Consider the following 144,179-nt stretch of genomic DNA (forward strand, 5'->3'; position numbering starts at 1 on the left):
CTCGCTATGACGTGTATATGCTTGCGCGCGTAGTGCTACAAGATGGATTTTTATTATTTTTTATACAAAATAAGAGAATTCTATAGGATTTCGATGATAAAATTAAATATTACAAGCAAATATAAATAAATTAAATATATTTAAATATCGAGAAAAAATGGGAATGCTGCATTTCCGCTGTGCCTATGCACGAGCCTGCTGTTGCTAGTTTGCATTTGTGCTGCATGAGTGGTGAGGCAAAATAGTCATTCCCGGAAGAAGAAGAAGGCTGTTTTAACAATTTTTGTGAAAACAGCGGTGGGAATTCATGTGACATTTCGTATATTTTTACTTGCTACATCATTTATTTTGATTATTTAAGATACGCATGTAGGCACCAATATAGAAAATGCCACATTCATTCAAAAGGATGCATAAACACATCCTAATTCTAAAACATTCAATGTAAAAATGATCCCTTCTGAATGATCATTTTAAAATATTATCAGCTGGGCTATGCAGAGCTTATTTAGCTCAGTCGATAACGATCACACCCTTTGGTTGAAAAGATCTTGGCTAGAATCTCATCTTCGATGCAAAGAATCTTTATAAAGGCTTTTCGGTTGATGATGAGTTAGCCAGGCTCATATGAAAGTGGAAGGGGGGGGGGTTTCCACCCAGAAACAATGGGTTTTTATTTCCGCTAAATCAGCCAACCAAAAAATACATGTCGTTGATCGACATAATAGACTATGAAAATAGTATTAATGAGGTTTTTATGAAGCCTAGTTACTTGGCCACGACAGGCCAATGAAACAAAGGAAAGAAGCAGAAGATTATTTTTAAATGTTATGCTTAGAAGGGGTAGGGGTTCTGGAAGGAGAAATATTTTCGATGGTAAGGAAGAGACATATCTGAAACGATATAATCTCACGAAGACTATTTTCAAGTTGGAAGCAGGTTAGTATTATCAGGTATTCTTGTGAAAATGCATCTCCCTCCATAGCGCTATATCGCCAGAAGGAAAAACATTGTTGGTTCGATTCCAGTCGAGACTACACGAGACGTTTTTCTAGACTTTTCACAGATTGTTTTTGATTTGTCGATATTAGGAAGCATGGTTTTTCCCTTCTAGAAACTCAGGTTTTTGATACAGCTACAAAAAAAATCAACAGTAGCACTCACACTATTTCACATAATACACTATCTGATCAGAAGTATCCGGACACCTACTCGAAACTATAATCAGAATTGTCCTATGACACTTTCCAGTAGTGGACATTAATAAGGGGTGGGTCCACCCTTTGCTTCTATGACAGCTCTAACTCTGCCGGTGAGATCTCTACCAGTGTCAGAACGTCAGTGGAGGAATAGCAGCCCGTTCCTCCTGAAGAGCTGTAGCCAGAGTAGTTCGTAATGTGGGTCGTTGGGGGATCTGGAGTGAATTCCACGTTCTAATTCATCCTGAACGTGTTCTATGGTTGGTCAGTCCATTTGCGAAACGTTATGTCCACAAACCATTCCCTCACAGACCTTGCTTTATGGCAGGTAGCTTTGCCATGCTGACACAGACAATAGTCATCACTGAATTAATCTTCTACCGTGGACAGTACGCAAAGGGTGAAAATGTCCTTGTACCCTTCTGCATTTAAATTTCCGTGTAGTGTACGAGAGGGCCAAGTCCATTCCATGAAAAACACTCCCACACTGTAACTCCACCTCCTCCAAAATTCACTGTTTTCTCCAAGCATTCGCGACACCCAGATCCTCCCATCGGACTGCCACACCGAAAAGCGTGATTCATCATTCCAAATCACACGTTTCCAGTTGTCCACTGTCTAGTGGCGTTTACACCACTGCAGGCAGTGCTTCGCGTTCAGGAGAAGTGTTTGGTTTATTGGCAACTGCTCGACCATGGAACCTCATTCTCTTAACTCTCGACGCACAGACATGGTGCTGGCTGCACAGTTAGTAGCACTGCGGAACTCCCAGGTGATTGTTTCGCTCGATGTCTGATGGTTTCCACGAAACACCTTCAACGCTCGACGGTCTCTGTCTGTCATTAAACGCGGCCCACCCGATAGTGGTTTTGTTGTGGTCGTGACTTCATGTTTCCACTTAAAAATCACGTCACCAACTGTTGACTTGTGCAACTTCAGGAGGGTTGAAATGTCTCTGACAGATTTCTTACTAATGTTGCAACCAATAACCAGTCCATGTTCGAAGTCACTGAGCTTCCTTGACCTACCCATTCTGCTCGTGCTTCTTATCACTGAACAACACACAGCTGCGTGCCTCCTCTTAAACCGATAAGTGCGATCGTAGTGACATCTAGACGTCAGTTTGTGAATTACAGAGGGGTGTCCGGATACTTTTGATCAGATAGTGTATTTTGAAAAGATTTTTGAGTCCTTCGTGCCACAGTTATCACATTAAGAAATAAAAGAAAAGAAAATAACCAAGAAGAAAATAAAAGAAAGATTTTATGCCAACACACAAAAGTAACGGCTTTTAAAATTTTAAATAAATTCTTTTCTATTTTTGTAACTAGTAATCGCAGAACGTAATAGCAAAGGATACCATATTTTTAAATCATCAATGGAGATACCGATATAATAATAATAATAATAATAATAATAATAATAATAATAATAATAATAATAATAATAATATTTAAATATTAAAGTTAATATAAAAAATGAATTCTTGACCGGGTAGGTAGAGCTCTTTTGACACTATCTTTTCAAAGATCAGTCGGGAACCGGTCTGAACTCCTAACCGTCATTGATAGCTCAGCCCAAGACTCGATGATTTAAGAGGTATCTAAGGAAGGAAGGAAGGATATGTTTAAGGACAAGTGGATAAGGACTGGTTGTCCTAAACTATAAGAGGTATATTACATGATTTCGAGACTAGGAGCTCATATTGCCTATTTAATCATATATAATTTAAAACATACACGTATTTTCCATGAAAGTGAAATATAGAATTTTCTGGAGAAAATATTGTGGCTTTTATCTGCGCAGGATTAACTTTACCTGCACGTGAACCCGGAGTTTGGGTCACCCATGGATAAATAAAGAACCACTCCCACTATACTGTTATTATTGTTTGAAATTACGGGTGAAGCGATCATGTGACAAGTGCATTGGGAATCCAAGGAAAACTGTAAGGCCGGTTTTCCCGCTTTGCAAATGAACACCTCCAATTTTGGTGAGGAAAATCCTATCACTTTCTTATGAGAATAGCTAAACGACTTTCGGTTGTAATTTCTTCGTGTCCAGGACAAGATTCACGTGACCATTCTAACGATGAGTTAACAACTGAGCTAGAGAAACTCCTCTGCCTGGGAACTGTTACCGATCCTTTCAGCATGACAGGTAATGATACAGCACGCGCGGTTTCTGTGTTAATTGACATGCTAACAAAGTCACTAAAAAAAAGTCGACAGATCGACAGGATCTTATCAGCTTGGTTCACTGCTTTTTTTACGTGTAATGTCGTAAAACTCGACAGGCAAAAAAAGCCCTCATTGGTTTGAACTTTTGGAAAACAAGCCTGCGAAAATTCCCGAAATGAAAAATCCCAAAGGAGATCTTCACTCCCCTTTTGGAAAGGGTGGCATCTTCTAGTATAATAATTATTTTGGGAATATAATGACAAGAGGATATTTTAATGTTATGTTCAAATCTTCGTGTCCATCACCTGGAACACGAACTTTTTTAGATATATTAAATAACATTTAAGGAACTCGCCCAAATCGGATTTTATTTCTGAAGTGCGGACATTATTTTATCGTACTTTTTTTGAGTACTTTGCATTATTCCTTTTTTGCTTAAATTCCTTCACACAAAATAAATGGAAACAAACTAAATGGAATTATTATGATTAATAATCACAAATAGTTTCCCAGATCATACCGAGACGATGTCTTCTTCAAGAAACGTATCTTAAGTAGTGAAAATATCTTTTCAAATTTAGTTGAGCGATGGAGAACGGTCGCATTCATTCCCCAGTCACCCCCAGCTCATCAAATTAGTTAGTCAGATGTAAGAATTCGGATTCCGTTTGTTTATTTCATGCGATGAACATTTCAGAAAGAAATTTACTGAAATTTGTTCAAATCCAAAATTTAAACATTAATTTTGATATTTTAACATGTTCATTGCCAATCACGCGATATCGCGCGATGCGAGTTCTCACCAAACGGCCGATTGGTGAGAACTCGCATTATCGCGTGGACGTCGTTAACTAAATAAAAAAATAAAAAAAAGTTGGCCACCACACGAAATTCCAATTTTCAGCTTGGCAATGAACGATATCGCGTGATTACGCGATGTGACTTCTCACCAAACGGCCGATCACGCGTTATCGCGTGGACATCGCTAACTAAATGAAAAAATAAAAAAAAAATTGGCCACCACACGAAATTCCAATTTTCAGCTTGGCAATGAAAGTGTTAATTAATATTTTTCATGAGGTGGGCGATATCTGTCAGAAAAAAAAAAGAGTTCATAACGATGCATTCCATAAGGCCAAAGAATCCTATCCACCACTTCCTCATCCCAAAGAAACTCAAGTGACCAAACCTGAGCACATTAATGCAGGTGTGGGCTTATCAGGGCCTTATAAAGAGGAATTACAACTTCCTTATCTCTACTTGTTAGTGTGTTCTTTCTTCAATAGCCAAGTAATCTCAACAAGTAACGAGCAACCTTAGCAACCTCAACAACATGTCCTCTAAACTTAATATCTGGCTTCATCTATTTCCTAGAGTACAGTGTCATCAATGTGATATACAGCTTGTAATCTATTTATCCCGAAGTGCATAACTTGACATTTCTCCACATTAAACTGATATCCATTAACGTTTGCCCACATATTTCCTTTCTAGTTATTTCCTATATCATTTATGTACAAATTAAACAGCAATAATTCCCAGCACCGAAACTTTGTCTATAATTTGCTACTACAGTCTTAGAACCTCCCTTGTGCAAAGTAATAATTTTGCCCTCCTTCTACTCCCTTTGAAACTCTACTGAGATTGAAATTACTGAGCCTATTCAGACGCACTGCCAGTTCCCTTGTAGCATTTAATGAAACATTTCATAATAACCTTTCTCAGTATACTCAGATCTGTAAAAACACTCTTTAATAAATATTCTATCTCATCTTCACATCGCACAGAATACCTTCGGTGCTGCTGCCATTGTTACTTCCTGGTTCTTCACACAGCAGACAACTTTTCTGCTAAGCATGAGATTATCGCTCTGTTTTAATGTTTTCTCCATTTATCTCACCTGTCTTGAGGAGATATACAGGCGAACATTTCTCTTTTTTCTTTCCCTCTTTCGTATTTATACAAACTTTGTCGAGATCAACGCGTTGGCTAAGATTTGAAAGACGTTATTGCATTGATCTTGCTGACAGTGGAAAGTACTGTAAATGTATGCAGATGTGTGTGTGTGTGTGTGTGTGTGTGTGTGTGTGTGTGTGTGTGTGTGTGTGTGTGTGTGTGTGTGTGTTCATAGGGAAGGTGTTTGGCTCTCTGCATGAAAGAAAACTCCATTTCTCTGGAGAAAAATCTGCAACAGCAGTCTGAGATGAAGTAATTCACGTTTACTAGTTTGAGATTGGCTAAATCACCTTCACTTGAAAAGTCATTAAAAAGGCTTTCTCTTGTGCTTTTAGCTTTCAAATGAAGAACGGTGGTGGTGGAACTTGCCTCCAAGTTTTGGTTGTCTCATTACACGATAAAAGAATAAACAAACAAGTGTATATCAGATTACGTTTTGTTATTATAGTTTAAACTGTATTTCCAAGAAGGTAACCGTAATTAATAATAATAAAACCCGAAATCTATGGCTCGATTTGCAACCGTTCACTTAAAGACGGCTTCGGGGAACTAATTAGGTCTGAAAAGTGGGGATCTACAGTAGTTCTTTTTAACTGAAGATAGGTCAGTTGTTTCATATGGGTGTAACAAGGTTTTTCCTGCTCAGATTTTTCATCTCATCAAACAAGAAAACTGGCCAGAGGAATAAGTGCAATTAGTTGACACAACACTCAGTCCTGATTGCCTTAGTTTCTTTGTCTGTTGTTCTAAAAACAGCCAACAACAACTGGACTACCTCCGCAGGACAAATGCGTTTTTACTATATTTACATCAGTCACTGACTTCTGTTACAGGATTTCATTTGCTGTCGTCTTTTAACAGCTGAATTTTATTCCGTTTCTACTATTCACTCTGTTAGCAACAGATCATTTAAATGCCAATTGTCCAAAGTATAAATCATTGCTCTTAGAACACTCTTCGTTCTCCCTCCTCCAAATATTCATAAAATGAATATTCCTGTCTCTACTTCACACTATTTCCGACATGACCCGGACATCGTATCATTGCGATAATAACTCTTCTCCTTAACACGGTGCTATCACATCTTCACAGGCTTCCCGCTTTCGCATTCACTCCAGACAACAAGCCTTTCATATTCTCCATTACAGAGAAAACTATTCATTAACGAACGTCGTAAGTTGTCACTACTACAACCATCTCTTTCACTCGATTTCTCCGTTACATCACAGCCTCAGTGATATCCTTTATCTTTGTTTCAGGGAAAAGTTCGTAACTGTAATCATTCAATCGCCATTTTTATTAGCGATTTTTTCTAATTTTATGCCCCCATTCCACACTTCTCTCTCCTGATTGTCTCTTCCACTGTTGTTGTTTGGAGCTAAGGCAGAAGGGACCAAGGCCATGAGGTATGTTACTTGTGCATGTTCTAGCCACTTTTCTTGTTTTGCGGGAGGAAAGTCCCGCTACTTCCGTATAAAATCGGCTAACTCATCCCTTATAAAGGTTCTTCATGTACGCGACATTGGAAGCTAGCTCTTTCCAACAAAAGGGCATTGTCAATACCGAATGAGTCACGGAGGTACTGTCTTTCCCCCCTGTTTCACCGTTCATTTTGGTGACTAAAGGGTTACTTATTCAACCCCCCTTTAAAAAAGCAATTCCTTCTTCTTGTTCTTGGCTATCTAGCACTCATCCTGTAACACAACTTCCATTTCATAACAAGTATTTGGTTGTATTAAAATCTTCTGGTAAAATTGTCACTGGCAACCATTGAAATTCCAGAACCTAAAAACCTGAACTCGGCTTCACGTATGCAAATGATAATAAAAAGGAGTACATGAGTTGTTTGCAGCAGGCGAAAAACATTTTTCTCCGGAAAATTGGGTTTTTAATCAGTAAACATGAAATTTCAAGAAATCGACCATATATACAGGGTGTTTCAAAAAGAATGACCCGATTTCAAATAATTATATTTAATAATATAATAATATTATTAAATATATTAAATAATAATTATATAATAATAATAAATAAAAAAAAATAATAAATATAATATAAAATAAATAAATAAATAAAGTCACCCGAAATAGAAGCCATTTAATTATCGAGACGGAGCGTCTTCTACTACCCTGGATTGAAGATTATACCCCCCCCCCTCAAAAAAAAGAAAAAGAAAAAAAGAATACTTCTTAGTACAGGGAATATTCAGGCAAGAGCTCACAATATTTTTACCTCATTGAAAGAGACCAAATTTCAAGAAGAATGTGAAAGCTTTACTGCGAGTTTAGGATGGTGTGACCGTTTTAAAAATCGAGCTGGACTGCACAACATAAGAATAACTGGGAATCTGCTGGTGCTGATAAAGATTCCGCGTCCAAGTTTCCTGAAGAATTGCAAAGGATAATTCAGGAGGACGATTATGACGATCGGCAAATATTCAACGTCGACAAAACTGGTCTCTTTTGGAAGCGTATGCCAACAAAAACTTTCCTAGCTAAAACTGAAGCATCTCGACCAGGATACAAAGTATCCAAAGATCGTCTTACGCTTTTATTAGGAGGCAATGCATGGGTTTAAACTGAAGCCTATGTTAGTGTATCGTGCGCAAAATCCAAAATCTAACATTCTTGAAGAAATGAGCACAATTGGAAAAGAACTTGGATTTAATGAACTGGATAATGAAGATGTGAGAAACTTGCTCGATTCCCATTCAGAACAGGTAAGCGAGAATGATCTCCTTCAACTAGAAGAACAGCGCGCATATGAAGAAGATAAGGAGTGCGAACAAGAAGAGAATTCACGACTAAGAAGCCAACTGCAAAAGAACTTGAGGTAGTTTTCGATCACATTGAGTATGGTAACGAAATTTTTTTGATGCTGATCCTGATATGGAAAGAAGCTTCGAAGTCCGCCGAAATCTTGATAAAGCAGTCGCCAGCTATCGCAAATTGCATGACAAGATGCAAAATTCGAGCACGATTCAAACATCTTTACTTAACTTTTTTTTGTGAAAAAGTAGCTCAATCAAATGTTTAGACATTAAATAAAAATTTAAGTAATTGATTTTTATTAACTTTCATGATTTTTATCCTCTAATATAGCTTATATTGCATTTTTTTCCCAAATTTACGCTAGCTGATGGATGAATTATATTTATCCTTATTGTTTATTATATTCGCTTAACGCGATTTCGCTTAGCGCACATTAACTGATGGATTAATTAATCGCGTTAAGCGAGTTTTCCTGTATTTGATTTAGAGATACTAATTCGATCATAAACGATTTGAGGTCTCTTTTGCTAGTGTAGTTTGTAGCATCAGTTATTTGTTAAATATATAAGTAATACTGTAGAAAGTGGTTATAGACTAAATTATACTAGAAATGATATTATTGTTAATCCTTTTATCGAAATGCAGTTTGTTTGCAAACTTCTGAAATAGGATAGTTTGTTTTTCATCTTCGTTTGCTTATACTTGGATAAAGGAATAAACAATAATAAAATTTAATTTAATAATATAATTCCTTGGAAAAGTATAATTTTTATAAGTAACACGTTGTAATGGAATGCTACCGAATTTTATCAGTTATTAATTTACTACTATAATACAGAGAAAATTATGTTTCCTTAGGTGTCAATTGTATGTTTTATAACTTACGGCCCCCCCCCCCTCTACTAAGGTTGAAATAATCTTTTTTTTTTTAATCATACAACAACAAATGCAATCGCTGTTAATAGTTTTTCAGATTAGATAAGCTTTCAAGAAGATAAAATAGCTGATAAAATTATGAATATTTACCTGATAAGCAAATAAAAACATGGCAGAACACTGAAGTTATAAGGAAGAATAAATTAGGCCAAGGCTACTTCAAGTGTTAAATATAGAGTGCAAGGAATTGAAACGCAATCTGTTTGGGGGTGGAGGAGTTCCATATTTTCTAGCAGAACAGTCCTCCCCCTCCACCTTCCTTTTATTACACACCGTCACTGGTTTCCAGCCTTTCTAATCAACAACAATAACTCGGCATACTTTTTGCTGGAATTGAAACACTACCGCTTAGCAACAAATATGGCGAAAAAAATTAAGCAGAATTTCATTACGGATTAAGCCGTTAGGTTTACCTTTTTTAAAAAAAAAGCCAAAAAAAAGTTTTAATTGTTTTCAAACCATTTGTAATCGATAAAAAATCAGAGCAGACAGAAATATCAACTGAATTTCACGACTTTAATATATGTATTAATATAATATTCTTAGTAATCTTTAAAAAAAAATGAATATTTACTATTCTCAACATTCAAGCGCTGTTATATACTTATACATAGGTAGCGGTATAGTGGGTTAGGAAAGTACTGATTTAATTATTATTATTATTTGTTTTACTGGGAATTTTTTAAAAAAATTAATAGTTCGATTTTATTTAGCAATAGCAGGCAAAATTGAAAAATATTATTTAAAATGATTTTGTTGTAAAATTTATTCGTAGTTTTTGTAAGAATTTATAACTTCAACGAAGGGTGCAGAGAGCATTACAGGAGCTTGAAGGGTGAATAAAATCTTAAAGGAGCTGCAGTACTTTTTTAAATTTTATTTGGCATTTCGCCGCTGTATAGGTCAGAAGTGGTTTACAAGAAAACGAACTGTTATTTAACATCTAGCTTATTATAAAGGGTGTCTCTGTACTGCAGTCTTTAGTTTGAAAAGACGTGTTCAAATCCCATTTCTAGGGCAAGGATGTTACGTAATATTTATTATGCGTAGGTTAACAAGATCCAAACCCTGAGGAGTTGTACATTCCCATAATTCTTAGAGCGTCCAAATATATTGATGATTCAAAAGTTTGCTTAAAAAAATAAAGCTGGAATTGCTGTTGAGGAAATAAGGTTATGATACTAATATATTTTGCTTGTTAACTGCGTGCGTTTTTTTTTTTTTTTTTTTTTTTTTTTTTGCCAATTTGTTTGTTTTGCTGAAGTAAATACCTAAGTTTTCTGGAGGAAGATCTTTGCTATTTCCTAATAAGATTGAATGAAGATTATTAACGTTCTAGACGGGATTCGAAAAGAAGATTAACCGTCAAAGAGTAAACGTCTAATGCACTCCTTGTGAATGCACTACGGAGTTACAGTCTTTTGTAATTCAGTTTTAACTATCCACGCCGAATATTATGTTCTGTTGTTTCTAAAGATATTGAGGAAGAATGGAACGAAAGATTTGAAAGAAATATCGAATGATTTGAGGGTTGCAAATCGAAATGTGGTGAGTGAAAAGGTTCATAAGGTTTTCTTTCCAGGAGGGAAAATGAGCAGGGTGATTGATGCATTGAATAAGATGAGTACGCGAGCAAAAGAGTTCGTAGTAGTAATGGCACGAATGATGTGATTGACAACCAGTTGCGGCTCGTGGCTTGAAATCGTGGAAGTGCGGCAACTTTCGAAATATACATACACACTGTAAGTCTAGTTTATACTTGTTTGGATAAAATATCAAAATTATGGTAAAAATTAAAAAAAAAATTAAACATGAAAAAATATTGTTTATTATCGATAAAATTATACAGTTTATTACATACATACATATATCTTCAAGGCCCACCTTTCCTAATTGGGTTGTGGGGGCAACAGCTGCAAGAGGAACTTCCAATGGTCACGATCCTTTGCCACCAAGCTCAGGTGTTCTGGTGGGATTCCCAAGCGTACCCACCCAAGGTTTTGGATATAATCTATCCAGCGAGTCCTTGGCCTCCCACCCTCTGGCTTGGCAAAGAGAGCCAGCTGAGGGAGCCTCTCTTGTGGCATTCTGACCATGTGCCCATACCAACGTTACTGTGATCTCTCAACACGGAGAAGCAGCGGTTGAGTGTTGAGGGTTTCCCGAATTGCAGAGCTTCTGACTCTGTCGAGTCTTGTCAGCCCCTCAACCCCTCGAAGGAACCTCATTTCAGCCGCTTGGATTCGTGTCCGCATTCTTTCGGTCATTACCCAACTCTCATGACCATAGGTGAGGATGGGGACATAGACTGTATTGAAGACAGCCAGCTTTGCCTTCTGGCTTAACTCCTACAAACAGCTACAAACCTATCCAGGGTATGCTGGAGGTCATCTGTGGAAGAGCTAAGCAGAACTAGGTCATATTCAAAAAGCAGACGTCCAATGCTACATCTTCCAATTCTGACACACTCACTGCCTCGGCTGTGCCTATCAATCCAGTCCATAAATATTATGAAAAGGAGGGGTGACAGAACACACCCTTGGCGGAGGCCAACAGAGACTGAAAGGTTCAGACTTTGTGCTGTTTACCCTGACGCAAAACTCTGGGCATTCATACAGGGACTTGATGCAGCTAATAGTTGGCCACCCACTCCATATCCCGAGGAACCCGGTCTTATGCCTTCTCCAAGTCCACAAAACATGTATAGACATTCTTGGCATATTCCCAAGATTTCTCAAAGACTTGCCTTAAAGTGAAGATCTGGTCAGTTGTGCTTCTACCAGAACGAAAGCCACATTGTTCTTCCTGGAACTTTGACTCAACTCTGCTCCTGCACCGTCTTTCCAAGCACCTGGCATACACTTTTCCAGGCAGGCTGAGTAGAGAGATGCCTCGATAGTTACTGCATCCTTCTGGCCTCCCTTCTTGAAGAATGGTATTATTATGCCTGTCTGCCATTGCTTTGGTGCTCGCCCAGATATCCAAGCAGCTGACACACTCGAGTCAGCCAGATAACACCGTCTCGATTTAAGGCTTTTAGCATTTCGTGCCGAATTTCATCATCGCCAGCAGCCTTGAGGATTTTTGCGATTTTATTGCTAAATGGACCTCTTCTGCTGTGAGACTAGTCATTGCCCTGATCTGTACCTCATGGATGTCCACAACTGCTGGGCCACCCGGGTTAAGAAAGCTCTCAAAGTATTCCCTCTATCTGCAGAGGATATCCTTCTCGGTTGTTAAAAGTGCACCGCCAGAGGCCTTAATCCCTTGCTGTGCACGATTTCTTCCCTCGAAGGCGGCGGATGGTCTGCCAGAATACTTTGTTTGCATTTGCATAGGATGAGTCTAATCTTTCTCCAAAGGATTCCCAAGCCTTTTGCTTTGCTGTCTTTACTGCCTCAGCAGCAGCTTTTCGTGCCTCAGCATACTGCAAACGCATCTCAGGTGACCTGACCCTAAGCCATGTTAGGTAGGATCCTTTTTTGCCCGGACAGTTTTTTGGACTTCTTGGTTCCACCAAGGTGTCCTTTTCTCACTGCCCGTTGCCACGCCGAGCATGGCAACGGGCAGTGAGAAATGTGATCTGCAAAATTCTTCCTCACAGCCTCATTTTCCAATGCCTCTCATTTCACGCGGTATAGCTGCTTAGACCTACCAGCGTTGATGGTAACATCTGGTTTCTGAAGCTGTAGCGTGCACATAACAAGGTGGTGGTCAGTTGACAGTTCTGCCCCTCTCCTCACTCGAACGTCCAACACTGAGGAAAATAGGTCTGCTGAAAATATAAAGAAGTCAATCAGAGACCTTTGTTCTAGTGTATCCCTGTACCAGGTATACTTATGGACTTCTTGGTGCTGGAAGAAGGTATTCATTATGGACAAGCTGTTAGTACAGCAGAAGTCCGTAGTACAGCAGAATTATAATAAACTGTATTATAATACAGTTTATTATAATTCAAAATTACTTAAAAATAAAATCCATTATCATAACCCCAATAATGTTCTAAAATAAAAACTATAACAAATGTTATGTCTTTAATTGTAATGTCCAAATATTTAAAGAGACGGAGTAAACACGATGAGCACTACGAACACTCTACTACTGGCGCAAACTGCATATAAACAACAGTGGAACTGCGCGACGGACAGTGTCGCATGACGCTAATAGATCGCATCTCACTATGACGTGCATATGCTTGCGCGCATAGCAATATGGCACTGTGGTAAACACAGTGCTGCTAGCTCCCTCCTAAGTGCTACAAGATGGAATTTTATTATTTTTTATACAAAATAAGAGAATTGTATAGGATTGTTGATGATAAAATCAAATATTACAAGCAAATATAAATAAATTAATAAATTTTATAAATCAAGAAAAATTGGGGGTGCTGCAGTTCCACAGTGCCTATGCACGAGCCACCCCTGTTGATAACAAGAAGAATGTAAGGAGAGATGTCATGAGACTGTTAAGGAGAGTAAAAGACAACCGTGTGGTAGGTAAGATAGTCAGTGTGTTGCCAGGTATGATAATGATGAGTTGAGAAGGTGAGGGAAAATTATGAACGGTATGCTAGCAGAGTTGTGTGAGGAGAAAAGAGTTCATTTTATGAATGTGTGAGATGAGTTTTGAGGAGCAGATAGAGTTGTATAAGGGATGGGGGAGCTGCATTCGAATGGATTTGGTGTGAGATAATTGGTATCGTGGAAGGGCAAGAGTGTAAAGAAGACAAGTTTGTCAATGGAGAGGTGAGTGGCACTGGTGGAGAGAAGGAACAGGGAAATGAGGAGGTCAGGTTGGACAGGGGGACACTGCGTGGAAAGTGTAGATGATGGTTTCAGGAGTAGATGTGCGCTTGCTCAAAAAAGGATTAAGACAGTCAAGGATGCGGGGATGACATTTAGGTCTTAGGAGGGGTGTAATGTCAGTGATGATAGACACGAATGGATAGGAGAGTTCAGAGAAGTCATTTCGGATAGAGCTCATTCCCTCCAAAAAATAGTTGGCATAAGGTGCGACATGGTTGAACGAGGATGACATCCTGACAGGAATAAAAATGGAGGGATATGCAGATTTTTGTGAAGACAAACAAATCAAAAAGGGAGGGAAGTGTCATTGATATGGCAGAGGAGTTGTGTCCATCTAGGGTGAAGATGTCAGGAGCAAATACTGACAGTGGTTTCGAAGTAGTTATGGCGTGAAGTGGAAGTGGACAGGATGAAATGTTTACTAGAGTGTTGCTTTAGACCTGGTAAGGGAGTGAGAAGAAAGGTTTAGACAAATTGGTCTGGCTAATAAGAATGGTGTGATCATTATGGCCGATTTCAGTTATGGTAACTTGTCTGGAATGAAGAGACAGCATCAAGAACCAAAGAGAATGAATTTCTTCAGTTTTTAGGGGAAAATTACCTTAAGTAGTACTTAACAGAGGCCACATTCTGATCGAGGACCTTGGATTTGATTATCTCATCAGAAGATATTGTTGTAAATGAAGTGTTACATCATCCTCCATTTCGGGAAAATGATCGCTTGGGTGGTAGCCAGCCATATCAGGACTTTTGTGCGAAAGAGTTATATATGTGGAACTATAAGATGGGTGATTATGGCAAATAGGAGCAGTTCGCAGCGATGTCACGGAAGGAGGAATTGCATGGGAAGGAAATCAATGCTGCTTGGTCTCTATTCAGGAATTATCTGCTGGCAGAGGCAATGATTGAGTGGTCATGAGATTAAATAAGATAAGTGTGAAACGGATGACTGAAGAGGTGAAGCGTACAATTTGGAAGAAAAAGGCATTGTGGAGGCAGGAGAAGATGAGCACAGGTAATCAGTTATATGAGGAGTACAAAGAGCAAGCAAGGAAGGTGACTCACTCAGTAAAGGTAGCAAAAGTGAAGGATGAGGAGCACATAGCAAAAGACGCTAAAAGAAATCCTAGAGAGTTTTTCAATAAGCAAATGGCCAGTCGAAGGAAGAATGATCACGGCAGGATGTTAGTCAGTGATAATGGGAGAATAATAAACACTGAGGGAATATAATAGAGGTGTTTAATGAGCAGTTCATTAAAGTATTCCTTCCTTGTGATTGTAACATAATGCAGAACTTGAGCGCAGTGGAAATGGGGAAAGGAACTACTGATGGTGAGTGAGCGGGTGATATGCGAAGAAGTGAGTAAACTCGATGTCAAGAAGTCAATTGGACCACCGCGTGTCTCGAGGGAAACAGCTTTACCGTACATTTCTAACATGAGTCAGATTAGCCCTGGTTCCAAACGAGTGGAAAGATGGCAAATTTGTTCTGCTTCATAAAGGGGATGACATGCCTAAGGCGGCTTTGAATTATAGGCTAATCTATTTGGTATGAACAATTGCGTATGCAATAATATATTTAGATTTTGCAAAGGCCGTCGATAGATTACCACATGACAAACTGATAGTTCAACTGGAACACGGGATTGGAAAGGGCGTTGGATTGGGGATTGGCTGTCTGATAAGTATCAGCAGGATGTGTAAGAAGTGGGGGGGGGAGTGATATCCCAAAACAGGAAAGTTCACTAGTGCCGCGCCTCAGCGGTTTTGGGGCTATTGTTTAATTTGTAAGTAAATGACATTGTAATGGTTTAAATGGTGATATACAGTTGTTTGGTCGCCAGGTTTTCAAAAGGATGATGAGATGTTAGAGAGGATTCAGAGAAGATTGAGTTAGTTGATTTCTGGTCTCTGGAATGTAAAATATAAGGACAGATCGAGAGAATGCAAATTACAGAGCCTATTGGATAGAATGAAGAGGAAGGAATATGATCGACATGTATAAGTTGGTAAGGAGTAATTACTAGATTAGCTCGGATGAGATTTTTCATAGAATACCAGGAGACTGAGAGAACTAGAGGCCATCCCTGGAAGCTGTATAAGGTGGGGGTGAGCAAGGGGGTGAGGAGTAGAATTTTTGTACGAAGAGTGGTAGGTGATTGGAATGCAATGCCTGAGAGTGTGGTGAGTGCAGGGACAGTGAATGAATTTAGGTTCGAGGTATGATGAGCTGTCTCTCGATTATGGAGTCTGCTGATAATAATAATTTTTTTTTCACGTTTAAACATTTTATTATGTCTCAGATAAATTACATACACAGATACAGTAATAATTATAATACATTACAATTGTGAATAACAGATACTTGCAAGTCAATAATATTTTTAAATAATAATATTTATTTATTTATTTATTTTTATTTTATTTTATTTTTCTGTATAATGTAATATATTCTTTCTTTGGGAGGCATTTCTGATTTCCTCCTCGAAGCTTAGTAGAACTTATCTGAGGAAGATAATAGATGATAGATGGCGGTGGTTTCATGGTTATGTTTCTATACTGGTCGCAAGCCAGGTGTTGATTTTAGTATTTGTTGGTACGTGCTTGTTGGAAGACTTCAACTGCTATCACAGTTTAACATTTTTTTTTTTTTTTGCAAGTAGTATTGGATTTAGACGTAGTGTGTTTGTTTCTTTGTGTTCTTGTAGTGATGGTTTTTGAGAGGGGGGTTTGTCATAGGTTTTTTTTTTTTTTTTTTTGTGTGTGTGTGTGTGTGTGTGTGTGTGTGTGTGTGTGTGTGTGTGTGTGTGTGTGTGTGTGTGTGTGTGTGTGTGTGTGTGTGTGTGTGTGTGTGTGTGTGTGTGTGTTCGATTCTTGGTCGTTTATATGGTCTTTTTCAGCTGGGATCTCAGAGGTAGCACTTTTTCTTCTGGAAGCTGCGATTTTTCACGCGCACACAGGCAGATTGATCGGATAACACGTGCAATTTACAGGGCAATCGTTCGTTTTGTGCGTGGATGGCAGATAGTGTGCCGCTGTGTATAGTGGGAGATTAAGTAGTGGACACGGTGGGATCCTGTGAAGTGTCTGTACTCCCGCACTTGAACTTGGAGGTGCCATGTAATAATAGTAGTAATTTGCCTTTTTTTTTTCATATAAGGCAGGAATTTCAGAAGGCATATCTTTATTTCTCTCATCATAATATACTAATAGGTTCCTTTTCATTTATCTGTATGTCGTACAGTTTCTGTAATCAAATTACACTTTTTTTTTAATACTGCTGCTAGACTGATAATAGTATTTTTGTGACATTAAATAATAATAATAATAATTTTTAATGTTTAACTATTTATATTTACTAAAAAATGTAAATAAATTTACAAAATAAAGCGGTTCTTTTTTTTTTTTTTTTTCGTTTACAAGAAGGAGATTTCGGCTCTGTAGAAATCAAACATTCCTATTTAAAAAAGAAGAGGCTTTTTTGTAAAGTAAAAATTAACAAAATTAGGAACTAAAATGCCACTGGCTTCGTATATTATACAGTTCAACAATTATATAAGAAAATTCTGACTTAATACTATGACATTTAGATGGAGCCGCCGTATCTCAGTCGGTATAGATGAAGCCCTTTGGTGGCAAAGACCTGGGTTCAATTCCCGTCAGTGACGTGAGGAACCTTTGTCTGGTGTCTCTTTCGGCTAAAGGTGAGTTAATGGGTCTCATACGGAGGTAGGGAGTTTTTTCACACTGCAACTCGGGTTTTTCGTCCCCCAGAACAGGCAAACCTACCTCTTGAACACACGTCTACAGACATAGGACACACCAGGGGGAGTAGGGCTAAACAACTTATCCTCAGAACGGGTATGATTTGGAAGGGCTAAGAAAAGCTCCGCAACAGGCCACTAGCCCTAATACGTAAAAAGGAAGAAGAAGATATTTAGATGATGTGCTTGTGATGCTGGAAGAACCAATCTCATCTTTGCTTCTCGTCCTATAATGAAAAATAGTTGAAGATGAAGGAGACTCATTTCCTAATGATGATACAGCACTTGTAGTAGCGGTATGACAAGGACTTAATCCAACTGTGCTAGCTGCCCTCGTATGACGTGGTGGTCGTCGTAGTAGAGCATTTCGTAGTACAGCATCTTTTTCTTGGGAATGCTGTTGGAGAATTTTAATCATCGCATCTCGCTCTGCTAGCTTTGATTCTAAATCCTCCATTCCCTCTAGTTCACACATTGTCTTTGAGCAGCACATAATTCATTCATATGCTATAGCTTCTTAGTTCTGAGAAGCTAAGGTTCACTTTCTTGAGAAGATTTTTCAAGAGCTTCAATTTTGGCATCTTTGGGTACTGATGCAGCATCAACAGCAATTTGGTGCATTGTGCTTTCTTCCAGATACCGCTGCTTCTACTTAGTAACTTCTGCTTCCCGCCCAGTTAGTTTTTCTTCATATTCTCTTATAGTCCTATTCATTTGCTGAACACTCTCTACATCTGTTTTTGATGCCAGAAAACGTCCATGCTTTTGATTTCTTAGTGCTTCTTTTCTTTTTCCAGCTGTGTGCGAACTTTTTTCTCCATTTGTAATCTGCGTTCGCTTGCTAACTGCAAATTAGCTAGTAATTTCTCTGTAACTGAGAAATACGCTCCACCTAGGCTTGTTTCTTGCGAGACTCTTCTTCCAACTTTACTACATTACCTCGAGCATTAGTTCGTGCATTATCTAAGATCTGAATGTGATTTCTTTGTTCTTCCGGAGTTGCCTTTGGCTATCTTTATAGACAGAAGTTCTTTGTTTTGGGATAAGAGTTGAGCAATTAAGACTTCTCTTTTGCCCAGTTCCTTTTTCAATTCTGAATCTTCAACAATATCCGTAATAGGCCTTTTGCTAAGCTGAGATATGACTGCATCCAGCTGGTCTGTTAATTCCCTGATCTTTTCTTGGAGACACCTAACTTCCATTTCCAGTCATATTCGAATAGCTTTTCTTAACTTCTCTCGCTTTTCTGATGCTCTTATAAGCTCCTCATGAGCTTGGTGAACTTCTTTTGAATTTCTATTTCAAATTTTTCTAGTTTGGTAACCTTCCTGTGACTCATATCCAGCTCATTCTTAAGGGATGCATTTTCTCTTGAGAGAAGTTCTATCATCTGTGTTGTCTGTGAAGATTCATTTTTTGCATCGATATCTGTAGCTGCCCTGCCACATGTTTTAGGTCTTTGATTTAGATTTAACTTGATTCCTCCATCCTCTAACTTGCTATTAAGGCTAATAAGAGTAAGGTCTGAATGGGAACGCGATATAGACAGCCTGTCAACTCTTTTGTCTCTGGAAATATTGGTCCCACTTACTCCCATTCCAATACCTCTTACTAATTTCAAAATCCTGTCCTTTTTGGTACTCTGGCATCCTCCATTTTGGATACTGTGGCGAAGGAAGCAAGTTATTAAGGTCAAGTGGAAATTGCATATGATGCCTTCCCTTAGCAAGGTGTTTCAAAATTTTTGACTGATCTAAATATGTTTTGGTATTTCTGTAATTTCTTGATGAATGCTCTGGGTCAAATAATGATATTTTTTTTATTGATTTCCTAAATATTTACACAATTACAATAATCATCTTTAGTGACATTCCAACTTGTAATTTTTACAAAATTCAGCACTGAGTGCTGCATATGTGATTCATTTTCTACATTGCATTTCAATTAAAATTTTGATAATAATACTTTTTTGCATCTATATTTACAACGCGTGTTCTTCTAATATTAACCATGAAGATTGCATGGAAGTTTTGAATAATGGATAATAATAATAATAATAATAATTTTTTTTTTATTTCCATAATAATCATGATAACATAGTTTTTTTGCTATCTTCTAAAGTAACAATAATTTACAATTATATAGTTCGGATAATAATAATTTTTTTTCTTTTTAATAATAATAGTTTATTCTCTCTCAAATAATTACATGAATATACTAATATTTAGGTTGCAACTTTATAATATGCTAATATTATAAAGTTGCATTGTATATATACTAATATATACAGTGCAACTTTTTCTTGCAAATTGTTCAATAAGAATTATAATTACTCGTAATATCATTATCATTTGCAGAATTTCTCATTGACACAAGAGTAAAAAGCGAGTATTATTACCATTAATAATAATCATAGTAATACTTTACACTTAATAACTCACAAGTTAAACAATATTACTTATGTTGCAGTTTATATAATAATAATTTTTTAAATTTAAATACGTAAATTAAATATATAATTTTAAACTTAAATATATAACTGAAGTATAACTATCACATTTTCTGTTTACTACTAGAATTCATTACAGAATGTTAAGTGAATAATGTTAGATAAATACTACTACTGGGATGTAACTCAACTGCACCCTCGAAGCTTTGTAATTAGCTTATCTGAGGGTGATACTGGTTATATATCTATCTATATCTATCTATCTATATATATATTTGTTATTGATTTGGTTGCTGTGTTGGAAGTAGGCAGATCTTTGGGAGGTCAAATGAATGATCTGAAAGGTCTGATCAAAGTGAAACTGCCGATATATCCTGTGTTATTGCATCTGTCTTGATGGTTCACGTTCTTTTTTTATTGCGGGCTTCTTTTTGAACTATTTAGGAGGCTTTTTTCTTCACAGTGGCAGCCTTTCTATGTCTTCTGTGCTTTTAATTTGTATCGGCTTTGAAGTTTGTGACTTCCTTATGAATATCTTGGCATCTCTGGTCCACGAAAATTGGTAATTTTTTTCCATTTTTGCTTTTCTTGTTTGGTACAACAGATTCTGGTGGAGTGGTGTTAAATATTCGGATAGGAAGATTGGTGTATTGTCTTGCTGTGCGTTCAAGTCCTTAGCAACTGGTTTTTTCTGCCTGCTGGCTTTTATGAGATTGTCTCTTGTGGACTTGCTCTTAAGACGAATTATGACGGGCGCAGGTCGTGGCGAGCTTTAGTTTTTGCTCTTCCTAGGAATCCGATTTACGGTCTGAATGTCGTTAAGCTGTAGGGGGATATCGATTATATGGCCTAATTTTAAAACCAAGTCTCTGAGGTTTTCTGTAGGTGCAGTTTCAGGAAGACCGTTTATGACAAGATCTTTTTTATGTTGTTGCTGATTTAAACGTTCGTATTGTAGTTTTAGAGAATGAAGTTCTTGATGGAGTTCGGATGTTTCTTTCATCAAATTGTGTTGCCTGTCATTTAGTGTGTTAATGCTCATTTTAATGTCTTTTACTGTTTGCAACACTTCTATAACTGCTAAATTATTATGTTTTACCAAATCTTCACATTCGCTAGATTTTTTTGTTATTTGTTCGTTCTTTTTCTTAAAGAGTTTTTGCAGAAGGTTACTAAGCTGGCTTTTATGTTCTCTAGACCGTTTCCTATCATTATATTTAAAGAGTTGAATTATAGGACTCACCTGCATTTTTTTTGTCTGTTCTGTTCGTAGTCTGATTTTTCCTGCGGAATAATCGGCTGCGTCGTAGGTGGCTGCTTTAGGCGCGTTTCTTTGTTCTTCCAACAGAGTACGCACTTCCATTCCTCGCGTGTTACATCGGATTCATATTTATGTTGCCCGGTTGTTTTTGAAAAGCCGGCACATTTTAAGTGTAGAATCCTACTGCATTTCGTACAAGTTATATTATTTCCGTTGGACGATAACTCCTCCAGGCATTTGATACACTTCATGACTCACAAACAAGGACGGCGTACTTGTTTTTGTCGAGAGCTTTGTTTATTACTTCGGCAATTGTTTCTAATAAAAAGTGATGGTGCTTTTTGTTTTCTGAAAGCCGTATTGGTTTTGTGAGATGATGTTGTACTTCTGTAAATAGTTCTGTAGTCTGGTGTGTGTTATTTTTTCTAGAATTTTTGAGATGACTGGTAGTGTAGCTATTGGTCTGTAGTTCTGAGTATCCTTTCTTTTACCGTGTTCGTAAATTGCGTAATTATTGCAGTTTTTAGTTGTTGTGGAATAATGCCTGTGTCGAATATTATGTTCACGAGTCTCAAAAGTATTGGATTAATTTGTTAAAAGTGTCTTATAAGGTCTGTGAGTGTTATTTTGTCTATTCCTGGAGTGGTCTTTGTTTTTAGTTGTAGGAGTGCTTCTTTCAGTTCCTGTTTTGCTATGGGTGGAAAATACACAGCTTGTTGTGGACTTTGTGTCGGTAGTTTTTTGTTGATCGTTGGTAGTTTGTCTTTTTTGAGTTGTGTGATATTGTTTGTGAAAGCATGGTTGAATGAGTCTGCTAGTTCCTCTTGGTTTGTGTCCTGACCGAAGCTTTTTGCAATAAAATCTTGTGCTGAAGTTTTCTTTTTTCGAGTTATTAATTCGTTGAGTGTAGCCCATGTTGCTTCATGTAGACGTTATATTCCATGAATTTTTGGAAGTAGTAGTGTCTTTTTGCCCTACGAATTTTTGTTGTTAGTTGATTTCTTGTGTTTTTGTATAAGATTTGTAAATGTATGTTACTTTTTTAGTTTTTTCCATAGATTTTCTTTTACAGTAATACTATTTAGTAAGTCGTCATTTATCTAAGGATTGTTGTCTGTTTGTCGCCTCGTTTGTGTAGGTTTTGTTGCTTTTTTGTATATTTCTGTGAACTCTAGTTGAAAATTCTCATATAATGTTACAGTATCATTTATTTTAAGTAGGCAATTCCGGTTTGTATTTTTTACATGGCTATCGACAATGCAGTTTAATATAATCGAGTTTTGTCGACTTTTGTGGTGGTGGGAGAAAGGGGGGGGGTAGGAAACGTAATAAAACGAAGTTGAGACAAAGTAGTGATCGGCAACGTTAATTACTGATGATATATATGTATGGATGGGGCCCGTATGTTGATGAGATCAATGCATGATTGTGTTAATGGTAGGGTTTATGTTGTACTGACTTGGTATGTGTTAGTGGTTGAAGAAGCGTGGTCAAGAGTATTTATATTAATGTCTCCTATTAGGATGAGCCTGTGTGTTGTACGGGGTTCGATGCCGCTTAGCTATGCTTCTAACTCATGAAGAAAGCTGAGTGAATTATTATCTGGGGGTCTGTATATTATGTTTATTGTGTATTTGATACTATTGTGGCTATTTGTGGTTTCCAAAATTAGTGTTTCCGCATGTTCGAAATGAGTTTGTTTTTCAGTCTCATTGTATTTTTCTTTGATAAATGCCACGATGCCTCCTCTTCTTTTGTTTGGTCTACATAAGTTGTAAGTTTGGTAATTATTAATGTTGTAGGCGTAAATTTCTGTGTCGTTTATTGCAACTTCGGTCAGTATTACCGCATTTATGTTTATCATGGTGTAGTTGAGCAGTGTTATCAATGTAAGCCAGTGTTTTTTTATACTTCTTATGTTTGTGTGTACGATAGTGAAGTTGGTGTTGGTGGAAATGTTGTCTGACCATTTCTTCAAAGAGTCAAAGACCTTGAAGTTTATGTTGTCTGACTGGATATGTTTGCCTCTATTTGAGATCTCCATTATATATGTTTTAGTGATTTCTAATCTTGTTCTTAAGGATGTGAAGAGTTAGTGTTTTATATTGGTAGGCTGTGTAAGTCGGATTCACTTGTAATTATGTATACTCGAGTGTTTTCACTCTTTCTCAAAAATATCTGGGAATTCTTTGTCCACAGAAACTTGTAGTTTTTCTCTGTTTTTGTCTTCCTCGCTTGATATAAAAGATTTTTAAAGTATAGAGTCCAGTGTTCCGTTATAGATTGGTGTTGGGAGTTTCTTGTCAGTTAGGTTCGATGTTGTCGGCTTTGTTTTTTCATTTTATTAATGTTGCTATTTTATTAATTTTATTCATGTTGCTTGCTGCAAGAATGGAGTCGCTCAGACTTCTGCTGGTAAAACGAGCGATGATTGGTGTCGGTCTCACTTTTTTTTTTTTTTTTGTGGGCCTCGGTTAATTGAGGCGATGTCTGTGGTTGCGACTTGAATGCCAATTTTGCTGCCGATCAGTTGCATTATGTTGATTAAGTCTTCTGTATTTTCTTTGGTTATTCCCTCAATTTGAAGTTATTTTTTCTTTCTTTTTGTAGCATGTGCTCCATTTGACACTTGAGTGTGTTTACCTCTTTCCGCAGTTCTTCATTTTCGCGCTTGAGTGTTTCTTGTGTTTCTATCGTTACCGTTAATTTTGTCTTTATTTCTCGCACAGTTCCTAACATTTCTTCAGAGGTCACGTTATTGAACTGTAACTGTATTGAACTGTATAATAATAATAATAATAATAATAATAATAATAATAATAATAATACGAAAGTGTTGAGAACTTTAGAAAAGTTTTAAAGTTCAAACTGAATGGAGACAATGTAACAGCAATTAATACATGGCCCATCAAATCAATCAGATACATACAGAGATACTTGTCTGGACACAAGCCGATTTGGATGCACTTGATCGTAAAACACGAAAATTAAAGAGAGTGATCATGCCCTGCAACGACGCAGTGATATGGATCAGTTATACAGAGCCAGGAAAAATGGAGGACGTGATCTTTTGCAACTGGAGCAAACAGTTGCCAAAGATCAAGAGATCAAAAGAAAAAGTAGCGAATGTAGAAGATTCAAAAAAGCAGCACAATGAGAAAGAAAGAGCAAAAAGATAAGAAGGTTCGGAAAAATAAAATACTCCATATTTGAAAGATATTGAACAGAAAGTTGACTTGACAATGGTTCCAGCAGGGCAGCATCAAGAAAGAAACAGAAAGTCCGATACTTGCTGCTCAAGAACAAGCACTGCAAACGAATGCAATAAGCAAAGATTGAAAAGATTTATAATTAAAGCAAATGTCGACTGTGCAGGTATAAAGAAGAGACAGTGCACCATCTGATTAGTTCTTGCAGAAAGATTGCCCATGCAGACTATAAACAAAGTCATAATTGGGTAGCAAAAGCGGTACACTACAGCTTATGCAGGAAATATGGTTTCCCAGCTTGCAAAATCCCATAGGAACACGCACAGCTGAAAAAGTTATTGAACATGAAAATGTTAAGATTATGGGACTAAAATTCGGACAGATAGACATTTTGAACATAATACACATAAGCCACACGCCACTGTAGACGAACAACAATATGTACAGTATATATGAGTTAAAGAAAAGTGCATGAAAAGGGATCTGGAGATTGAAATTCAAAGACTTTGGAGCTAGAAAGTAACAGCAGCTCCAGTTGTCAACAGCAATACCAAAAACATTTATTTAACATCTGGACAAGTTGAACCTCCCAGATATAACACCATCTTAACTCACGTAAACTGCACTTTTAGGGACATCTCACATTTTATGACGATATCTAGTCGATTCCTAGGCCTTCGGATAAGGCCTGATTTGGGCTCATTTGCCAGTCAAAGATTTCATTATTCTATTTCATGTTTCTTGTTATTCTTTGACTGTGAACTCAGTTAACCCATGAGGACTGAGTTACACAGAGGCATAGTGTGGCTGTGGCCAGTGTGGCCCCGGCCATAGGAAGTCATTTTAATAGGCGCTAATTTTACATAGGCGCAAAAATTTAGATTTTTAAAGTTTTTTTTTTTTTTTTTTAGAACTGCGCAATTTTCTTTCCTGGCCATAGGCGCCAAAATTCCTCACGACGTCTCTGACTGAGTAGCAGTCAATCTCTACCGTTAGCCAATCAGAGATAGCTGATCAAAGATTCCAGTGAAGAGTGCACGACACCTACGTGCCGTCATCTCATGGTTCCTAAATATCACTAAACTTAACTAGGTTCCATGGCCGATTTTCATGAATTTACGCGACGAAAAACTCAATTTCCGGAAAAAAAAAAAAAAAACCTTGTCTGTGCCAGAGATCGACTAAATCGGGAATCGAGTGAAGAAAGTGTAAGTTCCTCTAGTCAGCAACTAAAGTCGAGCTTAAAACATTTTTCCTTCAGACGGCCTTGTGCTGAACACAGACGCCATTTCCACAGGGTAGGTTGACCATACGTACCGTTTTTTTTTTTTCGTATTTCCCGGCCGTCCCATCGTTTTAATAAAAATGACAATTATGTCCAGTTTTTAATAAAAACTATAAATATACTTCAATATTGGTCAATCATAAATTATTATTCATAACCTATAATCGTATATCAGTATCACGGATGCCAGTAATTTGTATAATCATGGAGTCGCATTGTTCCAAACTAAATATAGTTCGCCCACCGATTAGAGATCCCTCGACACTTCTGCGCATGTCAGAAAAAGGAGAATCCGTTCCGATAATAGGGTAATCAATCTGTCTACTGGGATGAGTTTGTTTATTATTGCAGGTCGGAAAATATAGCTTTTCTTTTACAAACATTGCTGTTTTTAAAGTGCAACTATTTTGCTTGTATAACAGTACGTAGATATTAACAAAATTAAAAAAGGTATAGCATAAAACAAAAATTTAATTAAGTTTATTTTTAAGAAAGTTTTCTATAAAATAAAAATAATTATACAGAAAAACAGAAATTTTTTCAAATGAACTTACATATTCTAAACTTACAGTTGAGAGAACTGAGACACTTTAATGTCCTAAACCGATTAATTATTTATGACTTGTGACTCTTTTAACAAACCCATGCAAAAAAAAATGTTGGAAAAAAATACCATTATCAAATCCTTTTAATCTTCAGAGTCATCTGAATCGGTGTCCGAATCGCCATCACTTTCACTTAAACTGATCACCAAAGGTTCGCATAATTCTTCGACAATTCCGTCTCTGTCCCAATACATATTTTCCAATGAGGTGACATGAGAGCAATATTTTCCCCAGTGTTCAACTGTAATACTTTCAATCGCCTGTTCTGAAAGCTTAAAAAGTTTCGACATGTCAATATCCCCAGTTACGTTGCGATGGCGAATGAAACTTTTCACTTCTGCCCAAACATACTCAATAGCATTAATATCGCAATGATACGGTGGTAGCCTCAAAGCTAGAAATCCATGCTCTTTGAGCATCGTGTCGAATTTAAATAGTTTAGTTGTGGGCGAGTTTCTTTTGACCAAATTAAGCAATTCAATTTTTCATATCTGGGGAATGAGAAATGATATTTGCAGAGAGTCAATCCAAACTTGCTTCTTATTAGACCAATTTTTAACTTTGTTTAATCGAATAGAGTGATATGAAGCATTATCAATTATAATAACAGCATTTTTAGGAAGGTTTGGAATCAGTTTTTCTTCTGCCCACTTTTCGAAGATCGTAGAATTCATTTGCCTATGGTAATTGGCTTTGTATAGTAAGTTTGAATTCGGTAAAAACCCATTTCTCCACCAGGACACAAAATTATTATGCGCCGCGAGGCATTTCCGGTTTGTAGCACTCCACATTCTTCTTTAGACTGCCAACATTTTCCATAAGTTAAATTACTATCAATCCAAGTTTCATCTAGATACAACAATGTCATTTCGCTCCATGATAAGTTTTCTTTTATTCTGTGACTTTTTAAAACAAAATCCGATTTCATGAAGTATTTTCCTTAAAGTTTCTCTTTTCCAAGGAAAACTAATTTTTTCTTTAAGCACAGGAACCAATTTCGGAACAGTTGGCACTCTTTTCTCGACCACGTAAAATTCGTGAATGGTTCTTCTTATAACGTCTCCATCAAAATCATTCAAAACTACGGTTTCGATGGTTTTCTTTCTCTGGCGCTTTTTTTTTTATTTTAGGAGATTTAAATTTTGGCTTACCTTCATCTTTTGATTCCCTACGAATTCTTTTAACAGTCGACCCCGATACGCCCACAATTGCACTTGCACGTTTTATGACTTGAGAAAGGGGAACAAGAAGACGGCCTTCTGATGATTCTTTTTCGCAGAATGCAGCACATTATTCAATATTCTTCTGCAAGAGCTATTGAAAAGTTTAACAACAGAACTTGTTGACAGTACTGGATTCATCAAAACAAATTAATAATAAAAAAATAATGCAAAAAAGCGACAACAAAAATCAAGCTAGTACTAGTACAGCGACAGACAAGAAGGCACGTGATTTCGCATGTTGGCGACCAATTCGTACATCATTCATTTCTTTGTTCCCTTCAGCATGAATCGACTATTCTTGGCAAAATACCAAGGAGATACCTACAAACGGTGGGCGAACTATATCGATATTTGCAGCGATTTATTCAGAGAAAATAAAAACTACATGTTGGCAACACTTGCGATCTCAGACGCGGCGTCTGTTCTGCTGTAGCGTTAGTTTTTGTTTTGCCTGTATGCTAACCAGTGGCTTTGTTATTCAATGTCGGTGGTGGTTTAAATTTCATAGTTTTTAAAGTTTAAGTCTATCCTTGCAATGTCAAAGAGACGAAACTGCAATTTTAATGAAGATCTCCAGAAAGCATTTCAAATTTATTAAACTGGACAAGCTGTGTAGCGATTTTTATTATTAGATGACTGCAATTTCAAAGGCTTCTGCAGCCCTGTGGTAGGCTGACCACATTTCCTTGAGACAAAAAAGGGACATTAGGATGGCAAAAACGGGACAGGGGTTATGTAATATTCTGTATTCATGAAAAAGTAAGACATTGTAATGTCCATTTTACCGTTGCTCATGGAGGCAGAAGCGAAATCAACCAACATCTACGTAGCCAGAAACATATCGATGCTGAAAAGACTGGCTTCAATTAAAAACATCAGCTCGTTCATGGTGAGACGGGATGGTGATAGTGAAAGCGATAAAATTGCAGCAAGTGAAGCTCATGTTGCTTATCATACTGTGAATCAGGGTAAAATGATTGCTTGTCGACATTGATAAATAAAATTGATGAACCAAAATTTTCATCAGCACATAACAAATCAGAAGCAAGAATTACCAACGTTTTATCACCACACACATATTGAGCAAAGTAAGAGAGGATTTGAATAAAACAAAAAGCATTACAGTCAGTTTAGATATATCAAACTTTTTTCAATCGTGGTGCGGTACTTTTTGCCAAATTGTGGTGTTCGAGACAAAATTAGAGACTTTATTCCCTTACCTGAAATACAGTCCCCATGTACGTCTACCTAAATTTTTGTGTGGGTTATGCCACTGAAGAATAATGGTAAGCTCAATATGTTTATGTAATGAAACTTTTTTATCGTCTTACTTTTTCATGAATACAGAATGAAGAATAATGGTAAGCTCAATATGTTTATGTAATGAAACTTTTTTATCGTCTTACTTTTTCATGAATACAGAATATTACATTACCCCTCGTCCCGTTATTGTCTCAAGGAAATATAGTCAGCCTACCACAGGGCTACAGAAGCCTTTGAAATTGCAGTCTTCTAATAAAAAAAATAATATACGAAAATATGCCAAAAAGTTCCTGTGTAACTGTGTTCCTGTGTGGTCAGGTTTCTCGTTCCTTAATGCTAAATCACCAGAAAAAAGGCTGTTAGACGTTTGATTCTAGTCCCTTACTAGATTAATTTATTTCTTAGTATAGAGCCAAATCCGTCAGATAATACACGTAACAGACTGCACAGTTTTGCATTATTTCAGACCATTTTCTATCCTTCTCTTTGAGTGAATCTCAGTCCGGAACAGAACATCATTTTCCTATAATGTTTTTCTCAAAGAACTTCTGTTCAAGAAAAACATTAAAAGATTCCTTCCTTTTCCCAAATCACTTGTCCAAGCATGGCATTGTTGAAAATATTTATAGGTTTTGCGACCTCTCACGTTTGTAGTCCTAAAAATTGTTTTATTTATTTTTGATTGAGAGGGGGTGACCACCCCCAAACAACAATACCACCAAAATTCCTGAGTGGAATGAGCCCTTTCTCGTTTGTTTAGAACTGCTGAAACGGATTTCAGAGTTAAATAGGATGCTGCTCTTCTAAGGATCCTGAAGTATACCCAATTTTTTTCCTTTTTTTAAAGAAGGGTGCTTTAGACATGGGAAAACTTTGCTGTCAGCTTAGCCTTAAATTTTCAAATTAATTATGCTTTTCATGCGATACCAAATTTTTTAACTCTAGGGAAAAAAACTTGGCATCTTTTTCATATTTTTAAATAAAATTTCTTTAAATGGGGGTAGATTTTCAATTATATATTTGTAAACTGAGTGCATTTTCTTAATATCAAATTTTCTTAAATAACGCAAAATGGCACACTTTTTTTTGGTAAATTAGCACTTTTTTACGATTTCTTTGAATAAATGGCTTTTTTTAATTAAAATTTCAATCTGTGGATTTATAAACTTTTTTTTTGTAAAATGTAAGTTTTTGCAATCAACGTATTACAGAATGTTAAAATCCATTCCATCAATCTCTGGTGACTGATGGAATGGATTATATACTAGCTAAGAAATATCATGGACTAAAGGTCAGGTCTGTTGAATGATCCCCACAAGCAGGACACTTGTTCAAGCATATACCGTCCTTAGGCAACATATGAATAATCCTTTTGTGATTACATGTATATGTACGGGTAATCACAAATATATATATATATATCTACTCTCTATATATAAAAAGATAAGCCGAAATTTGAAACGTTTTTATATCACGTTTTTTGTCTTACCAGCCCGGAACTCGAGGCTTGGGGCCGCAGGGGGGGGGGACGGAGCCCCCTGGTATATTATATTATAAAAAATATATATATATATATATATGTAGAAAGTATTTTACCTTGGGTATAATAAATGTTAAGAATACCAAGCAATTTTTAAACCTGGTTTTACTCCATTTCCCAAGTAAGCAAACAGACAAACAAGTCAAGTCTGCGCCTGCAAGTGATGCAAGTCTAGTTGATCCTACAGGTAGTGCAATATATGTAGAAAGTTTACCTTGGTATAATAGATGTTAAAGAAGCGAAGCTATTTTAAACCTGGTTGTTACCCCATTTCCCACAAGTAAGCAAACAGACAAACAAGTCAAATTTGCGCCTGCACGTAATGCAAGTCTAGGTGACCCGCAAAGTAGAGGAAGTCTAGGCAACTCGTGGTAAAGGTGGAATAAGTTCTGATCACTATTCTTAATATTTACCCATAATGGAAAGCTCATCTCCTTAAGGAGATGTATGATGCTATGCATTAAAGGCAAGGGGCCACTACCGAGACCGGTTTCGACGTTTCTTTAATATATATTATACCCAAGGTAAAAAACTTTCTACATCTATCTGTCATCCTGAGATTTTTATTTAATAAGGTCAAAGCACCTTATGGTAACTTGTTTTGGTAATATACTTATAAGCTGTGTATTACTTAACCTTGGTATTTCTAAGCCTGGCTCCCACTGATGAGACCTCAATAAAGGTAGAAAGCGGTCTGTGTAGTGGTCCCTTGCCTTTAATGCATAGCATCATACATCTCCTCAAGGAGATGGGCTTTGCATTAAGGGTAAATATTAAGAATAGTGATCAGAGCTTATTCCACCTTTACCACGAGTTGCCTAGACTTGCACTACTGTGTGGGTCACCTAGACTTGAATTACGAGCAGGCCAACTTGACTTTCTTTTCTGTTTGCTTACTTGGGAAATGGAGTAAAACCAGGTTTAAAATAGCTTGGCATCTTTACACACACACATATATATATATATATGTTTGTGTGCCTCATCCTACCTCGTGGTCAGGGACGTCGTTTTGTCACGTCCCTGACTGCGAGGTAGGCTGAGATTTATGGGCTACAGAAGTTTTTGATAAGCGCAAAACGAGTGGACATGATAGGAACGTTAAAGGTACTAAAATAATTTTAGAGGATTGATGCAGAGAAAAGATTTCGGCTCTTGGCTAGAGGAAGCAGAACAAGGAGTCATCCCTGAGCATTGTAGTTATTAAGATCTTTCAGCACTAGATTTTTCACTGGAAGAGTGGTGTACGAGTGGAGTGGATTGCCAGATTCTCTTGCGAGTTCTTTGCCGCTGAACACATTCATCGACAAAGTGTATGAATAGGTATCTTGTGGACAGTGTAGGTCTTCATTGATGAGTCTTTGGACTCCATGGAGATTCCATTCCATCGTAATATTACTACTATTACTAATCGTCGTCGCCGTCTTCCTATTCAGATTCTAGGCCACGTGGTCTGTTCCTTTTTTCTCTAGGATTATATGTTAAGTTCTTTTTTTAGTAACCTTTCTCTCTGCATTCTTGCTATATGGTCTAACCAGTTTTTCCTACATTCAATCATTGAGTCTGTTATCGAATCAATTTTAAGATTTTCAATTATCTCACTATTTCTTTTTATATCTAATGGGATTAGTTTTTCTGTTTTTCTATTCATTTCTGCTGTCTGAATTCTCTGTATGTCTCTTTCACCGAAGATCCAGATCTCACTTCCATTTAGCAGTGTAGGTTTGGTTATTGTTTTCCAGACCTGTGTGTTTCTGTACGTAGTTAGGTTTAAAGGTTCTATTAATTACTCCAGTGATTTTTTATAAAGTTTGTCATCTTAAAATCAATATCTATTTCATTTATGTAAGATAGTTTACTGCCTAGATATTTGAAATTATTAACTTGCTCAATTATTTTAGTATTTATTGCAATTTTACTTCTGACAGGGTTATCTCCATAAAAAGCCATGTCGATGGAGAAAACTTTAGTTTTCTCCATCGACATGGCTTTTTATGGAGATAACCATAAGCATCGAACAATTTCCCCATCCAACTACTAACCGCGCTCAAATTTTCCTAATTTTTTGCGAGCCATATGGGTGATAAAGGACAGCCTTAACGGAATCCTCTATTTATTGGTTTCTAAGTGGATATGATATCATTTTGCCTTATTGCTATTTCATTATTATGGTATATTTTAATATACTTTAAATTAATATACAATAGAGTATTGTATAGCTGGTTTGGAATGTGATATTCTTTTATAGTTTCCCATACTTTATTTCCAGGAATTTTGTTAAATGCTTTTATATAATCGATTAAAGCTACATGTGTTTCAATATTGTATAATCTATGTTTTTCTATAATTATTTTAAAGATAAAAGCTGAGTCTATACATGATCTTCCCCTACGGAATCCGTTTTGTTCTTCTCCTAATTCTATATGGGATAATAATAATTCGTTTGTTAACATTTTTGCATAAATTTTGTATCCTGTATTGAGGAGGCTGATGCCACGTTAGTTTGTGCAATCTGTTTTTAGACCATTTTATAAATTGGTATCACAAAAGCTCTACCCCAGCTTCTTGAGCATTTTCCCTCTTTATATATTTAGTTTGTAAATTTTAGAAATCTGATGTTAAGTTCTTAACCTGCAAATTTAATAAGTTCTGTGTTTATATTATCTTCTCCTGGTGACTTGCCTGTTCTGTTTTGTTTGAGGGTATTTTGAAGGGGCGAATTCTCCATGCTTGCTGCGCAAGCTCGTTAATTGAAAAAGAAGTAATATTTATTTGTTGATAAATGCATGCGTTCATAAGCATTCCATATAGGATTTTATATTTGTAGACAGAACACGTCTTAAGCTTGCACGGCAATAATTGAGCTTTGCGTTGTGTATCGAAGGCCGATGCTTGCTCGTTTAGTCAAAGCTCCCTTGGCTTGCTCGGTTGTAGGAGCTTCCAGGTCCTCACAGCAGCACCGTGATTTCGTGCACGCGCATAGCCATTTCAGCTCTTAAACACAGCCATACGCAGTCAAAGTAGCTCTAGCCAGTGAGCTTCAACCAGCTATTACAAGTGTGCGTGTTGCTTGGGAAAATTAAGTTACAACCAACTTTTTATGACGATGTTATTGACCCTTTCATAAAGAAGAACCGTAGGGTAGAATTTGTATTCAAGTAGCTAAATTGAAAAAGATAGAATATCATTTGCAAAATAAATGTTGTATTTGTATGATTAAATGTACATAAATTTCTAAATATATAGTTTTAAACGGTCAGTAATTCATTATTCCGCTAATCAGATTTTAACCACACCTCTCACTCCCTGAATTTCAAGACCAGCATTCGCCCCTGATATTTTGTAGTTATTCGTATGTAAATTCATCTATATTACTGATGTTATATTTCGGGGAAGATTCTTGTAGCGAGAAGTTATCATGCCATAGCTTCCGGAAATACCCTGCCAAGTTTGTAGTTCGATCATATCGATTTTTGTTCTTTCTTTTGGAAGCCGATTTTGAAAATTTATTATTATTATTATTATTATTATTATTATTATTATTATTATTATTATTATTATTATTATTATTAGTAGTAGTAGTAGTAGTAGTAGTAGTAGTAGTAGTGCTACTACCACTACTACTACTACTAATAATAATAATAATAAATTTTCCTGTTCATATTGCCTTTCTTCTCCTATTCCACCATGGTGAAATAAAAAGAAAGAATAAAGAAACATGCTTTTTAAACATTCTAAAATAACCTTCAGTGAAAATATTCCAAAATAATACAGAGGTATTTCTCTACTGAGTGTTCCTGATAAGATTTTATTTTATCTTATCCTGATAAGATAAGATAAAATTGCAAGCATAGTTGAGAAATGGTTGAAAAGAATTGTGGAAGAAAAGCTTGGTGAAGAACAAGCTGGATTCAGGCCAAATGGAGGCTGTCAGGATCAGATCTTCACTTTACGACAAATAGTCGAGAAAGCATGGGAATATAACAAAGATCTCAATTTGAGTTTTGTCGATCTGGAAAAGGCATATGACAAGGTGCCAAGAGAGAAGCTATTCAATACGCTGCAGTTATATGGTGTCAATGGGGCATTATATCAAGCAATACTTAGTCTTTATTTGAGTTGTAAGTCAGCAGTTAGAATTGAAGAAAGTACAGGAAGATGGTTTAATGTTAAATCTGGTGTGAGACAAGGATGTACATTATCCCCTCTGTTATTCATTATCTATATGGATCACATTATGAAAGAAAGTGGTATTAAACATGATATCAAAATTGGAGATGTTAATGTCAGCTCTTTGCTTTATGCGGATGATGTTATACTTCTAAATAAATCCGCTACAAGTCTGCAAGATTCTCTGACTAAATTGAATAACTGTTGTAATAGATATGGTATGAAGGTCAGCAATAAAAAGACAAAGACAATGAAAATAGGCAGAATCACTGAAAATGTCAACTGTGTTGTGAATGGAGAACCTGTGGAACAAGTAAAACATTTCAGCTACTTTGGCACGATTTTTACTGAAGATGGTAAATTAAATATAGAAATAGACAACAGAATCAGCAAAGCTGGTATGGTGGGAAGTCAATTGAATAAATTTATATGGAATAAGAGAGAAATTAGTCGGAACACTAAATTAGCTGTACACAATACAGTGTTCAAACCAGTTTTAACTTATGGATCTGAGAGCTGGGTCAGAAGTAAAACACTTGACCAAAGACTAGAGACCGCAGATATGAGAGGCCTGAGAAAGATTATATAAGCGTGAAGAGATGGCATCAATGGCAATATCATATTAAAAATGAGGATATTAGGAAAGAACTTGACATTGTCAGCATCCAGGAATGCATTAGCAGAGCTAATCTCATATGGCATGGTCACTTAAACAGAATGGGAGAGGAAAGATTAGCAAACAAGTGTTCTCTGCCAGGTTGGCAGGAAAAAGACCCAGAGGAAGACCAAGATATAGGTGGATTGATACCAGGGGCGAATGCTGATCTTGAAATTCACTGTTGCTCTTGTTATCATTCAGGGAGTGAGAGGTGTGATTAAAGTCTGATTAGCGGAATAATGGATTACTGACCATTTAAAACTATATATTTAGAAATTTATGTTCATTTAATCATAAAATATAACATTTATTTTACAAATGATATTCTCTCTTTATCAATTTAGTTACTTGAATACAAATTCTACCCTACGGTTCTTCTTTATGAACTGATCAATAACATCGTCATAAAAAGTTGCTTGCAACTTAATTTTCCCAAGCAACACGCACACTTGTAAAGGCTGGCTGAAGCTCACTGGCTAGAGCTACTTTGACTGGGTATGGCCTTGTGTTTAAGACGACGTGAAGGGAGCGGAAATGGCTCTGCGCCTGCATGAAATCACGGCGCTGCTGTGAGGACCTGGAAGCTCCTACAACAAGCAAGCACCCTACGATACACAACGCAAAGCTCAATTGTTGCCGTCCAAGCTTAAGACTTCTTCTGTCTACAAAAATTAAAGCCTAAATGGAATGCTTATAAATGCACGCATTTTTTAAGAAATAAATATTACTTCTTTCTCAATTAATGAGCTTGCGCAGCAAGCATGGAGAATTCGCTCCTGATTGACGCGGTAAAAAGTGCCTTAGACGATAGAAATATAAGATCTGATAATGTCGAAGTCTTGACATTTAGCATACTGTTTTGGAGTAAAATTGTAGATAGGAAATTAGTAATGGTGTAAGTTTTTAATGTAGTCATATCCTGTATACCCCTTGAGGGTATATATCAGGAATTTGATGATGATGAAAATATTAGTGAAGGATTCAAACAATAATTCATTTTTTTTTGTTAAAAGTTCAAAGTGAATAATGAATATACAAACAAAGAAAAGTCATTTTGATTACCCATCGTTGTTTTGACAACCTTATGCTGTCCCAAAATAAATACACAAAAATGACCCTTTCTAACTTTTATAGTTTTTATCCTTAATTATATAAGTAGTGATGCAGCGCACGTGTTTTATATTTTTATTTAATGCAGTAGTCTTTCGTGCTTTAAAATACTGCTTATTGCGTTTTTTTTTTATTTTAATTAAAAGAAAGTGAATTTAAAAATAAGCTGGATTCGAATGTAGAACGCTTGGTAGCTGCCAGTATTTTATTACGCGACTAGCGCCATCGTCAACACATACTGTAGTATGATCATATCCATAAAAAAAAATGCCACGTAAATATGCGGCAATTTTTTATATTTGTATCGTCGGGTTATTTTCGTGATGATGCTAAAACGACAGGTCGCACAGAGATCTTTTTTAGTATGGTAGATGTGGCTCGTATGCAAACAGTAAGACTCGCTGTCTAAAATGGCACTGGTCTAGCTGTATAACTTGTTTCCTAACTTCGCTTCTTAGGTTCTCAGTATTGATTTGCCGTAATCATCTCTTTCAACCCCAAATTGGTGATGCCAGTTTTTTCTGTTATCATGTAGTGCCATTAGCAGGGCCGAATTTAAGGTTGTTATCGCCCCTAAGCTGTTGCTTTTAAGAGCCCCCCCCCCTCCTCTACAGAGTAAATTTTAAGCTTAATAGGTGTTAGTAGGCGGTCCTTGTAATGATGTGAGACCCTAATCTGCTGTAGAACAACGCGACATGTGGTTTTGAGAATTCCTGGCTTTTAATCCTATTTAGGATCAGAGGAAACTTGTACGCATACTCTCCCGCTTTGCTTTGCAATTGGAGAGGGTAACCAATCTGATACCGAGGTGGGAAAACTTTTAGCAACTCCACTTCCATCAAACAGAATTACTTCCCTTTATATATTTTTTACAAATATATATATATTCTTTCGGTATTTATAATAAAATTTCGATACTTTTTAAAAGTACTGAATTATTATTTATTTATTCATAAAAAATCAGCGCTGTTCTGCGTGGGTCCTAATTTTGTGTCATTCTACATAATGCATTTATTTTGTGTCAAAATAACTAATTTTTTTCCCTCTTGATAATATTGTATATTTGCTGTTTTCAATAGTCGTTGAAATGTAAGAATTTATTTTGATAAAAATAAACAAAAATAAAAAAAGTAACTTCAAATTACTTTCCTCGTGCAATGAGAATTATTTAAATAAACAAGTATAGTTCCTTGTCAGAAACTATTCATTCAATTGAAAATGAATTAGACTGATTTAACAACACTGTCTGCAGTCTTTATACATTTGGTAACAGCGAATTATGAAAGTGGTTAATAAACAAAATGTCTATCGTAAAATATGTTTCCTTTAAACATACAAGCTACCGTAAACTGTGGGCGAACTATAATGTCAGAGTGTCATTCTGAAATAGGAAATTGTGTTGCATCATTACTTCTGTATTGTGAAATAGATGTATAAATAGCTTTGACCACGTGAGTTCACTTTCGATCTTCCAAAGTTCTGTACATTGATATAATTGCGAGTGAGTTTTTTTTTTTTTCCCTTTTTCTCCCCTTCCTAAGAGGGTTTTCAAGGCCAACCTGAGGCCACTCAAGGGGACATTTTTATCTGAAGTCAAACGCCCGGACTGTTTCGACCTCAACCCGAGTCAAACAAGTGTTAATGACTCTGAGGTTACGTCACAGCTTCAGCGTGCGAGAAGGCACGTGAAGTCCGCGTCTTCAACAATGGCGGTATGGTGGAGAGACGCATGAACGTCTTGCGTCATTGAAATTGGAGAGAGTTGGCGGGTGGTAAGCTGTTCATTTTATACCAAACAATAGTCTAATTCTCTCGTGATAATAATGTTCAAGATGTCCACTTATTTTGTTTCTATACTAAACACTTTTTACAGCAGGGAAAATCTGTGTAGAAATTTATAGGAACAACACCACCGGCTGTCAAAAGTGCTGAATGTTGACTCGTTTGTGTACTCTCAAGTGAAAATTCGAAATAAACGGATTTTGACATTTATGATATGTACAACGAGAGTTGCATATTTAAGCCCGAATTGCATTCTTCCGATTGCATTCATTATCAAACTGATTTAGTAACTTAAGCAAAACTAATTCCTCAACGAATCTGAACGGCGGTAATATATTTTAAAGACAGCTTTTGTTGTTTTGTTCAACCCCATTTGATTCGCAACAATACACTTTTCTTCTGTGATCCCTATATTATTTTAAATAGTCATTGTTTCTCAGAATTTATTTATAAAGATTAAATATTATTTTAGAATACTGATAATTTCTGGAATGAAAATATTTAGTCAATCATGAATAAATTTTCCACCTTTCGTTGCTTGCTGTCCTAAGTAACATATAATGTTACTTTTATGGATGATACACATGTGCTCGTTACATATTTTAATAAAATCTTTGAGGCAACTTTTTTTTTGCAGTTCTTGATATAATAAAGTAAAGCTGAATGTTAGCTAAATATAAAATCAGGAACGGACCTAGTTGCATAGGAATGTTTACCAATCAGTTTTGTGTACTGATTGATACTGAAAGAATTTTATAAATACGAAAACACGGTATTTAGGTTTAGGAGCATTGGTGTTTCACCATAACTTATTATTATCATCATCATCGATATTTTCAGTTAATTTACTTCTTTTCTACTTGGTTGTGAAACATCATTTTACTATGAAATTTGCTATTGTAAGACAGTAAAAAAATGTATACATTAAAACTAACTTTGCAACATTTATGCCATTATTATTATAGTACATGCCCACAGAGTGTCAGGACTTTTAAGTCCTGACAGAGAAGGCTGCTGCACTCTACTAATCCATCTTGAATGGTTTCTCCATGCTTAGTCTATCTCACAAATGTTTTGTATTTTTGCAAGTGTTCTCTGGCTAGTTCTCCTTTTTTGCAGGAGAAAAAAAAAATCTTCTGCAAAATAGGAAAACTAGTCAGAACACATATGGTTAAAAGACATTGCATTTGCAAGGTATATTAGTGTGGAACTACCCTGTGAGGTCAGTTTCTTTTTTTTTTTATGTGATTCCTTCCTACAAAAGGGTGTAAACCTATAGTACATTAGTATTATAAAAAAAATCTTGATTTGTATTTGTTTTTTTCTATAATCCAGATACCCTGCTCTATAGACAAATATGAAGCTTTAACCTCCTTACTGGCCGAGGTGGATGAAATAGTGAGACAAAATTGCGTTTCTTATTCATGTTTTTCAATGGGTGTTACAGAATCGTATCCAGATTTAGCTGGACATCTATAGATATCATGGCCGGTTGGGGTGTTAAGCCACATTAGACCTCCAGTAAGTAGGGTGGTACTGATACCACACCAGACACTGAAATTCATCTGCTGCAGACATCCATGTCCTGGCAAGATTGCAGCTTGTAAGTTGGAGAGTAGCATGATATTCACTTGGTCGATATTGTGCTGGCCTGGTTGCTTTGCAGAGGTATGTTAGTGTGGAGTGACATATGACGTAGATAAGTGCAGAACAATTTCACAAGGTACATTAGTGTAGGACAACTTCCCCTAGTGAGTCTTATGACTCCATAGAGATGCTGTATAATTATAACTGATACCATAAATATTAAAATTTTATTTCAAGTATATTTACTTTTTTTGTCCTATGTAACAGATAAGCTGGTTTCATAGTAAACTCTCAATAACTTACAAACATTTCTTCTTTTTTGAAGTTTCAAAAAGTTACGGACAGTTTGAAAATAGAGCTTTTTAGTGTGACAGTTGCCTTTGTTTGGCTGTACTTAAAAGGGAAGTTGACTGTACCTCTGAGCTTGTTTATATATACATTGCTCAACAAAATTAACAAAACACTTAGAAAATGTGATGTAACCAGTGTGGTTTGCAATGAAACAGGACGAAATTTGGTAGGATGGTGTAGAATAACATTGAAATGAGAAGACAGTGAGAAACGTTGGGCAGGTATAAGGGATGTTACATAGAGATGCATAAGAATTATCAAAATACGATAACATTGCAGAAGTTGACTTCAAAGCTTCCCATAAGCACCCACCTTATAATTCCACATATATCTTTTCTTTTTGCAATAACCTTTTCTTGTTTCATCACTTCCCAAACAAGTACCTCATGATTACTCTCGCCAATCAGCAGAGCTGTTGATACCTCATTTACATCTCATCTTGTGAGGATATCACCAACTAACACTCTAAAACCTTGAGCTGCTTCTGTCATATGCTGTTTAAGAAAGGCATATCAGAAAAAAACAAAATAAATTGAATATATTTTCACAAAATAGAACTGTGATTTTTTTTTTTCTTCTCCCGTATGGAAATATTCTGCTTCTTCCCTTATTATAGAACAGATGCCGTCTTTATTCCTCCCAGTATATTATTATGAGACTTTAATTATAGGAATGTGTGGGAAGAGTGAATTTTGTTGAATTTCTGAAGGATAACTATCTTAAACAGCATGTGACAGAAGCAGCTCAAGGTTTTAGAGTGTTAGTTGGTGATATCCTCATAAGATGTGAATGTAAATGAGGTATCAACAGTTCTGCTTATTGGTGAGAGTAATCATGAGGTACTTGTTTGGGAAGTGGTGAAACAAGAAAAAGTTATTGCAAAAAGAAAAGATATATGTGGAGTTATAAGGTGGGTGATTATGGGAAGCTCTGAAGTCACACTGTATACTACAATATGTTGGTTTGATGAGCTGTGCATAAAAGACATTGAACAGTGCATGGGAGTTCATAGGGCACTATCTGACTCATGCAATGTTTAACTGCATACTGAGGGTTAAGTGAATAACTTAAGCCTTTGTATGCAGCAAAACTGTTTAACTTGTTAGTGATATCCTTAAGAGGGACCTCCCCTCGATGAATCTTGACAGACTTTATGTTCTTAGGAAGGACCTCCCACGATGAGTCTTTTGACTCCATGGAGGCCTGAATAATAATAATATTTCATGTCAATTGACTGAGGATCATCAGTTATTTGCTGATGATGCAAAGTTAGGGAGAATTATAAGGAACACTGCTGATATTAATTCCCTACACGAAGATTTGAATATATTTTTAGCTTGGACAAATTAGCTAGATGATAGTTTTAATATTAATAAGTGAAGGTGTTGCATTTTGTAGTGCAGAGGTACAAGGCTGTATACTACATTGATGGAACCATACTGCAGGAGGTGGATGAGATATCTGGGAGTGTTGGTTGACATTAAACAAGTTTAGAGGACACGTTGCAAAGACTGTGCATTGTATTGCTGCTATGATAAGAAGTACACTGACATGTAGGGATAAGGAGGTGGTTGTGACACTATAAAAAGCACTGATCAAACCATGCTTGTACTGTTGTGCTCAGATTTGGTCACTAGTTTACATTGTGATGTGGAAACATTTGGGTAGATCCATAGACAGTTGACTAAGACAATATCAGAACTCTGGAATATTGGCTATGGAGAGAGGTTAAAAGAATATAAATTAGAGTTTAGTGGATAGGAGGAAAAGAGTGAAATGATAGAGACATTTAAGTTAGTCAGGGGATTATAAAAGAGTAGAAGGTGATGGGGGGGGGGAAGAACCAGAAGCCATTCCTGGAAATTGTGTAAGAGTGTAGTGAAGGAGTAGATTTTTTACGTGGAGAATTGTGAGTGAATGGAACACATTACCAGCATATGTTGCTAACACAGGGAGTATTATTAAGGATTTTAATGTTCAATATTCATAAATATGTTACAGTTGAATGAACCAGCCATGATGAGTGCTGATAAAAATTATCATCAGAGACCTCCATTAATTCAAGAACCCATCGAGGGAGGCCAATCATCCATGCCAGTTGTCATACTTTCTCGAACTCATTCACACTCAATGACTTGCCACTTCAACAGGAAAATTGTTCTATTCAAGATATATAAAATTATTTATATAAAATCAAAACTGCCTCTGAACTATACTGCATAGCAACAAAAACTATGTTCTTCAGAAAAAGTAGTCACTCATAAATGAAATCAAATCATATACCGTATTTTTTGATAGATAACGTGCGCGTTATCTATACAAAAAAGTCTAAATTCGTTAAAAATGAACATGTGCGGTATACATTTGAAAGGTATGAGAGGTAAATCAAATGTAATTACAAAACTAAGGTAGAAGTATTACTTAATATTTATTGAACATTACACTATTCAAATCCAAAAAATTCTTCATCAGACTCAATATTGAAAGAATCAATTGCATTAAAAATTTCGTTTGGTATTTCTTCAGCTTCATAATCATTGTCACCAGACACCACTGCATTCCTTTGTGCTTGAATGAAACCATTTCTAACACAGTTTTCACAGCAGCCCAACTTTCTACAATCCGTGTAACTATATCTTTATATGACGTTCTTTTAATCTGCCCTGTTTTGTTATATTCTTGTCACCTGGAATGAGGGCCCAATTTGGAATACTTACAATTGTTTTAACTTCTGCTGTCGTGTGTGCCCTACACGAATCCAACACTAACAAAGATTTTGAGTTGAAAAATGCCATTTTTCTCTTTCGCCATACATTCTCCAACCAAAATTTCATAACCTCGAAATTTATCCAACATTTATCATTAGCAGTAACAATAATATCTTTGGAATTACAACCTTATGGAACGGTCTTTCTTTTGAAAATCACCATCAGTGGCAGTTTAGAACCATCTGCAGTTACGCAGAAAACCACAGTCAAGTTAGACTCGTGCCCTGTTGTAGCAAATGAAACCTCTTTTGCTCCCTTCAGATTCACAGTCCTAGAACTAGGTGTCAAAACTTATGGGAACCTCATTCATATTCCCAAAGTGACGAGCATCAACCCCACACAAGTTTTCTCTCAGAAACAAACGAAATTTAGCTACTTTTTGCTTCCCAGTCGCATGGCAAATTTTGTCCGGCACTATTGGAGGAGCGCACACATTGTTTCTCTTCATAAATCCTTTATATTATCATTTTACACAATTTTTTCGATTCCTGCAACACACGGACAGTAGATATTCTCATACCTTTAGCTCTTTCACTAACAACCCAATCAAACAGTTTTTTTTCTATGGTTGGCCACAAGCACCTTCTAAACCTCGTAGCACGTTTCCTCATATGTAAACATTTCAGGACTGTTTCAGCCTTTCACCATTCATGAACACTACTTTCTCCAATACTGAACAATCTACCAGCTTCACAATTCCCTTTTTCCTTTGCTACTTCTACCACTTCAAGCTTGAACTGTGCTGTGTAGGATTTTCTCTGAGAAGTACTTCTGTCTTCCATGGGTAATCAGATCTTATAACAAAATATAAACAAATAATGATTTACTTTATGAAATATTTTAAAACAGGATGTACAAAATAATGTAAAAAATCAACCACTGCTACTAGCAACGTATGTGCTTTTAAAGAATTCCTCTGTACTTCCTAACTCTACCACTATTGCGCATGTGCTTTATCTATACATCAAAAGATGTGATAAAAATGTTGGGGTGCGTGTTATCTATAGAAAAATACGGTAATCATTTATATCTGAATCATCGTTATACCAATATCAGTGTTTCCAAGAACATCACAGGAATTGCAGATGTACTTACTGTCAGGCTTTCGCTCACAAATTCTATCTGCCAGCTCCAGTATCATCATCTTCTGCAGGTTGTCCCACTTAAGTAGGGGTTGCTGTTTTTGGTGAGTCTCCTCCACATCCACCTGCCTTGGGCTGTAACCACATCCAAGTTCTTCATCCTCAAGTCCTCCTCCACCAGCTCCCTCCATCTCTTCTTTGGCTGCCTGCGCTTCCTTCCCCCCCTGCACATCCATCTGCATGACCTTTCTTCCCACATATTCATGCTCCTTCCTCGTCACATGACCAAACCATCTCAACCTTGCCTCCTGTATCTTCGCTCCTAAGTTCATAACTTTCACCGTTCCTCTCGCATAGTCATTTCTCAGATGATCCGTTCTAGTCACAGTATCCCGACTCCTAAAATGGTCATCACTTTGTTTTCTTTAATATAAGATTCATCTAATTTTTTTTTTTTTCAGCAAAAGTATGTTGTGTCTAGTACCTTCTGTGATGAGTCCTTGAACTCCTTCGTGGTATTATCTATTATTATAAATAATAATAAATGCTAATATTACTCAATGTAGATAAAATTTAAACAGTACGTGATCACTTTTAATGCCAAATATTAGTGATATGCATGTTTTTGTTTTGAATCATGGCTGATGATGCAGATAGTATGAGGTTCATGTGTCAGCTATTAATAGCGTATTTTTGATGGAGATGGCAAGATTTTCTTCCAGAAACCTTGCCATCTCCATATGATGATATATAGGCTGTAATGTCCTATACATGTCATATTGAGATGCAGAAACAGTACTAAGCATAAGCAAATTATTATAATGCCTTCTGTCAGCAGCTTATATAGTTTGCCGTGTGATGAAGAAAAAATCTAGAGCTCATTACCGTAATGTTTGAGAAAGGTGGCTCCTTTTCTGCCTAGTCTTTGATGCCACCAGCTAGCATGACTAGCAAAAATATTTTTGCTAGTCATGCTAGGGAATGAATAAGGAATGAATAGAGATCTTGAAGAAAATCATTAAGGAGTGTAGTTAGCAGTCCTCTCTTTGGTAATAAGCAATTTCACTATACTTCTTGAATAGCTGGTTGCATCTTAGTCTATTGATATAGCACAATGATTAATGCATTTATATACACTTTACTAATGTTGTTACACCTGATATCTTAGGAATATAGTATTCTCAGCCATCATGGTGTAACATGAAGAATAAATATCATAAATTAAAACCCCTGCATAAAAAAAATGAATTATTTAATGGAATATTTCTTGCATCCAGTAAAATGTATAAAACGTAAGGGTTGTTGTTAAAGTAGCTGATAAAGGAAGGAATGTATTAATATTGTAATATGACTTAAAATAAGGAATTCTAACTAAATAAGTAGCTAATAAAGGAAAGTATAGATTAATATTGTAATACGATTAAAAATGACAGAGTTAAGTAAATAAATAGAAATGGGCGAGTCATAAAATAGGTTATGTGAGAGATTAAGTTATTAAGTAGAATTCATAGAAAAAGTTTGAAAGGGGATTAAGTCAGGCCAGCACAAGAAAAGCAAAGCTATCGCTTAGGGCCGATCCCCGGATTGAAACATTGAGAACGGGGTTGCCGATCAAATGACGTTTGGCGGGAAAACGCCACCCTAATTGGTCGATGATTAAAAAACAAGTAGAAGGAGGAGAAAGGAAGTAAGAAAAGATGCCGTTAGGGGAGCAGCTATAAAAGGGTTGGTAACCCCCCAGAGAACACACTTTTTTGGATAGTCGCTTTTGGCCTTGGAGTTTGGTTTTGGTTCCGGTGGAGTTCACGGGGTTTTCCTGAGTGGCAACAGGGGTGATATCTCCTCGTCACAACACGGAAACGAAAGTGAGCGGGATTTCGATTCCCGTTTTCCCGAGTAGGAAGCAAAGGAAAAATTGCCATAGAGTCCTAGAAAAGGAGGGATCTTCTTCGTTTCGACGCTAATGATAACTACGCAAAGCAGAAAGCTGTAAAGAGATCGATGTCCTCGTTGCTGATAGTAGAGCAAATATATGCGTGTTAAAGTATTTCAGAGTTATGAGAAGTTATACCAGAGGTTCGTTTGGAAAAGAATAAAGGCCCATACGAAGAGCTCAAGAAAGGTACTGTAAATCATAACCTATGTTAGCTAGAAATTTGTCTGTGAAAAGTATCGTGATTCCAATACAGAACTGTTGAAGTTATACTAGGACTTTAGTATATGATAGAATGTGTTATGTGTAGATTGACTAGTGTTAAAGATTTGTGAATGATTAAGAGTCCTAAGGTATTTTTGCATGTCTATTATATTGCACAAGATATTTAAATGACATAATTGTGTGTTAGTGCATATAACGGAATAGTGTGAATTAAGTAATTACGTATCCTAAGAATTGAATGCCTAATGTAATGTATAAAATAATTGAAATGTCACAAGTATGTGTTAGCAGTGAGTGATTTGTTAATCTACTTCAGTATGAATAATCAGATAGTGTGAATTGATCTAATTTGTTCACATCAGGTGAATTTATGAATTAATGTGTATGGCGGCATAATCACAAATAGCCATATTGCTTGTATTGATTTAATGTTAGTCTATAAGTATTTTAGTTTGGTATTTGAATTGTACCATGTTTAGAAACTTAATAAACCTTTTGTTCAATGATAAAAGAGTTGTCTGATGTTGCTAATCCACTGCTTAAAATCATCGTACCTAATCACGCGGGAAATTTAATGTTGAGGAAAGAGATTAAGAGTCACGACTGCAATAATATTTAAATACTAAGAGATATTTTCGAGATTGACTTTCTCCCTATTTATGACAACATAAATGGTGCAGTTGATAACCACTTGAAAATATTGTACTTAGTCACGCGGAAAATTTAAGTTGAGAATCGAGTTAAGTGTCACGACTGCAATAGTTACACTTTCAGATATATTTGAGTTCTTTCTCCTTGTTTATGTATGTAATATCCTAAACTAAATATCCTAAAAGGTGCAGTATAAATACAAATATTAGGGGTACTACGGGGAGCAATAACTTAGATATTAGTATAAGTTTTGGTAAAATCTCGGGCATAGAAGTTAGAAGAATATAGATAAAAGGAATTTGTAAGATTAGAGTAGAAATCGTAAATTGGGACACAACAATGTATAATATTTCAGTAAACAAATTTATTATTATTCCTGACATCTCCAAGGAGTCCAAAGACTCATCGGACCAGTTTAGGCTGGTTTTCTACAATGTATCTGCACTACAGGACTCCAGGTGATTGTCTGTTTGCCATTTAAGAAATTTAACAGTATTTCAGTATCTAACTGGTTTTTTTATGCATCACTGATATCAAGTTTAAATTCTGTAGAATTAGGCATGTGATGCAACTTTCATTTAGAAGTAAGTTGCTGCTCTTGAATTCAGATAACAGTTCCTTTCTCCTAGAAATTTGATATTTCTTCTCTTCCTAGCCATTGGAAATAAAGGAAGATACTAGAAGGCAGAAACAGGCAAGTGGGGTATGGTGATTTACAGTGATTCTGTGATTAGGGTGATGCTGGATGAATGCCTGTTTGGTGGAAGCAAAGATTCAAGGCTCTATGTCAACAAGTAAAACAAGTGGGTGATGTGATCATCATCATTGGAATGATTGACCTGAAAAGGAGATAAGTTTGATATGCAAGAAGACATGAGTTAATTAGGTGAGAAAGAGGAGCAAAAAAAGTCAAAATTACAAGTCTTGTCATAGTATGACAAGGGTAAGCTGAGGTGAAGAACTATGATTGCAAATCATTGTGAGTGGACTGAGGGCATATGAAAAAAATAGTGTGCAACATGTTAATGTTTGGGGTGATTTTGATGGTCAGAAGGATCTGTACTTGCAAGAAGGATTGTATTTGAGGTTTGGGTGTTTAGGTGCTTGGAGAAATTATGCAGTGAAAGATTGAATATGAATATACAGGGAAATTAGACATGTCTAGGTGGTTGCATGAAAGTATGAATGTATTAAATTATTATTATTTATGGGTATCTCCATGGAGTCAGAAGACTCATCGTGGGAGACCCAAGCTATCAAAACAATATCTATCATACCTCTTTTTGAACTCATTTACAGACAAAGCACTCACAACTGAGTCAGGCAATGCATTCCATTCATTCACCACTCTCCAAGCAAAAAATCTAGTTCTCACACCCTTGTTAACCACACTTTTCTTTAATTTCCAGGGATGACTTCTTGTTCTTCCATCACTATCACACAGCTGAAATAACCTTTAAGTAATTTAAATGTTTCTATCATATCTCTTCTTCTCCACCTATCAACCAACCTCTGGAATCCACAAGCTCTCAATCTATCAATGTAGGAGCATTTTTTACACCACTCACCAACTTAGTCACTCTCCTCTGAGTGCTCTCCACCTATTCCTCATCTCCAAGGAATCCAGGTGACCAGACTTGAGCACAGTAATCCAAATGTGGAACTATCAATGCCTTATAAAGAGGAATAATAACCTCTTTATCTCTGGATGTTAGTGTTCTTCAATAACCAAGTAATCCTATGTGCAATCTTTGGACACCTTAGCAATGTGTACTCTGAACTTCAATTCCATTTCCACTAATAACCCCAAGTCCCTAGCCTCATCAATCTCTTGGAGTACCATTCCATCAATGTGGTAGACAACTGGAAATCTTTTAACCCCAAAATGCATAACTTTTCACTTTTCCAGATTGAACTGACATCTATTACCTTTTGTCCATTTTGCCAGCTTATTTAAATCATCCTGCAAATTCTCAACATCGGCTTGATTTCTTATTCGCTTCCCAACTTTGCATCATCAGCAAACAACTGAACATCTCCCTTCAAGTCATTTCCTATATCATTTATATACAATTTAAACAAAATGTCCCAAGCACAGAGCCCTGAGGCACACCACCTGTCATCTGCTTCATCCTGGACTTTGCTCCTCCATACACTACTTTCTGGTATCTCTTCATAAGCCAATCTCTTATCCATAACACCAGTTTAGTATCCATCCCCATTTGTTCTAATTTGTGCACCAGCATTCCATGGGGTATCCTGTCAAAAGCCTTTGCAAAATCCAGAAGATCACTGTGTAGTCATTCCCCTTGTCCAACTCAGATGTCACTCTATTATAAAAAGTTAATAAATTGCTAAGGCAGAACCAATCTTTAACAAAACCAGATGTCCCCTCTCAGCAACTCTTTTTAATATCTACTTAAATGAAATAATAATAAAATGGAGTAAAAATTTACATCAAGGAATTAAACTTTCACCTACAGTTAACTTAAACACTCTCCTCTTTGCAGACGACCAAATAATAATTACAAATTTTGAAGATAACTTACAGAAAGCTATTTTAAATCTAAATGAGATATCCAAAGATTATGGTATGATAATATCAATGGAAAAATCAAAAACTATGGCCTTTAAAGGACAAGATCCAGCAAGAACTAAAATAGTATTAGATAACAAGATCTTAGAACAGGTGAATTCATTTAACTACCTAGGATGTATGATCACTTATGAAAATGAAAAAGATATAAACATAAAAATTGCAAAATATTTAAAAATAACAGGAGTAATTAACTCTATATTTAAACCAAACCTAGTTCAAAAACAAACCAGGCTAAAAGTATACAATACATTAGCCCTACCGGTCTTAATGTATGGAAGCGAAATCTGAACAATAAAACAAAAAGACAAACAAAGATTAACAACAGCAGAAATGAAGTTTATGAGAAAAACTGCAAAGTATACCCTATTTGATCACAAAAGAAACGAAGATATTATGAAAGAATTAAACCAAGAACTAGTAATTGAAAAAATTAAAAAATATAAACATAGATGGATGGAACACGTTCAAAGAATGAAAACAGAAAGATTACCAAAACAAGCCTTAAAGTACAAGCCATTAGGAAAAAGAAAACCAGGACGTCCTCTTAAACGATTCAACGATGACTTCTAAGGCCGGAACAGGCCATACTAGGCCTAAATCCTTAATACGTATGATGATGATGATGTTGGCCCTTATAGAGTATCATATTCTGATCCACCCAATCCTGAATTCTGACCTTAACCAACTTTTCCAGTACTTTTACCACCACTCCTGAGATGGTAATTGGTCTGTAATTTACAACTGCAGTCTTATAACTTCCTTTATGCAAAGGAACTATTTTGCCTTCCTTCCACTCCCTAGGGACCATACCAGATGTAATAATGAGTGTAAGGATATATAGAGTGAAGAAGGGAGAGTGAGAAAGAAAAGTGGATGAAACTGTAGAAATATAGCGAGGGATTTGATATGACATCCAGCTTCCTGTTTGAACTAGTCATGTTTTAATATTTACCAGAATATTCATCAGTCTGCTGGTTTGCTATCATACATTGCCAGAAGCATCAGGAATAAAGGTGAGAAATTCTTAGCAGATATTATGGGTTTCTAATATTATATTATATTATTATAAAATATTAGGGATTTCTTAAAAATGATGGGACTCAGTAGTAGTATAAAGAACAAACAAGGATTTGTGAGTAAGGCAATATAGAATTATGAAAGAAGTTAACTCAAGAGACCAAGGAAAGTCCAAGGGAATTTTGTTATGTAGCAAGTAAAAAAAAAAAAGAGAAGGCATGGAAGAATAACTTTAGTGAATCTTGAAGGCAGAAAGTGTCAGATGCACTAGAAGTAGCTCATTTGTTAAGTGCTTAATTTAGTAGGCATACTTTCCAGTCAGATTCATTTGGTTCTTCCTCAGCATCCAGATAGCTAATGGATCTGCCTGGAAAGTATATCTTACTAAAGTGAACATTTAACAACTCAGCTGTTATTTTCATTTGACCTCCAGCTATTATTATTATTATTACTGACCTCCATGAAGTAAAAGGACTTATTGCAGGAGGTCCATGCTCTCTCTCATTCAAAAAGATCGAACCATGACCTTAAACCCATTCAGTTTCAGCACTCCATATTCGTGAGAGCATAATCTGTTCTCCAACCAACAGACTGTAGGTTTGAATCCTGTTGTTGATATGAATATTTGTGATTGTCTTTAAGTAGGAGATGAATTTCATCACCTGTTGTGAGACTACTGCATTTGCTTATTGGAGACCAATAAGCAAATGCAGTAGTTGCTTGAAAATTCCATGTTTGGTCTCTAGAGCAGGGTTTCCAGACTATATAAAAATAAATAAAATAAATCCTTAGCCTGTCCATGGTATGAATGTACTATAGGTTTACAGATAAACCTTTCGTGAATGGGAGCCATAAAAAAATAACTCTGGCAATGCATTCCACTCACCAGTCACTCTCCATGCAAAGAACATTCTTATAATGTTCTTTGCATGGAGAGTGACTAGTGAGTGGAATGCATTCCAGGAATGGCTTCTAGTTCTACTTTTGCCTCTCTTTACTTTATGAAAAATCTCCACATTAATATGGTAACAGTTCCTCATCAGATTGCATTTTTCAATCATATCCCTCTTCTATTCACAGGGATCTGTAAGTTGCATGGCCTCAATCTGTCCTTTTATCTGACATTCCCAAAGATCTGTCACTGACTTAGTAAACCTGCTCTGGATCCTCTTCTATTTATCCTCATTCCCTTGAAAACCAGGTGACTAGATCTGCATACAGTAATCCTTATGTGACCTGATCAAAGTTGTGTAGAAGCGAACCATAACCTGTTTCCTTCTACATGTCAATTTCTTTCTTCATTTTCGAAATTATGGATTTTACAACCGTGTTTTAACTATTTTTATTATCTCGACGTTTTGATCTTCATATCAAGATCATCGTCTGGAGCATACACAAATATACAAGACAAGCTGAGTTGCATTACAAACCATAAGCTAGAGAAACAATGAGAAACTGCTGGTCTCGGACAATAACACATACCAATTAGTTAACTACAACCCAACCAATAGAGTAAAAAATAAAACAGAGAAACTACTTAAGTCAATTACCACATGGCCTGAAGATACAGTCAAAAAACTTTTTCCACACTACGCTCGTTCCCCAAGAATTTACAGACTACAGAAAATTCACAAAGAAAACACACCGCTAAGGCTATAGTTGAAGGGATAGATAGCCCGACTTATCACTTAGCCAAAAAATTAGGGGGAATGACCTACCAAGGAGTTGGTAGGTCATTCCCCTCCTATATCAAAAACACACAACACTTCATAAACATCATCAAAGACATTACATTAGAAAAAGATGATTTATTAGTCAATTTTGACATCTCTGCCCTCTTTACGAATGTCTCAATCAATGACACAATCCTTCTTTTACAGAACAAATTCCCTTCAGATATCATGGCGCTCTTTGTGCATGCATTACGTTCTGGTTATTTTGTATGGCAAAATGCTTTCTACCTACAAAAAGAAGGCACAGCCATGGGCTCGCTATTATACCCCCATATTGCTAACTTTTACATGGAACATTTTGAGCAACTTGCTTTGACGATGACAATGTTTTCACGATCTGGTCCCATGGTTGCCAGACACTAGACACATTCTTTAGCCACCTAAACAACACAAATGCATACAGTTCACAATTGAGATTGAAAAACAGAACACACTTCCGTTTCTAGATACACGTCTTCCTTCTGGCAATCTTTCCTTCACGGTTTACCGAAAACCGACACATACTGGCCAATATATACACAAACTTCTACCACCACCCAACACAAAAACTAGGTATCATCAATACTATAAAAAAAACAGGGCTCTGAAAATCTGCTCCAGTGAACAGGCACTGAAAGACAAAAAAAGTGATCAGCAATACTTTCGAAAAAAATGGGTACAGCCAAAACACCATTAACAAAATTCTCTACAAGACCTGAATAAAAAACAAAGACAAACCAGACTACAGCAAAACTATAACCATTCCCTACATTAAAGGGACATCAGAGAAAATAAACAGAGTACTACAAAAATACAACCTCAAAGCCGCCTTTAAACCCCCTGCAAAATTAAAAAGCTTGCTCAACTCATCCAAAGACCTGCTCCCCTCGCTGGCCCACCTTGGAGTATACCGTATTCATTGCACCTGTAACATACCATATATAGAAGAAACAGGATGCACAATTCCTCTCAGACAAAAGGAACATAAACGACGCATTAAATATGATAATTATGGTGAAGCTGGTCTTTCTGATCATGCCCTGTGAACACCTTATATAAAATTGACTGGAAAAGCACTAGTTGTCTACATCACACCAAAACATGGTATGAACAAAAATTTAAGGAAACCTGTGAGATCATTATCAACCACCGCAATCTGAACAATAATGAAGGTCTAAAAATCCCATACATATGGAAGGTGGCATATATTCGACCCAAGGAACCTTCCTCTCTAAGAACAACTATAAATAGGACTGTAGTAAATCCAGGATCCTAAATCAAAAACAACAATTGTAATACTAAAAGTAGGACATCATTGTTACTGAAAGAAAACTATCTATAAGGATAAAATGTTTATTCATGTTATCTCAAATTTAATCTAGCTTGATGTAATTTAGAAATAATTTTTTTTTTTTTCACTAGAGGTCATGTCAGTAGAATAACATGTGATCAAATCATTGTTTCTCTAGCTTACGGTTTGTAATGTAACTCAGCTTGTCTTGTATATTTGTGTATGCTCCAGATGATGATCTTGATATGAAGATTGAAACGTTAGGATAATAAAAAGAGTTAGTTCTAAGACGGTTGTAAAATCCATAATTTCGAAAATGAATGCTGATCACCATGTAACACTAAAAGAAAGGATCAATTTCTTTCTCATTATTGCCATAATTGGTTGTGATGTTTTTACAATTTTAGCAATGTGACTCCTAAGCTTTAAGTGTTTATTCTCAGATCTCTCATCTCTTCCACTTCCTTCAAAATTTCCCCATTAATTGTATGAATTTTTTTAATTGCATATTCTACATCCCAACTTTGCATACTAAATTTCAAGACACTTTGCAGCATTAAAATTCCAACTGTGCTCACTTGCACACTCATAGTCTATTAAGATCCTCTTGCAAGGCCACAACATCTGCTCTACTTCTCATAGTTCTTCCCAACTTTGCATCATTTGGCAAACAGCTGTCCAGCCACTCCCCAATGTCATTAACACATAAGTTAAATAATAATGTTCCCAAAACAGATTCCTGTAGCACTCCACTAGTTACCATACACATCCTGCTGACACCTATCTGACAGCCAGTCAGATGTCTATTTCAAATGTCTTTGAAAAATCCAAGTACATAACTATATATGCATCTCTTTAGTCCAGTGAATTTATCACCTTGTAATATGTAAGCAGATTGCTAAAACATGACCTCTCCCTAACAAACCCAAGCTGACAATCATAAAAGAATACTGCCATTATCAACTCTTTTTTGAATCATAGTCTTTACCAACTTCTCTAACACCTTAACAACAACAACTGCAGGTGCACACACACATTCTCCTATAATTTATAGTCTCAGTCTTATTCACCCTTGTGAAATGGAAAAAATTTTCCCACCTTCTGTTCTTTGGGATTCTCCCTGTCAAAGATGTTCCCTAGAACATTCCTTCAAGATATGCAGCTATATATTGTCAAGTCTTACTTCTTTGTTAAAATCAAGTTTACTTTATTCCTCATATACCTCCTGTTCAATTCATATCAGATCTTCCTCCATCGTACCCTCTACACTCCAGCTATTCATGACATTGCCTTCACAAGGATGAAATACATGGATAAACTGCTCATTTACTACTTCAACTATATCCTTTGCATTGGTTATGAATCTGCCCAGTCATCAACTAACATCCTCCTCCCCAAGTTTTTTTTTTTTTTTCTATTTGCCACATCTCAAAAGACCTCACTAGAATTTTTCTTATCTTGATTGACTAATTTCTTCTCATACTATAATTTTACTGTCTTTACAAATTGAGTCACCTTTGTGACATGCTCTTTGTGCATCTGGTAGTTTACTATATCCAGAGTAGGATTGGATGGGATAATGGCATGGGTGTTGAAGGATCATGCAAGAGGGATAGGTATTCAAAATGGACTTATGATGTGGATAGGAGAGTAGCTACCTGATAGTTGTCATAAAGAGATGTGTAGAGGTACTGACCAGAAGGAAGAGTATGATCTTTGGTACATCACTGGTCACCCCTCAGCATTAACTACATGAAAAGATTATCTGCTGTGTGATCAATTTTTCCTCATGATACAGTTTAATGGAATAATTACAACATAAGAGAAATAATTAAACCTGCTGTTTAATTATTTCTTGTGCTATAATTATTCCATTAAACTGTATCATGAGTGTAAACTGGGACCTAAGCCTAAATACTAGTTTAGTTCAGTTTTTCAGTAAAAGGTTTGAAGTTTGGAATAAAAGGATGAGATACTGTATATTCAGTTTGGGGATGATTGAAGCAGATGGGGTGATAAGGGGTCTAGCAATAACAGTACACCTGAAATTGAGGGGACTGATTTTTGATAATTATAAGACCAAAACAGATTATGGCAATGACCAACAGGACATTGACATCTAGAAATCAAGAGGTTATAGTTCCACTGTACAATGAATCGACTGGTTTCCTTTAGACTGTGTAGATCTAGTCACCTGATTTTTTTTTTAAGAGAGAGAGAGAGTTTGGAGACGAACCTGAGAAGTAGCTAAAGTACAGGCATGTCTCTGGAATTTGAGGATATTGAATGAATGTCCAACAGAGCTCAATAGATAGAAGGTAGGGGAGGATGACTTATTTGAGACGTGAAAATTATTAAGAGACTTGTATTGGGTTAATACAGAATATATTTTTCATGGAAGTTTGTATGGAGCATATGAGTAAAAAAATAAGTTTTTTTTAAGTTTATGGTGGCCACACTGAAGAGTGTTGTGAGTGCAGCAATAGTAAATGAATGAGGAATTCATGTTGATATTTGGAGGTGAAACCACATCTAGGGATAATAATTAACTAAATTTATTTAAGCTGTTCTTAGGCCACTTTCACTTTGGTCACCAAGTTATCTTCATGAGCACAAAACACACCAAGCACATGCATGCAGATAGAAGAATGAATGAAAAGGTGAGATTCTATAGTCTTAACTAGTGCCCGCTATGGGCAATGATTTCCCAGTTTTTTGTAATCTGAGGCAGCCAGATTTGTTTAGATTTGGAGAATGTTGTAGTGCTGTGGTAATTTCTACAAGTAGTCTTTTATATCTGCTTCTGTATAAAAAGGAGGCCCCATTTCCCATTGGATTTGGTACTCCGTGGTATTATCTGTCATCTAAGAATGACTGCAGTGAAGATGATATAGTTTTTGTTCTGCCAGGTGGATATTATTAGCTTGTCTTTCAGTTTGTTCAAAATATGTTAGTTTGTAAGAGCAAGGGATGCTAGACAGCAGGATAATCTAGATCAGACATGTCCACCAAGCCTGTGGGCCAAACTTGGCATGTAAGCACTTTCAAAACAGTTTAGATTGAATTTCAAAATTTTCAGAATAAATTTTAAATTTATTTTTACAGATAAAGTTACTATTAAATATTGAGGGGGGGGGGAGCAATACCAGAAGTATGATGAAACATGTTTAATAAATAATACAAAAATTATTTATTAAATTATTTATGACTTAATTGCGAGCTCTTCATCTGTAAATGAATTCAAGAAGAGATATGACAGATATTGTTTTGCTAGTTTGGGTCTCCCGCGATGAGTCTACTGACTCCATGGAGATACCTGTAATAATAATTACATGACAGTTCATACCTTTTCCCTCCTTGAACCATGAGCACATACTCAGATGAATAGAAAGACTTGTATTGAAATTTCATGTTGAATTTTTTTAATAATGGTATACTTCACAGGACACTAATAAGAAAATAAATAATATATTTATTTACTTGCTCATATTTCATTGGTTTTGTACTCAGTATCTTCAGAGCACATGCAGTTTGTCATAGTACACAAACAGCAACAATTAGTTAATAGTGGGAATGGTTTAAAATTGTAATGCAATGCAAAGAACTCAAGTCCTAATTGGTGCCATCTATTGTTGGATACAGAGAGAGGATGACAAGTATTGATTTTATCTTAAAATGATTGACTCCTAGATTTTGGTAAATTGATAAGCTATACTTGATATATACTGATACAGCCATGCAGAATATGTGAATATTTTAAAACTGCTGATTCCAAAAAAAAAAGAAAAAAAAGTCTTATAATGATTGTTTTCTTCCATGTAATCTTGTGTGAAAGGGTATATGGTCTTCTAGTCCGAACTTTCAGTACTTTCATTATAGTGCCAAATCTCATGTATTCCAAAGTACATGTCAACAGATCTTGCTGACCATATTAAGCCACATCACAAGTACAAGGCATTTCATATATTCCTGGATGTGATAAAAGAGAGCTTGTGCTTAGGTGATGAGGATCACCAGTTTGGTATATGGTTTAAATGTGGTATGGAGTTGATATTTATTAAGTACTCTGGATATCTTTTCAGATGTGTCCTGAATGTATTTGCTGTGGTCTCTTGTATATTAGTGGGGTGGGGTGTTGGTACAGACCCAGGAGTACAGAGGGTGGGAACCAGGAAATGTTTAGATTGAGTTTGGCAAGTACAACAAGAACGATTGTTATGGGAGCTTTTAACTACAGTAGTATAAACTGGGGAGAGGAAGATGCATGTAGCAATAAGGGAATGGAATTTCTAGAATTCTTTAGGGACAAATGTCTTAGGCAACATGTAATAGAGGGAACAAGAGGTTCAAGAGTTTTGGATTTGGTTATAGCATCAGAAGAGTTGATAATAACTGAGATGACATCTCTCCCACCAGTTGGAGAGAGTGACCATATGGTTTTGACTTGGAAAATGAATAGACATGCAGGAGTATCAAAGAGACGGGAACGTATGCGGAATTATATGGTAGGTGATTATAATAGTCTAAGACGTCAACTTGGGGAAGTTTCATGGAGGGAGGAATTGGAAGGTCGGGATATCATTAGTGCGTGGGAAATTATGAAAGAATATTTGTTAGCAGCAATGGTAAGTTGTATACCACGAGTTAACAAAAGGACACAATTTGGAGTAAAGTGGATGACAAACAATATTAAACAGGAATTGCATGCGAAAAAGAGGCTGTGGAAGAGATATCAGGAGACAGGTGAAGAGAAGATGCATGAAGAGTATAAGACACAGGCCAGAAGAATGACTAGTATGGTATAGAAGACGAAACTGGAATATGAGAGGAGATTAGCCCTAAGATCCAAAGAAAATCCTAGGGAATTTTTAGATATGTGGCCAGTAGGAGGAGAAATGACTGTGGAAGAATGGTATTGTCGGATAAAAATGGGAATAGAGTGACTGATGCAGAGGACATAGTAGAATTGTTCAACGAACACTTTATTGGAGTATTTCATCCTGCAGGAATCAGTTTTAATGCTAGAGGGATAAGGCAGGTTTGAGGTTTAGAGGTACAGGAGGAGAGTGTGTTTCAAATACTGAGTACTCTGGATGTCAGTAAAGCTGTGGGACTGGATGGTATTTCATGAGTTTTGAGAGAATGTGCTAGGGAACTAATAGTGCCTTTGACCTGGCTTTTCAATGAAAGTCTGGCTGTGGGAGAGGTGCCCATGGAATGGAAGGAAGGTAAGATAGTGCCATTGCATAAGGGCGGTAGCAGACTGGAAGTGTCTAATTATAGGCCAGTTTGTGTGTCATCAGTAGTTAGTAAGATCTTGGAAAAGGTAGTGAAGGACCGTATACAGCATTGGGCAGATGAGGGTAATGTTATCTGCGAGAGTCAACATGGATTTGTGAAGGGGCGCTCTTGTTTTAGCAATATGCTAGCCTTTTATGATAAAGTTAGAAGAACATTAGATGAGGGAAAGGCATATACTGCCATTTTCTTAGACTTAGCGATGGCATTTGACCCGGTGCCACATGATAAGCTGATATTTAAGTTGCAGCATATGGGTCTGGATGTCAGATTGGTCAACTGGATTCAGGATTGGCTGTCTGATAGGTATCAGAGAGTGTATGGTGGGGCAGTTTCAAGCAAGCAGAGGGTTACAAGTGGGGTCCCACAGGGCTCAGTACTGGGACCTATATTGTTTAACCTTTATATCAATGACATTGCCAGTGGATTGCAAGGAGATATTCAGTTGTTTGCAGATGATGCGAAGCTGGGAAGGATTATTATTAATAGTGCAGATGCGGCAGTCCTTCAAGAGGATTTGAATAAGCCAGATAGATGGGAAAATGAATGGGGTGTCGGTTTAATGCAGCAAAATGTAAGGTCTCGAGGTTTGGGAAACATCGATGGGATGCTGCATACTCTATGGGAGGAGTTATACTGGAGGAAGTGGGGGAGACAAGAGATATGGGGTTGATTATTGATAGAAACCTGAAATTTAGGGGACATATTGCAAAGGTGGTGAAGGTAACACAGGATTGCTGCAATTATGAGAAGTACACTGGCCTGCAGAGATAAAAGGGTTATCATTCCATTGTATAAGTCTCTGATCAGACCACACTTAGACTGTTGTTCTCAGATTTGGTCCCCAGGATTTGAAGGGGTAAATTAACTGTGGAAAGGATTCAAAGACGGATGACAAAGATGGTTATGAGGATCGGCTAAGGGAATGTGGACTGCAGAGTTTGGTGGATAGAAGAAGGAGAGGTGATATGATTGAGACTTTTAAACTGTTGAGAGATGGTTACAGGGTTGACACTGAGGAGTTCTTTCGCTTGGTTGAACAGCGGGAAGGAGTGATGACAAGAGGCCATCCGTGGAAGTTATGAAGGAAACTGCAAACAAGAGGGTGCGGAGTGGTTTCTTTGCATGGAGGGTGGTCGAACCATGGAATGCATTGTGTGATGGAGTGGTGAGAGCGAGAATGGTCAATGAGTTCAAGGAGTGGTATGATAGACTGTGTTTCTTAGGGGGGGGGGACATCCCCTCGATGAGTCTTAATAGACTTTGTGTTTCTTAGGAAGGACCGCCTGATGAGTCTTTTGACTCCATGGAGGCCTGAATAATAATAATTATTATTATTATTCCTGATACCTCCAAGGAGTCCGAAGACTCATCGTGGGAGGACATCTACAATTCTCTCTACACCTAACCTCTACTACGAATCATCTCCATCAACGCCATCTACCGCCCACTTCCAACACCACCACAACTAGTAATTTTTGTCTGTAAATTGCGTGTGTTCTGATGGGCCGATTTGTATGTATGCGGGATGAAAAACCCGAGTTTCCGGGAGAAAAAACCCTGCTACCTCCATATGAGATCGGCTAACTCACCTTCGATTGAAATCGACCAGATAAAGATTCCTCCCGTCGCGACGAGAATCGAACTTAGGCCTATTCCAATCGAAGGGCGCAATGTACCGTCGTTCTTCCAATTGCGCTACGGAGGCGCTTATTTAGAGAAGGGAGGAGATTTTTTGGGGGGGAGGGGAGAGGGGAATGCCTTTAGTATTTTCTCTGTTTTTCTGGGGTTTATAGTCATTTGCTAAAAAAACTTGCCATCACCTGGCACTACAGTGTGTTATGCTAAAAACACTATACAAAGCCAGAGTTATCTGTTCTAATGATATTGCTCTTACCATTGAACACTCCTATCTTCACCACACTTTTTTTAGTTGCTTTTAAATTCAACAGATTCTCTGTGTTTCTATACATTATCTCCTCCTTCCAATCCACATTCCTGGAATGAAAATCTGACATTAGGGTCATTTACTTTCACCATCACATGCATTGCAATTTTCCTGCTCGACCCTGACCAACCACAAGTCTTCTATTTAGCATCAATCTCTCTCTCTCTCTCTCTCTTCCCCACCTCCAACCTTTTCTCTGTGCCTAAAGATAATTGGCATGGAGGGATATAGACTCAGTCATTGCCACAAACTGAGCTATTATTGCTAATGCTTCTTGCATCAGTGTGCAAACCTACAATCCTACTCTCATATGAGATTATCCCATTAACACAATCTCTCTACATTAACCCTTTCCCCTCCACTCAGACCAGTTTCATTTTTCTGTTCATTACTTTGATTTTCATTTGTATCATTCTCACTTTCATATGTTTCATCATTCTGCTGTGTCATACCATTCCAACTTCCTCTGAAATTCACTCCATGCATTCATAGATTTCACATCCTTTGCCTCACAACTCAGCCACCTTACCATTCTATTTTTTTCCTCAGCTTACTATTATATACCTATATGGCATGCTAACCACTTTCCCAAAAACATTATTCTTCATGTCTTCTTCTTGTGGAGCTTTTGCTTAATAATTTATTGTTATTATTATTGTTGTTATACAGGCACACCTCCATGGAGTCTGAAGACTCATCGCAGGAGACCAGATATGCCCACACAGTTATTCCTCTCCTTGAACCCATTAACAGAAAAAGCACTCACAACTGATTGCAGGCAACCCATTCCACTCATTCACACTTTCCAAGCAAAAATTCTGGTTTTCACACCCCTGCTAACTAAACCTTTATTCAACTTCCAGGGATGACCCCTTGTTCTGGTCTCTGTTAAAGTACGTTCAATCTCATTGACTGCACCTTTTGTTATTCTACATACTTCCACTATTCTGCTTTGTCTTTGTATGTTTTTTTCTTAACTCTCGTTAATGGTCGACTGCCTAAAGCTATGAACTGCTGCCATATATTTATTTCTACTCTCTTATTTCTCATGATCTATAGTCTAACAAATTTATTTCTTTAACTACTGTGCCAGTTAGACTATATATTCCATATGGGTACATGTGGAATTATCGGGCTGGTAAGTATGACAAGCTTAGGAGTTTGATTGGTTCAGTGCCATGGCATGTACAACTGCAAGGGCTAGAAGTTAATAGTGCATGGGAGGCGGTTAAGAAGTGTTTGCATGAAGCAATGGCTTACTGTATACCTAGAGTCCAAATAATAAATTAAGTAGGGGTTAAATGGATGAATAACACTATTAAGCTTGAGCTGCAAAAAAAAAAAAAAAAAAAAAAAGCAACTATGGAGGGAATTTAAGGAGAAAGGTGACCGGCAGGCACATGAACGGTATAAAGCGCAGGCCAGAAGGGTAACGATTGTGGTAAGAAAAGAAAAAAGGATTATGAAAGAACATTGGCCTTGCAGGCTAAAGAGAATCCCAAACAGTTTTTTCGATATGTTGCAAGTAAAAGAAAAAATGTATATGGCAGAATGATTTTAAAGAATGCTGATGGTAGGGAGGTAACCGAATCAGTTGATATAGTTGAATTACTGAGCGAGCATTTTGCTTTGCAAGAATATATCATCCAGGTGGTGACATTGCAGAAATGAATGAACCAATAGATTATACGAGGAACTGTGGTGAATGAACGTGTGAATGAAAGTGACGGCTGAACTGGATAAGGGTAATGGGTTTACAGTGATTCTACTGGACCTTGCCAATCCTTTGACAGGATACCACATGGAACTCTAATCAGTAAACTGGAGCAGATGGGGATGGATATAGGATTGGTGAGATGGATAGGAGAGTGGTTGAAAGAGAGATACCAGAGAGTGGTTTATTCAGGAGTAGAGTCCAAAAGACAGCTTGTGACTAGTGGTGTGCCGCAGGGTTCTGTTCTTGGACCACTACTTTTCAATTTGTTCATTAACGATATAGGATTGGATCTGAGAGGAAGTGTTCACTTGTTTGCTGATGATACAAAGTTGGGTAGAGCAATTGTGAGCGCACAGGATGTCAAAATTTTGCAAGATGATTTGGATAGTTTGGAGGACTGGGCTAAGGAAAGTGTAAGGTTATGCATTTTGGGGGAAAAAGATTAGCAGCAGTATATCACATTGGTGGAAACGTACTCCAGGAGATTGATGAGGCCAGTGATTTGGAAGTGTTGGTGGATAGGGAGTTGAAGTTTAGGGGGCACATCGCAAAAGTGGCTAAATCAGCTCATCAAATCACTTGGCTTCTGAAAAATACTTTAACAAGCAGAGACAAACAAGTTATTGTCCCTCTGAATCGAGCCTTGATAGGACCCCATCTAGACTACTGTGCCCAGATATGGGTGTCAGGGTTTCTTCTTGATGGGGAGGAGGTGGAGAGGATCCTGAGACGAGTGACCAAGATGATAGCAGGTCTGTGGAATGAACCTTATGAGAACAGGTTGAAGATTTGTGGGTTGCAAAAAATTGGTTGATTGGCAGAAAAGGGGTGATATGATTGAGACATTCAAATTACTGAAGGGTTTCTATAAGATCAATCCGGAAGATATTTTTGAGAATAGGACTGGTGGTGGGAGGACTAGGGACCATACATGGATGTGCAAGAATATGGTTAGCAGGGGTGTTAGAGGTAGGTTTTTTACTTGGAGAGTGGTTAATGAGTGGAATAAGCTGCCAGAGTCTGTTGTGGGTGCTATGACCGTGAATGAGTTCAAGGCGAGGTATGATAGATACTATGTGAATGTCGAATAGTTGTTCTTGACTTGATGTTAAGGCCTCCCTCGATGAGTCTGTCGACTCCTTGGAGTTTCCTGAAATAATAATAATATTGAGTGCGAGAAAGCAGATGTTTATATGCCCCCGCTTATATTATTATTATTATTATTATTATTATTCAGCCCTCCATGGAGTCAAAAGACTCATTGTGGGAGGTCCTTCCTAAGAACATAAAGTCTGTCAAGACTTATCGAGGGGAGGTTCCCCCTAAGAAACACAAAATCTGTCATACCACTCCTTAAACTCATTGACCGTTCTCGCCCTCACCACTCTATCAGACAATGCATTCCATGGCTCAACCACCCTCCATGCAAAGAAACCACTCCTCACCCTCTTGCTCACAGTTTCCTTTCGTAACTTCCAGGGATGGCCTCTTGTCATCACTCCTTCCCGCTGTTCAACCAAGCGAAAGAACTCCCCAGTGTCAACCCTGTAACCACCTCTCACCAGTTTAAGTCTCAATCATATCACCTCTCCTTCTATCTGCCAAACTCTGCAGTCTACATTCCCTTAGCCGATCCTCATAACTATCTTTGAACAGTCCTGATACCATCTTTGTCATCCGTCTTTGTATCTTTTCCACAGTTAATTTATCCCCTTCAAATCCTGGGGACCAAATCTGAGAACAATAATCCAAGTGTGGTCTGATCAGAGACTAATACAACGGAATGATAACCCTCTTATCTCTGCAGGTCAGTGTCCTTCTCATAATTGCAGCAAAGGTGGTGAAGTGTTACCTTCACCACCTTTGCAATATGTCCCCTAAATTTCAGGTGTCTATCAATCATCAACCCCAGATCTCTTGTCTCCCCAACTTCCTCCAGTATAACTCCTCCCATAGAGTATGCAGCATCCCATCGATGTTTCCCAAAACTCAAGACCTTACATTTTGCTGCATTAAACTGACACCCCCATTCATTTGCCCATCTATCTGGCTTATTCAGATCCTCTTGCAGGGGTACCACATCTGCACTATTACTAATAATCCTTCCCAGCTTCGCATCATCTGCAAACAACTGAATATCCCCTTGCAATCCACTGGTAATGTCATTGATATAAAGGTTAAACAATATAGGTCCTAGTACTGGTCCCTGTGGGACCCCACTTGTAACCTTCTGTCTCCTTGAAACTTTCACCATACACAACTCTCTGATACCTATCAGACAGCCAATTCTGAATCCAATTGACCAATCTGACATCCATACCCATGTGTTGCAATTTAAATATCAGCTTATCATGTGGCACCCTGTCATATGCCTTTGCTAAGTCTAAGAAAATTGCAGTATATGCCTTTCCCTCATCTAATTTTCTTGTAACTTTATTATAAAAGGCTAGCATATTGCTAAAACAAGAACGCCCTTTCACAAATCCATGTTGACTCTCGAAGATAACATTACCCCATCTGCCCAATGCCGTATACGGTCCCTCACTACTTTCTCCAAGATCTTAACAACTACTGATGACACACAAACTGGCCTATAATTAGGCACTTCCAGTCTGGTACCACCCTTATGCAATGGCACTATCTTAGCTTCCTTCCATTCCCTGGGCACCTTTGCCGAAGCCAGACTTTCATTGAAAATACTTACTTTAAACTAGTCGTGGCTTAAATATAAATCATAACTTTTATCTTCTGCAGGTTCCAATATTTTTTTAGGATAGTGCATTGACAGATTCGGTCGAATGTGTTTTTAAGTCGAATGGAATATTTACAGAATGATACAGTATATATACAAAGTCATTACAGTTTTCTTGCTACTCTCAATTCTTTCTTCTTTCTTTTGTTCACATGTAAGTCTTCTTGTCTTTCTTTCTGCTTACTGACTTGTTCCTGTTTTCCCACTAAATTTCTTCCTTGTTCAAGTGGTTGACTGTGCCTTTCCTTATTGGATCCTTAACATGGTGGCGATGTACAGCTCCTTCCTTTCATGATGATTCAACTCAATATTTCTTGCAAGGTGGCCATCCAGGTAGAAGACAAACGATACTTCTCTTTCAATTCCCAACAACAAAATCTTGTGTCACAGTGATCTCAGGCAAGAGAAGGCCTAGAAAATCCTGAGGCAAGCAATGCTTCTCTTTCAACTTCTGACAGCGATCTCGGCGTGATGGGGACTCAGTCAAGAGAAGGTTGAAAAAAATCCTAAGACCAATTTTCTTCCCAGGAATTGCTCCATTGTGCACATGTATACACATTTCTCGAATTTGGTCATGCATTATAGTATACCTTTGGACATGCTGACATCATTCTTCATGCGTCTTTGGAATTCTTTATCCACGGCAATTGCCACGTATTGACCTTTGGGCATGATGATGTCATGTTTTGCGTGTGCTTTGGAAATTTCCATCCATGGCAATTCTCAGAATTTTCACACTAATCTTAGCATTAAACTTAGTTGCCTTACATGATGTCATGCACCACATTATTTTAGCTCTGTGGAGGTTGCAGTCAAAAAAATTACAGCTCGGGTCGCGTGTATCCGAAAGATACATTCATTACTAGTATGTGCTGAAATGCGATAAAACTTAAAAAAAAAAAAAACACTGCAAATATAATAAATACATGATGGTTTATTTATTTTCAGTTGCAATCTAGAAATTATTGAACAAAGAAAGAAAGAAACAAAAAAAAAACTAAACTAATACTATACTGACATCAGAGTTCAGTATCTCTCAGATACAATTTACTATAAATATCACAAACCTTTACATAACACATGTTAAACTAAGCTGATAGCATAAACAGTGCAGAATATCACTCGTAATATATGTATGCACAGCTAGTCATCACCTCCAAGCTATAACTGGATATGTGTAAGAATATTTATATTAAAACAATTTGTTTGTATCTGTCAGATCAGCTGCGACCTCTACAGGGTTAACAAAGGCTCAATACAATAATATTACAGAAAAGATTATTTCAGTCAATATTTGACAATTTTCTGAGTACATTCTCCTAAATAAAAAAAAATTGTAAAACTGAATGCTAAGTTACGAAGTCATTGATCATGAGAGATTTTACACCTGATGCAGAGGAAATGTTTCAGGGCTTGGGTAGACAAGCCCTGAAACATTTCCTCTGCATCTATCCTATAAAATCCTTTAAGCAATTTAAATGTTTCTATCCCCAAGAAACCCAAGGGACCAGACGTGAGCATAGTAATACAGATGTGGATATATCAAGGCTTTAAAAAGAGGAATAACAACTTCCTTATCTCTATTTGTTAATGTGTTCTTCAATAGCCAAATAATCTTATGGACTACGTTAGCAATATGTCCTCTAAACTTTAACTCTCTGTCTACCACCACTCCTAAATCTCTAGCTTCATCTATTGCCTGTCGTGCAGTGCCATCAATGTGATACACAGCTTGTAATCATTTTATCCCAAAATGCATAACTGTACATTTCTCGACTTTAAACTGACAACCATTAACTTTTGCCCATACTTGACAGCCTATTTAAATCATCCTGCAAACTCTCGACATAGCCTTGATTAACTATTACTAATTTTGCATCATCAGCAAAGAACTGAATATTTCCTTTCAGGTTATTTCCTATATCATTTATGTACAAATTAAACAGCAATGGTCCCAGCACTGAACCTTGTGACACACCACTAGTCACTTGTTTTTGCCTCGATTCTCCCTCTCCATATACCACTTTTTATATCTGTTCAGCAGCCACCCTCTTATTCACTTAACCAGTGTCATATCCATCCCCATTTGATCTAATTTCCATAACAGAGTTCCACATGGTCATGAGCTAGTGCCAGATGACTCATTTGGCACTAGCTCATGTCTTGGTTGCAGCTTAGTTGACAGGATTACACTGTTAAAGTTTAAAAAAACAGTTGTAAAAGTTTGTGTTGATTAACAAAAAAAAAAAAAAAAAAAAAAGAGCAATTGATAGTTATCACTTCCCAAAACTTGAAGATTGGCATACAGTGTCAGAGCAATTAAGGTTTGGATGACTTTATAGCATTTCATGAATTAAAGATGCCCAGTAGTTATATTCTTGGTTTAATCCTTTATCCAAGTGTAAGTAAACAAAGTTTGCACATGAAGTAACTTCACGACTGGGCAACTTGTATATAGAGGCTAATGACTTAAAATCACTTGCCTTCGCATCCTGTAATGAAGTCCCAGTCATAACGTTACTTCACGTGCAAACTTTGTTTGCTTACTCTTTGATAAAGAATTAACCAAGAATACAATTTCTTGACATATCTAATTTATAGTATAACTAAGTGGAAAAACTTTCAACATGTAGCATTTCATGTTTCAAGGAAAAGATGATCAAATTTGAGCCTGCTAGACCTCTGTGCCTAGTGTCAATAGCAGTAGCAGCAAGGCCGGACTTGTCAGATTCCAAAATTGCAATATAGTCAGTATGTTCTTGGATTTTAATCAGATACTTATATCTGTTCAAGATAAACTGATAAACAGATCTATTCAAGAAAAACTGAAAGACTTTGAAAACAAGAACCAAATCTTGGAAATTCAGTGGCAAACCTGAAAGAAAATTTTGATTAATTCAGCTAGAGGCATGTGATGAGGTAATCTTCAAGAACAGAAAAATCAGAACTCTATAATGGACTCAGGAAGTTAGAGACAGTCGAGGAAAAGAAGAAAGCATATTGAATTTCTGGCAAGTAAGTCACCCTGTGCCCTTAGGGTGTATAGAGAAAATGTAAGCATTGTGCAAAATTAGCTAAACAAAAGTCTTGGGAAGACTGGTAAGAACATTGTAAACAAATCAGTAGATAATAAAATATTCTTGAGTCTATTGAAAAAGATCAGAAATGGAGGAAAGAGTACTGTAAAAGGAATTAGATAATAAATGTAAAAAATGATGTAAAAAAATGCCCCTTACATTGATAGATTGAGAGCTTGTAAATTGCAGAGGTTGGTTGATAGGTGGAGAAGAGGGGATTGATAGAAACATTTAAATTACTAAAAGGTTTTTAAGATTGATACAGGAGAAATGTTTCAGCTGTATGATAGTGATAGAGGAAGAAGAGGTCATCCCTGGAAATTAAGTAAAAGTGTGGTGAACAAGGTTTTTCGCTTGGAGGGTGGTGAATGAGTGGAATGCATTGCCTGACTCAGTTGTGGGTTATTCATCTGTAAATGAATTCAAGAAAAGATATGACAGATATTGTTTTGATAATTTGGGTCTCCCACGATGAGTCTACTGACTCCATGGAGATACCCATAATAATAATAATAAAGGGAAATGAAACTGAGGATGAATATATTTTTGATGTATGAAGTAATTATTTTGAAAGATTGCTGAATGAAACAAGCAGTGACAGCATGGTTGTAGGAAACACTCAACAGGAATGCCATCTGGAATATAGAATTATAATAGAATCAAAAGAAATAATCCTTAACCCTGTACATATCAATAGTAACCTTAGTTACAAATTGGAGCAGAGAGCTTATAGTACCCATCTATAAAAAAAAAAATAAAAATAAATAAGGGAATAAAGCTGAATGTGAGAATTATAGAAGAATTTCTCTTCTGAGTGTTCCTGATAAAATTTATGCAAGTATTCTTAAGAAATGTCTATGAAAAATTTTGGAGGAGGAACTTGGAGAACAACATGCTTGGTTCAGGCCAAACAGAGGTTGTCAGGATCAGATTTTCACTTTAAAACAAATAGTTCAGAAATCTTGGGAATATAACAAAGATCTATATTTAAGTTCTGTAGATCTGGGGTGTATGGAGAGGTAGCACCTTAGTCGATGTCAGCTGCTGATCTCAGGGTCAGGATGTTGGGCTCTGGTCCTCACATACACTCAACTCTCACTTATGGCTCCAAGAAGTTGGTAGTGCACACCAGCGGCCACACCCTGGTAAACCATCTCTGCTGGCAGACTAAACTAAGTGAGGGTATCAGCAATATAGAATGCTGTAAATAGGGAATGTTACCCCTTATGTGCACACGAAGTCTGGAATGGCCAAGATGGCAGAAGAATCAATACTGACTGATCAAGGGCATGACAGCAAGATGTGCAGCACATCGAGGGCACACTCCTGACATCTAAGGGACTTGTGGCCAGCCATTCGTGGAAGAGATCGGAGCCTCACCACGTATTTATCCATTGTCAACCATGTCAAAATATGAAGTTAGAGATGTGGTTGAGACCCCTGCAACCATCAGCTCCTATAGCTACAGGGAAGAAGTGCTTGAAACTGGGAATTGTAAGACAAGAACTACTAAGGTAGTCTATGAAGATAATATCCCAAACCCTCCAGGGAGGATATTCTCAGATATCCCTTGTCTGAAAACCAGGAGCAATCTCTTGAAAATAATAACATGGAACGTCAGAACACTCTACGAGGCAGGCAAATTAGATAACCTACTCCAGGAATTAGAAGTGATGAAGGCCGATATTGCAGGTATCAGTGAAGTGAGGTGGACAGATACAGGCATAATAAGAAGAAAAAATCACACTATAATCTACTCTGGCAGTGACTTACACCTTAATGGAGTAGCGCTTGTCCTAAGTAATAGAATTGCAAAATCTCTACAGGGATATTTGCCCATAAATGACAGAATCATAACAGCCAAAATAACTGCACAACCATTCAACCTGTATATTATCCAAGCATATGCACCAACCCAAGATCACCCAGATGAAGAGTTGGAACAATTTTATGAAGACATCCAAACTGCAATCTCCAGTGCTAAGTCAGATGATGTTATTATACTGATGGGCGACCTAAATGCAAAAGTGGGCTCAGAAAAAATTTCATTTTGCATGGGAAACCAAGGGCTTGGAATCAAAAATGAAAGAGGTGAAAGATTAATTCAATTCTGTGAAACCAATGACCTAATAATTGCCAACACACTGTTTAAACATCCTCCCAGAAGACTATATACCTGGACAAGCCCTGGGGACATCTATAGAAACCAAATTGACTATATAATAATAAGCAAAAGATTCAGAAATGCAATAACACAAGCAAAAACATATCCTGGAGCAGACATAGGATCGGACCACAACCCAGTGATTACAAAAATCAAAATAAAACTTAAGATACCAAGCCAACCATTCATAACAGAAACTTATAATTCAGACTCACTCAACAACCAAGAAGTTAAAGACAGACTGCTTTATAAAAGAATTCACAAAATCCCTTAACAAGTCTGACACCACAACTCGCACAGAAAATAGAACGCCAATTGATGAAATTAACATGAACTGACAAACATTCAAGAATAGCATCAATGAAGTAGCCAAAAATACACTCCTACAATTAAAAATGAAAGGAATAAACCTTGGATGAAGGAAAAAATACTGAAGTTGATGGAACAAAGAAAAAAGTTAAAGAACAAACCTGAATATAAAAGCATGAATCAAGAAATAAAAAAAATGCAGGAAAGCCAAAGAGGAATGGATTAAATATAAATGTACAGATATAGTAAACACAGAAGCAGAGAAATGCATGAAAAGATCAACGAAATGACAAGCAGGACAAATACAGCAAACCATGCAAGTGTCATTAGAGACTCAAGAGACCATATTCTAATGGATAAAAAAGAAATCATGGAAAGATGGATTGAATACACAAGAAAATTATATGAACAACAAAGAAATGATATTCCTGAACAGACTGATTTAGAAGAACCATCCATTTTACTCTGTGAAGTTGAAAATACCGTCAGAAAACTAAAACCACATAAAGCTGCAGGAATAGATAACATCTTGGCAGAATGGTTGAAGGCTCTCGATGAAGGAGGACTGAAATTTCTGACAAAATTACGCAATAAAATATACAAGACTGTATTTCTAACCAAAGATATTAATCACTCAATTTTTGTTCCAATTCCCAAAAAAACAAAAGCTACAAGATATGAAGAGTTCAGGACAATCAGCCTCATCAGTCAAGTATCCAAAGTCGTCCTATACGTTATTCTTGAAAGAAATACAAGAAATATAAACATAGAAATAAATGATACACAAAGTGGCTTCAAGGAAAATGTAGGTACAAGAGAAGGTATTTTCAACGTCAGAACCATCATAGAAAGATATCTAGAAAAACAAAAGGATGTGTACCTCTGCTTCATAGATTACAAAAAGGCATTCGACAATGTCCAACATGAACAATTAATTGAAATCCTTTCAAAAATAGGAATGGATGGAAAAGACATTAGGCTATTAACTATCTTTACTGGGTACAGACTGCATCTTTGAGAATAAATAGAGAGACCTCAGAAGAATTCCCAATTCAGAATGGTGTGAGACAAGGCTGTGTCTTTTCTCCGATTCCCTTTAACCTATACACAAGAAATTTTTAATAAAATTAGTAACTGCAAAGGAATCACTGTAGGGGGCAGAAATATTAATAACCTAACATATGCAGATGACACGTTTCTTCTTCTAGCTGAAAACAAATATGACCTCAAAACTCTTATAGATGAAACCCGCAAGTATAGCGAACAGTATGGCCTCAGTTTCAACTTTAAAAAGACAAAAATCATGATAATTTCAAGAGAAAATAAAATACCAAAAATATTATTATTATTACCGCCCCAAGACCTCATGGAGTCAAAGACTCATCTGGGAGGTCCTTTTATCACACACACACACACACAGCTCATCATACCGTGTTTTAAACACATTCAAACTCTTTACAGACACCACCTTCTCAGGCAAGGCATTCCAATTATTCACAACTCTGCACAAAAAAAAACCTGCCTCTCACTCCCCTACTCACACGCTCTTTATACAGTTTCCAGGGGATGACCTCTGGTTCTCCCCTGATCTCCCACTATTCTCTGTAAAAACTTCTCCAGCATTGATCCTATAACAATCCCTTACCAACTTGTAGGTCTCTATCATACCTCCCCTCTTCCTCCTGTCCACCAGACTCTGCAAATTACATTTTCTCAATCTTTCCTCATACTTGTCATTCCAGAGGTCAGAAACTACCTTAGTCAGTCTCCTTTGGACCCTTTCCAACATCTCTTCATCCTTAAAACCCGGTGACCAAATATGGACACAATAGTCCATGTGTGGCCTAATCAAAGCCTTATACAACGGAACAAGAATCTCCCTACTTCTACACGTCAGTGTCCTCGGCATCATTCCCAGAAGCCTTTGTGTTGTCTTCACAATTTTGGCAGTGTGTCCCCTAAACTTTAGATCCTTATTCACTATCACCCCCAGATCTCTTATTTCCTCTACCTCCAACAATATATTCTCACCAAGCATAAATTCTGCATCCCATCTTTGTTTTCCAAATTTTAAAACCTTACATTTTGCAACATTGAACTCACATCCCCATTTCTGTGCCCAATCACTCAATCTATTCAAGTCTTCCTGTAAGGCCACAACATCTTCACTACACTTCATGGTTCGTCCCAACTTTGCATCATCTGCAGACAACTGAATATCTCCATCCAAATCTTCACCTATATCATTAATATAAAAGTTAAACAGCAATTGACCTAAAACAGACCCCTGAGGCATTCCACCAGTGACTTTCCTTTTCCTGGATGTCGCTCCCCCATACACAACTTGTTGATACCTATCAGATAGCCAGTCTCCAATCCAATGCACCAATCTAATATCCAACCCCATCTGCCCTAGTTTGACCGTCAACCTATCATGAGGTACTCTATCAAAAGCCTTTGCAAAATTCAAGTATATTACTGTGTATCCTTTTCCTCTGTCCAAGGAAGCAGTCGTTTATTGTAATAAGTAAGTAGATTACTGAAACATGACCTCCCTTTAGTAAATCCATGCTGTCCATCAAAGATAATACCATTGTTATCAACCCAACTCTGGATCCTAGTTCTCATAAGCTTCTCCAACAACTTAACCACAACATCTGACACACACAGATAGGCCTATAGTCTGATGCTCGAGTTCGATCACCTCCTTTATGAAGTGGCACAATCTTGCCCTCCTTCCACTCCTTAGGAGCTTGACCGAGTGCAAGACTCATATTAAAAAAAATGTCAAGGCAGATGTCAACTCCCTGGCACATTCTTTCAGAATACATGGTGATATACAGGGTGTTCGGGATAAATTTGACAGTTTCGTAAGGAAAAAGAAAATCTTCTTTGTATCTATTAAATTTAATGAATTGACAAAAAAACATTACAGGCAGAGTTAATTACAATACTATCAACAAGATTTACTCAAAATAACCACCATTAGCATCGATCACAGCTTCAATTCTGCTTCGGAACCTCGAACAAGCTGATGCTACGGTCTCCCTGGGAAGGGCCGCAAAAACTGTTTTAATTTTATCCATTAACTGGGCTTTTGTATTACTGGAAGTGCGATTGGTGTCTTTTTCAACTGCGCCCCATACAAAATAATCCATGGGGTTAAGGTCTGGGGAGTTTGGAGGCCAAACATTTGGACTGGTGAAGTCGTAGAAATTTTCAGACAACCATTTTTGACTTTTCCCAGAGGTGTGGCAAGGGGCCGAATCCTGCTGCCATACATACGGCCTACCATTGGCTACCCTTGTTATCCAGGGCTTGACTACAGTTAGCAACTCCACGAACAAAGCCCGAATTCCAATGCCAGGGTTCTTCAACACCTGTTCCTGCAGATTTGCGAGGAATTCTGCTGTACGAACGCAATCAGATCGTCTGCTAGGGATCTTTCTTCTTGCTACATCCTCGTAGTCACCATTGCAAGTCTCTAGTTCATGCCTGATTGTTTTTACTGTATTCAGGGAGCATTGGGCAGCAGTCGTAATATCCTTATTTTGATGGCGGGCACGAATCATCATGATACAAGTTATTCTCTTCCATGATTCAGGTGGGTTCCAGCTATCCATCCTTTCTGACATCTTGTATATGAATGAAGAAGGGTCCAAACTTTTAAATGAAGAGAAGTGTGTGTTAATACATGTAACTTACGGAAAAATATAATTAATTATAAATATGTCAAATTTATCCCGAACACCCTGTATTATCAAGTCCCACAGCCTTATTAACATCTAGTTTACTCAACTCCCCATACACCTCTTGCTCACCTACAGTCAGTATCTCCTCCCCATCATCAACTGCTCTCAATCCCTCCATGATGTCACATTCACAAGATTGAAACATCTTTATGAACTGCTCATTAAGTATCTCCACCACACATTCTGCATTAGCTGTCTTTATACCATTTTCTCCAGTCAGTGTAATCCTTCCATAATTATTCTTTCTTTTGCTGGCTTCATTAGCCAACTGCTGTTCATACCTCTCTTTAGCTACCCCTCACCAACCAAGTCACTCTCCTTGCTTGGTCTTTGTAGACCTCATGGAATTGGTTATTTCCACTTCTCTTATGTAGCCCCCACAATGCCCTTTTTCTTGGTATTGCATGCTTAATCTCTTTATTCATCCATTTCACACCCACCTTATTTAACCTTCACACCCTTGGAATACATTTAGACATTGCATCTACTAAACAGATTTTAAAAATCCCCCAAGCTGCATTGATTTCTTTTCCAGCTAACTCCTCATTCCATGCTACATTCGCAAGCTGTCTCCTGAGCTCTTCATAATCACCCCCCCCCCCCCCGTAGTTTCACATATACCCTTTTCTCACAGCTGGCAACCACCCAGGATCACCTCATGGTCACTCTCATGAATTGGTGGATGATTTGACACTTCATTTACAATTACATCCTCTTATGAGATGACCAAATCCAAGACCCTGAAACCTTGTGTGCCCTCTGTTACATACTGTCTGAGGTAGTTATCCCTGAAAAACTCAAGAAACTCATTTTCTTTACTTCCAGTTGCTATCTCATCATTCCAGTCTATATTGCCATAATTAAAATCACCCATAATGATCACCCTTTTCTTATTTACTTGGCTAATTTGATTGTACATTTCATTACACCACCATCCACATTACCTGGTCTATAACAACATCCCACCAAGTATTTGATTCCATTCACCTCTATCTCACACCATACTGCCTCAAAACCACTGGCACTATTTCCCTCTTGCATCTCCACTTTATGTGGACATAACTCTTTCTCTATCATCAATAGCACTCCCCCTCCCTTTTTACCCCCTCTGTCCTCAGGAAACACATCACATCATACCCCTCCATCTCTATTCCTGCCAGGATGTCATCCTCTTCCAACCATGTCTCACTTATTCCGACAATCTTTGGGTGAACAGACGCAATTAGTGCGACCATTTCATCTGCCTTGTTTCTTATACTTCTAGCATTTGTATACAAACATAACAGCTCATTTCTGGATCTACAGCTAGTTCCACTGATACTACCACTCCCTCAATGTGATCTCTCCATGCTCGACTGGGGCCATTTCCCTTTCTGCTTCTTCATTTTAAAACCCTTTTCAATTCCAACTGTTTCCTCTTGATCCCTGGTCATCCCATTCCTTTCCTGTCTACCACCTCTTGGAGCATCCACCTTTCTCATGCTATGTACCCATGTCCACCCTGAGCCTCCCCATTTCCCTGCTCCTCTTGCACACCCATTCTGTCATTTTCTATACTCATACCACTCACTTCCCCATTCATAACCACCTCTTCAATCTCTCCTCTCTTACTCTCCAGCTCTTCCACATCACTTCGCACTCAATCTGATTCATTCTCTCTATTCACTTCTCTACCTTCCAGCAGCAGTCTCTCCAAGCGACTCACACCATAACCACTCAAATGCAGTCCATCGCTCCCATACAGCTCCCTTCGTCCCTCAAACTCATTCCACACATTAACAAACTGTACTCCCGTCTCCTCACACATTTCAGCCAGCATATCATTCATAATCCTTGCTCTCTGCCTCATTTCACCACTGTCATACCTAGGCAACACGCTAACTACCCTTCCTGTCACACTATTCTCTTTTATCCTTCTAAGCAGCCTCCTGATATCCATTCTGACACACTCTGTGTCCTCTCTCAAATCTTTCATACCTATTAATACTATTATCTCTTTTGCTCGCTCCTGCCTCATATCCAATGCCTCAATCACTCTGCTCATTTTAGCACCTGGAAAACATACCTCGTGCATTCTATCCTCCAGCACACCTTTAATAATGGAGTCGCCATACAACACCACTCGCTCATCTTTTGTTAATTCTTTCATTCCATCATTATTTATTTTAATAGTTTTTACCTGAATTTTCTTAATTTTATTCCGCATCCATTTCATTTCTTGCCTCATCCAATCCAATTCAACTTCCGAATCTCGCGACACATTCTCTCTATCATTCAATCTTTCTCACTTTCACTCTCGTTCATCCTTCTTTGTTTTCCGTACTTTCGGTCCAACATGCGTCCAACTTTCGCTATCATTCCCATTTTCACACTCGGTCATCTTTCTTTGTTTCCATACTTTCGGTCCAACATGCGTCCAACTTTCGCTATCGTTCTTCCCATTTTCACACTCATTCATCGTTCTTTGTTTCTGTTTTTTCAGTCCAACATGCGTCGAACTTTTGCTATCATTCATTCTTTTTTTTGCTATCATCCATTCTTTCGATTTTTTTCACTTTCGATTTCTGCGTCATGCCATTTTTAGTTTCATTCGTTCTCTCAATTTCGTTTCCTTCTGCCACTCTCACCTCACATTTGTCCCTTTTAACATCCGTTATGGTTTTCAAATCGCCCTTTTTCTTTTTTACTGATTTTTTAACATTTTTTCGCCTCTTTCTCACCTTCTTCTCTTTCAAATGTGCACCCATTTTCCCCACGACAATCTTGCTACTAACACTTTCTGTCATCAATTTCATATTTGCATTCATCAATTCCTCATTCAGGTCACACTTTGCACACACCCTCCTTCCATCCTCACCAAATATCCACAAATCATTTATGTAATAGAAAGAATACATATAACAGACCTCACACTTAATGAAACAACTGAAATCTAAATTAAAGTCATGAAATGACAATGCCACTGCCATTTTTTGCAGGTTACTAAGTCTAATAATAACGATTTTGTAATCAATTTTGCAAAAAAAATCCCCCACACTAATAAAACTGGTAACGCACAACGTTTACAGCCTCTCTTACTCAAAAAAATCACACATATATATTTAATTATTCCTAGAAAACTTATCCCAATCAGGAGCTCTTCTTATACATATCACTGTGCTTAGGAGAATACCACTGTATATTATAACTATATATTACTAAATACAATAAATTCACTAAAAACTACAGTAACATACTAAAAAATAAGCTGATTATTTTAAGAAAACTGAATAAATCAGAAGAAAAATCCTCCATCTTACAAGAGCTTTGTAAGAACAAGACTATACTCCAGATATCAAACATACAGTGTGTGCTATATTTAAATTTGCAATGAATTTACTTGGCTATATGACATAATTAAAGAAATTTAAAGACTAGAAGCTGAGAGATACCAAAATAGAAAAAAGCTTATTTGAATGCACAAACCTAGTTTGTCTTTAATAAATTTAGTTTAATCCTTTATCCAAGTGTAAGCAAACAAAGTTTACGCCTGAAAATATCTTCAGGACTGAGGTAAGGTGGTACAACATGGGAGATACTGAGACAAGGAGTGATGAGAGCTTGGTCCACCTTTGCTTGGAGTTGCCTGGTGTTGCACTACCTTACCTCAGTCCTGAAGATATTTTCAGGCACAAACTTTGGTTGCTTACACTTGGATAAAGGATTAAACTAAATTTATTATAGTCTAACCAAGTGCAAAATAAACTTCCAACAACTAGTTTGTCTTCTTAGAGAAGACTTCATTGGATGCATAACATGAAAAGAGAAATACAAAAATATACATTTCTTTCCTTCATAGTTACGATGATCAGCATTTTATTTAAAAAGATATGGAATCAACTTCCGTGTTTTAATGGTTGACCAATTTATTATGACTTTAGCATACCATGTAGATTGTAACATACCTTGTTTCTTTGTATATATATGTGTATACTCTAGTCGATGACCTTGATATTAAGGTTAAAACGTCGAGTGATTATTTTGGTTTATATTAAACTGAAGCTTTACTATAGCACAGTAGGTGTTTCCATAATTTTTTAATAAACAGTTTATAGTACAAGAGAACGACAGCTGTAAATTAAGCTAAGCTGAGGCATTCTGGATGCCATAGTATTGTTGGGCATATTCACTCAGGCATGATCTTGTGGTATGCTAAAGCTGGATCGCTGAAGAGTGACAATCAGATAGGTTATAGTTAACCCTTTGACATATAAATTATTTTTAAACTCTAAATTCATTTGAAATTGACACGAACTTCATAATGTCTGCCAGTGGCGCACCCAGAGGGGGGGGCCAAGGGGCCCAGGCACCCCCCAAAGAAAAGGAAAAAACACTAGAAAAATTTCCAAAAATCTTTTCCTAATTAAAATTCATTTTTTTTTATTTATGTTGTGTGCTACTTATGAATTAGCGATCACTGCAGATGCTCAGTTATAGGTCATATGCGATGTGTAGTGTGTATTTGCAAAACGTCTACTCAACTCCCCCCCCCCCCCCCCCCAAAGATTAAATCCTGAGCGCTCGGCCCCTTCCAAGATTAAATCCTCAGTGCGCCACTGATGTCTGCAATACGTTAAAATCAATTTTGGTGCAATAAACAAAAGACGTGTCACAAACATCTTTGTATGAAATTCGTTTGAAATTGACACGAACTTTGCAACATCTGCGATACGTCAAAATCAATTTTGGTGCAATAAACAAAAGACGTGTCATAGACGTCTTTGTATGTTAACGGGTTAAGGTTAGTATTAAGATAGACTGGATTAAGGACAATTTTTGTTGATTCTACGATTCTTCTCTCCAGTTCGTCATAGCATCTAAAAATGTTTTCTGATTTGTTCTAGTTCACTGGATGAATAACAGAATCTTCATCAATAGGATGAGAGTAGAATTATGATTAGATAGTGTGCTGGCTCTATTTCTGCCATACACGATGTCTCATACATGTTCTTCCATATGTAACTCAATGGATTTCTCTGTATGACCAAAATAGGGCACAATGCAGTTACACCAAAGATGATAAACTTCTGGATACTTTAGGCTGTCATGTTTCAGTTTAGGTAATACTGAGTAAGGAACAGAGTTTTGGATACAGGAGTAAAAGGAAGTGTAGATTTTAAATTTCTTGAAAATTTTAGCTGACTTTGGTGGAATGGAGCTGATATACAGTAGAGATATAAAGCCTTTTACATCAGTATAGTGATCAGGTGAATTAAATAGTAGCCTTCAAATGCAAATATATATATATATATATATACCAGTGTGTGTGTATATATATATATATATATATATATATATATATATATATATATATCAAGGAAAAAAAAGAATTAAAGTTGAGCAACTTTTACAGGTAAATGGGACTCAACTGTGCAAACATTACTGAAGAAAAAAGGAAACAGTTTGAAAATGAGGACCAAACCTTGAAGTCTCAGTGGCAAACTCTGAAGGAAACATTGATTGCTTCAGCTAAGGGGACATGTAGTATAGTTGTATGCAAGGATAGAAAAATAAGAACACCATGGTGTACACCAGAAACTAAAGAAGCAGCCCAGAAAAGAAGAAAACATGCCAATAGTTCATAGCAAATAATTAGCAGATACCCTTAAAGAATACAGAGAAAAATGTAAGAGAGCAAGCTATTTGTAAAAGTAGCTATACAAAGTCATTGGAAATTTTGGCTAAGAATATAGAAGGCAAATATCAGGATTGTGGCAAAATGTTCTGAAGGCTATTGAAAAAGCTTATAAAAATGGAAGAAAGAGTACCATAAAAGGAAACAAAGATGTTAAAAGTGACATGAAAACCAAAAATAAAGATATTCTAGATGTCTATAGTAATTATTTTGAAAACCTGTTAAACAAATTATTTTGTTAAACTGTTAACAAAATAATTTGTTTAACAGGGACACAGGAATAGAGAATTTTTCAAGAGGAATGCAAACAGGATTTTGTATCAGTACTTAGGTAGCAAAAGCCATTAAAAACTTAATGCAGAAAAGCAGCTGAAGTAAATGATATTCAACCAGGAATGCTGAAATACAGATGTGTAAAAGTTTTATATCTTTGTATTTGAGTTATGCAGTGGCCACACTGCATGATTTAGAGAGCCTGGTCAGAAGATCAAGTTAAAGATGATTGGAGTAGAGCTCTTATCCCATTGATAAAAAAAAAAAAAAAAAAAAAAAAGAGAGAATGAAGCAGAACATGAGAATCAAGCGTTCCAGGTAAGATTTATGCATGCATACTTGAACAAGGTTGAGAAAATGCGGCAGAGAACTTTGGAGAAAAACAAGCAGCTGGGTTCAGGCCAAATAGAAGTGGTTAAGGTCTGATTTTCACTATACAACAAATAGTTGAGAAATCATGGGAATATAACAAGGCTCTGTACTTAAGATTTGTAGATCAGGACAAGGCATACAACAAAGTGCCCAGAAAAAGCTTTTCAAAACACAAGAGTTATATGGAGTAAGTGGAACATTATATAGCAACTTACATGGTGTATATTTAAGTTGTAAGTCAGTAGTTAGAAATGAAAAAAATTTCCCTCAATTCTAACTGAAGACAGTTTGATGTAAAATCAGATATAAGACAAGGATGCACATTATCTCTACTCTTATTACTAAGAGCCACTGCTAACCAACACCTTTATACAGTTCATCCTAAAATTACCGAACACCTCACTGCCTCCTCTTTCATTCCATCTACTTCTGTCCTTTGGAACAGTCTTTCTCACTCTGCCTTCTCCAAAGATTACAACCCTCAGCTGTTCAAGTGAAATGTGAACAGATTCCTTCTTCTATTTCTCTTGCCCACACACGGCTAATGTGCTATAGGTCTTATGGCCTTTTGTGTGTGGGATCAGATATTTAAAAAAATTCATCTATATGGATCGCATTATGAAACAAAGTGGCATTATACCTGATATTGGAGTCATAGATATCAAACTCTTTGTTTTGTGCAGATGATGTTGTACTCCTAAACATTCAGGGCAAGTCTGCAAATTTACCTAACACATAAATTGAATAACAGCTGCAACAATTTTGGCATAAATATCAACAAAAAAAAAAAAAAAGACCAAAAGTATGAAAATAGGCATGAACATGGAAAACTTTAGCTGCATATTCAATGGAACCTATACACCAAGTAAAATATTTCAGCTATTTAGGCACAGTTTTTAGTTATAAGATGGCAAATTAAGTTTGGAAATAGACACAAGAATAAGCAAAGCTGGTATGGTGTGAAACCAGTTGAATAGATTTATATGGAATAAGAAAGATTAACCAAAACACTAAACCAGTAATATATAAGACATTGTCAAACCAGTTTTAAGTTACACATCACAGAGGTGGGTTAGAAATAAAGCACTTGATCAAAGATTAGAGACCACACGTATATGAGTTCAGAAAAAAAAAAATAGGGTTTGAATAAATGACATGAATGGTAGAATCATATTAATAATGAAGATATTAGGAAGGAACTTGACATTGTTTACCTTTCAAGAATGTGTGGCTAATCTGAGATATGGTCACTTAAACAGAACGGAAGAAGAAAGGTTAGCAAAGCGTGTTTGATGCTAAGACGGCAGGAAAAAGACCTTGAGAAAAGCTATGCAGTAGGTGGATTAATTCAGTCAGAAATGTCTTATAAGAACAAAATGTTAGATATGACATAACTATTATTTTTCAGGAAATAACAACACACACTTAAATATTAATTATAATAACTTTAATCATCATGATAATAACTGAATCTCTTTAGAGGACATCCTAGTTTTCTACAACACTGATTTACTTCTAAGCTAATAGAGAAAATAACTTTCCTATATTTCGGCATTGAGAGCCTGTGTAGCTCAGTGGATGTGGCGTTTGCACACCACGGCGCTTGGCCACACGAAGGAAGACTTGGTTTCGAGTCTAGTCGGTGACTAGAGGAAATTTTTCTAAGCTTTTTTTCGACCGGTTCCTGAGTTAGTCGATCTCTGGCACGGGCAAGCGGGTTTTCCTCCCGGAAACTCGGGTTTTTCGTCCCGTAAACTCAAGAAAATCGACTGTAGAACCCACATTATTTCAGACATTAAATATATTGTGTTAGGGTCCACGAGATGGCGGCACATTTGAGCTGTCTCTCTTCACAGTGTAGTGATAGCCTTGGGCCATCTATCTCTGATTGGGTACCGCTGAAGATTGAACTGCCCACTCAGTCTCCAAAAGTTAGGGCTAAATGGCCTCGCCTACTCCCCGTAAAATAAAAAGGCGTTAGCTGATTTTTAAAAAATTTTTTTTTTTTATATATATTTCGGCATTGTTACATAGCCATTATCAGAGATCACAAAAACAATGATGTGCACACAGGCACTAACGTTCGGCAAATAAAGCCAAAGGAAGGCAACCAAAGTCAATCCTGGAGTTCAGACTAGATTGGGTGGTCTTGAAGACTTCAGGATGAGTGCTTCCCAAATTTGGGTTAATCTCATGCACCCAAATTTGTTGGGGTTTGGAAAGTTTCACAGGACTGAAGCAAATTCAAGGAATAGCCTCTCATATTTGTATTTGCTGTAGTGTACCTTGAATCTGCCCCACCCCTGAGAAACTTTCCAAACCTCACAAATTTGGGTGCATGAGACCGCCCCAAATTCGGGAAGCACTCGTCCTCAGATCTTCAGTGAAGACCATCCAATCTAGTCCATTAGAGAGTACCATTTAGTACTCTAGGTCTGACTTTGGTTACCTTTCTTCAGCCTCATTTGCTCAGTGTTATTGACTGCATGCACATATCATTGTTTTTGTGATTATTGCAATGTAACATTGCAATAATCACAATATAGGAAATATTGTGATTATAGTATCCAAAATATAGGAAAGTATTAATTCAAGTTATTGTAATTAATATTTTAGTACACATTGTCATTTCTCAAAAAATAATAGTTATGAATAACCAACATATAAGCCTACCCACCAGAGTTAGATAGGCTACACAGGCTCTCAATGCCGAAATATTAGTGCTGACAAGGTAATAGACAAATTTGGAAGAAAATTGATGATAGGAGATTAATAATAATGTAAAATTAATTGCATAATACTGTAGCACCAGCCTGAACACACCATGAGGGTATGCATAAAGAAATTGATAATGATATATCAAGTAATTTATGCTTTATCTATGTTGTTCTAATAGTATCCAAATATTATTTCAATTTCAGTGGATGCTTTACATCTATACAATCTTGCCATAAAGACTGTTACAACTTCTGCACACCCCTGGACTGTCCACAGAATTGCACAAGCCCAGTTCCATTAGTGGTGCTGTGTGCAGCCAACATTTGCATGTTTATCAATAGAGAGAGAGTTGTCTAGTTGTATGGATTAACATGCAGTGGGAGGTTATGAGAACCGTGTGACTGTAATGCCATTTCAGAAGGTTGGAATGCAGCCACCTGTTATATTTTCAACACACTAGAAACACTCAGGATGAGTAGGATGTTTGTGTATCAGACTGTTAACTGTTATAACAATACAGAAGATGTATCTGACAACCAAGAAACAGGTCAACCACACTATGTTAGGCTATGGACCTTCCAGTAGGACTCGCCTTTGCATACAAGGTGAAGACTAAACAACAGTGGTTGGAGGCAGTTGTGTCCCACCACATATCACCATCTGACTGGCCATCTGGAAGTCCTGATCTGAATCTGTTGGACTTCAAATTGTGATCAGTGCTTGAGAGGGTAGCCTACAAGAAACGACACACCAGCATCGCCATCCTGAAGGTGGATTTAGAGTGAGCAGTGACAGCATTTCCTTGGATGTTGTGCTTTCTGCCATTGATATGTGGCCTCAGACTTTAGGCATGCATGAAGACGGGGGGGGGATTTCGAACATTGAGTACTGCTATATGTATGTTATACATGTGATTTGTACGTGCTGAAAGCTGTAAATGATTTACTGATTGATTAAAAGATTATGTGCTGTTCAAGTTGTAATAGTATTTATGGCTAGACTAGATTGAGAGCTTGTGTATTGCAGATGTTGGTTGATAGGCGGAGAAGAGGGGATATGATAGAAACATTTAAATTACTGAAAGGTTTTTATAGGATTGATGCAGGTGAAATGTTTCAACTGTGTGATAGTGATGGAAGAACAAGAGGTCATCCCTGGAAATTAAAGAAGATTGTGGTTAACAAGGGTGTGAGAACAAGGTTTTTTTGCCTGGAGGGTGGTGAATGATTGGAATTTATTGCCTGACTTAGTTGTGAGTTCTTCATCTGTAAATGAATTCAAGGAGAGATGTGACAGATATTGTTTTGTCAGTTTGGGTCTCCCGCGATGAGTCTACTGACTCCATGGAGATACCCGTAATAATAATAATAGACTAGGTATGTATTTAATGATCAAGATATATGATGATTAATTGCTGCTTCAGACATTATTTTATTCTTCATTTTCAACTTCACCTAAGTATTTCACCATTTTCATATTATTATTGCTAGCATTTCGTCCATCTTTGGTTTTTGGGCATTTGCACTTTTTTGAATGCTTTCATCTGTCATAATGCTTCTCATGCATCCTGATTCTCTCATTCTATGAGGCTGAATGAAGACTCATCCTCACAATTCTTTAGCATATCCAGCTGACTTGTATTGCCTTATGGATGCCACTTTTGAAATTTGCCTACCAGTATTAAAAATAACCCAAACTAACAAAATTTAAGTCAAACACCATAAAAGTGCCTGTATGTAATCTAAGGAATGGATTATTAGAGAGAGAGAGTGGGAGAGGCTATCTACGGTAATCTCCTATTTACCTGACCTTCAAAACAATAACCATTCAATTAACTACCCTTGCATATCAACCGACTTCTGGTAAAGCACTATTTAATTGTACTTCAATTATCTGACCCATAAATTATCAGAACTTGCATTCTGATAGGTCAGAAATTGTAGATTACTGTAGTATATATTTAAATACTACAGTACAGTATTCCATCTCAAAACTACTGATACTAAATTTTTTTACCATATATTTTTATATGGTAAGAAAATTATATCCATGTATTTTTGCCATAAGATTATGCTAAAATATTTCTTAATCAGATTATTTGGTTTCTCTAACTTCAGTTTTGTTCAGGAGATGACTATCTCCTTAAAATAGAAGAACAATGTCTGTTGCAGGTGGGAATTAGTTCAGAGTTTGAATGAATGAAGAATGATATCCATTTCCTTAAAGTTAAATATATAGAGATCATTTTTAAAAAATGCAAGTAGTCTGTTTTCTTTTTGCAGTATCCATAAGTATGGGACACCTTGGAGTACTTTTGCAATAAATGAATATAATTTATTGCAAAAGTACTCCAATCCTTTATCTAAGTGTAAGTGAACAAAGCTTGTATGTGAAACATCTTCACAACTAGGCTACTTAGAGGATAATAACTTCACATTAATTGTTTTAATATCTCATAATGCACACATCCTTTCAGATGTGTATAAGCATTATGGGAAGGGCCATTACCCAGACCAGATTTGGCCTTTGAGATCTCATCAGTGGGAGCCGGACCCAGAAGAGAGAACAAGGTAGATGTAATGCAGAAGTCATATTTCCCACATGCCAGTAGCGAAAAGGTGTATCACCTTATTATCATATTATGTTGGATTCGAGATAGCTGTAGAAAGTTTTTTCACTTGGTTACAAAAGATGACATGGAACCTCCAAGTTCTAAAATGGTCTGGGTAGTGGCCCTTGTCATAATGCATTGCTTTATACACATCTAAAAGGATGTGCACTTTGTATTATGGGATATTAAGGCAATTAATGTGTGAGGTTATTAACCATTATATACAAGTATCCTAGTTGTAAAGATAGTTCACATGCAAATTTGTTTATTATTATTATTAATAATAGTCATAATAGCTAGCCTGGCTGGCCGAGTGGTTAACGTATCCGCTGTCTAACCAAGAGGCTGCGGGTTCGAATCTCGCCGTGGGCATGGATGTTTGCGATTGTTTTTGGAAATGCTAGTGCGGTGGTGGTCGGCGGTAGATGGCGTTGGTGGAGACAGAGTTGTAGAGCAGGTGCCCTCCCTCGATGAGTCTTTGGACTCTCTGAAGGTGTCTAATAATAATAATAATTATTTGTGACACCTCCAAGGAGTCCTTAGACTCATAGTGGGAGAACACCCACTGTACAACTCTCTGTCTTCACAACTACAATCATCTAATGTACAACCAATCATCTGCATCAATGGCATCTACTGCCCACCACAACTAGTATTTTTTGTCTGTAAATTGCATGTGTTCTGAAGGGCTGATTTGTCTGTATCTGGAATGAAAAACCCAAGTTTCTGGGAGAAAAAACCCTGCTACACCTTCGATTGAAAAAGTCCATATAAAGGTGAGCTAAAGTACAGGCATATTTTGTCCTCTATTGCAAATTTGCATAACATCCACAGAAAGATCACATTTTTCTATTGCATGTTAGGCTCAAAAGCTTGTCACTGCCAAGTGACTTGGCTTTCAAAAATTTTAATTAATGCTATAATTAGGGAACTTAATTTTATCTACCTACAAAAGCATAACCTTTTATTGTTATCAGACCTATATGCACTCCAAAATCTCATTATGGGTGGTTTATCAAGCAAATGCTCATCAAACTAGGGTAATACCTGGTTTAATATTTTGTCTGCATTTATCACTCAGGTAATGCATTTAACTCCTCCACTGCTCTGAGCAAAATTTTCTGTAATCATGTTTCATTGGCTTTAAAAAAAAATAATAAAAAAAAATTGTGAAGATTATATACTACTGCTCTTTGTTCATCTGCAGTTAAAATTTTCATATCTAACACTAAACTCTTTTATGCCTATAAGGGGTGGAAAAATTGAAACATGTTTAGGTTACATTTTTAAAATGAATTTAAAGAAATTATGCAATTGAGGGGGGGGGACAAACTTTCCAACATTCTAATTTTTCATATCCATTGGTTCAGATTTTGCATATTTCATTAATGGGTATGAAATAAGCGATTTACCGTTTTCTGCTGTCCTTTTTAGTTTACTATGGCATGATTAGCTGGCTACTTTGTCTGAGCGTGCTTTCAAATCAAGCCAATAATGTCAATTTCAAATCATGCAATCATGTGCTTTCAACAGATAAAGTGAAGCATAAGTATTCAATTCTCTTATTAGTGTGATGATTAAACCAAAATCTGCCTTCTGATTTCTTTATGCGTCAACTTTAATTCAGTTGTTTGCAGATGATGCGAAGCTGGGAAGGATTATTAGTATAGTTCGCCCACCACTTCTAGGTCCCTTCTTGGCTTTGTGCCAAGAATAGTCGATTCATGCTGAAGGGGAGAAAGAAATGAAGGATGTACGAATTGGTCGCCAACATGCGAAATCACGTGCTTTCTTGTCTGTCGCTGTACTAGTACTAGCTTGATTTTTGTTGTTCTCTTTTTGCATTATTTTTTTATTATTAATTTGTATGATGGATCCAGTACAGTCAACAAGTTCTATTGTTACACGTTTCAGTAGCTCTTGCAAAAGAATATTGAATAATGTGCTGACATTCTGCGAAAAAGAATCGTCAGAAGGCCGTCTTCTTGTTCCCCTTTCTCAAGTCATAAAACGTGCAAGTGCAATTGCGGGCGTATCGGGGTCGACTGTTAAAAGAATTCGTAGGGAATCAAAAGGTGAAGGTAAGCCAAAATTTAAATCTCCTAAAAAAAAAAAAAGCGCCAGAGTAAAACCATCGAAACCGTAGCTTTGAACGATTTTGATGTAGACGTTATAAGAAGAGCTATTCACGAATTTTACGTATTCGAGAAAAGAGTGCCAACTGTTCCGAAATTGATTCCTGTGCTTAAAGAAAAAATTAATTTTCCTTGGAAAAGAGAAACTTTAAGGAAAATACTTCATGAAATCGGATTTTGTTTTAAAAAGTCCCATGAAAAGGAAACTTATCATGGAGCGAAGTGACATTGTTTTATGTAGAACGCAGTATTTGCACGTATTAACACTCTACGTACATTTTTCCAACTGTTATACAAGCAAAATAGTTACACTTTAAAAACAACAATGTTCGTAAAAGAAAAGCTAAATTTTCCGACCTGTAATAATAAACAAACTCAGTTTGTTTATTATTACCTCCCAGAAGACAGACTGATTACCCTATTATCGGAATGGATTCTCCTTTTTCTGACATGCGCAGTAGTTTCGAGGGACCTCAAATCGGTGGGCGAACTATAATAGTGCAGATGTGGTAGCCATGCAAGAGTATTTGAATAAGCTAGATAGATGGGCAAATGAATGTGGTGTCGGTTTAATGCAGCAAAATGTAAGGTCTCGAGGTTTGGGAAACATCGATGGGACACTGCATACTCTGTGGGAGGAGTTATACTGGAGGAAGTGGGGGAGACAAGAGATCTGGGGTTGATGATTGATAGAAACCTGAAATTTAGGGGACATATTGCAAAGGTGGTGAAGGTAACACAGAGGATTGCTGCAATTATGAGAAGGACACTGACCTGCAGAGATAAAAGGGTTATCATTCCGTTGTATAAGTCTCTGATCAGACCACACTTAGACTATTGTTCTCAGATTTGGTCCCCAGGATTTGAAGGGGATAAATTAACTGTAGAAAGGATACAAAGATGGTTTCAGGACTGTACAAGGATAGTTATGAGGATCGGCTGGACTGCAGAGTTTGGTGGATACAAGGAGAGGTGATATGATTGAGACTTTTAAACTGTTGAGAGGTGGTTACAGGGTTGACACTGGGGAGTTCTTTTGCTTGGTTGAACAGCGGAAAGGAGTAATGACAAGAGGCCATCCCTGGAAGTTACGAAAGGAAACAGTGAGCAAGAAGGTGAGGAGTGGTTTCTTTGCGTGGAGGGTGGTTGAACCGTGGAATGCATTGCCTGATGGAGTGGTGAGAGCAAGAACGGTCAATGAGTTTAAGGAGTGGTATGATAGACTTTGTGTTTCTTAGGGCGGACCTCCCCTCGATGTATCTTGACAGACTTTATGCCCTTGGGAAGGACCTCCCACGATGAGTCTTTTGACTCCATGGAGGCCTGAATAATAATAACTTAATTGTCACAGGCATGTAGACATGCCATTTTTTCCAAGCCCTGTATGCATGCATGCACACACATACAGAGAGAGAGAGAGAGAGAACTTTTTTTTTTATCAAAATCTTTGTCTATTTGGCCATATCTGAAGTGACTGAGAGCTACCTTATGATCATTCTTGAGAATAATCAGCAATGTTCATAACTCATTTACAGCTACATACTGCAAGGTTATCCCAGCTAAAAATAGTTACCCACCAGAAATTCATTCCTTACTTCTTCCTCTGTCTATATTCAAACCTCCATTAGGATCACTTTTTTGTTCAACCAATTTATCTAAACATTTCACAATCATTTTCCTCTTGCATTCTCAGAACTTCAAATCAAATAGTCTAAAAGCCACATCTGCATTTCTATTTTTCACCTCCACTCTTACTAGGTATAGTTTCTTTGTTGTCATTTGCAATTCTCTATTTCATTTCTCCCTCCTGTATTTCCAAAAGATTTTATATCCCTCTGTTTATATTCCTGCTTGTATCGTTTGCAGTTAACTAAATTTTGCTTATGCCAAGTTATCCTTAGGCACATGAATCAATAACAAAATCAGTCCTATTTTTAATACATTTGTTTAATAAGTTTAGTGAACAGATGCATGAAGAATATAAACTGCAGGCCAAAAAAAGTGACAACCATGGTTAAAAAATAAAGTAGAATATCAGAGGAGGGAGGTTGGCCATTTAGGTCAAAGTAATTATATGAAATCGAGAGTCGGTGGAGAATTTGGCAGGGAATTTGAAAAAAAGTGCTTTTTAATCGGTGAATAGTCTGACTTCCGTCGCGATTTGTGCTACGTTGTTTTTCTGGGATATGAGTGCCCTTCAGTTGTTGTTTTTGAAGTTAGTTGTTGTCACTATATTGTGTATTTCGGTTACCGAGAAGACAGGGTTGGAATCGGATGCATAACAGTGGAAGAGAAAACGAAGATAACACAAGTTTTCATTATTTAGTTTTATTTTATTTATATTTAGCCTTAAATGTTTTGTTTGTACTACTACTAATAATAATCGTATGATGATACACGGCTGTGAGTCCCCTTTACAGGGAGGTACAGCACCATCACAGTCCTCCCAAATTTTATCCGGGCTCTGGAACCGGCATAGCTGACGAATCAGACCTATGGCTGGGTCAGTATTCCTGACTGTAATCCGTGTGTGTTCACTGGACTGGTTGCCTGCTTGCGGGATGAAAACCCCCAGATAAACTGGTGGAAAAAACCCTGCTGTCCCCACCCAAGACCGGCTAACTTAGCTGTGGCTGAGGAAGATCCTTAAGCTCCTCGCGTCGTCGACGGGAATCGAACCTAGGACACTCCTTCCCCAGGCATATGGTTGCGAAGTGCATAGCCACTAGGCTAACTGCGAGGACTTTGTTTGTACTTTTACTTATATAGTTATACTCCCTTGTACTTATTTAGCGTTTAGTTGTAATAGTGCCTTGACACTATTTTGAATAATGGCGGCAGCGGCAGTTAAAATCGCAAATGGTGTATCGCCAAGTCCTCCTCCATTTAAGGACTCCATTTTGCGTGATATCATATGGGATTTTGTAGCGCATGCGGGACTTGTGGAATGTATGCGTCCCAGGAGTTGTATATGTGGCAGGTGAGAGAAGGGGAAATACGTATATGCACAAAAATGCAGACAATGTGGGGAACTTGGTGAGTTAGAGATGACTATAACTGACTTTGTTGAGTCAGAGGCGGGAGATTCTCCACATAGCGAGATGAGTGGTATGATAGAGGGCAAGAAAAATATGAATAAAATAATGAGCGTGGGGAGTATGGAAAGGTTGAAGAATTGTGAAGTTTTTGGAGATGTCTCAATTGGGAGGATGAATGGCAAATAAGAGTGGCTGACTTGCAGAGAGAGCGATAGATGAGCTGAAAGAGCAGGTAGAATGTCTAGGGAATGAGATGAGAAATGTGAAAGATGAGATTAGGCAAATGGAAGAGACGAATACAAGGCAAATTAGAGTAAGAGTGAGAGAGAGTTATGGGAATGATAGAGGAGGAGAGAATAGGAACAGTAGAAGAGAGGGAATGAGAGAGAGAGAGTTATGGGAATGATAGAGGAGGACAGAATAGGAACAGTACAAGAGAGGGAATGAGAGAGAGAGAGTTATGGGAATGATAGAGGAGGAGAGAATAGGAACAGTAGAAGAGAGGGAATGAGAGAGAGAGAGTTATGGGAATGATAGAGGAGGACAGAATAGGAACAGTACAAGAGAGGGAATGAGAGAGAGAGAGTTATGGGAATGATAGAGGAGGACAGAATAGGAACAGTACAAGAGAGGGAATGAGAGAGAGAGAGTTATGGGAATGATAGAGGAGGACAGAATAGGAACAGTACAAGAGAGGGAATGAGAGAGAGAGAGTTATGGGAATGATAGAGGAGGACAGAATAGGAACAGTACAAGAGAGGGAATGAGAGAGAGAGTCATGGGAATGATAGAGGAGGACAGAATAGGGACAGTAGAAGAGAGGGAATGATAGAGGAGGACAGAATAGGGACAGTAGAAGAGAGGGAATGATAGAGGACAGAATAGGGACAGTAGAAGAGAGGGAATGAGAGAGAGTTATGGGAATGATAGAGGACAGAATAGGGACAGTAGAAGAGAGGGAATGAGAGCGAGTTATGTGAATGATAGAAGAGGAGAGAATAGAAATAGTAGGAGAGAGAGGGAATGAGAAGAATGCGAGTGAGCACTGGAACAGGGGATAGAGTGATGTCAGGAAGGCAGGTAAGTAGGGGAACACAGAAAGTGTTAGAGGAGAGAGAGAGTGAGGGATGCAAGTGGGCAATCAAGGAATAGTTAGAAGAAACACACGTATAAACCACAGTGAAAATTATGTCGATATGTCGATGACGTATTTGCAGTATGGAATCATCCCGAACCTGAATTACAACTGTTTCTATATAAAATTAACCTTCTTCATCATCGCATCAACTTTACGTTAGAAAAAGAATCTCCACAGGGTATCTCTTTTTTGGATTTACACATCAAAAGAAAAGAAGACGGTTCCATCGCCACTTCCGTCTTTCGCAAGCCTACATTCTCAGGTCGCTACGTTCACAATTCTCTGCTCATCATCCATCTCAGAAATCTGGCATTATTAAATCACTAGTTTCCAGAGCACACAAATTCTGCTCCTCTGAAGAATCTTTAAACCAGGAATTAGAAGTTATCAAAAATACAGCCATCCTAAATGGATATAATCCCAAAACAACTCAAAAAATCATCAGTCCAGACAGGAAGAAGTGCATAGGATTCCCATACCTTACGTCAAAGGCATCTCAGAACGTCTTTCTAAAATTATGAAGAAATACAATTTTGCCACTACTTACAAACCTATCAACCAAATTTACAACTTATTACCTTCTCCTAAGGACAAATTCTCACCCTTGATGTTACCTGGTGTTTATGAGATTCCATGCTCATGCAAATTATCTTACTTTGGACAGACAGGTAGGTCTGTTCAGAAACGCATCTCGGAACATCAAGACCACATTCGTCTTCTTAAATCGCAGAAATCTGGCCTCTCTCAACACGGAATTGAAAATCCAAACCATAGGACCCATTGGGAAAAGGCTAAACTTTTACATAGATCTTTATTTAAACATGAACGTTTATACAAAGAAAGTTCTGAAGCCCTACTACACAGACCAAACCTAAACCGCAACGACGTTCGTACTATTCCTAAAGTATGGGAAATTATCATACAAAACTGTGTTAAATAATTAACGTTTTTTTTTTTGTGTACTACTTTAGCACGTTATGCACGTTTTCATGAGATTCTATTGTAATCATGTGCCCTAACTGTATGTTATTCCTAATTTTTGTTTAAATACTGTACTGATGATGTCCTAAGATACTTAAGATGAAATATTTACAATTAAATAATTTTCACTGTGGTTTATACGTGTGTTTCTTCTAATTATGAACGCACCACAGGTTTCGTTATTTAAAAAAAAATCAAGGAATAGGGTGGTAAGAGGTGTAATGTATAGGCACTCAATGATCCATGGTGTTCAAAATAAGATGCGTGCAGAGTGTTTGCCTGGAGGAACGATAGAAAGTGTGGCTATGGCAATTAAGAGGGGTGAAAAGGTGGTTGGATGTTTGTGATGATAGGGATAAATGACTTGAGAGGTAATGTAAATTGGGCAGTGAGAGAGATGAGATTCTTGCCTGAGGTTGTACAAAAGAAGATACAGAGAGGAAAGATGGTATGCATGTTGCCTAGGTATGATAGTGACGAGCTGAGTAGAAGAGCACTAATATTGAATAACATAATATCTAGAATGTGTCAGAAGAGAGTATTGGAATATATAGATGCTTGGAGGGTGTTTGAGGACAGAAAGGAATTGTATGCGAGAGACCACTTGCATTTGAATGAGGAAGGGCATAGGTATCTGGGGAGATTGCTGTTCTGAACGAGTCAGTGTGTTAATGCAGGGAAACTAAACTGTCCAGGATGAATGATAGCAGCGGTGGCCTCTTGTGAGAATGGGTACTTGAGAGAAGGGGGACGACGTCAGGTAACGCTGAGCCCAGTGGAGTCTAGAGGGGATAATGCTGGGTATAGAAATGGTGGCATTTTTATACTTTATACTAATGCAAGGAGTATCCGGAATAAAGGAGAGGGAATTGGTGGTGCTGATAGCATCAGCTTGGCCAAAGATTATTGGGATCACTGAGGCATGGTTGACAGAAGAGGATATAATAACAGGAATAGAAGTAGCAGGGTACAGCATTTTATGGTAGGATAGGAAGGGAAAGCGTAGTGGTGGAGTACTTCTGATGATAAGTGATGACTTATGTCCTCTAAGAGTGGAGACTTAGGAAGGTAGTGACACTAATGATTTTGAAAGCGTATGGTGTGAGGTAGAGGTGGGCAAGGCAGAATATTTAGTGGGGTGTTGCTACAAACCAAGGAGCACAGAGGATGGGAAGCAACAGATGTTTAGACAGTTGACCTTGGAAAGGGCAAGAAGAACGATTGTTATGGGAGATTTTAACTACAGCAGTATATATAAATTGGGGAGAGGAAGATGCATGTAGCAATAAGGGAATGGAATTTCTAAAAAATTCTTGAGGGACAAATGTCTTAGGCAACATGTAATAGAGGGAACAAGAGGTTCAAGAGTTTTGGATTTGGTCATAGCATCAGAAGAGTTGATAATAACTGAAATGACATTCCCCCCCCAGTTGGAGAGAGTGACCATGTGGTTTTCACTTGGAAGTATCAAAGAAAAGGGAACATATGTGGAATTATAAGGCAGGTGATTATAATAGTCTTAGACATCAACTTGAGGAAGTCTCATGGAGAGAGAGGAAGGAATTGGAAGGCCGGGATATCATTAGTGCTTGGGAAATTGTGAAGGAATATTTGTTAGCAGCAATAGTAAGCTGTATTCCACAAGTGGAGAAGAGGGCACAATATTTAGTATTAAGTGGATGACAAACAATATTAAACAGGAACTGCATGTGAAAAAGAGGCTTTGGAAGAGATATAAGGAGACAGGTGAAGAGTAGATGCATGAAGAATATAAGACACAGGCTAGGAGAGTGACTAGTATGGTAAGGAAGGCAAAACTGGAATATCAGAAGAGATTGGCCCTAAGAACGAAAGAAAATCTTAGGGAATTTTTTTAGCTATGTGGCCAGTAGGAGGAGAAATGACTGTGGAAGAATGGTATTGTCGGATAAAAATGGGAATAGAGTGACTGATGCAGAGGACATAGTAGAATTGTTCAATGAACACTTTATTGGAGTATTTCATCCTGCAGGAATCAGTTTTAATGCTAGAGGGATAAGGCAGGTTTGAGGTTTAGAGGTGCAGGAGGAGAGTGTGTTCCAAATACTGAGTACTCTGGATGTCAGTAAAGCTGTGGGACTGGATAGTATTTCACGAGTTTTGAGAGAATGTGCTAAAGAACTGACGGCTCCTTTGACCTGGCTTTTCAATGAAAGTCTGTCTATGGGAAAGGTCTCAAGGGAATGGAAGGAAGGTAAGATAGTGTCATGACATAAGGGCAGAAGCAGACTGAAGTGTCTAATTATAGGCCAGTTTGTGTGTCATCAGTTTTTGTTACGATCTTGGAGAAATTAGTGAGGGACTGTATACAGCATTGGGAAGATGAGGGTAATGTTATCTGTGAGAGTCAACATGGATTTGTGAAGGGGGCACTCTTATTTTAGTAATATGCTAGCCTTTTATAATAAAGTTACAAGAGCAGTAGATGAGAGAAAGGCATATACTACCATTTTGAAGGCATTTGACAGGGTGCCACACGATAAGCTGATATTTAAGTTGCAGCACGTGGGTTTGGATGTCAGGTTGGTCAACTGGATTCTGACACTGTCCGATAGGTATCAGAGAGTTGTATATGGTGGGGAAGTTTCAAGGAGGCAGAGGGTTACAAGTGGGGTCCCACAGGTCTCAGTACTGGGACCTATATTGTTTAACCTTTATACTAATGACATTGCAAGGGGATATTCAGTTGTTTGCAGATGTGAAGCTGGGAAGGGTTATTAGTAATAGTGCAATTGTGGTAGCCCTTCAAGAGGATTTGAATAAGCTTGACAGATGGGCAAATGAATGGGGTGTTAGTTTAATGCAGAAAAATGTAAGGTCTTGAGGTTTGGAACACATGGATGGGACACCGCATACTCTGTTGGAGGAGCTATACTGGAGGAAGTAGGAGAGACGAGATCTGCAGTTGATGATTGATAGAAACCTGAAATTTAGGGGACATTGCAAAGGTGGTGAAGGTAACACAGAGGATTGCTGCAATAATGAGAGCTGACCTGCAGAGATAAGAGTTATCATTTCGTTATATAAGACCCTGATCAGACCACACTTAGACTATTGTTCTCAGATTTGGTCCCCAGGATTTGAAGGGAATAAATTAACTGTGGAAAGGGTACAAAGGCAGATAACAAAGATGATTTCAGGATTGTACAATGTTAGTTATGAGGATCGGCTTTAGGGAATGTGGACTGCAGAGTTTGGTGGACAGAAGGAGGAGAGTTGATATGATTGAGACTTTGGAGACTAAGGGAATTGAAGATTGGCTGTGTGAACAGTGCCAGCATCTCCCGCTGAAAAGGACAGAGTAATAGAATATTACTCTGCTCTGCTAGTCGCCATCTTATCCTTGTATCCACCTTTCCAATCCTGCTTTTCAGTCTTTCTCTCTCTCTCACTCACACACACACAGTAACAGTCCTTTCAAATACTCAACAAAAGCATTCAAATTGAGCCTATTTCTTTATAAACATTGCGAGCTATCTGAAATTTGATCCGTACATTCACAAATTGCAGGCTGTTTGTCATGTACATCTCAGACTCATGCCATTCATTTCTTTTTTCCTTCTAAGTTCAGTATTATCATGCTTAGGTTGCCCCTTTCTCAGCGACACTGTTATCCTTTACCTGTTACAACTTCCTCATATCCCTTTCAATGTATTCCTTTTCTAACATTTCAAGTCATATCGCTTACAACCACCATCACTAATTCTGATACCTTATCGTTCCTTCTGTACAGAGCTGTAGTCTTATGCATCCTCTTATCTACCACACCTCTAGTGATAATATCTATACCATCCTACATTATCTTCAACATATATTTCACCTTAGTAATGCCCTCTCTCACATTTACCCATTTTCACCCCCCCCCCCCCAGATGTCCAATTCTGCCATACATTTCCTCCCATTTCAGAGTTCTTCCACATTTATCGGGGTATGCATAAAACAATTTTTGTAGTATACATCCACTTGGAAAAGTTCACCATAAAAATACAACCTTCGGGCTGAAAAGTTTTATGCGATGACTCACAAGGATCCTAGAATTATCATTAACAGTATACTATAAAAAAAAAAAAACATGTTAGCCCAAAATACTGTACAACTGTTCTTCAATTTAAAAAAAGAAAAAACTTCAGCATTATGACTCATAAAATGTTAAGACACTTGACATCATTCAAAATGTCTACATTCATAGCAGTGCTAAAAGTGCCCATATCCTCTCCATTGCTGTTATACACACTTTGAGCAGTTTTTGTGGGGTACATTTGGTCACCATTTCTTAAATTTACTGACTAGGTACTTCTACTTATTTCTACTGGTCCTGTTTCAGATCAGCTGTTCAACCCTTCACAATAAAAGGACACCTGTGTAACCTTTTATTGTATTTACTTGATGTATTTTTTTTAAATGTTTGTTGATACTTCTAGTTAAAGAAAAGAAAATGTTATTTAAGAGGATCAAGCTATAAAATTAAAAGGCATGGCAGTTTCTTGCTAGCCTCTATGGCATGTGATTACTCACCATTGAGAGACTGCAGACATATGGTATGAGTGCAGCTTGAAAGTGCATGCCACTGAAAAAAGTTTACACTTTTTTTATATATATATCTTAGTATTAACAGTTTTTCATAAAAGTTTAGACACACATTTATATCTCTATCAGGACTATTTGGGCTATAGAATTCAGCAAGGAGACAGAAAAAAAAAGAGGAGGATAGAGACATAAATTGGTACAGCCACAGGCTTGGGAATATGTGTGTTAGACTCATTGTGTCAGGAGGTGAGGGAGAGCAAAAGAGTTATCCTAGGGGATAGTTTGGTCAGCAAAAAATGGGATTTTTTATTGTGGAGAAAGTGATCAGTTGTTTAAATTGCCAAAGAGAGTGAATGTGATTTTATTTAAGATATAGGTATTCTATAAGCTAAAGTGGGAAGTGCTCCATATGATGTCTTTTCAATTTATTTTATTTATTTTTTAAAGTAAATAAAAATATATTTGGTTTTAATGAAAGCATTGTTTCATCAGTTTTTCCTTTATCAAGTTACTTTTTTATTTATTTTCTTGTGTGGTGTAAATATATATCAGCCAGGCAGGCCCGGCTGGTGGCGTGTGTGACGTGTGCAATATACACAGGTGCCGCAGAAGAAAAGGCACCTAAATGATGTCAAAAAATATGAGATAAGAGTTTAAACGAACAGCGAATGGTACACATAATTATGAATGTACGTCGTTTTCTGTTCGGGCCCCTTCAGATCTTCCCGGAAACAAACAAATAAATTCTGAAATTGTATCCTGAACCCGATTATATCACTGTAATATTTGATTAAAATTTACGAAAATATACCTAAAATAGTTCTTTATTTTTTGATGTATCATAAATCAACTTATGATTAATTGTTGAGTTCTGTGTAAAAAAAATTTGTATAAGCAGGACTATTCCGTAGGTAATGTTATACTGTAAAGTGTTGAAAGTTTATTTTTCACTTGGTCAGACTATAATAAATTTAGTTTAATCCTTTATCCAAGTGTGTGCAAAAAAAATTTGCACCTGAAAGTATCTTCAGGACTGGGGCAAAGTGGTACAACACCGGGCGACTCCTTGCAAAGGTGGAGCAAGCTACCAAGTGTGTGCAAACTTTGTTTGCACACACACACTTGGATAAAGGATTAAACTAAATTTATTATAGTCTAAGTGAAAAATAAACTTTCAACATCTTTCTCTAAATCCAGAGTAATTTAATAAAAAGGTGGCACACTGTTCGGCAACTCCTATAGGAGGAGATGACCTTGCTAATGCTTCTGCCTTGGTATCTCCACTTGGGCCTGGCTCCCACCGAAGAGACCTAAATAAAGGTCGAAACTAGTCTGGGTAGTGGCCCTTCCCTTAATGCATAACATTATACATATCTGCAAGGAGATGTGTTTTGCATTGTGGGAGATACTGAGATAGGAGTGCTGGTAGCTTGCTCCACCTTTGCAAGGAGTCGCCCGGTGTTGTACCACTTTGCCCCAGTCCTGAAGATACTTTCAGGCACAAACTTTGTTTGCACACACTTGGATAAAGGATTAAACTAAATTTCTTATACTGTAAAGTGGTTTTCATTTGTTTTTCATTTCCTCTTCTTTTATTCAGACTTTAATCAAAAAAAACTTTTTTGGAAAGACGCTGAACACTAATCTCACACACAAGAAAAATACTAGGCACCGGCACTGCTGCCAGGCATAATTTCCATCTGATTATTTTTACAGAGTAAGCATAATCATTTTTCTTAATTGCGTAAAATTTATTTGGTAGCATGGATACTGTTACCAGTGTTCATTTTTATGATCACTAGAAATACATGGAAAGTGAATCCCAAATGCTTAGTGTAGTTACTAGTCATGTAGGAAGAAGAACACTTTGAAAGTTTTTTCACTTGGTTATACTATAAATTAATTTCCGTCAGCGACATGAGGAACCTTTATCTGGTCTCTTTCGATGAAAGGTGAGTTAGCTGGTCTCATACAGAGGTAGAGTTTTTTTCTCTCCCAGGAACTCAAGTTTTTCATCCCTCAAAACAGACAAACCAGCCAGTAGAACACATGCAGTTTACAGACAAGAATACTTAGAGGCAAAGGAGGGTAACCACCTTTGTATTACGGTTAGATATCCGTAATACAAAGGTGGTTATCCTTGTATTACGGTTAGATAGCCATGGGCACTCAAGTGCCTGTTAAAGCCACTGATGAATGAGTGAATGCTATAAATTAATGATGCCAAGAAATTATATTCTTAGTTTCATCCTTTATCCAAGTGTAAGCAAACTTTGTTTGCTTCACTTGGAAAAATAGCCCAGTCATGAAGTCACTTCATGACTGGGCTATTTGTATATAGAGGTTAATGACTTCACATCAGTTGCCTTAGTATCCATAATACAATGTGCATATTCTTATGGACATGTATAATACTATGCATTATGGGACTCATGAGACCTTAAAGGTCAAAACCTGTCTGTGTAGTGGCCCTTCCTAAAGCAATTGATGTGATGTCATTACCCTCTATATACAAAAAGTCCAGTCATGAAGCGACTTCACTTGCAAACTTTGTTTGCTTACACTTGGATAAAGGATGAAACCAACAATATAATTTCTTAGTATCTTTACTTTATAGGAAGACAATTTATCACTATTTTATTGCTTCAGAACAATCTCATTTGCACTCATGACCAATCATGTTCAATAAAACTCCAGTATCTTTAGTTTCAACTGTTTATTTGGTTCTACTTTTTTAATTTTCTTTCTTTCTTTCTTTTTTTTTTTATGCTCATTCAGCACTACCACATGAATGTTTCAATAGTTATTCTTTTACAGGGATTGGTTCTCATATTCTACTACCACCATTAGTACTGCGGAATGGAAAATTGCTTATAATGAGCATTCTTTTTCCCAACCATTATGAACGCATTATGACAAATGCCAGTATTAGGCTTTAGTCATTATTACATACATACATACATATATAGTGATCTTTCAATTATCCTACTTTCAAATAACCAAACTATTAATTAATCAATCCATGAATGGGTTAATGTGCCAACCAACTTCTGGTACACTGTAATTGTACCTTCAGTTAACCATCACTTGAGTTATCGTATTGAGCCAGCGTATTTATTTTGTGCTGTGGACACATACTTGAGGGAATACTTCACATATGCTACTTGGCAAGAGTGCTAGAGGAACAAAATTAAATAGATGAATAACGTTACTTAATGAACAGAAGCAAAGGCTTTTGCTTATATAATAAAAGCTTTTTTTTTGCTTCTTTTGCTTTAAAATTAAGAAAATGAAAAATTAAATGATGCACATGATATATTGCAAAGGATACTTTTTACATTATTCTGAGCAAACATTGTACACCTATATTACTGTGATACTGTAGGTTTTAACTATTTCACGGGTGTATTACTATAAAAGCAAGTTCTGAAGACATTTTAAAAATTAACATGTATACTTATCTTTGTGCCTTTCAAGAAAAGTGATCTGTAAGAAATGAATATGCATTTTAAAAGCATTGAAACAGACACGCTCATGCTACATAGTGTCACATAAGACTTCAAAATGTGATATAATCACCAGAAAGAAGTTTAGAAATATTTCATATCCCCAAATCAGTGATATCACCACTGAAAATATATTTATTGTATTCTCTGGTAACTTGTAAATCCTAATATTATGAATGAAAATAATTCTGTGTAAGAAATTTGTTACAAAAACTTGTAACGAAGTTTATATTTACATATTTTTAGGCTCAACTGAATTTAAGTGGAGGACAATTCTGGCTTTGAATGAATATCCTTTCTATAAGGAGCAGGACTGTGTGTGATTGTCATGGCACCCAGGACCAAATCTTCAGTTCCACCAAAAGACACAATGGATGGTTCTCCAACCTGTGATTCTGAATCTTCCAATGAACATTCCAGTAAAAGATTAAAGTCCAAAAAACATGGTGGAATGGACAAAAATAGTGATGAGTATAAGCGACGCCGAGAACGCAACAATTTGGCTGTGAAGAAATCTCGTACCAAAAGTAAATTAAAGACCCAACAAACACTAGATAGAGTAAATCAGTTAAGAGCAGAGAATGAGATGCTTGAAGCAAAAATTATGATTCTTACAAAAGAATTGAGCTTTCTTAAAGATCTATTCCTGTCTCATGCTGGCAGTGCCCATGGCCAACAACTAACCGAAAAGGATTTGAGGTTGCTTTTAGAAGAATCTGAACAAACAATGAATGGCCAAATGTTAGCAAATACTCCACCACCAGATGTAGGAATCTCTGTTCAATCATAAGTAACAATTTATCATCTTCAGACATGAGTTTTGCAAAACTGTGGAAGTTTTTGAGCTAACTCATTAGAACATTGTCATTTATAGTTATCATGGCAGTGCCTGTTCTCCAACTTTGCAATCTCTAATCATTGGTTGCACTTATTTTTAAAAAAAATTGGCAGCTATACAGTATCATTTTAGTTTTTCAGTGTGATGTAGCTATTCTTTAATTGATTGTGCTGCTTTTTTATGACTTAATAATTTTAATCATGTTTTGTAATTTCTTTTGTTAATGAAATATTTTCGCATTAGAGCAACTAAATTTTTATCATGCAGTGAAAAATTCACATGAGATGTATAAATGTGTTTTGCATTAACATTTCACATAACTAAAGGCAAAAAAAAAAAAATAATAATAAATAAATAAAAATAAAATAAAAAAAAATAAAATTCTACAGTGACTGTTGTAATATTTGGATTCTCCACTTTTGAAATGTTTAATGCATAACATTTCTGACTATGCTGTATAAATATGCATTTAGAATTAGTATGTTTATAAAGTGATTTTTTAAAATGAAGTTTTTGAAGTCTGTTATGGATCCCAGTTAGATTGGCCTTACATTTCCACCAGTTTTATGAATATTTTATGAATATCCATAAGGTATATTTAATAGATAACTAAACAGTTGAGGATTATTTTAAACTTAGTATTATTGAATGTTTTAATACCAGTGGTTTGACTCAATTTTTGTAGACTATTATTCTCATAATTGTCATGTAGTAGATTTCAAAGGATAACAGCAAATGCTCATTAAGAGAAAATTTATTATTTGGAATTCATTATTTAAAATGTGAAAGATATTTAGATTTAGCTGTATTCATGTCTAGATCTAATTTCAGATTTAGTGGCATGATTTTCTTTTTTTAATTTTTTTTGGATATGACTAATTCCTACTAATAAAGGTGTTTAAAAAAAAAAAGGTAAATGATTGCACCATGCAAAAATTCATACAACCCATGTGTACTGACTAGTGTGCATAAAATATCTCTATTTCATTAACCCTGCTATAAAGAGGAAAAGCTCGAGTTAATTCAGAAGATTTCATTCTAGCTGCTTATTGGTTGTTTTGTATAGCAACTAAACTGATTTCTTTGTGTCCTTTTAGAATTTTTGATAAAATTAAAATATTTACTATGACAGTCTTATAAAAAAGGACAAAAATATATATTCTGGACTGATTTACCGTCCTAAATGGTGGAGATGGAGAGTTGTAGAGCGCCCTCCCTCAATAAGTCCTTGGACTCCTTGGAAGTGTCATGTAATAATAATAATACATTTGAATTGTTTTAATCAGTTTCAACCTTATCAGTAAAATACTTAAGCAGCTACAGGTTGTTTATTTTATTTTTTATTTTATTTTTTTGTTACTTGTGAAGCTAAGTAAATTAATGAAGCTAAGTGGGGGAGGTGTATAAATTTGACAAAAACGGAAACACAGAAACCATTGCTCAAATGTAGTGATATTTCAATGTTTGAAAACAAAGTGCAAAAGATTTGTGAAGTAATTTCAATTTGTCAAATCTATAATTTTAAAATGCAAGAAAATGTAGTTTTAAAGGTGTTGACAACAGAAAATGGAATGAATCAAATGATCCCTGAAAAATCCTGGTGTTTAGAGAGCATCAAATATGCTTGCAGTGCGGTAAAATAAACAATTTTCCAAGGGGAAAAAAAAATCTGAACACGTAATTTGAACACATCATTGCTTTATTTAGTTCAGATTACCAAAATTGCACTGAATATATAAATAAATAGAAAGGTGCTTGTTCATTTGCTGCACTTTTATGGAGACATATTGTAATTGATGGAATTTTGAGTTTGTAAACAAGTTTTCATAATAAGTTCAGAAAATGTTGCTTCTTCATGGTGTGATTACATATTAAAAGAAATATGAAACTTCTGATAGCAAGAATATCTCCTTTTAATATTCAAACTCTTGCCAAAGATATAAATAAGAGACTGAGTAATCTGTTGAAAAATAGTCTAGGAAGAAAATCCACTCACAACTCATCCATTCAGTATGTGATATAAAATGTTGAATCTTCTCTTAAAAGTTAGCAGAAATAAGTAGTGTAAAAACAACAATATTCTTACCATGTTGGTAATAGATAATATAAATTGATTTTTTTAATATTTTATAAAATTTATAACAAATTTATAAAATTTGTTATAAATTTTGAGTAGATAATCCTGTCATGAGCTTAGATGAGATAAAAGCCTGAGGGCAGACAACTTTCAGTAATTCTTTAAATTATTTAATATATCTTAGGGATATCTTTTGCTTGTGAAAGTATATTAGCTTTGTAGTATAAAACCATCCCTCACCTCAACAGCAGTAACACCACAAAAGTTTGTTAATTCTTCAGCTGTTTTGTTCAGAGAGGAAGGTAGTGGAGGTTAGTAAGAGTATAAAGTATATTATGTAGATGATGCATAGAACTTGGAAGTATATCAGGCTCCAATATTTCCACTTATGCTGCCATTTCCATTCTACGTCTCTTTCTCAATTTCTTTGACTTCTTCCATAACTAGCCCTTTCTCAATGACTGGAATCAGCGAGATTGTTTTTTAGGTGCCATAACTTATTAATTAGAATATATTCTCTGTATACTTAATTTTTGTAACATATAGCATTTGTGATTTTCTTGCTTGCTGTTCATTCTTTTCTAGAATATATCTGTAATAGTTGCAATTTCATTTGTGTGAGCATTCTTACTGATGAAATGGAAGATAAGTCCAATCTATTCTGACCCTATTATCATGGTCTTCAGATTTTTTGATGGAGTCAAGATGCATTGAAGGTCCTCACTATCAGTTACACTGTTTATGAAACAATGTCTTAAACTGGTTTGGTATTTTTGCACTCACCACACTCTCAGACAAAAATTCTGCTTGTTCACTGCTCTCCAAGCACAAAGACTTGCTCCTCATTCCCTTCTTCACACTCTTCTTGTAAAACTTCTAGGAATGGCCTCTTGTTCTGTTCATGATTTTCCACCCATTCTATGAATTTTTTTTTTTTTTAGATTAGTCTGGTATTAGTCATCACCAACTTTCTCAGTCATCATGTTACTTCTCCTACTTTCCTCCCAAAGCTCTGTATATGGAATTCTTTCAGTTGTCATCATATCCAATATTCAAGAGACTTGATACCATGTTATCTTCTCTAGACCCCTTCAGGAATCTCATCTCTTTTGAAAAAAGTAAAAAAAAAAAATCAGGTGAATTTTTTTGCACAGAAAAGGTGGCTAAATGCACCCTGACTAAGTCCACTGTATAGTGGACTACAACTCTTTTTTGCAAGTGGCATTTTCTTCTTTGTTACTGTAACTTCATGTTCATTGACTTTACTTGAAGAAACATCTTTCCTGTTTCTTCAAGCTATATCCAATTAATTTGATGAGAATTGGAAAGTTCGCTTTTGTTGTGCTTTGTTATTTCCTTTCTTAAATTGCAGATTAGTATTATTCTGTAGGTATGGTAAACATTTTTATGAGCATCAAGATTTGCTATATTTTGCATGCTGAGGAAATAGAAGGTTTAGCTTCATGGTATTCTACAACTGTTTTTTTGATACAGTACATTTTATATGATAAATTACATTATGAATTAATTTTGTCATCAAAATTTTATAAAATCTGGATGTAGGAAAAAAGTAACCAAAAGGATAAAATATCTCACTGTACTTCCACACCAGTCTTTATGAAGCTGATTGCAGATAACTGTATCAGAAATCATAGATGAGATAATTGTTTCTGAATCAATAAATGGACTTTTCTATCATCAGTTTACATGCAAATTTTTGGAAATAATATCCTAGTCAAAACAGTGCTCTCATTGGAAATCTATAGCATGCATTAGCACCATGAACAGACCAAGTATATTAGAAAACCTTCCTCAAGTTACTAGATGTGGTCTTTCTTATGCCACCTTCAGGCTTCCAGTAAGCAATATAGTGATTTCACACTAAGCAGGATCTATTAGTAGGCTACGCTATCGAAGCCAAGACATATACTTAGTGATCTGGGCTAGGTTTATGATTAAAATATTTTCTTGAGAAAACTTATTTTCTGTCATGCTTAATAACTAATCTAAGAGTTCCTTGAATGTTTAAAGAAAATAATACTTAAGACCTTCCATCTAAGGTAATTTTATTGCCTTAGTTGGCAGATATAAAAAAAATTATAGAAGCACTAAAAAAAAGTATATTGCAAGTAGAAATGATATAATTTGACAAACACGATTTTCATATGCCTTATTTTTTAAATGTTATTACCTTAGATTGTAGTGATGTTCAGAGTTGTATGTTTAACTATGAGAATACTTGAGTATACTCATGTCACATCAAAGAACAAGTTTACTTAATCATCATATTGTAGCAGAATTATCTTCATGTCATCAAAATACTTTTTATTATACAAAATCAAACTTGATTATATGACATAATTATGAGCCATCAAAATATAATTACAAAATTAGCAGTAATTCAGGCCACATTTGGATTTTTTTGCACAGATTTGGTCACCTGGTTATGTTGGCGATAAGGAAACATTGGAGAGGGTACAGAGATTTGAGTAACTATCTCAGGATTCTAGAATGTCAAGTATGATGACAAATTATGGGAATGTAGATTGCAGAGCTTAGTAGATGGGAAGAGAGGAAGTGACATGATTGAGACATATAAGTTTGCAAGAGGAACTTATACAGGGAAATTATTGCATAGGGTAATGGAAGAACAAGAGTTAATTCCTGGAAACAATACAAAGGTCATGTGAGTAAAGAAATGAAAGATTTTTTGCATGGCAAGTATGAATGAGTGGAATGCATTGCCAGAGTGGGTTGTGAGTGCTCCTCTGCTTCAATGTCTTTAAACTGTGGTAGTTATCGTGGTCTGTGAGTATTGGACCTTCCATGATGCATCTTCGGACTCCATGGAGGCCTGGAAGTAATACTAATTGTTGAAGACAGAAAGGCCCCCACTGATGAGTGGAGAGCAATTATCTTGGCTTTTGATGCATGTTAAAATATGTGTGAGAATGTTTTACAAACAGACGTCATTGTAAAATTCCATGCTGTGATTATTCTAATTGAGCTACTGTATAGAAAGGCAGATATAATTTTGCTGAGTACAGAATACTGTGCTCCTATATGCTGTACGCGAAACTCTCAGACTAATTTTTTGCTGAGACAAATTTGAGAACTGCTGGTTGGAAGACTTTTGAGTTACCATCTCTGATCCATTCTGGTCTATTCTTATTTTCTTATTTTATTTTGTTAATAGATTATTCTTATTTATTTTGTTAATAGATAAGTTTCATTAATTTTTTTTACACATTATATAAATGCAGATTATCACTGAAAAGAGACCATTGTAATTATTCTGAGAGTACTAATTATGATTGCTAGAGTAGAACAATGAATCAAGCCTTTTCTTTAAATTTAAAAGTATTGTTTAATTATTAGGACATCCATTTATCAGACTTTATTTAGTGTAGAATCTGATAGAGCAGGTGGCCAACTTTATTTTACATTTTTACGTTCATAAGCAAAATTACTTCTTTGCAGTTTTTGTTCCCATAACAGTCTGAATAGATCACTAACAATAATGTTTGAAAAGGAAATAAAATCTCAAACTCTTATATGAGGGGGGGGAAAATAATGTTATTTTTATTTTTCTATAATATAACATGAGTTAAGATTATAAGAATTATTCTTACATCTCGACCAATTTTGAAAGGGGGAGAGGTGGGGAGTTAGATTCAGATAATAACTATGTTTCATTAATACATGTTATTTAGGACGACAGTGGTGAAAACAAAAGAATTACATGACTATGCAATTACAATGCAGGTGGTTAGTGTGCTAGTTTGATTCTTGTCATTGCCTTGACAGAGCCACTGTACCCTTAAAGTTTGTCAGTTTTAGGTCGTGATTGAGACATTTTCATCTGTCCTTTTCTAAGATTTTTTTTTGATGGTGCAAGTCAAGGAAGGTTCATCTACAAAGGAGGATGAGGGGGAGGAATTGAACTAAGTGAAAATATACTCCATTTAAACTAGTTTGCATTAAGGAAGAATATTTGATTATACACTAGGACTAACTAACTGTTAAAAGGTTCAAGAGCTAAGAACATATTTCTGTACAAGTTGACAAGCTTTTCTTTACTAAGTGCTTGATATCATATATGACATACATGCATTTTAGTATCCTTCGTTAGAAAACGCACAAAGGTGTATATCCTTGCACTTGACCATTAGCTTCTCAGGTAGATTTTATTAACATTGTATAGATGGTAATAAGGCAGTCAGACTGACAAGACACTGTTTTAATGGAATATGTTAAAAAGATAAAAGTTTGACTCTTTGACTTGGTTATATAATGAAACTGGAAAAGTCTGACAGCAGTAGAAAGAAGGAAAATGCCACTGTTGAGTTTTATTACATCTAACAATGAGTTACAGATCAATCTGCAATTTTGGAATATTGGATAATGTAAGGTAAAACTCTATGTAATGCATTTGAGTGGATTGACATTTTGAATGTTGTAAAGGCATTGAATAGATTACTGTGCAGTAAGTTGTTTTAGCAGAATAAAGATAAATAAATTGGTGACTGCGTTTAGAAGATTGGTTGTTTAATAAATATCACTGAATTGTTTGGGGGGAGGCAGTGATATTTGGAGATATCACAAGACTGTCCTTGGAGAACCATTCATTTGCTACCTGATGGTGTCAAAAAGAGAGAGAGAGATCAAAATGTAATGCCAACAAGAAAGTTTGAATGGTACAAAGGTTAGGAATTAGATGTAAGGGCTGTTTTATAGGAGGAGGGATAATAACTGATGAGTGAACTCTCACAGAGAGAGATTATAAAGAAAATACAGATGACTGCTTCAATAACGTGGATACTGATAAGTGGTCCATGGTAGATCAAGGAAGATGCAAACTGAATAAGGTGTGGTGAGGAATGGATTTTATCAATGGAAATACACTGTAAGTAAACTGCTGCCAGTCCATTTTAAGTCATCCATTTCGTTAACCATGCTGTATCAAAAGACATGTTTAGTCTCACAGTAAGAGTTTTGGTTATCTAACTTGCTCACCAAAGGTACTAGTTGAGTGTAATGCGTGTGAAGCCTTTCACGGATCTGCTCTGCTAATGCCTTTTATTCCACATGAGGAGCAAGCAATGTTGTTCTAACTCTACCTGTTTTGGAGAGGGTGCAGTTCATTCTCCACTGTTAGCCAATCAGAGATAGCTGGACCAAGACTATCACTCCTTTCATTGATTGCATTGCTATTAAAAAAAAAAAAAAATAAAGAGAAAGAGAGAGGGGAGCAACAATTATAAATGAATATAAGGTAGAAAAATTATAAAATTATTCTCTTAAACTTACTGAGACCTATAGGGAGTCCAAAGATTTGTGGATGGACACTCCATGCTACAGATTTCACTGTTTACACTACTTAATCCATCTGTCACTAAAAGTGTATTTTTTCTCTAAATTACATGTGTACTTCTGCTGAATTGTCTGTATGTGAGATGAAAAAACCTTGCTACTTCTGTATAAGGTTGGCTGATCTTCAGTTGAAAAAAAAGTCCATATGAAGATTCTCCTCTCCTTTAGAATCAAACTGGGTCTTTTCCAGTTAAAAGGAGCTATGCCCGGTCATCCTTCCAACTGTGCTATGGAGGTACTTTTTTTAACTTTATAAAAACACGCATGTAAGATGTCTGCAAGAGTTCAAAATTGAAATGCTAAATTGCATTTAAATTTCAACTTAGACACTTTCTTACTACAGACCATTTTAAAAACAATGTGAAACATGCTATGAAGAGTGCCACTTTGTAATTTGGATTCATTTCTTTTATATTTTCAGTAATATCAGAAATCCAAATGACATATTTACAGATATCTGGAAAATGACCAAAGGGACTTGTAGTGAAAGAGCACATTCATTACAATCAAAAGACATTTCCTATATTTGACATTGATGAATAGAAAAACATTAATAAAAATGGACTTCTCATTATAAATGGTATTCATTTGACTTTTACCGTACAATTATGTTATACTGTTAAACCTAAAACCCATCAGTTGGGGTGGGGGGCGTGGAAAATTTGCACTCTGCTGTAACTATTGTAATACAATAATACTCATTATGTAGAAACAAATGTAATTTTTCCTATTTATTTGAAATTCTAAACTGTCCTGTTTATGCAGCACATTTATTCTCCCGGTGTGATGTTTTTGACTTGATAATATAAATTTATTGATTTTAGATCTTTTATTTGTACAGTATTTGAAAACTTACAAAAAAGTTGGTATGTGCTGCCTAAATGAGTGGGTGTAGCTGATAGTCTAAATGTGTTCAGGCTAAGAGTGATGATTATTTTAATAGGGTAGTCTGCTTTCTAGAAAGCATTTAAAAATAAATAAAAATTCCATTTGCTAGCTGTACCTTTAGAAAGTAAGGCACTCTGTTACCACAGACCATTTTAAAAACAATAGGACAGTATTTCTTAAAGCAGTGTATTATTCACAAAGTTATTTTGAAGGTATTTCTAGACAATTCTGTAGCTGTTAGTTTTAATATTGAGCTAAATTGATGGTCTGGTTGACTGAGTGGCTAGCATCTCTGCTCTCCAACCAGACTATGTATGTTTTGTCGATGTCTCTACATGGGAGATGAATTTTATCACCTGTATAAGACTACCACTCTACTTATTGAAAGCGTGAAGTGGCTTGAAAAAGGTTTTCTGGATTACTTTAACCCTTAGCCCACCAGCACCAGGACTGCAGTGAATCCTGCTGTCAACATGCATGCTTTGTTGATGCCTTTACATGGGAAATAAATTATATCACCTCTATGAGACTACCACTCTGCTTGTTTGGAAGCCTGAAGTGACTTGAAAAAAGTTTCATATTTGGCTTGTAGAGCAGAGTTTTCTGGATTATCTTAGCCCATCAGTACAAATACTAATGTTCTGTAGGTGGAATTTGTATTTAGAAGAAATTGAATATTCTTGAACTGTCTAATGCATATATGCTCTTTTGAAGCTCAACAGTCAAATGCAGTTAACCTCTCTGCCAGAAAATTATTGTAAAATCAGACCTACCTGTGAACACAGTTATTTAAATTTCAGACTAAATTCACTGCCCTGTGATCTGTTTATCTTAGCTTAAATTCCAAATAATGCAAAACTGTTCATTCTTTTCATGTTGGAGAAAAATATTTTTATATAAAGCTCCTAAATTTTAACTTTTTTTAATTAGGAGCTCTTACTTTAATATTAATTGACTCATATCACAGAGTAAGAATCAACCATCAAATTTTAAAAATTTTCATTATCAAATTCTTAAAATTTGATAGGATCGGTTTAGTAATTTTTATCCTTTTAGTTTGTAATGTCTCCTGTTGGCTATTTCTTACCACATAATGCATGATCCTGTGAGCTCTAGTACATCTGGAATTAAGGATTCTTTGCAGTAAAGTATATTAGATTAATAAGAATTTGAATACATTATCCAGTCATTGCTTTATCCAGAGGACATGACACAAAGTTCATATTCCTTGTTTGTTATTTTGTATGTGAATATACTGGCAAGTGTGCATAAAAATGTTTTGAATTTTTCTTAACTATACAGGATATTTACATGACATCTGATCTTCTAGTTAATGCAACCTTTCCTCTGGCCTAACATCCAAAAAATTGTACCAGTGTACAATTTATTGGATGTTAGGCCATTATTTTGAGTTTTATCTGAACACTCCATTCTAACATGATTATTCAAAACAACTGATCTTCCTGCAGAACTGAGGGAATTGGATACCATGGGAGTGCATTCTTTTTCATCCCATCTTCCCTTCCATGTTAAGCTCAGTGGTCTGTCATTCAAAGTAACCAGTCTTCTCATAAACCTGATCACTGCTTATGATATGGCAGTTAATACTATCTGCTATATCTGCAAATTGCATCTGGCCAGTTTGCTTGTTTTGCAGAATGAAAAAAACCCAAGTTTCCAGAAAGGGGGAACCCTGCAACCTCTATATGAGACCAGCTAAACTCAGATAAAGATTTATCACATTCTGGAGAGTATTTTGAATCCATGCTTTCCAACCATAGAGCTTTGTCAAAACAACAAAGGTTTGTATTCTGTTCATTATAAAATTTATTTTTGCTATCTCAGAGGATCCCAAAGTGGGGGTGGTGCAAGTTGAAGGTTAATATAAAACGCTTTTTTTTTTTAAAAGAAACATTTCTCAAATCCTTTGCTTGGTTTAGGTAGTTTGTCATAACTCATAGTCGATTTTAGAAAGCAAACAACAAACTTTATAAATGCTCCAAATGTATTTTTAAAATTTAAATTTGACAACAATATAACAAAAACAGAAGCCAACTCTTTGCAGTAACACTTTATATTTGTCAAGTATTTCAGTTTCTATTTACCTTTATAGTATTAAACAAAAATGTATATTCAAAGCTAATTTTTTTTATGTTGTTAACCTGTTTATTTGCACTTGTGCTTGGAAGGAAACATGACATTTATAAAATATTTTAAAGTGGAGGAGCAAGGTATAAAAATTTTTGAGAATCTCTGCCCTAGCTGAAGGATACATAGAAACTTACCATGTAAATATTTATCCATAAAGTGAAATGACAATCTGCAACACAACAGATTATCATTTCTCAGTCAGTTCAGTTTTGTATACTACCCAAAATGCATTATTCCATGTTCCTATGTTTGACATTACCTCATTATTTTGGGTCTGTCATGTTCATATCATTTGGTAGGTACATCACTCCATATTAGCATGCTTGATATGTTTTTGAATGAGGAATGCAGAATTCTTGTCATTTTGATTTGGATTTAATAAAGTATAATGCTTTAACTGAAAAGCACTCAAAGAACTGTTCATCTTCTTTAGGCTAAAGTATATAATAATAGATTTATAATTGATTTACATGTATATTTTTGTGTTCTAATAAGAAACAAAATCATTACTTCAAAATCATATTGTGAGTGATAACATTGTTCAGATGCTTGAACAATTTTAATTACAGTATTGGAAATTTTATATCATTCTTTGCCCCCCCACCCCCCCCAAAAAAACATTTGATGATTGTAGAAGAAATTCAGTGTATATGTGGATTAGTTTCTATTAAATCTAAAGAATTTTGCTTCCTTAAAGCATTAGATGGAAGCATGTGGATACTTATTATAATCTTGAGTAGAAAGAAACAAAAATAGGTAGCCGGTAATTTTTTTTCTTATTGCAAAAAAGCACCTTGAATACTAATCAAGTGTAATGCTTTCTCTCCTCTCCTCCCAGACTGGATTGTATGGTACAGGCTGACTGGATTCAAGTCATCAGGTGTTAAAAAGATTCCAGAGGATGTGTGTTGAGAGGGAGGGAGCTGCATAGATGGACATGTGTGAACTGTGATCTTCAGCCTGCCTAATATTACTGTTCATAATTTCAAAATATATTAAGAACTATGAATGGTTATGCTGATTATCAGTGAAATTATCACACATTATTTATTACTAGAAAAAAGCATATTAGAGGTTAAAAAAAAAAGATAGCAAGAACAGGAATTTCTTAATTGCATTAAAGTAGTGACTATGAAATTTACTTTTTACACATTTGTCTGTTTGGTTTGAATAATTTTGCTTTTAGTTTTAGATAGTTCTGTTTCATATGTTAAGGAAAAGCTTTATAGTTCATAATTTATCAGATGTTTTTTTGTCAGTTTTATTGCATTAACAGAGAAAGTTCATGAGTATACTGTTTTGGATATCAAAACATTGCACTTTCAGCACTATTAATAGTCATCAGAAATATAATCCAGCAAGTAAAATTGTCACCCTTCCCCCACCATGCCAGTTTTTTTTCTGCTGGAACTTGTGCCAAAATTTATTATACTAATATAATCTGTTTGATACTTTTTTTGCTACCCTTATTTTGTAGCTTTTTTGTTCTTATATATGATTGTTTTTAATCAGATGTATGTTTAAGATCATAACCTTACATTTCTGATCTCAGCCTAATCATGTGTGTCATAATTGTGCAATAATTTAAAAATACTGAATTGGTAGTTGCAAACCAGAGTTAATTATACATATATACAATAAAAAATGTCTTCTCTAACCCTTCCAAGCAATATGATATGATATGGTGAAATTTCTCAGTGATTTGTTTTAACATATTTCTGCTGGAGCAAAAGCTACATATATTTAAAATATTTCCATTTGGCTGCAAGGTAATTTTGATTTTTAATTTGAAATTTAAAAAAACTTTAGTGTCTTTTTTTTTTTTCAAAAATTTTAAACAAAATATCTTCATTAAAAAAAAATCAAATTCAGAAATTGTTAATAGATTTAGTTTAATTCAAAGTTCGGGTTTCTCTGCTTGTGCAAAAAGACAGATTTTGGATCACTTGTTCATTTGTGATTTTTGCTACACAAGCCTACTACCACAATTCACATACAATTTGTATGACCTGCAGGTACAGACTCAATGAAACCTATTTGATATATATCAGCTTTCTGTGTAGGCAACAATAACAAGGTAGGAAAATAACCTTATCTTTAATTTAACTGATAATTATTCAGTATCAAGCATTTTCCTTTTTGGATTGAATATTGTAGTATAAACAAATGACCACTTGTCGAGCATTTGTTTTCATATGTAATTTTCCACTTTTTTTAAAATATGCATCACTCCCACACATGGCAGGACAACGAGGCCTTTATTTATGTAATAATTGCTGTGTGCATACTAAATGCCATGTTCAGAGAAAATTTATTTGAAGTAGTTTTATGCGTTACTTAATGGCATGATGTTTTTAATAGTAAATGTTTTTTTGTGCTCCAGCAGAATCATAGATCCACCTTTGCTTGCCAACTGGCATTGGAGAGTTGCATATTTGTTTACCATTGCATTGCTGATATATTTTTTACATTCTCATTTTGGTCTAGGTGGGTTTTTATATGTGGTCATGTCAGTATTTGTCATTAATTGTTTAGTTTTTTCTTCTTTGTTACAGTAATAAAAAAATCATTGTGTATCACAAAGAAAGTAATCCAGAGTGTTGCACAATACTGCATTGCATGAGTGTGACTGTAGAGTTGAAACCAGTAAATTCTCAAGCAAATGAAAAGCTTGTTAGAAGGATGTGAAAATAACCGCTGCAAAATAACACTATTGAAAGCCTGTTATGGTTATCATCGGCCAGCTCCATGAAAGCGTGTGGAGTGACTGCAAGAAAAAGTAAAAGAAATTTTATACGAACTTACAATACCTGCTCGGGTATTGTAAGTTTGATATCAGAAGACTAAACAAACTTTTTTTATTATCTGAAGTGTGATATTACCTATCACTCATGATGGGGAATTATTCTAGTAAATATTTAAGAAATAATGTCGATTTTTGATTGGTGATTGCTGGGCTGACAGAACAAGAGCAAAAATCCCTTGTTTGCAGTTCTGCATATGTACTATAATCAGTACATACTCCACACAACAATAAAAGCTCTTCTTCCCCTTCAGGTTTATCAAATGATACAGATACTTAGTGTAACTTCAGACATTTGATGCTTTATTCAGCTACAGGAATTTCTCTTACACTACATTTTTTGAAGTGCTCTAAAAAATAATTTCTCAACCTCCTTGTTAAACCTAAGAATATGGATTTTAATCAATAAATTAATTTTCACTAAGGAAATATATATATAATATGAGTCAAGCAAGTAAGAAGCTCTTGTTCAGATTGTTACCAAATTTAACATGAGAGATAGGCTGTAGATGAGTCTAAGGACTCCCTGAGGTCACCCATAATAATAATAATCTTGTCAACACAGATTCTCTGCTGTCCACTGAGTAGGGTCCAAATCGACCTGAAACAGCCATCAGGGTGGCAAAACAAAGATATTTTTTAAGTGCAAATCCCTCTTGGAAATCTGATCTTTTAATTATAGTAGTTCATTACCAAAGCACATTCTTGTGCTGAAAGCTGCTATTGCTTCTAAGTTATATAGAATTGCACTTTCAATATTTCTATTTTTTATTACATTAGGCTGGTAGAAACATTTCTACTGACCTAATGTCTTTTCTTCTGATGATGAATTAATTTCCGCTAATAATTGATATACTCCAATTTTTTACAGTAGGTTTTTTGTGTATTCGTGTAAAAAAAGAAAATTGCAAAATACTCAGTAAACTGAGCTAGACTATGTAATGTTACGTATGGATACCAGTTTTTGAAAACCTTTTTTTGAATAAAACCAATATATTAATCATTTTTGAAAATACACTATACTCAGAAATTGCCCGGTAGATAAAAGCATGTTGTCTTCAGGGTTTGGGTAAAAGGAAGAAGCAGTTTCAAAATATCATACGATGTAATTGAATACAAGCTTGTTGCTCCAAAAGCAGTATGGAAAACCTTATTATCAAGTTGGGTCTGTAATTGGAAGATACTACAGACAATCTTTGAAATATGCATTTTTAAAAAATTTTTTTTATTTTTATTTTTAGATTAACTGTTGGAAATATGTACTTTTCATGTTTTGTGTACCTCCTGGTTTTTATTTTAACATGTGACTTAATAAAATAAAACTTGGTAATGAAGTTTTATCTGCCAAAAAAAGTCATTTTTGTACATGGCATGAATGCAATAATTGTCCCACATATGAAATGTATTGTGATTCAATTAGATGGTTCATAAAATTTTCTATGAATAATTTACCTGCTCAAAAATGGAGTGGCAATAGTTTGATACTTAAGAAAATGTTCTACGAATTTTAGTATTTTATTACATCCAAGCAATTTAAGCACAAAGTGTACATTGTAATGCTACACTGAATATTTACTATCACAATTTATGATTCACATTCATTAGTAGTAATTTGAACATTGAAATGCAACAGCTATGAGCTGCTTTTATGGAGGCAATTCTTATAGTAAAATAATAATCTGTAATTTGCCAATGGTAATTCAAGTGATATTGATAAAATCTGATTCTTTGCATCAAAGATATTGAGCTCATAATTGCAATAATATCTTCCATATTTGAATCTTATCAAAAATGTTTATTGCAAGACACTTACTACATTTTAATATGTATTTTAAAAATGGTGTTTTCAATAACTTAAACGGATGTTTTTTTTTGTTTTTTTTAATACAAGAACCAGATAATTAGTGTATCAGACTCGGTGTGATAATGTTTTGAAAGTGTTATAGCTGAGAACAGTAACATTTGCTCAATAAACAATCATGAATGAAATTCTAATTTTTATGTGGCAGTTGTTTAACTTTTGTGATGTGTTAAGTTTGTTCATGATCTCATTGTGTTGTTTCTGATACATCTATACCTGTGATTTGTACTGCCAGCACATAACCATACAAATTTTAGTGTACTTTATATAAGTGAATGTTTTTGCCTTTTGTCTAATCTAAGAATAAATTTTTTTTTTCCAATAGTTCAGATGTTGATTTCATTCTTTGATTAATGTTAAACTTCACTCATTCTAATACACTTTAATACAAATTAGATTCTCTGCAGTTTTATGAAATGCAGATTGTTTTTTTTTTTGTAGATACTTCAATTACTGTCTACAAAAGTACCTATCTTAAGGAATTAGGAATGAAATTAAAATGTTGAAACAACATATTAGTATAAATCATAATGACCAGCTGCTAATTTTCATTGTACCCTACATATAACTATAGCATTTCTAGTAATTTATTAAAACCTGCTGTTATATTGGTGCATAAAATTGTAACCGTCTTTGAACGAAATCAGTGAAAATGACCATATTAAGATTAAAATGTCATTGATTTAACTTTTTAATGAGATGCTCAGGATTTTAAAAATGGCTTGAAATCGAGTCCCAGGAATGTGCTTCTCATCGGTGCATGCTTCCAGACAGTTTCCCATTGTCTGCTCAAATTGCTTGATGTTTCCTTTTTCTGACTTAATTGCTCAGTCTGGTTAACAAATATAGGATAAGTCTGTGCAGTAGTATATCAAAGTGCAATGCATTACTAGAAATGCTACAGCAGTATTCATGAGACAATTAAGAATAAGATTTTGTCATTATTGTTTAAAACTGCAATCAGATTTGGTTTCAGTAGCTTCTCCCTGCACCAAGTTTTCATTAGACCAGCTCTTTCCAGTATTACAGCTTTCACATGTATGCACATGTGAAAGCTATAATACTGGAAAAACTATAATACTTATTCCAAATTACCATTTGGCAGTGATTCAAATTGTAATTTGAATCACTGCCAAACTGTTTGGGTCTGTTATAGCAATATTTTAATCAGTCATCCAATTTATTCATATTAGATTTGACTAATTTCAAAATATTTTAGAACATCAAAAAGTTTCCAGATTTTTATCCATGATTTCTGTTCCTCTTTCATGAAGAGTTTTGTAGTAGCAGATTCACTGTATTCTTACTTATCCATATGCACCATCTATTCTCATTGTAGTGTGTGTTCGTTCTCTGTGAGTACGGTTTAATCAATATCTACACTGTCATTAGCCCAACCACAAATGTTCCATTTTTTTTTCATCCAGCATATGTGTAGTAAGTTTTTTTTTAAAATAATCCTATAAATCCACACCTCCCAACATCATTATTCTTTCCTCATCAGCAATGCTTTCAGATCTACTCTGAAGCCTCTCTCTCATAGACAGTTCAGAACACGATATTGTATCCTTATTCCACAAAACTTATAATGTACACACACAAATACTCAAGTTTGATACCAAGGGCTGGCTGGAGGTTTTGCAGGGCCTCAGGAAAAAGTTATTAGTGGGACCCCTCTTGTATTTGCCGGTGAAAGGACAAAGAATCGATATAAATTTAATTAAAATATTTCCCATATCAATACATCTCTGAAACATCAAAAATTCTATTATCAAATTTTCTTAGAAATTTGAAAGCGCGGGGCCTCTGTGAGCGTGGTCCTCGGACTGAGGCCCGAAAAACCGATGTCTGGGTCAGCCCTGTTGATGCCGCCCAAGTCCTTATTAAAGAAGAAATTACTTTTCCTCCTGAGCTCCAGTACATCTTTTGTTTTCTTGGCATCTAAAATGCTGGATATCATGTCTGCTCCAAAAGTTAATTCTCATCTGAATTTAATTTGAAAAGTCTCGTTTACAAATTCCAGATCAATCTAAGTGTGCAGGTACCTCCAGACAAATCTTGGATGCTTAAAAACAGACCAACGGTCTTTTATTGACTAACTCCACTCTGATACACATATTGTTTCTGCAATAGCTTCTGTAGACATCCATATGAGATTGCATCTATTTTACCATCTTCTATCTATGCACCTAACTTGAAACTCACCAAACCACAGCTACACCATTCCTCTTTATTCACCTTGCTGTTTTGATTTCAGAAGCTAGTATTTCAAATATTGGTTATTTAAAAGAAAATGTCAATATTTGCTTTTTATTAATGCATGGAGGTAATACACTTTGGATAATCAACAGTTTGTGGGTGAGACTGCTATATGAAAAATAAAATTAAATCTCCATTTAAGTGTGCGTTTCTAAGAATTCTTGTTTTTCTTAGAAAGGACAACTAGTTTTGAATTTTTTTTTTTCCTTTGTAGAGTACAACTGAAAGAAATTTAAGGAATAAAACTGTTCCTTCACCATCCTTTTTAATTAAGTTATTTTTATTCAATATTATATGTTATTTCATGCAGATTAAAAGAGACATCAGGAACCTTTTCACACCTTACTTATTAATTCTTGAGAGAATCCATTCCTTACTCCTGCTTTTCTTAGGCCAAAGCAGTAATTCTGAGTAAAATTATATGCATATAATAAAAAGTAAAATTAGCTTTCCTGGATGAGCTAATTGAATATATTTGAATGTATAGACAAAAAAGACTTTGAATGGCTTTTTATCCCCCCCCCCAAGGGAGTAGACAGAACTCCTTTACACCTAATGTTTGAAAAACTGATAAGTGGCCAGCCAGCTAGCTGCATCCTTATTGCCAGTTCATCTCTACCAATGATTTGTAGACCTACAAGATGGCAGATGACTACTGCCATCTCGTGTGGCAGTAATGTCTGAAATAGTTGCTAAGAGTTATATATTCAAAACCCTGAGTTTCGGGAGAGGGGGAAGCACTCAATTTTAAGTTTATGTCTGCACTAAACATAGGTCTTACTTTGTATACTAGTAGTAAAGAATGAAATTTGATCTGTTAAAATTCCATGCTTCAATTTTGCTCCCTTTGCAATACTCGTAGTGACAAAATTAGGCAGAACAAAATACCTCTAGCAAACATAAACAGACAAATCATAAACACTGTAACTTGATACATATGGAAAAATTTGTGTGCAGCAGCAGCAGCATGATAGCATTTTCTGAATAATGCAATGATATTAGTTAACTGTTTTGGATGTCAACAGTTATAAGTGCTTGTTCAACCTTGATATCATTTGCCCTAAATGATTCCTTAATCATTTGTTGTCTTATCATGTAGCATATGATATGGTTTTCATCATTTAAAGTACACCTTGGTTCATAATTGCTTTATGAAAGATATTTTCCTCTTCCATATCACAATTCTGTTTTAAATTGGCAAAATGAAAAATAATATCAATTCCTTCTAGGCACTGTGGAATTTAGGATCATTATTATTATTTATTCAGGCCTCCATGGAGTCAAAAGACTCATTGTGGGAGGGCCTTCCTAAGAAACACAAAGTCTATCATACCACTCCTTAAACTCATTGACTGTTCTCGCTCTCACCACTCCATTAGGCAATACATTCCATGGTTCAACCACCCTCCATGCAAAAAAACCACTCCGCACCCTCTTGCTCACAGTTTCCTTTCGTAACTTCCAGGGATGGCCCCTTTTCATGACTCCTTCCCGCTGTTCAACCAAGTGAAAGAACTTCCCAGTGTAAACTCTGTAACCACCTCTCAACAGTTTAAAAGTCTTAATCATATCACCTCTTCTTCTATCCACCAAACTCTGCAGTCCACATTCCATCAGCTGATCCTCATAACTAACATTGTACAGGCCTGAAACCATCTTTGTTATCTGCCTTTGTACCCTTTCCACAGTTAATTTATTCCCTTCAAATCCTGGGAACCAAATCTGAGAACAGTAGTCCAAGTGTGGTCTGATCAGGGTCTTATACAACGGAATGATAACTGTTATTTTATTAAAATTTTTTATTTATTTTTTTAGACTGGACCATTTTGATGGCAATTTTAAGTAAGTAAAGCCGTCTACCTACTATATTTTTTAAATATTGTGGTTGGAGATTTCCTTTGTGTGAGAACCACTTCAAGACAGAAAAGTCAAGTAAAACATTAAATTTATGAACAATGTAACTGCTTATATTAATTTTTCTTATGTGAGAAGACCTCACTAAGAAAGAAAATTTCAGAAAATGACAAAAATATTCTGGAGGCTATTGAAAAAAAAAAAAAGGTCAGTAATGGAGGAAAGAGTACTTAAGAGGAATCAGATGATATAAATTACTCCAGAATTACTTCCCAAGTAATTACTCCAAGTCTGGAGTAATTACTTGGGAAGCTTGCTAAACAAAACAAGCAGTGACACCACAGTGGTAGGCAAACATTCAAGAAAAACGCAGTTAGGATTACATATCAATACTTAAGGTAGAAAAGCCATCAAAAACCTGAAATGTGGAAAGGCAGCCTGAGTAGATATTCACCCAGAAATACTCAAATATGAAGGTATGAAAATTTTACAATGGCTACACTGTACAGAAGGCTTGGTCAGAGAGTCAAATTCCAGATGATTAGAGCAGAGCTCTCCTGGTACTCATATAAAAAAATAGAAATAAAACAGAATTACAGAGGAATTTTCCTACCCACTATTCCTGATAGGCTTTATGCAAGTATAATTGAAAAAAAGGTTACAAATTGAAAGGAAGCTGGGAGAAAAACAAAGTTCAAACTTAATTAATGTTGTTGGGATTATACAAGGATTTGTATTTAAGTTTTATAGATCTGGCAAAGGCACATGACAGGGTACCAAGAGAAAGGCCATTCAAAATTGCTATGGTTATATATGGTATAGATGGGACTATGTCAAGTCAGCAGTTAGAGCTGAAGGTAAAGGAAAATGGTGGATGCTAATTTTGGTGTGAGAGAAGGGGGGGGGGACATTATCCCCACTTATTCATCTATATGGATCACATTATGGAGGCAGGTACTAAATTGGATATCAAAATTGGAGAAATTAATCACAGCTCATGCTTTAGGCGGATATATTTCTAAATGAATCCAGAATAAGTCTACAGTATTCCCTAATTAAATCGAATAACTGCTTTAATAATTTGGTATGAAAACTGGCAGAAATGCCGAAAACATGAACTGCATCCTGAATGGAGAACCTATGGAACAAGGAAAAACATTTCAGCTATTTAGGCACAATTTTTAGTTTAGGTGGCAAATTAAATATGAAAAACTAGACAACAGAATTAGCAAAGCTGGTATGGTAGGAAGTTAAGTGAATAAATTTATATGGAATAAAAAATTAATCAAACACTAAACTATAGCTGTATGTGAGACAGTGTTTAAACCAATTTTATGAGGAAGATGGGTTGAAAATAAAAAAATAAAACACTTGAAGAAAGACTAGAAACCACATATTAGAATTCTGAGAAAGATTAGGTGAGTAAACAGATGGCAGTATCATATTTTAAAAATATTAGGGAAAAAAACTTAGTATTGTTAACATTCTGGAATGTCTTAGTAGGGCTATTTTTAGTGGTATGATCACTTAAAACAGAATGAGTTTATTTATGAAAAAGACCAAGATCTATATGGATTGATACAGCATGAAGTGCCTTAGAAAACTGAAGTATCACATCTCATAATTTTGGGGTGAAGACAAAAAAAAAAAAACCTATTGAATAATTTGCAAGAAAACTGAAAAGGATATATATTTTTTCAATGCAGCTCCCATGCACAAAAAATAAGCATATAGTACCTTAGTACTATGAGTGGGCTAAGGATTTCTTCCTTTTTTAAAATTATTTTTATATTTTTTTTGTTATTTTTCTCATAGTCTAGAAACCTTGCTCTAGAGACCAAACATAGAAGTCTTTCAAGCCTCCTTTAAGTAGGGTGGTGGTCTCATGCCTGGCAGTCATCTGTATGTTATTCTCAAGAGATGTACAGGATATGATGGTACTATATGTAGAGGTTACATCATTACTAACGTCCTATCAGGAATGTGATAATTTTTGTTACTATAAATTATATACTTGGTTATTACATAGGAAATTATATACTTGATTTAATCCTTTATCCAAGTGTAAGCAAACAAAGTTTGTGCCTGAAGTATTTTTTTTTTTGCCAATAATTTCTTGGTATCATTAATTTATAGTATAACCAACTGAAAAAACTTCCAACAACTTTCTCTAATCCAGAGTAATTTAATAATAAGGTGTGATACCCTTTGGCAACTCGTATACGAAAATATGACTTTTGCATTACCTTAACCTTAGTATCACGCCCCATTTCTACTGCAATTGGGAGAACAAGAATGCCTGTCTCCTCCCTCTCATTCAGGCATATCGTGGGAGAGATTGTCTAAAGCACTTAGGGATCAAATTGGACCCGTCCCTCACATATGCACACCAGATGTGGAATCTGCAGTGACTAGCCTCACTCAACAGATTAAGTCCGCTATAATGGTTGCAACCTTCCAGAAACCTGTTCCCAAGCCTGATCGTTTGCCTGAGGACATTATGGACCTGATCAGAGAGAAGAGCAGAGCTAGGAAGAGATTTCATAACACTCGCACGCCTCAGGACAAGACAGTGCTTAACAGATTGAATGGAGCAGTAAGAGATGCACTTAAAACACATAGAAACCAAGTTTGGGATAAAAAGTTAGCCTCTATCTCACCTATTGATCACTCTATCTGGGGGCTACTGAGAAACATCAAATATAAAAACAGATCCCTCCCCCCCTATAATCTCAAACCAGGGCCTAGTCCACACAGATGCAGATAAGGCAGAAGCCATACTAAAAAATCTTGAGGATCAGTGCAAACCTTCTTATAACAACTTAGATTTCAATCATCTGTACAAAATCCACAGACAGGTCAGGCATGCACTAAACCTCCCAGATACCAGTGCTGACCATATTACACCTGCATCACCTGTTGAATTATATATATTATTAAAAAACTTAAGAGCAATAAAGCTCCTGGACTAGACGGCATCTCAAACAGGGTGATCAAGCTGCTGCCTCGAAAAGCTATAGTGCACTGACCAGTATAATAAATGCAATCTTAAGATTTCACTATTTTCTTTCCACCTGGAAACTGGCTGATGTGATTCCTATACATAAGCCAGGCAAAGACCCACACTTACCGCAGAACTAGCATCCAATCGGTCTCATCTCCAATCTGGGTAAGGTTGCAGAGAAGGTCATCCTCTCACGACTCCAAACCTCAGTAAATGACCTAAACATCCTCCCTAAAGAACAGTTTGGTTTTCGACAACACCATAGTATTACCCAGCAAATCCACAGAATTGTCGAATACATCACCACCAGCTATAACTGGTGCCAGTGCACAGGAGCTGTTTTCCTAGACCTTTCCAAAGCATTTTGGACTCCTGCACAAACTTATCTCAGCCGGTACCCCACTAAAAATGGTTCATCTAATCCATTCATATCTTCAGAATAGATCAATGCAAGTTAAAATCAACAGTTCTACATCGTCCCAGCACCATATCTTTGCTGGAGTGCCGCAGGGATCTCTACTGGCTCCATTGCTGTTTTCTGTATACATGTCAGACATCCCACACAATCCGATGAATTTCATTTTGGCCCTGTATGCGGACAATACGGCAATACTAGCCAGATCTCTCAGACCCCACTTCGTTACCAGAAAGCTTCAAGAAAACCTTCTAAAGCTGGAGGGTTGGTTCTCCAAGTGGAGATTGGAAGTCAACCCCCTGAAAAGCACAGCCATTCTTTTCTCAAAAAAGGCCAATGTCTCCTGCAGATGTGTTACTATTCAATACTAAAATCCCCTGGCAGACAGAAACAAATTACCTGGGTGTAATTCTCGACAAAAAGCTATCTTTCAACCACCACATCAAGTCTGCTTGCGCAATAGCATCCAAAGCCATAGCTCAGATCCGCTAATTAATAGAAATAGCAAGCTCAGCAACAGAATCAACTTGCAACTATACCAGATGATGATTCGTCCTATAATCACCTATGCCTCTCTGGCCTGGAGTCACACCTCTAATACTAACATTATTAAAATACAGCGAGTGCAGAACAAGTGCTTGAGAATGATTCTGAATGCCCTGTGGTATGTTAGAAACAACCAACCCCACAGAGACACAAATATTCTCTATATTCTCTCTTTTTTACAATCCCTAGCATCCAAGTTTTTCCTAAAGACGTCCACGCATCCCAACAATTTCGTTCAACAAGCTGCAGCATACGACCCAACGGACATATTCAAATATAGAAGACCAAAGGCTATATATATTAGCCTCCTATAACGATGCATAATCTCCATGCCCATTCAAGGTGAGCAAACTACTCGTAAATTTTACCCTCACTGTAACCAAAACAGATAGCGGGGAATATGAAAAGCATTTTGCTTCACCCTTAAAGACATAAATGTCAATTGTCTTAGTATCACATTTAATTCAGATCATAATCCCATCCAGCTCAAGCTAGGTACCCAGGACCAGCTCTCTCGACATTCTTTTATAGCATGTGATAAGCTAAGGTTCTCCCAGACCACATCGGCCCACCTCCTTTATTCACAAAAAAAGAAGACATAGACTTAGATGTAAGCAACCTAACTTATGGAAATCAACCCTCTCTTTGTACCAAAAGACAACCCCCCCCCCCCCCCATGAAGACCAAACTTGGAATTGCACTCAGATGAAGAAAAAGTAGTAGAAGCCCTAATTGACAATCTGGGAAAATCAAAGCAGCCCATCTTACGAAAACTTAAATATTAATCTCATTTATAAAGTTCATTGTCAAATTAGAAAACCCTTAAGACAACCTAAGGATGATTCAGAAATCATCACCTCCACTACTACAACAAAAACCATGGCACTACAACAAATTCACCGACTGACTGGTCGAATATATTACAAAAGGTTTCAACTGGAATCTCCATATAGCTGTGGTCTTTATAGATGCTGCAAAGGCTTTTGATAAGGTGTGGCATCAGGGTGTTCTCTGCAAACATCAAATTCAATATACCAATTAATCTAATAAAAATAATTGACACATACCTCAAAGACAGATGCATGCAGGTCAAAATAAATGAAACTGTATCAAGCAAATGCAAGATCCTAGCAGATGTGCCGCAGGGTTCACTTCTGGCTCCTCTGCTATTTTCTATCTACATAGCTGATATCCCTCAAAACCCAAGTTCAATAATCACTGCATTATATGCAGATGATACTGCTTTATTAGCAGATCTCTCAGCCCCAAACTGGCTATCAGAAGACTCCAAAGCAGTATTCATATACTGGAGAAGTGGCTGATGGACTGGAGGATCCAAGCAAATCCCCAGAAGAGTTCAGCCATACTGTTCTCCAAAAAGAAGGTCCAGACCAAGGAGGACATACACCTGCTAGGAGTCAAGATTTCATGGTAGACTGACGTCAAATATCTCGGTGTGATGCTAGACAAAATACTCCAATTCACCAGTTATATAAAACACATAAGCTCGAAGACATCCAAAGTAATCGCACAGCTCTACCCCATGATCAACAGAAGAAGCAAACCTTATGGGTATGTGCTTTGCATTATGGGATACTAAGGCAAGTGATGTGAAGGCCTTAGCCTCTATGTATGAGTTGCCCAGTCCTGAAAGTACTTCAGGTGTAAACTTTGCTCACTTGGATAAAGGATTAAACCAAGTAAATAATTTCTTGGAATCTTTTATTATTATTATTATTATTGGAATAATGTGCCAGCTTTTCAGAAACAACCAGGCAACTTAAATGTAAATCCGATGTAACACGCAAGGAATGGAAGTGCTTACTCTGTAGGAAGAACAAAGAAACGCAACTAAAGCAGCCGCCTACGATGCAGCCGATTATACCGGAGGCAAAATCAGACGACGAACGGAACAGACAAAAAAATGCAGGTGAGTCCTATAATTTCAACTCTTTAAATATACTAATAAGAAATGGTCTAGAGACCATAAAAGCCAGCTTAGTAGACCTTGTGCAAGAACTCTTTAAGAAACAGAACGAACAAATAACAAAAAAAATCTAGCGAATATGAAGATTTGGTAAAACATAATAATTTAGCAGTTATAGAAGTGTTGCAAACAGTAAAAGACATTAAAATGAGCATTAACACACTAAATGACAGGCAACACAATTTGATGAAAGAGACATCCGAACTCCGTCAAGAACTTCATTCTCTAAAACTACAATACGAACGTTTAAATCAGCAACAACATAAAAAAAGATCTTGTCATAAACTGTGTTCCTGAAACGGCACCTACAGAAAACCTCAGAGAAGTGGTTTTAAAATTAGGCCATGCAATTGATATCCCCTACAGCTGAACGACATTCAGACCGAAAATGGGATTCCTAGGAAGTGCAAAAACCAAGGCTTGCCACGTCCTGCACCAGTCATAATTCGTCTTATGAGCAAGTCCACAAGAGGCAATCTCATAGCAGGCAGAAAAAACCAGTTGCCAAGGACTTGAACGCACAGCAAGATTCTTCCTATCCGAATATTTAACACCATTCAACCAGAATCTGTTGTATTAAGCAAGGAAAGCAAAAAATAGAAAAAATTACCAATTTTGTGGACCAGAAATGACGAGATATTCATAAGGAAGCCACAAACCTCAAAGCTGATACAGACATAGAAAGGCTGCAACAGTGAAAAAAAGCCTCCTAATTAGCTAAAAAAGCCCACAATAAAAAAGAACGTGAACCATCAAGACAGATGCAATAACACAGGATATTTGGGCAATTTCACTTTGATCATACCTTTCGGATCATTCATTTGACCTCCCAAACATCAGCCTACTTCCAACACAGCAACCAAATCAATAATATATATATAACCAGTGTCATCATCAGATAAGCTAATTACAAAGCTTCGAGGATGCAGTTGAGATATTATTTACTTAACATTCTGTAATGAATACTTGTAGTAAACAGAAAATGTGATAGTAATACTTCAGTTATATATTTGTAAATAATTTGTGATGAGAATAATAAATTTTGCCATTGTAAAAAAAATATATTATTATTATTATTGTTGTTGTCTGCACGGTTAGCCTAGTGGCTTTGCATTTCACAACCATATGCCTGGGGAAGGAGTGTCCCAGATTCGATTCCTGTCGAAGACATGAGGAACTTGAAGATCTTCCTCAGGCATAGCCAAGTTAGCTGGTCTTGGGCACGGGCAGGAGTTTTTTCCGCCAGTTTATCTGTCGTTTTTAAAATATTCGCCCAGCAGCAGACTAGGCGACAGGTCGGTTGGGAGTGGTACTAACAAGTAGTCGCATCTAAGTAACACTCGGACCCTGCATAGGAAGCGGGAATAACGTGTAGTGAAAGAAGATTATTATTATTATTATTATTATTATACCTCCTGGAGTCAAGACTCATCAAGGGAGGCTATAGTATGATGCATTCTAACAGACATAATGTTTATCATACCTCATCTTAAATTGGTTCAATGTTTCCGCACTCACCATCTTATTAGACAATAAATTCTACTCACCATTACCATTAACGCTACTGTCAGGATTGGTGAAGCACAAATGCTTTTCATATTCCCCTTTGTCTGTAATGAGTTATTTGAGAGAGGGAGTTTTGTGATCAATTAAGCTCGCTCTCTGGGGGCAGTTGTATTAGGTATGATCAGTTGGGAGTAGAATAGCCTTCGGTCTTTTATATTTGTAGTAATCTGTTTCATTGTAATTGACAGCTTGTACGATCAGCGGGTTTGAATGCGAACTTGACTTGACGAAGAATTTTTCTGCAAGACCGTGGAGAAGGGAGGAAATGTATGGAATGCCGGTTTCATGATGAATCTGTGAATTTCTGATAAACCATGGGGCGACCATGATCATCCTCAGGCATCTATTTTGGATTTTTTAGTTTTGAAATATTTGATCGTGAGGTGTGACTCCATGCTGGTGAGGCACAGGTAATGACTGGACGTATGACCATACAGTAAAGTAGTAATTTATTTTGTAAGTTCAGTTTACTTTTGCAGTTGACCACTGGGTAGCGCTGAGCAATGACTTTAGAATTCTTGGAGCCAATGAGATTGATGTGTTTGCTAAAAAGGAGTTTTGTCCAGTAATACCCCAAGGAATTTTGTCTCTGATTGCCATGGAATCTTTTGACCAGAGAGCAAGATGTCTTCTTTAATGCAGACCTTTCTTCTAGATAACTTCATAGCTGAGCTTCTGATGGGGTTCACCTGAATCCTCCAGTTGGTGAACCAGTTTTCTAGCGCATTGATACTTCCTTGGAGTCTGGTGATTGCTAGGCGATGGCTGAGTGACCTTGCTAGAATAGCGGTGTCATCCAACTGGATCCCAGAAGAGATAGTAAACCTGACTAGAGGAACTTTTTCTAAGCCTTTTCTCGATCGGTTCCAGAGTTAGTCGATCTCTGGCACAAGTTAGCAGATTTTTCGTCCAGTAAACTCAAGAAAATCGACTGTCGAGTCGAATCCACACTATTTTCAGACATTAAATATATTGTGTTAGGGACCACCAGATGGCGGAACTTACTGGCCACCTTCTTCACTGTGTGCTGATTAATTAGTGATAGCCTTGGGCCAGCTATCTCTGATTGGCTACCAGTGGAGATTGAACTGTCCACTCAGTCTCCAAAAGTTAGATAGCGTTAAAAACGGTCTTGCCTACTCCCTATACGGGAACAAAAAGGCGTCAGCTGATTTTTTTTTGTTTTTCCAGATTGTCAATTAGGGATTCTACTTTTTCTTCAGCTGAGTGTGCAATTCCAAGATTGGTCTTCATAGGGGGGAAAGGGTTTTCTTTTGATATGAAGAGATTTTACAAATTTACACATGGAGGTATCTTCTGGGTTGATTTCCACGAGTTTGGATTCCCATTTGTAATTTCTGTGTATCTGGAGGGCTTCTAGTGTTGTGATATCGCTTTTTTGGCTTTGTTTTTTTGCCCTAATCAGGTTTATTATCTCTTCTGGGATCCAGTTGGATGTGTGGAAGACAATGGTTTGAGTGATTGATGCTACTGCTGTGCTGATTTTCCTAGTTAAATTGCTTACAGTTAGGTCTATGTCTTCTTTTTTTGCGAATGACAGGGGGGGGGTGGGGTTGGCCAATGTGGACTGGGAGAAATCTTAGAAAGCTTCTCCCATGCTAAGAAAGAATGATGGGGAGAGAGCTGATCCTGGAGTTCTAGCTTGAGCAGGATGGGATTATGATCTAAGTTAAGCTCTTCTAATGCCTCCAGCTAATATTGATATCTCATGTTCCTGAGGATAACTGTCTAATACGTCAGAACTTCCTGATGGGCTCATGGTCCAGCTACTATTGATGAGTTGAGTAACAAGTAGTTGAATAAAGTACAGCCTTTGGTGTTGACTGATGAACTGAACCAAGCCGTATGTTTGGAGTTGAGGTCTCCTGCTATAATTATGGAATCCGTGGAGCCAAGGATGGAGTCTAAGTCTGCTATCAATAATGAAATGCCAGGAGGATTGTATACCTGCATAGATTTTGAGTTTGCCTGTGTTATTTGTGTGTGCCTCTACACCTGTCACTTCAAGGTTTAAAGTTTGGGGGATGGTCAATGCATTGTGGCTCAAATAATTTTTAATAAAAAATAGCTGTGCTGCCTCCACAAGAGTTAAGTCTGTCTGTCCTATATAGAATATAACCTCTTAGTCTTGGGTGGTTTGATGGTCTGAGGTGGGATTCACTGATCAATATTATGTCTGGATTGTATCTCTTTGCGAATTCTTGCACCTCAAGAATTTTATTTGTTAAGCCATTTGCATTCCATGCTGTTATCATAAGGGATTTCGGTTTGAATGTTTTAAACATAATAGTGAGCTGTTAATATGGATTCTGTTTCTTGATAAAATCTCTTTCTGGAAGATGGCGAGGTGCTTGCTTTGCTGAATTCGTGCAGCATTGTTGCAAGTGAAGAGGTTAGAGTTGATGTGAGTTTGGAGCTTGTTGGCTCTTGCGATGAAGGAGTCTGAGTTCTTACCGCCTCCACATATGATTTGGACATGACTGAAGGTCGAGTGCCTTCGTGTTCTGCTGAATGCGAAGTATTATGGGGGCGACCCGCTTGGTTGTTTATTTCGTCATTGCTTGGAGGACCGTGGTTCGTTCTTGTTGATCCACGGTTTTTTGGATGGAAAAGGCATCCTCCCTTGTAATTAGCGGCATGGTCCTCTACAGTTGGCACAACAGGCAGGTGTGGATCTGGGCTTGGTGCAGGAGTTGGATTGGTGACCCTCACCACATTTCAGGCATCTGTAGGCAGCTCTGCACAGCTTTTGGGGATACCCGAACCTTTGGCGTCTGTGACACAACCCTGCCGATGCCTTCTTCCTTAGAGGTTCAGTTGTAATTTTGAGCTTACAAATGTCAGTTACTTCATAAATTCGTTTTTGTGTATTGCTGATTTCGACCAGCACCAGTGGCATTGGCCTTTTATCTGACCTCAGCAGATAAAAGGCCAATGACTCCTGCTGACTTTGATTGGGGTCAATCCTTGACTGATGAAGTCTGTTGTGATTTCATCAGTTGAGCAACCCCTTCTAAGAGGGGTTGCTGAGGGCAACCCCTCTTAGAACCACTTTTAGATTTTTTCTCGCTTGCTAGCGCGAAGGTGTGGAAGGGCAAGTTGGAGTTATTCGGCATTTTCGTTATCATGCGATAATCTATAACAGTGGTAGGATGAATCTTTACACCCTCGTTAGTATTTCCTGCCCAGTAGAAATTGATATTTTGTTCCCCTAGGGACCTGGAGACTGTGGTCCATTTTTCTTTATCTCGAAGGATAACTGGAGGGACCTTTTCTTTTCTATCTTGAGGGGCTAGAGTGTCGTGTGCTGTTACATCCTCTTCCATTTCATCTACAGATGTTCTATGTCTTTTATTAGATTGTTCCTCCTGCGAACAATCGAACTGTCTGGGGGTCTTTGTAGGTGGAACAGGTGTAAAGTCACCTTCCGTGTCCACATCATCTTCTTCCGTGTCATTAACTTGAGTGAAGAGATTCAGACAACCAGGATAATCCGTTTCAAATTTCTTTAAGATGAATTTAAGAATGTCAAGTGACATATCTTTGTTTAAATTTTGAATGGCATCCTTAATGTCTTTTACGTTCTCCCTCCTTGCACACCGTTTGTAATCAAGGAATATTCCAATGTCTTTCCTGTCTACCTTATTTTCTACCTTAATATTCCTGTCTACCTTATTTTCTACCTTAATATTCCTGTCTACCTTGAAGGATTTACTGACTTGAAGGATTTACTGAAATCCCTTAAACTCACGCAAGAGTCTACCAGCAAAACAATATATAATCACAAAAATTGACACAAAATGAAGAAAGATTTCCGAATGATATTTAGAGGTATCACACTAATCAAAACGCGAGACTAATAATAAATACTCGTAAACGTTAACTAACGCCATCTTTGCCGTTTAATCTCCTCTTAATCGAAACCCAAATTCTACTCACCAACCACTCTCCAAGCAAAAAAAAAAAAAAAGTCATGCCGCTCTCTCTTACGCACCACACCTTTATACAATTTCCAAGAATGACCTCTTGTCTATCCCCTTCCCTCCTTCAACCCTTTGAAAAATATCCTCGGTATCAATTTGATAAGCACCCCTTAGCAATTTATATGTCTCAATCATATCGCCCCCTCTTCCGCCTATTGACTATCGTCTATAATCCACATTCTCTCAGCCTGTCTTCATAGTCAGTATTCCACAATCCCGATATTGCTTTAGTTATTCGCATCTGAACGTTTTCCACAATCCCGATATTGCTTTAGTTATATCGCCCTTGAACTTCAATTCTTTATCCACCAATATCCCAAGATCACACGCTTCCTCTACCTTCTGTAATGCAACGTCTCCAACATGATACGCAGCTTTACTTTTTTTGAGATCAAAATGCTAAACCTTATTTATTGGTGTTATATTGACATCCCCACTTGTCTGCCCACGTACCCACTTTATTCAAATCCCTCTGAAGCACCAATATATCTTCATCATTCCTAATAACTTTTCCTAGCTTAGCATAGTCTGCAAACAGCTGAATATCAGCTTGCAGACCACTCGCAATTCATTAGCAAACAAATTGAACAGCAGTGGCCTCAGAACAGAACTCTGTGGGACTCCACTGGTAACTCTCCTCCTGAGAGACGTGGCACCTCTATACACAACCGTTTGATATCAATTAGAAAGCCAGTCTGCTATCCAATCAACCAGCTGATTTCCCAATCCCATTTGCCTTAACTTATATATCAGTTTATTATGTGGTAACCTGTCAAATGCCTTTGTAAAATCCAGAAGAATCACTGTATATGAATCACCCCTATCGAGAACGGTAGTCACCTTATTATAAAATGGAAGCAAGTTTGTAAAACAAGACCTCCGTTTAACAAACTCATGCTGACCTCTATACAGAATTTATATGATAAACAAAAATCTATTGCGATTTAATGTTTAGCTACAACATGTTAAAGTAACATGTTTCCGGAAATGTTTGAAGTGTAGAATAGCATCGTACTAAATAAATTCTACCGAAATCTGACAGGTGCAAAAAGTCATCCAGTACTTAAATGCTATGTCATCCAGTACTTAAATCTAGCAAATTATATTTTTGCGTTTAATATTGTCGACACAATGCGTCATGCGAGACAGTGGGCCAGAGACTATCATTAATGTTGTAGGATTTACTAATGATGAAACAGATGAAGTTGTTATGTGTGATGATTTTGCAGATTTACCACGTTCTAAGTAAAATGCTGCTATTTCCGATGAAGTTAAATTTTTTTTTTTTTTTGCTGCTTTTGAATATACTTCTGTTGATGATGACTCGGCAGTTATTGTGGTTCATATGACAGTGACATCGTTACTACTGCCAACAATGATGAAGCTGAAATTAGGTGAGTGGGATCAAGGAAACCAATGTCCTGTTGTAACAGCTCAAGAAACTCGGAAACGCACATAATGTTCAAGGAAAAAACAGTTCGAGAATCATCGTTTCCAATAAAAAATATTCTATAAATGCAAATACAATTTTCCTACCACTTAGAAGCAGGATGGTTAGGGTTTTCACCTTCACAGACCAAAGGATTAGAAGTGTAATTAATTAAATATAATTAAAATTATATAAAAATTAAACTTTATTAATGAAATAATTATTAAATTTGAGCTTTTAGACTATGTTTATATACAGGTCCCCATAATACAGTGGTTTTCAACCTTAGTGGAAAGTACACTTCAGTGTTCCCTTTTTTGTAAAAAAAAAAAATCTCCGTACGCTTTTCAGATAATACTATTTACCTAAAGTTTTCATAGCAAATACATTGGGGTTAGTGGCGCAGACCCCCCCCCCCCCCCGCGTTGTTCGAAAATCCGCGTATAATTTTTGATTCCCCTAAAAAACTTAACTACTAATAGCCTACTATTGATGGGAATCCCTATCGATAACATAAACAGTCGATTAACACATATTTTGTATGATACGTATGTGTTAAATAATATATTCTTACAATAAAGTAAGCTATAGAAAAGAAAATGTTATTAAAGAAAATAATAAGGAAGTGAAAATACATTTACAGTACAGAAATCCCTCGATTAATGCGCCCCCCGATTAGTGGGTCATTTTTTTTCGATACCCAAATTCGATTAGTTAGTGCGCCTCTAAAATTCAATTAGTGCGCCCATATACATCTTAAAAATAAATGTTACAGATTTTAAAAAATTTCTATCTATACATTTTTTATGGCTAACTATTTTAAAAAATCACTCACCAGAATGAAATAATTTAGTTACTGATTTAAAACATTTTACAAAGTTATTTTTAATGGCGTACTACACTACTCCCATGTATGCTATGTATACTATGTTCCAAATTTTTATCGCCAAAATTTATGTCGTCTGCTAATTACATAGCACTTTCCTGATCATATCTCGTACCTTCTTTGCAATTATTTTCCTTACATTTTTTTCATTTTTTTATTTTTTTATTTTAAAGTATTTTCCTAACCTTTCATCATGAGTAAAAGAATTAGTGAGCAAAAAAGTGAAAGTGTGAAAATGATTCGAAAAGTAATCTCATTGGAAGAAAAACCTGAAATAATAAAGGAAGTGAACAAGGCGAGTCCAGAGCAAAGATAAGACAAGAACACAAAAATGGGTGAATCAACTAAAAGAGCAATTTTAAGCAAAGCTGCTGAATACAAAGTTAATACTTTGTAATAATGATTGAATTAGAGACTTCTTTGTACACGGATCGAAGATTGTAACGAAAAACGGATCCTGCTAAGAACTGACCTTATTAAATCAAAAGTCTCTTTGCAACCTTGAAAGAAAAGGCTATCAATGACGGAAAAGAAGAATTCCACGTTAGTGCTGGGTGGTTTGAGAAATAGCCTTCATAATGTTCTAATCAAAGGCGAAGTTGCAAATGCCGATAAGGAGGTGGCCGCAAATTATCAAGAGATTTGAAGAAAATTGTATAAGAAGGGGGGCTATTGTGACCAACAAATATTTAATGTCGATGAAACTGGCTTTTTTTTGGAAGCCAATGCCTTCCAAGACTTTTCTGGCTAAATCATAGAAATCTCAGCCTCGTGATAGAGTCGCAAAGTCGAATGAAATTACTATAAGCAATATGCGAGCCGTTTGGAAGCCCATTCTTCCACATTGTGCAAATGATTTTAGAGGCTTTTCAAATGAATCTAAGTTAATTAAATCTCATTCTGAGAAGTTGAGTGATTCCGACCTGCTAAATTTCGATGCACAGCGGGAAGATCCTGAAGAATATGAAGAAAATTTAATCACTGACAAGCCCAAAGAGATTTCACAGAATCAAATGTAAAATATTTTTCGTGCAAGCGAAACTTTTAAGTAGCAATGCTTAGAGACTGGCCGTTGTGAAGAGAGAAGCAGGAAAATTTGCAGAAGAGAACAGCTGTATGAAAAAAAGAAACAGAATGCCCGACAGAATAATAGATTTATCTTTTGAATATGTTTTAATGTCTTTCAGCTTCATAGTTCTCCTTTAACTAGGCCCTGAGACATACCCTAATTCTTTTATATAAAAAAAAAAAGGGTAAAAAAAGAAATTTGAGGAACGAATTATAATTTTTCCCATAGGTTATTAGACTCGATTAGTGCGTTTTCGATTAATGCGCGTGTTTTAAAGAACGTATTAGGCGCACTAATCGAGGGATTGCTGTAGTGTACTGTATTTATGGATACCGTAAGTTTATCGTCTGTTTACAAGATGAATCTTACGTCTGTCAGGCCCTACATCAATATTGTCTTAATAGATAAAAAACATTGTAGATGTTATACGTTTTACTAATACTAGACATCAAAAATGAAAAGATAATATGAAAAAGAAATTCATATTTATTTACAGGCATATTGATTCATGCATCGACTACGAAGCAGCAGCAATATGATTGCTTTACAGTAGCCTAGTGAAATCAATATGATCGCTTCGTGGTAGCTAGCCTATACACTAATGAATGGTTATAAAATGTTTATTTTATGCTGGTGGCGTGCATGTACGCTATCCACTTAACCAACCAGGCCGGTTGTTGGCATCCCAACACCTCATTCCATTTCTATTTTCATTTTGCGTGTCAGGCTCAATGGTCTGTCACGGTCAAATAACTTGGATACTTGAAAACCTCATTAATGCTCTGGTAGGGCGGTTAATCGTGTCAGCATAATGCAATATGGCTGTAAATGCGTGTATTCTTCTGGCCGGTTCGCTTGTTTTTGCAGAATGAAAAACTCGAGTTTCCGGGAGGTTTTGGATGAAATATCGGCATGCTTGTTAAAGGAATGTATGCTCCAGAATTTATTGTCCATAATTTGACTGTTTAACTTAAGTCTCTCTTAACACGAACACGGTTCGAAATGAGTAGAGAGGGCAAAAGATCATTCCACTATACAAGGGTGAAGCTGTCCTCCATGCAGCCAAATTACAGACCTATCTGCATCTCTGCGGTAATTAATACGGTGTTAAGGTTTTAATCGTATCTAGAGTTGGGTAGATAACACATTTATCTTTTGTAAATTTTGAATCTATAGAAAATGGGCTACTAGTGGGTAAAGGACCTGTTATTGGAGCACTTCTGTTTAACTAGTTAATTAATGATATGGGAATGGTCTAGAGCAGTATGCCATCTAAGTTGCGTGCATGTGCCACAGCGCAGGATACTCAATCTGCCGTTCACTGTAAAAGACGACGCTCTAAGAGTGTTTTTGTTATAGTGGTATCAGCAGGTTATTAGTGTGGGATTTTTAAAAGTTTTGTTTCCTCCAAGATGTCAAAAGTGTACACTACAAAGATCGGCGCACGATGAAGACATTTAAAGTTGCAGGCGTTGTTTTAAGTTATCGTGATTAAATAAATTCGCTGAAACTGAGATTACGGTATGCATATTTTATGTACAATTATGTTTTTAGTTGAATAAAAATATGTTAACTTCTCAATTTTTTTTTATAATTTTGGGAATTTATAAATTAACATATGTTATGCACCCCCCCCCTCGAAATCATTTTACCCTGGCCCAGGCCATCCCAATTGTTGCTCAGAAGACAACTGCATATTCGCTTGCGTTCCTTAGAGGGAACTTTATATTGGCTTAGAGGGAACTTTTGTCTGGAGGGAAATATTCATGTCTGATATAAAATCCTTCCAGGCTTACCTGAACAGAATGATTCTATGGACATGTGCCAATGAATATCAGTTTAATGTTGCTAAATGCAAAGTTATGCATTTTGCGCTGAAGACATCGTAGATTGAGTACCATATTAATGAGAATTTCCTGCAAGTAGTACATGAAGCTAGGAAACTTAAGGGTAATAGTCAGTACCGTCGACAGGGTGTAGCATAGAGGCAGCCTGCCTCACAGCGCGTCTTAATAAGGGCGCTCGTTCAGCCAAGTAGCAGGGTGGTCACTTCTGACCAGATCAAGATCAAGATAAAATAAGGAATCGTGACGTCATTGGTTGATAAATGATGACGTCATTGCGTGCTTGACGTCATGGTATTGGAATTTCCCTGGGGCAGATGTGTCAGTGACGTCAGGTCTTCCATTTGGTTCGTGTATGGAATTGTGGGTGATGGTAGAAATAAGGATTCGTGTCGTGATTGGTGGGGGCACTTCTCACAAGATCAAGATCAGGAATCGTGTCGTGATTCGTGGAGCATTTTAAATCAAATAGGGGTAGGGTGAATTCTTTTGAATGGAAAAGGAATATATATTAGTGGATGAGGATTCGTGGTGTGATTGGTGGGACACTTTAAACCAAACAGGGGTAGCGTGAATGCGGGAAACGATGTCAGTGTCGTGGATGTGTGTGTTATGAGATGTAGATAAGTAAATGGTTTGAGTATGGCATTATGGGTGATGGATAGAGATAAGATAGAGTTTGGAATTTCACTCGGGGGGCCTCAACTCATCGAGGGAGAGTGTGCCAACAGCATCGTTCGATGCTGTTGGCACACTCTCCCTCGATGAGTCTTTGGACTTCTTGGAGGTGTCAAATAATAATAATAATAATAATTTCCCTTCTGTGAAATAAATATCAGGCTGAGAGGACAACAGTCAATTAGTACTAATCGAAATGAGTCAAACAAGGATTTGATGGTAATTGTTGCCTCTCCTGTAAAAACCATAGTTCAAATTGTTTGGAAATATCAAATGGAGAAAAATCACGTGAATTACACTTACTGTCTAAAGTTCCCATAGTCTGAAAGAGGACTGCTGAAAACTAAGCGAGTGGAAATTAATGAGTAATCTTCAAAGACTAATGAAAAAATCTACAGTGTCGGGGAAAAGAAATTCACGCATTTTATTTATTGATTAGAATTATATGTATTGGTTCAAAAAAATATTTGTATATCCCGTAAAGTCAAAAAAAAAATCATTTCGCTTGTCAGAATTCCATACTCTAACAGCACTCTGAATCCCAAACAGGAAATAACACGTACCCTCAGCAAAACGGCGTTTAGACTTTAACTCTAGGATGTCATTTTGGACAGAAAGTGCAAGAAAACATAGCAAGAGACATCTAGGAAGGAATTAACGAAAGTATGAAACGGACGGAAATCTAAAGGATGTAGTGAACTAGATTTTCTGGTTATTTACAGAAATATCGTTCTTTCAACTCATGTTTTTTTTTTTTTGTGTGTGTGTATGTTGTGCTGTGGATATAAAATTCAACTATTTTGGAATATCTATTCACATTAAGAAGACCCATTCTGGAAAGACTAAGTAATTGAAATTATTCTCTTGACTGTAAACTAAAAAATACCAACAGCCAAACATTTTGTAAAGAAGATAAGGTTAATTAGAAAAACTAATGAAGTTTAAGATCTTAAATGTAGGCAAATCAAAATATTCTGTCGAGTTATGTATATGAGAAAAAAAAGTGAATGTTTGAGGGGACACCAGTATATAATTAATTATTCTAAAAAGGTCTAAACGCTGCCGCCATCTCGACTCTGCTCTACTCTAAGAATTCCCATAGCCTTTAACAGGAAAGAAATACCCCAAACTATATTGGAAAATTAGTACTGCCATATATAGACAACCAAACACAAAACTTGAACACAACGACGGATGTTTGGCCCCCTGGGAAATTCCAAGGTATCTTATCTCTAAATGTCGCCCACAATTCCATAGTCAAACCAAAGCACCACGTGATGTCACAGAGAAATATGTTCCCCAGAAATTTCCAAACACATAACGTCACGACCTCATAGCTCTAAATACACCCACAAGTCTTATGCGAACCAAACACACCATGTGATGTCCCTGACAGATTTGGGACCCCCCGAGTGAAATTACAAACATTCCAAATTCTATGTTATCAGTATCCATCACCCATAATGCCATACGCAAACCATTTGCTTATCTACATCTCATAACACACATCCACGACACTGTTCCCCCCACTCATGCTACCCCTGTTTGGTTTAAAGTGTCCCACCAATCACACGACAAATCCTTATCCACTTAACGTCACTTATTTACAACTAGCAAATTACGTCACTTATCTACATCTGATAACAACATATCTATGACACTGACGTCGCTCCCCCATTCACCCTCCCCCTATTTGGTTTAAAAAGCCTCACCAATCACAACATGATTCCTTATCTCTACCATCACCCACAATTCCATACGCGAACCAAAATTCAAGACCTGATGTGACTGCCTCCAGGGAAATTCCAAACATTCCAAACCCATGACGTCAATCAGCTTATCACACAATGACGTCACGAATCCTTATCTTATCTTGATGTGGTCACTAGTGCCTACACTACTATTCAGCCATATTGAGGTAGGCGCCATCACTACGATAACAAATCCTGTTAGCTTCGCAAGTGTGGAAAAGAGGTTTTTCCAAGCTTAAACTAATTAAAAATTATTTACGAACAGCGATGATCCAAGAAAGATTAGTTGGTGTAGCAACTATATCGATAGGGCAGAACGTACACTAGTGGCCAAAATTGTGGAAACCTTTTGGAAGAAGTATTTCTGAGGTTTGATGGCTCATAACACCACTTTTTTGGTGTAATACCATAAAATTATATATCAATGGAAAGATAATTTAATCAAGAATGTGATGCAATAACCTTTATGAATGAACTTTTTATTAGAACAGCAGTTATAAAGAAGAAAAGTGAAAAACACATAGAAAAAATGAGATATAGAAAAATTCTCACAATGTGAGTTAATACTTAGTTGGGTAACCTTTACCGTTAATTACGGCCTTACAACGCCTTCCCATGGAGTGAACCAAGTTTTTTAGTTCTGCAGCTATTATAATGTGAAACTAAGATTGAATTATTGCTTCTATTAATTGGGTTTTTTATTGGTGGGTTGCTTCTGACTAACAAGTTTCTTTAGTCGGCTCCATAGATTTTCGATTGGGTTAGGGTCTGGGCTATTCTCAGGCCATTCCAGAGTGGAATATGATTGTCTTGAAACCACGTTTTGCACAGAGCAGCAACATGATATGGAGCTGAATCCTGTTGAAATATAAATGCTTCATTATCTTGAAAAATATCATGTGCGGAAGGCTTCAGTTTGGGCTCAAGTATTTCATTTATGTATTTTTGGGCATTTATATTCCCATTAATCATGAAAATTCTGCCCACACCTTTTGATGTCATACAACCCCAGATCATAACACTAAGTGGATGTTTCACAGTAGGTGTAATGCAATCAGGATGCAAATCTTCTCCGATTCTTCTCCTTACGTATTTTATGCCATCACTACCAAACAGGGAGATTTTGGTCTCATCACTCCAAATGACACTGTCCCATTGTTCCGGTGTCCAGTTAACATGGATTTTAGCCCAGTTTAATCTTTTTAACCTTTGTTTGAGAGATAAAAATGTCTTTTTTTTGTGGAATTCTAGCATTTAGACCAAATTCCTGCAGTCTGCACTGAACAGTCTTTGCACTCAACTTCACATTGTATTGCGCCATTTCATCTCGTATACACCCAGGTGATTTTCTTCTGTCATGTAGGCACAGTCTCTCAATTCTTCTATCATCACTTGCTGTTGTGCACCTTTTCCTGCCTTTACCAGTCTGGTTTTAGTGACTGAGTCTCCTTATACCTCTTCAAAAATTTAGAAATGCCACCTTTGGTTAAGTTTCCACCAATTTTTCTTCTGATTTCTTCCTAACTGTAGCCTTTTTCACTTAATAGTACTATTTTACATCGCTTTCTGGGTGACCAGTCAACTCTTTGCGCCATTTCTTTAATTTTATTACGTTTTACAAGCTCACTAAATGAACGAACACAAAAAAAATCAACCAACTTGATAGCAATCACATAATAACACTGACAAATGTCCTCCTCCCAGCTCCATTACATGACATCAATAGCTGAATCCTACTGTGACCTTATTGGTTCAATGCCAAAACAAGATGACACCTGATTGGCTCTCTAAACATTCATGCTCATTGGCTACATTTAAATCAAGGAACGCTACTTCACATCAACCTAAGCAAGTTGTGCTTCTTTTTTCTGGTTATTTGGCTATACCTTTTCATAGCATACAGATAATTGAACAAACATAGTTGTGTTACATTCTTGATTAAATTATCTTTCCATTGATATATAATTTTATGGTATTACAAAAAAAAACGTGGTGTTATGAGCCATCAAACCTCAAAAATACACTTTTTCCAAAAGGTTTCCACAATTTTGGCCACTAGTGTAGCTTATAATTTAAATTTAGAAGAGCTTAAAAAGTTTTATTGTGCGATATCCCCGTAGAGCAAACATTTAATTAATATTATTATGTAATCGTTTTGCATTAATGTTTCTCTTGTAATAAAGACAAAATAGCAACTGGAGATTTTCTTATATTTTTGTCTTATAATCCATCAGGGGCGAAATTTAAATGTTTGCCTCAGGGCGCAATCTAATCTGGCGACAACCCTGGTAATAGTGAACATTGAGTAAAAGCTTAGGGATCACATTACCGAAGTGATTAAGACAGCAATGTTGAAAAGAACACTAAAATGTAGGAATAAGGAAGTTATTCTCCCGCTTTACAAGGTCGACAAGACCACATCTGGAATACTGTGCTGAAATGTGGTTACCTATGTTCCATGGAGATGAGGAAATGGTGGAAAAGCTAGTAAGGGTTCTTTAGGGCACAAATACAAGGGAGATTTTGTAGCTCAGAGCAGGTGGGCATAAACCCGGACTAATCCCTGGAAACTAAGAGTCTGGTCAGGAAGGATGTGAGGTCCAGGTTCCTTTCATGGCATGTAGTGAGCGAATGGAATAAGTTGCCAGTAGATATTTTTAATGAGAAATATGATAGGCACCAAGGTATTACACCTTCTAGCTCTCCTCCAATGAGTCCCCGACGCCCCAGGATGCCTACGTATAATATCGCAGTGCATGCGATATGTACACCGCAATGATTAGCGATTACGACTCAGTTCAAGATCGCCGAACTCGCGAAACACTTCTATAATGAGGGGGAAAAAGCTTCTGTACATTTTTTCTTTAAAATTATGTTACAAATTAAAAGTTTAGAAAGTTTTTTTACCTTGGGTATATAATATATATGTTAAAGATGCCAAGCTATTTTAAACCTGGTTTTACTCCATTTCCCAAGTAAGCAAACAGACAAACAAGTCAAGTTTGCGCCTGTAAGTAGTACAAGTCTAGGTGACCCACAAAGTAGTGCAAGTCTAGGCAACTCGTGGTAAAGGTGGAATAAGCTATGATCACTATTCTTAATATTTACCCATAATGCCAAACCCATCTCCCTAAGGATATGTATGATGCTATGCATTAAAGGCAAGGGGCCACTACCGAGACCGGTTTCGACGTTTCTTTAACATATATTATACCCAAGGTAAAAAACTTTCTATATCTATCTCTCATCCTGAGATTTTTATTTAATAAGATCAAAGCACCTTATGGTAACTTGTGTTGGTAAAATACTTATAAGCTGTGTATTACTTAACCTTGGTATTTCTAAGCCTGTCTCCCACTGATGAGACCTCAATAAAGGTCGAAACCGGTCTGGGTAGTGGCCCCTTGCCTTTAATGCATAGCATCATACATCTCCTCAAGGAAATGGGCTTTGCATTAAGGGTAAATATTAAGAATAGTGATCAGAGC

At 36.5% G+C, this 144,179-nt stretch overlaps 1 protein-coding gene and 1 pseudogene across 1 annotated transcript; one reads left to right on the forward strand and one right to left on the reverse strand.

Annotated features, from left to right (window-relative positions):
- Positions 1 to 17,699: 17,699 nt before the first annotated feature.
- Positions 17,700 to 19,208, reverse strand: LOC150097043 (angiomotin-like; annotated as a pseudogene).
- Positions 19,209 to 38,020: 18,812 nt separating this feature from the next.
- On the forward strand, positions 38,021 to 103,246 carry LOC150097044 (CCAAT/enhancer-binding protein gamma-like). Its single transcript, XM_090407856.1, has 2 exons — positions 38,021 to 38,153; positions 101,655 to 103,246. The coding sequence occupies exon 2, from the start codon at positions 101,737 to 101,739 to the stop codon at positions 102,196 to 102,198; it is 462 nt and encodes a 153-aa protein (XP_090263982.1). The 5' UTR covers positions 38,021 to 38,153; positions 101,655 to 101,736; the 3' UTR covers positions 102,199 to 103,246.
- Positions 103,247 to 144,179: the final 40,933 nt, after the last annotated feature.

Source organism: Typopeltis vanoorti, chromosome 18, assembly GCF_054136105.1.
Source record: "Typopeltis vanoorti isolate ZY-2024b chromosome 18, IOZ_Tvanoo_1.0, whole genome shotgun sequence".
Lineage (NCBI taxonomy): Eukaryota > Metazoa > Arthropoda > Arachnida > Uropygi > Thelyphonidae > Typopeltis > Typopeltis vanoorti.

Excerpts from the sequence above, each read along its gene's own strand:
- LOC150097044 (XM_090407856.1), top strand. The coding sequence starts at position 101,737 with ATGGCACCCAGGACCAAATCTTCAGTTCCACCAAAAGACACAATGGAT.